This window comes from Lygodium microphyllum, chromosome 9 (assembly GCF_053477565.2).
Source record: "Lygodium microphyllum isolate KBCC chromosome 9, Lygodium_microphyllum_v1.1.10, whole genome shotgun sequence".
Taxonomy (NCBI): domain Eukaryota; kingdom Viridiplantae; phylum Streptophyta; class Polypodiopsida; order Schizaeales; family Lygodiaceae; genus Lygodium; species Lygodium microphyllum.
Genome location: NC_141143.1, coordinates 131,507,711 through 131,627,678, shown reverse-complemented (window position 1 = coordinate 131,627,678; position 119,968 = coordinate 131,507,711). Strand labels below are relative to the sequence as shown.

The 119,968-nt window shown below is 42.1% G+C and overlaps 1 protein-coding gene across 7 annotated transcripts; it reads right to left on the bottom strand.

Annotated features, from left to right (window-relative positions):
• Positions 1–32,249: 32,249 nt before the first annotated feature.
• On the bottom strand, positions 32,250–96,521 carry LOC148031595 (senescence-associated protein AAF, chloroplastic-like). 7 transcript variants are annotated; one of them, XM_087685175.1, is made up of 13 exons: positions 96,237–96,519; positions 61,308–61,373; positions 60,823–61,156; positions 60,626–60,699; positions 60,362–60,438; positions 60,188–60,259; positions 59,845–59,913; positions 59,650–59,696; positions 59,389–59,488; positions 59,206–59,274; positions 33,341–33,444; positions 32,990–33,065; positions 32,250–32,890 (listed from the first exon to the last, which is right to left on the bottom strand). In XM_087685175.1, the coding sequence occupies exons 2-13, from the start codon at positions 61,366–61,368 to the stop codon at positions 32,699–32,701; spliced, it is 1,275 nt and encodes a 424-aa protein (XP_087541301.1). In that variant the 5' UTR covers positions 61,369–61,373; positions 96,237–96,519; the 3' UTR covers positions 32,250–32,698. The 7 variants fall into 7 exon arrangements, with proteins under 7 accessions (XP_087541301.1, XP_087541302.1, XP_087541303.1 ...); XM_087685176.1 differs by having other exon boundaries at positions 32,251–32,890; positions 60,823–61,068; XM_087685177.1 differs by having other exon boundaries at positions 32,251–32,890; positions 60,823–60,993; positions 96,237–96,518.
• Between the last annotated feature and the right edge of the window lie 23,447 nt (positions 96,522–119,968).

Sequence of the window (119,968 nt, the reverse complement as noted above, 5' to 3'; positions counted from 1 at the left end):
CTAACTTGATTGAGAAGTACAAATACAGTCACTTTTAAATTTTATTATACGAATCTCAATATTTTTGTGGCCACCACATGATAAAGGCCATTATATTTCATAGTACGATTTGGGAATCTTAGCAATGATTCAGTGGAAGGGAAAGAGAAGGGACATAGTTTTCTTGTTCTACAAGCAACTGTATAGAAAAAGCAAAGTAGTAGTCAAGAAAACGAGTCATAGAAAGGTTACACAACAATTGGAGAAAAAGTCTCAAGGTAAGAAGCAAAAGAAACACAAAGAGCAACAAACAATGTTATTAGCTTACATCAAGACATTATACATTATAAAATAAGATGAATGCTTTCGAAATTAAGAGCATTGTAGAGATTTGATATATATACGATCACCTTTAAATTATTTGATGCCACAATAAGAGATGGAAAAGCCATAACAAATCTATGTGGTGTCAAGGTGGTCATTCTTAAAAACTTGCTTGTATTTAACTTGTTCTCAATGGCCTACTTTTAGGAAAGAATGTTAAGAGCAAAAGGAAAGAATGCTAATAACAAAAGGAAATAATGTGAATAACCAAAGGGCAACAATTGCTCACCCACTTTCTTTGAAGGCCACTATTCATTTGAACTTCCATGAAAAGCACGTGATGATGAGGCTCTCTTTGCCAAAGATGCTAGCTACTTTGAAGTCCTTCACTCTGGGTGTGTACCCATTTACATTGTTCCATTGAAGTCACTTATAGGGGGTAGATATATATATATATATATATATATATATATATATATATATAAAATAATGATGAGGTTGATTGATTGCTATAGAGGTAAAAAAGAAAGAGGTGGTAATTTTTCAATGTGTTCTCAATATGTATAGAGAGCTCAAACAAAGAAATCCTTCAAAACATGGATATCCATTCTCGATATGTATAGAGAGCTCAAACATATCAAACGAAGAAATTCTTGACTGCATATCCAAAAAATTAACTAACGAGTCAAAGGCAAGATTTATCTCGGGCTTTTGATTCCTTGGTAAGGGTGCATTCATATCATGTGACTCATTGCAATTTTGTATATGCAAGTTTCCTTAAGCATATCAAATACAACCTTTCGATCTTCTAGAATTTAATCAATCCATCATCATATCAAATACTATGCTATCTTATGATTTCTCATAAGTTTTGCACTTAGAAATTGTATCTTCTTTACATCTAATTAAGCATTTCAAATATAGTCTACATGTGTTGGTTTTGAATGATAGGGCTATACTCAAGCTTTAAGAAGTATTAGATCATGTTAGTCTTTTGTCATCATAGCTCTTTGTTAGCACTGCCAATTAGGGCATATGTACTCTAATGGTGAGATAACAAGGTGGTTCTTCTTAAAAAACCATTACCCTTAGCTAACATGAGTTGAGGGGCCTACTTTTCACAAATAAAGCTGCTAACAAAAGGTTACTACATGCTTAACCTTCTGTGGAAAGCACATTGTGATGAAAATCCCTTTGTTTGAGTGGCCAATCATTCTAGGCTTCTTCAATTTGGGGGTGTACCTATTTTTATGTCATCATTGTTGAGGTCACTTACATTACAAAAAAATGGAAGCATAGACATGGTTAATAGTCATAGCCAACATAAAATCTTTGTGTGCTTTTAAATGTGGCTATAAATGTGTATTAAACTAAAAGGTTTAAATGCAATTATAACTATGATCATTATAACTGCACAAAAAGTAGAGATAAAATGTGAAACCTACTGCTAATTAATTTTCATTCTAAGTCAAGTCTTCTCAAGAGAATGGTGGAAGAAGGGCTCATTACAGGGGATTAGGCCCATAAACGACGCTCCAAATGCATTTTTTCAACTTTTTTTAAAAAAAACTTAAGAGTGCGTCTACAATCATGACAAAAAGCCCATTAGAAGACCCATATGCAACATCACATTTATCTTAAGTCGTATAAATTTGATTTTTTGTAGCTTTATAAACACACATTTTTAATATTTTTATAGTCATATTCACATGATTATAAGCACACAAAATAGGGGAAAAAACCAGGAAGCTGATAGTTGCAGAAGTGTGGCTGAAGCCACAATTTTGCAATTAGTAGCTACCTAGTTTTTTTAATTCTCCCTTGCATACACATTGCACTTTGTTTATATGAACTTAACTCACATTGTATTAAAATATATATATAATATCATTACTTGATATGAAAAAGTTGAAGGACAAAAAAGAGACGGACAAACCTATACTCTTGCTTGCATTATAATTGAAATATGAGTTTACAAAAATGCCAAGTTTGGCTTGCTTACAATATTTGAAAATTGAAAGCCATTAAAGCTTTCAATAAGGCATCCTAATGAGTATGCATTAGTGGTGCATGTGGGGCTCCCTTTCTAAAAAGTGTTTGTTATGGAGACAAGGATTCAGATCTTATCGTGGCAATGTACGCATCGTACATGGAGCAAGTTTGCTCTTTATCATACACCTCCATCTTCACTTGCAATGCTTTACTAAATATGCAAGCCATTGCACCACAAAGTAATATGGCACATAGAATGACACACACAAGGATATATGTCTCCATCTATAAAACCACAACCAACAAATGAAATTAAGTACACTAGATATTAAAATAAAGAAGTATGGATCAAAAACCTTAAACAATATTAAAAACCTCACTCATGTTGTTACACACTTAGTGACATGATGTTATTAGTCTTCTGCAAAACACACACACACACACACACACACAGTTGTTTTTATAGAGAGGTAGTCAAATTGTGAATCACATTTATTGATGCATGTAAAAATACAATCTCTTACACGCTCAAACACATGTTGCTCATCTGCACAACACAAAGAGATGTTTTTATAGAGATGTGGTCAAACATTGAATTACATTTACGAACACATTTAAAAAGGTGTTTCTTATACCCTTGTACTGACCCATCCTCTTACATGCTCAAGCCCACACTACTAGATTGCACAACATAGAGAGAGATTTTCTTACGCCATTGTACTCACCCATCCTCTTACATGCTCAAGCCCACATTGCTAGATTGCACAACATAGAGAGCTATTTTTATAGGGAGGTGGTCAAACCAATAGAACAAATAAACATACTTATTGCTCCACATAGTCATGCGTACAGCTTTTTCAACCTCATCTTAATCAAAAGTAGATTTAAAAAAGCATAGCAAGAATAGAAAAAAAAAAAATCTAACCATTGAGAGGCTAAAGGAAAAGGAGAAAAGGAAGTTATCTCTATATGATGTCACCTTGTTTGAAACCTATGGAGCTTGCCTTGCCCCCCTTCACAAATATAAAGGCCACCTTCTTTAACCAATAAGAGAAAGATAAAGAAGTGAAATAAGAATAGAATGAGTAAAATGAAGAGGGGAAGGAAAAGATAACAAAATGAATTCACCTTCATATGTGTGGAGAAGAATAGTGGGCAAGGGATCCTTTCTCTATGAAAGCTCTCAACCATGATATCTTTCGCATGGGAGCTCATGGTCTCATCTTGTGTCTTTTCCATCGAGATCCAATGCTTTCTCAACTCCTTTCTCACTATGTTTGTCTCAAAACAAGGATTCAAGCACCAGAATCCAAAAGCCAGCACTGCGCATACATAGAGTAAACATCGGTCAATGACGTAGCATCACAAGAACTAGCTGCAAATATGTACTCCTCATCGGAGTCATCAATCTGCATGACATTTATTTCCTTGATTTTCACACTAGATTTCACAAGCATAATGCTGTGATTAGAGGACTTTTCCTAAACTTTGTCTTTCCCCTTCTCTTTGTGCTTCTCATTGCGCAACTCATGACATTGTGAGCGTATATGACCCTTTTTGCCGCAATGATGACATGTCACATTAGCATTTCTTCCAGAGACTTGCTGCGTGACTTACCACACAACTTAGACCTAGACTTTTGTGAGTCTCTGCCACGGCCATTCCCACAGTCATTCTTGCCATTACCATCTCTACCTCTAACAGTAAAAGCATGCGACACACGAGAGGCATCCAAGTTCTTACGGTTAATCTCTTCCTGCAGAAGAGTACTCTCTACATCATGCAAGTTCAAAATAGTAGTAGGAGCACATAAGGCAGTGCAGAATACATTCCATGGCTCACTTAGAGTCTCAAGCAAAAACAATGCAGTAACCTCATCATTAAAGGTAATATCGTGCTAAGTCAAGTTCTTGAGAATAGCATGGAACTGGCTCAAATGAGCAGACATTGTCATATTCTCCTTCATGCGCACGTCCATAAGCTACTACAACCAATACATTTGACTTGTTGGACTTTTCTTATCATAGAGGTTCTTAGTTTTATCCCAAAGCTGCCAAGCACTTTGTGCTTCCTCAACCACAATGTAATGCACATGTTCAGTGAGAGACAAAATGAAGGTGGACTTGCATAACTCATCAAGCTCATCCCATTCATCAATCATAGTCTCAAGCTGCTCCACATCATCCTTAGTGGCTTATCTGCTATTTCTGCACCAATACCTACCAAACTTGGCTCTTCCAATAGACATAATTTGTACCATCAAGCTTAATGATGTTGAAGATAGCACTGTCAATGGAAGAAGAACCCATAATGTAGTCCAAAACAGTGCAGACAGTTCAAAACTGCTGGTCGTTTTTTGTTGTAAATAGCCAAAATACCACCAAAACCAAGGCAAGATGACTACGAACTGATAGCTAATGATGATCTCCACCAAGTACCATCAAAAGTACATAAAATCAAGATGATTCAGTATGAAAATTCCACATCAGTCCATACACAACTGCCTACTGTAATAAATTATAGCCAGGTACAATGAGAGCAAACTACAGGCAAAATCAATGCACCAAGTCAACCACGGACTGTCAAAGCATAACCAACATCAAGCGGGCATAAATCAGCATATGACAGTCATATGGACATTGAGAAAACACCCAAGCATGTCAAACAAATCCATCAGTAAGCCGGCACACCCCCTGTGTAATAGGGCAAAGTGTGCACAACACTGGCAAGACCTGATACAAAGAGGTGTATGCTAAGTAAGTGCAAAGCCCAAAGCATCCCAAGTACATGTATGTGGACCACGGCATATCAACCATGCAACATCCAAAGAAGATCCCAGTCTTAGAAAACAGAAAGCTCAATAGCATAAACCACCTGCTCAATGTTTGTCAAACATCCAACGATGCTCCCACTGGCACAAAAGCTATATGGATCAAGTCAAGAGGCTCAAGAAAGGCATATGAGAGCACCAGTGATGAAAGATCCAAGACCAGATATCAATAAGACATCATGAGCATATAGGCTCTGTAGCCTCCAAGTAGAGCATCCATAGACATCAACTGTAACTCAAATATAGCTCTGGCAAGCCAAGAAATATCCCAAGTAAGTTTTGGGAAGCCAGATGCAAGCCAAGACAAGGCACTAGAAGCAATCGGCTCCAAACAATGTAACTAGCATGTAGTAGTGGCATAGGCCAAGTATGTCAAGACCGGTCAGACATACGTAACATACATGCCATATGTACATCCAAGACGGAGCATCAAATGCATTCCAAAGCTGAGCTCAAGCTCAAATGAAGATCCGAAACCAAAGAAAGCTCGATGTCGTACCCTGAAGGTCAATACTTCATTGCATATCCCAAACAGATAGCCCGAAACCAATAGGCATAACCAAACTGGAGGTAAAATAACCTGTCAACCAAGGTAGCATAAATCCCAACCAACAACAAAGTGTCTGCATCTAAATCAAGGCTCAATAGCTCTCAAATAGCATATCCAAGCATAAACCATGATGACCAAGCATCAATACATCTAACAAGACACCCGAATGTCAACAAAGAGCATTATGCATAAGCCATCCCTGATAAAACCTTTCTACCCAAACAATGTACAGTAATAAATCCCTACATAAATCAAGCTATGGAAGCTTAAACCAAGTCCCAAAGCATCTCAAAACATTGGAAAAACATCCTTAAAGTATCTCGGCATCAAATACCAAGCCTCAGGAGCATCACATAAGCTAAGAGCATGACATTTTTTTTGTTATAAATCAACTCAAATCTGTTGCATAAAATTTTGTAATCAGAATTTGGCAGATCTGACATCGCCATCGCGTCCGGAGCGTACCAAAACCCCAATTTAGACTCTTACCTTGCCTAAATCGGGTTTTGAATGCCCAAGATATGAGAAAGAATGGGATTTTTTAGCCGGATTTTGAAATAGGCGCAAAAAAAACGTGAGCTAACTGTAGGGCTTGCTGGTTATGCTAAGGATAAGGGGGCAAATGGGGACATACAAGGTGCCCAATGAAGCCAAGGAACGCCTGTAAAGGGCCTATGAGGGCCGAGGAGAGGCGGGAGATGAAATCTTACCTCGCGGGGAAGAAGCCATGGCTGGCATTGAAGCTCCAAGCTTTAGGTCTTTAATCCGGGCTGAAGTAATGCCAGGCCAAGCTCCATGATCAAGCTCTAATCCAAAGCTCTAATACCAGTTAAAATGTGAGAAGGATTGAAGCTTGCTTGGAAATGAGCTATGGTGGAGAGCAAGAGCAAGAAGAGAAGAGACACAAATGTTAACTTCAACAGTCACAATGTGTGACCGGGCCTTACTTTATTCAAATTGTCACTAAAATAATAAAGAATAAAGTGACGGTGATGGGCACCCCCACCTGTAGTGTGCAGTGCGAGTACTGTCAGTGTAGTAATACACGGGCGTCTAGGCAGAGGCACCTTTACCCCCAACAATTTATAGGGAGAGGTGAGAACTAAATTAGAAATTAAGGAACCAAGTACCTTCAAGGAAGCAATGATGATTTCAATTAAGAAAGAAAAAAAATCGAGAAAATACAAAAGAAAGAACCATTTAGAACACCAAGTATTGAGAATAGAGACCAAAATTAGCAAGGAGATGGGCAAGATTATTAGATTTTAGCAAGACAAAGTACTCAATTATCTCTGTGAAGATAGAGGATCAATTGTCTAGGAAAATGCAAAACATGAGGTTAGAAGGTTTGAGAGGCATGCCTTTAGGAAGAGGTAATGGGGGATTGATGGGACAGGCTCATCAAGAAAATGTTAGAGGTGAAATATGATATTTTAGAAAACCATGGTTTGTTTTTCCTATGGGGAGATACACTGCATCGAGTGCTGATGGTCGCTTGCAACTACCTCGTGCTCCTTGGGTTTTATCCACTAAAGAAGAGCTCATTGTAAAGCAAATTATTAGGTCTATCCACACTCCGACGGGTATGATACGTCCTCTCAAATCTGCATTTTCTAAAGATGACCAACTATCAGGGCTAAAATCTCATGATTGGCATAAGATATGACACGTTTGTACTATAAATGGATTGTAAGTGGCCTGCATATTTTTCTATTTGGAGTGTAATCATTGTTTGTAATGCTTTTTCATTTGTGGCTTGTACTACCGATCACGACCATAGGATGCGTTACTCCAAAAATACGTGGTGCAATTTACAGGTTGTCAAATTTAGTGCAATGGATCTCACAAAAGGAGATCAAGTCATCCTCTATAGAATCTACAAGGCGGGGAGCAGTGGAGACGTTCTATCTCTTTGAGAAGTACCTGCCCACCAACATGCTCATAATACAAACCTACCTCCTGGTGCATCTTGTAGACGAAGTGGAGATTACTAGACCCATCCATACGCAATGGATGTTCTTCTTGGAGTGCTTCATGAAAACCTTGAAAGGCTTTGTGCGACAACGAGCTTGGCCAGAAGGTAGCATGGCTGAAGGTTGGTTGGTATCTAAGACGTTAGTGCATATTTCACAATGGCTACCAACAACGGTGGATTCAGACAATAGTATGCTATGGTCGCTGTGAAGGATGGTGACCCGAGATGTGGTGGTTGGAAATGGGGTAGGAAAAAGGATGGATGCTACAATGGAGGAGAAAGTGAATCGTTTTTGTATGTTGCACCATGCCTCCATGGAAACATGGCTCGCTAGGTACGAGCAAGCCAGGAAAGATTTTTAAAAAAACACAATCTAAATTTCGACGTAGTACGCGCCATCGACCAATTCGATATCCCGAGGGCATAGAGGAGATGTTGCAATTTATGTCTATGCGATAGTTACATGAAGCTTTGATTGCAGCCTCTCGCGAAGGGGTGGAGGTCTCAACTGAGGAGTGAGAATTCTCGAGGGGATGTAGTCCAAAGGTGACCACATGTTTTATAAGATGTCATATCTAGATTTTATATGTAACAACTAATTAACCGTTTCAATGTATAGTACAAAATATATAATGTGGCGTGGTCGCACAGATGACATTTTTGCGTGGATCGTATCGACAAAATGTGCACCACAACGGATTGTGGTATCATGGAAAAGTTTGAGCAAGAGAGCCGATGGCGAGTCATGGATCCAAACACCATTATAGATGAGATGGAGTATTTTGGAAACTTATAAAGTATTATCACAATGGATTACCGTAGCTTCTCCATGATCCTATTCGATGTGTAGTGGTTCAAAGTGATACTCCAAGGAGCTAGGGCAATTGTTCTCAACGAGGTCCATCTGGATTTCTCAAAATAAATTCTGAAAAAAGATGGACGGATTTGCATAATATTTTTATATTGCTAGCCCATTGTGTGAACAGGTGTCTGAACTCATGTTTTTTTAAATTTTATTACAACATGGTATATATCACAAAAGTTCAATCTCTCTTTTATGTGATTTTGAGCAGGTAATTTTCTATCCAAACCCCTGACAACCTCAATGGTGGTATGTTGTACCTTCAGCTCCCCGAAGTGCGAGAGTATATGATGAAAGCAATGTTCCCAACATAGATGAGGATAGTATACAGATAGAGGAGTCGATATTGCAAGGGGTGGAGGCCGCCCAAAGCTTGGAGCATGTAGAGGAGGCAGAATCAGATAACAATGATGGAGAGACAAGAGGCCAAGAATTCTTTGAGAACGAGGTGGACTCATCCTTTTGTGATGACCTTTCTATCAACCTTCCGGTGTATGCGGAGTTGTGTCAGGAGATTGACATGGGACCATAGGCTACGTCATACTTGGAGTATCCATCTACTTTATATTGTCGTGTATTTTAAGTAATATTATTTTTTAAAGAGTTATATTATCGTGCTTTGCTTGAATCTTTATATTGATTATGCTAATATCAATTTTTGTCTATGCGGTAAGAGGAAGAGGGAGAGAAAGAGAGAAAGAGAAAGAAGGAGAGCGTCTCACCACCGCCACTGCCATCGTTTGTGAAGAAGAGGAGGAAGTGCTCGAAATGCAAAGAGGAGCCGCTGTAGTGAAGAGGAGCCGCCGAATCCATCCTCGGACCTTTGCAGTGAGTGCATTGCTCCCTCTTGGTTTGTTTTTATTTTTTCTCTTTTTTTTTTGCTTGTTTTTGTTAAAAATGATGTGTATTGAGAGAGAAAGAGAGGAAATAAGAGAGAGAGAGGAATAGAGAAAAAGAATGAATGAATGAGAGAGAAAGGAAATAAACATGAAACATAATAAAGAAAGAGAGAGAGAGAGAGAGAGAGAGAGAGAGAGGAGAATGAATGGATAAAAAATAAAGAGAGGGTAAGATCTTATTCTTTAATTTCTTCTTTTCTTGTTTGTTGTAGTAGTAGTAGTTCTTTAACTTCTTTTCTTGTTTATAGTAGTAGTAGTAGTAGTAGTAGTAGTAGTAGTAGTAGTAGGAGTAGTAGTAGCAGTAGCAGTAGCAGTAGCAGTAGCAGTAGCAGTAGCAGTAGCAGTAGCAGTAGCAGTAACAATAGCAGTAGTAGTAGCAGCAGCAACAGCAGCAATTCTTTAATTTCTTATTTTCTTGTTTGTAGTGGCTCCACCAAGATTGCAATGACCATAGAATTAATCTTCTAGCCCTATTGGTGTCGACATCCCTCACTTCTTTTCTTGTTTGTAGTAGTAGTAGTAGTAGTAGTAGTAGTAGTTCTTTAATTTCTTCTTTTCTTGTTTTTTATTGTTGTTGTTGTAGTAGTGGTAGTGGTAGTGGTAGTTTTTTAATTTCTTCTTTTCTTGTTTTTTGTTGTTGTTGCAATAGTAGTAGTAGTAATAGTAGTAGAGAGAAAGAGAGAGAGAGAGAGAGATGTTTTGTTAAAGGTGTACCTTGGGTGTGTTCGACACTTCAAGAAGGCGAGTAGTAGTAGTGGTGGTGGTGGTGGTGGTGGTAGTGGTGATGGTGGTAGCAATAGTAGTAGTGATAAAGAGAGAGAGAGAGAGAGATTTTGTTAAAGAGAGAGAGAGAGAGAGATAGAGAGATTTTGTTAAAGGTGCACCTTTGGTGTGATAAAGAGAGATAGAGAGATAGAGAGATTTTGTTAAAGGTGCACCTTTGGTGTGTTCGAGAAGGCGAGTACTAGTAGTAGTAGTGGCCCGGTGCAATCCCACGGGATGGGAAACACTCTGACATAGGTTAGCTACTCCCTCATCCCCATGCATAGCATATTAGACTGGTAGATGGAGACTTTACATATGTTAATTTTATTGAGTTACAAGAGAAGAAATCCCTTCTCAAAAAATTAAGAAAGAAAAAAAGAATGATAACAAAAACAAATTGTTTGTCATAACGTAGACCAAATGGAAAATGATGAAGGCCGTGATGTTCAAGATCGCGAGGCGTATCTTAATCAGCATGTCCCATGTCCTTGCTCTCAATATAAGTTGGCAATTAGATGAAAACCTCGATTGTCTATGGAACACGTATGACACTTTGGTAAGTTTCAATCGGAGATCATTGATCAGGCGATCTCAGATTTTGAGCAAACGGTAAGAAAAATGTATATCAATCATGCATTGTATTCACAAACTAATCGAATATAATATATAAAACATTGAATGTGGCCTTAAAATTTATTACAGGGAGGTGACGTCTCATCCCAAGGAGGAGTGCACCCTTTGCGGCGAAGAGTTCATGGGCATGCAATGGATGGAGTGCCTGAGCCAATCCACCACTTGGAAGGTATTACCCAATCTATACCATTAATACCAAAGGAGAGAGGCAGCCTTCCAAAAATTTCTACAATCTTGGAGCCTGAGATGGAGGCAATGATTGATGCATTGATGCCCATGGATGTCGAGACATCTAATCCGCTTAGAGAGGAAGCATCCGTACCATTATATGATGGGTGCCGAGTATTTCGCCTAAAGACATTGCTTGTACTCCTAAGTGTGCAAGCAAAATACATGTGGAGCAATGCGAGTGTGACTGAGTTGTTCATGTATCTTCTACATATGCTTTCTTAATTTCTTTTTGGCACCATCATAAAAAACAATTGTGCTTTTTCAAGGTGTTTTATGATCTTTTTTCAAATTACTAAAGTATCATATATTACCACTTGCAAATACCATACCCGAGTCTCGTAATGATGCGTGACATGTTTTACGAAAGCTTGGCATGGACTACAACAGCATCCATGCATATGTCAACGATTGCGTATTGTTTCGAGGAGAATACGAGACTATGGAGATATGTCCAAAGTGTGGTGCTCACAAGTATCGACAAGACTTGCAAGTGCAAACCATCCCTCAAAAAGTTCTTAGACACTTTCTGCTTATCCCCCTTTTACATTATATGTTTCGTAAGTCTGGCATGGTGAGCTTGACAACGTGGCATGCGCAAGATAGATCCACAAATGGAGTCCAACGAATATCAGCAGATTCACGTGCATTGAGCCACATTGACTCTACCTTTCCAGGCTTTGCCCGGGAGCCAAGGAATCTTAAGCTTGGTCTTGCTATGGATGGTGTGAACCCATTCGGTCTGCGCTCAACTTCTTACCGTGTGTGGCCTGTAGTCCTTGTTAACTACAACATCTCTCCATGGCTTTCTACGAAGAAAGGATGCCTCATCCTTAGCTTGCTCATTCCCGGCCGCTACAAAGTCAAGAATGGACGTGTATTTTTGTCCATTAGTCGATGAGCTTAAGATTTTGTGGGAGGAGAGGATTGACGTGGAAGATATGAGCAAGCGCGATGGTCGATGGTCCACCAATATTCAAGCCATTCTCATGTGGACCATGCATGACTTTTTGAGATTCGGGGAGTGCTCAAGCAAGTAGGCTTCCATTCTCGTTGATAATATCTATCATAGCTCGTTCAAGTTTGTATTCATTGGATAGAGGTATTGGGACAGGTTTGGTTACCTCAGGTTATTATGCATGTCCATTGTGTGGGCCACAGTTTGACTCCCTAAGGTTAGGAACCATGAAGAAGATGATATATCAAGGACACGCCACTTTCTTGCCGAAGGGTCATGAACTGAGGGAAGGTTTTCTTGGATGACCTCCAGCACGAATAAATGCCCAAAGCTGGTACGAGCAAAAAATGGTCCACATGGCCAAACGAAATGTGACGGTTCTCAGTTTTCTACTAGTTTTCATATTGGACCCACTTACAGATCAACCACTTGTTGGATCCCATGCATATTTTCAAGAATATGAGCAGCTTACTATCACATCACAGGAAAGAGAGACACTACAATGGCATGAATGGATTGAAGGAGGTGGGGAAGATGGAAGCGCTTTGGTCGCAGTCGAGGGTACTGATGGTCGCTTGTAGCTATCTCGTGCTCCTTAGGTTTTGTCCACTAAAGAAAAGCGCCTTGTGAAGCAAATTATCAAGTCTATCCGCACTCCATGGGTATGATACGTTCTCTCATGTCCACATTTTCTAAAGACGACTAATTATCAGGGCTAAAATCCCATGATTGGCATAAGATATATCAAGTTTGTACTATGAATGGATTGTAAGTGGCCTACGTATTTTGCTGTTTGGAGTGTAGTTGTTATTCGTAATGCTTCTTCATTTGTGGCAGTTTGTACTACCGATCACGATTGCAGGATGCCTTACTCCAGAAATACGCGAGGTGATTTACAGTTTGTCAAATTTATTGCAATGGATCTCACAGAAGGAGATCAAGACATCCTCTATTGAATCCGCAAGATGGGGAGCAGTGGAGACGGTCTGTCTATTTGAAAAGTACCTATCCACCAACATGCCCACGATGATACAAACCCACCTTCTGGTGCATCTTATAGATGAAGTGGAGATTGCTGGACCTATCTATCAACCTTCTAACATATGCAAAGTTGTATCAGAAGATTGACATGGGACCATAGGGTACTTCATACTTGGAGCATCCACCTACTCAATTCATTGACGAATCGCTTATAACGGTACATAAGATATGTGTTTTAAGTAAGATCATTTTTTGAAGATTTATATTACCGTGCTTTACTTGATTTATATTGATTATGCTAACATCATTTTTTGTCTGTGCAAGTAACCTTTGTGGATATTTGGATCCGCGCGATGAGTCGAGGGATGTGCGATGAGGAGCTATAGGAGATCTTCGCACGTATGTCTCCAAATCAAATGGCTCGATTCAGAGATATGGCAAATCAAGAAGCTATCTCGGACACCATCACGCCATTCTATTAGATCTACTTCGGTACACTCTAATGCTTTAGTTTTCAATAGACGAGGTTGACGCTCCAAACTTGGGCCGGATAGAGGGAGTGGTTCTGGGGGATGCTGTGAAGACGTGGATGCAGTGAGCCCACGGTCTGACTCAGAATACAGGTGCTACTAGCTCCAATGGTTGTTGTGGATGTACCAACATACTGTCTTCGTCTCGTCATTCTACTGGAGTTTTGTCACCTCCGAGATTTGTCACACATGTGGGGATGTCAACTCTAGTCACTCCACCTTTTGCTCAGTCGTCCCCAGGTGTGGCACCCTATGAGTGCTACTCCGAGAGATACTACCCCGGTAGGTACACCAGATGTACAGGGGTCTCATGGATATGCCCAAGAGCGTAGTCTCACAGGTGGGAGAGGACACATCTTAGGCATACATCAGAGGGGTATGGATACCTTGTAGATGATAGAACATGAACCATCATCATGAATTATGAGGAGAGGAGGGTGATGGCTCGTATGAGAGAGTTGTGCCAACAAGTTTTTCGGCACAACGGCTTGGATCATTGAAAGAACATACCGAAGGAGAGCAAGGACTACATAGTAGCATCCTTGCATGAGGAGTTTTCGGTACCCGCCACAGTAGATAGGTTTTCCACATGCTAGATGATGGAGTGCATGCGTGCATGCATGTCACACAGAAGATCGAACGCACACAAGGCACTTAAGAGTGGGGCCTCAAAGCCCGAGTGGCTAGATGCAGATGACTGGTACCGACTCAAGGAGGAGGCTACAGATTCTCCAGGACATTGGAGACAGCAGCGCGAGGCAACGAGGGCACGACTGGAGGCAGGAGTGGTCCATCATCTTGGGAGTGATGGCCACAGGACTTATCTAGAGGACTAATTTTAATTAAAATGCATTATTGTATGGTGGACCGATGTATAGTTGTTTCTTTTTTTGTAGAGTCTGTTTGATGCTCCTTTGCGGTGGGATGAGCTTTCGGATAGCAAGGATCTATAGCTCACACTTGGATCTGTGGAGTGTATATCCTCTTCTTTTTTGATCCTGTGATTTATGTAGGTATTTTCTATGCACTATGTTATTATCGTCCTTTGTATCTTGCCATGATTCCATGAGCGCTTTCATTAAGCGATCTTGTATTTATTTTATGTATCAGTCTTGTCGATTTAAGTACACCTTGCTTTCATTTTGACGACCATTGCACACTTTACTGTAACCCTTTTGTATGGCCCAAATATAGCACACAGTGCTACATGTGATAGGGAAGCAAGTCACAAAAAAAAAATATTTTTCTGTAACCGTCGCTATTAGCATCACAAATTTACTATACGCATCACTATTTGCGTAGCGACGATTCTATGGCGTCACTAATACCAACATATTTAGTGACGAGGGGGGCAATTTTCGGCATGAGACCTATATCTTGTAATGACACATCATATAAGCACAAATTGTCCATATCCACCAAGGGCAAGAGGAGATACGTATCGTTTACCTCAAAATCTTCCAAACATATAGAACGATTATGATATAGAAATCAAAGACCATACTTCTTTTCAAGCAATGAACCAATGGAAGAAAAGAAAGGAAAGACTACCATAAATTGTATTCTAGTAGGAAAAAAAAGTGAGGGAAATAAAATAGTTGACGTAATACCATCAACCAAAAGGAGGAGAGATGTAGAGAGATGAGCCCAAAACTAGCAAGGCTAGTGAAGAAAGAGGGAGAAAGATTAAAAAAGAAGACAAGAAGGAAGGAGGAAAAAAGAGAAAACCTAGGAAACATTATCATGCTTTTGATATCCCTTTAGGGGACATGGAAAGTGATTATGACCTCAGAAGGGATATGATGGGTAGAAAAGCAAATATAACTTTTTTCCAATTGATGAAATTGTGCCCTAAGATGAGAGGAGAGTGGAAAAAGTTAGTAAATCCAAAAGAGAAAGAAAGAATAAAAGGAATACTAAGTGTTTTGAATGTAGAGAAGTTGCCTAATATTTTTCCTATGGGTGGTTGATACGTGGTATAAAAATCAGAACATAGGAGAGATGTATATTGATGGAGCAACACAAGTCAGCGTGATAACACAAGCATATGTAGAACAATTTGGACTTCAAATAATTGTAGAATCTAGATTTTGGATCAGGCTTGCAAATCATGCTAAAGTGAAATGCATAGAAATAATTCAAAATTTGGAGGTCAAGGTGTATGGAGTAGCCATGAAAATAGCATGTCATGTTATGCATCTACTTTGGGAGCTTTTTCACTTATCCTTGGTAGGCCTTGGCTTAGGAAGGCAAGTGCAATACAAGATTGGAAAAGAGGAACCAAAACAATTTATGATCATCAAGGAACAGCAAAGAAGTTTGATATGGCTTAAAGGAAGGAATTGGTAAATGAGGATGATAGTGAAGAGGAGGAGGAAGAGAGTGATAGTTCAAAAGAAGATAAAAGTGAAGATGGAGTTCAGAAAGTGATTCAAACCCAAAATTTTCATCAATAATAATAGAGAAAGCACTAGAAAGGAAGAAAAAAAAAGAAAAAATCATTAAACATTAGAGAGAAGTCAATAACACATATAGTTCATCAATCAATAGTTTTGAGAGTTTCTGAAATATTTGGAAAAAGCTAGAACAATTCCTCCATTAAAAGAAAAATAACTTTTATTTTTGCTTAAGGATGAGGAAACATCATCAGAAGAAGAATTTACAAAAGAAATTAAGGAAGAAAAAGAAAGGTCTACTAGAGTTCAAGTAATTAATACAAAAATGAAAGAAGTTCAAAAGAGCATAATGATTGGAGAAGATGAAGAAGGGAAACTAGAGGAGTTAGAGAAATTGATGGGATGATCTCAAGTTTCATTAGAAAAAGAGAGTTGTTGGAAAGAATGTTGAGTCATGATCTATTGTGACTGAAGGAGAGAAAAAACAATACCAAACAATTATCAATAAATATCTAGATCTCTTTGTAACTTCTTACACGAAAATCAAAGGTATGCAAGGGGAAGGGCTAAAAATTGAGCTTAAGGGAGATGAAAAACCAATTTGTCATAAACTAAAGCCCTTGACTTTAGAAAAAATGAGTGTTTTGAGAGAAGAGGTTGAAAATTTATTGCAATTAGAATTTATTTATCGTGTTGAACAATCTGAATGAATAAGCACAATAATCATAGCTCCAAAGAAAACTAGAAGTAAGTGAATTCGTGTAAATTATAAACCTTTAAATGCACCCACAAAGAAAGACCATTATCCACTTCCTTTCATAGATGAGATATTTAATTCAGTTGTTGTGGGATATGAAAGGTATAGTGTTTGTGATAGTTGTTTCAAGTTATTTTCAAGTACCCGCATTATATCAAGAAAGGGCAAACAAAGTGCTAGCTCATTTCCTAGGAAAGTTTGTGAGAGATTTCATTGATGCTATCTTTGCATATAGTTCAAGACTTAATCATTGTGAAAAGGTGGATAAAGTGTCCGAAAGAATGGATAGTTGTGGTTGTCAATTAAATCCCAAAAAAAATGTAGGATAGCTCAACTAAAAGTGAAACATCTTGGCCATGTAGTTTCTGAAAATGAAAAAGAGCCAAAGCTTGAAAAGGTTAAAGCTTTCGTTACTTTAGTATCACTTGCAAATACAAAGGAGCTTATGTATTTTATTCATAAGGTAAGATATCTGTCAAGATTCATACCTGTGGCTTCTCGATTGCTCTGAGCTTGAGGAATTTCAGTATAAATTTCAAGTTGAGGATTCAAGTCGAGCTACAATAGCAAATATTTTTACTTATGAAAGGTGAGAAAGATCGAAGCTTGCATGCGAGAGCTATGGTGGGAGAGCAAGAGCAAGAAAGAGAGAGACAAGAAATGGGAACTCCAACAACCACAATGTGTGGCCGGGCCTTCCTTTATTCAAACTGTCACTAAAAGAATAAAGAATAAGTGACTGTGATGGGCACCCGCTACCAGTAGTGTGCAGTGGCCGGTACTGTCAGTGTAGTAATACACAAGTGGCTAGGTGGAGGCGCTTTTACCCCCAACAACCTCCCACTTAAAGGCAAATCTGCCCTAGTGAGAGAGAAAAAAGAAAAGACAGTACATCATATACACATACAACAGGATGAGAAAAAAGACGTCATCTCATCCAATGCCCATCAATCTCCTGAGGAAGGCAAAGCGCTCAGTGGTGAGGCTCTTCATGAGCAAGTCTGCAAGATTCTGCCTAGTCGAAATCTTTACAAGGTCAGCAGACCTATCCTCAATGACCTCGCGAATGAAGTGATACCTTACCTCAATATGTTTCGTCTTCGCATGGAAGACCGGATTCTTGGCCAACTGAATGGCACTCATAGAATCCGAATGCAGTGTAGGCATAGCATCTGTCATACCAAGGTCTGCAATCAAACAGCCTAACCAGATAGCCTCCTTGCAAGCCTCTGTGGCTGCAATATACTCGGCCTCTGTAGTAGAAAGAGCTGTGCACTTCTACGCCCTAGACATCCAAGAGATAGCCCCTCCAGCATAAGTGAACACATAGCCAGAAGTGGACTTCTTACTATCTACATGTCCTGCATAATCAGAGTCAATGTACCCCACGACTCCTGTATCCTGGTTTGGCTACCATAGCAAAGACACATATCTGTTGTGCCCTTCAGGTACCTCATGATACCCTTCACGGCATCCCAATGTTTCTTGCCATGTGTAGCCATATAACGTGCCACAACCCCAACTACAAAAGCAATATCTAGGCAGGTGGCTATCATGCTATATATAAGGCTGCCCACGGCCCCCGTGAATCTTGGCCATCTCGGCCCTCTGCTCATCTCTCTGCAGACAATCGGCCTGTGAAACCTTCACATGAGAAGGTAATGGACATCCAATAGGCTTAACATCCTGCATGCGAAAGTGCTCAAGGACTTTATGTACGTACTCCCTCTGTGATAGATAGAGGAGTCCCTGAGATCTATCGCGTGTGATGCGCATACCAAGTATATGAGAGGCATGTCCCAGATCTTTCATCTCAAAGCTCTTCTTGAGCTGAGCCTTAAGAGCATCGAGCTCCTCATGAGTTGTCCTTGCTAAAAGCATGTCATCCACATAGAGTACCAAAATCAGTAAATAACCGTCACATGCTTTCTTCGTGTATAAGCATGAATCCATAGCACTATGGCTGTAGCCCTGTGACTGCATGAATGCATCAAACTTATGGTACCATTCCCTAGGTGCCTGGTTTAAGCCATATAGACTCTTCTTTAGCTTGCACACTAGGTGTTCCCTAGTAGGGTCTGCAAATCCCTTAGGCTGCTCCATGTAAATCTCATCATGCAAGTCCCCGTGTAAAAAAGCCATCTTGACATCCATCTGGTACAAGTCCAGGTCAAGCTGTGCAACCAAGGCCAAGACTAAGCGTAGGGTGGTCATCTTGACCACATGAGAAAAGACTTCATCAAAGTCAACACCACGCTCCTATTTAAAACCCTTAGCAACCAATCAAGCCTTGTATGCCAGCATGGGGTGTCCAGGGGTACTTTTCAACTTGTATACCCACTTTCATGGCAAAGCCTTCTTATCCTGAGGCAAGGAAACCAAATCCCAAGTCTTATTCTTATGCAATGAGTCAAGCTCAGACTACATAGCCCTCAAGAGTGACAATCACCCCTACGCATAGCCTCATCATAAGTAAGAGGCTCTCCTATATCTGTAACCAATACATAATCCATAGAAGGCACAAAACGGTCAGGATATTCTCTATCTCTAGTAGAACACCTCAAGCTAGGCTCTGTTGCCTGACCAATATCCTGTCTAGCATCAGCATGTCTAACATTTGGGCTATGAGCATCAGGTGATGCTGCACGGTGTCAAGTTGGCTATGGAGAGGGCTAAACGGGATCAAGTGGCTCCTCCTGAAACATAACTCTGCGTACCTCAACTACTTTTTCAAGCTGCATATACATTTTGTCCTCATGAAAGATGACATCATGACTGCGGATCACTTTCCGCGCTTGCGGATCCCATAGATGGTAACCCATCTCTCCTACATCTCCATAGTCAATGAAAATGCATTTGACACTTTTAGGATCCAGTTTATTGTGTTTATCCTTGGGCACATGGCAGAATGTCTCATATCCAAAGACACGCAAATGATCATAAGAGGGGGGCTTGCATGTCCACACCTCCTCTGCAACCTCAAAGTCAATGCCACTGCTAGGCAACCGATTAATGAGATGCACTGCAGTAGTAACTGCCTCAGTACAAAAGTGTTGCAGTAAGCCAGCCTGGCTAAGCATGCTACATACCCTTTTCTGAATGGTCATGTTCACGTGCTCAGCCATACCATTCTGGGGTGGGGTGCAAGGGGTGGTCAACTGACGCTTAATACCCTGCTCATCACAAAACTGCTCAAAAGCACATGATACCTACTCACCCCCATTATCTGACCTTAGGTATTTAAGCCTTTTCCCAGACTGGTTCTCTACCAATGCAAGCCAACATTGAAATGTGTCTAAGACATCGGATTTTCTCTTTATGGGACAAGCCCAAACCTTACGTGAGTAATCATCTATGAAAGTAACAAAGTACTTTGCCCCACCAAGCAACTGATAGGGCATGGGCCCACATACATTTGAGTGCACAAGAGCCAAGGCCTCACCCATGTGTTTCCTACCAGACTTTTTATGTCTATTTCTATTCTACCTACCATATAAACAATGATCACAAGAATCAAAATGAGAAGAGTCAAAAGGCAGAAGATACTACAAAGCATGGAGCATTTTCATTCCTTTAACAGACATATACCCCAAACAAGCATGCCAAAGGGATACATGGGGAATAGAACCCACAGACAAAACATGATCCAATGTAGCTCCAAATACAAGTAAGGAATAGAGGTTGCCAGAATTGGTACCTCTTGCAAGTACAAGATTGCCACGAGTAATCTTCCATGCATAGTCTCCAAAAGACACAAAATGACATAAGGCTGCATGTCAATGCAGGTACATGGCATACATTATGTAAAACAAAAGAGCTGCTAGAAGGAAACTTTACCCGAATATCTCTAATGCCCACAATGTCAAGAGACCTATCATCACCAAGACTCACAGAACCAGACATGGTACGATATGTATGAAACCAATCTCGACAAGGTGTCACATGAAAGGATGCATCCGAATCCAAGAGCCAGCACTGCGCATACATAGAATGTATCTCAGAATTCTATAAGGCATTGCATGAAGAAGCTGCAAGTATGTAATCATCATCTGAATCGATGGCCTGCATGACATTAACCTCTTCTATCTTCACTCTAGACTTTGCAGGTACAATACTGCGCTCTGAAGACTTTTTTTGCACTTTTTCTTTTCCCTTTTCCTTGTGCTTATCATCACACATTTTATGGCACTGCAGCCTAATATGTCCTGCTTTCCCACAATAATGATAGGTAAAATCAGACTTCCATCCATGGGACTTACTGCGACTACGTGACTTGGACCTGGACTTCTGAGAGTCCCTGCCCTTATGATCATTATCATGCCTGCCATGCCTGCCACCTCTAACTATCAATGCATGTGAAGAGCGGGAGGCATCATTGTTTCTCCTGTTGATTTCCTTAGTCAATAAAGCACTCTCAACATCTTTGATTTTCAGCCCATCAAGCTTGTTCGTGCATATGGCAGTACAGAATACATCCCATGATTCAGGCAAGAAGGCGCCAAGCAAAAACAACGGGTGCAAGTTGTCTTTGAACTCAATACCCTGTGACAATAGACTCTTCATGATAGCATGAAACTGACTAAAATGAGATGAAAGGGAGGTCCCCTCCTTCATGCGAAGATCCATTAACTACTTCAACCAATACATCTGTGACGCAGGACTCTGTTGCGCATAGAGCTCCTGAATCTTCTCCCATAAATCCCATGCACTCTAATTCTCATCTTCAACAACATTATGATGGACCTCTTTTGAGAGTGAAAAAATAATGGTAGACTTGCATAGCTCATCAACTTCCATCCAAACATCATCATCCATATCCTCAGGTTTGACATCTTTGAAATGCAGGGGTTTAATCTGCAACTTCTGTACCAAAACTTGCCATATTTGGGACTTTCAATACCCGTAGTTGGTACCATCCAACTTGGCAATGTTAAAGAGAGTTGTGTCTTTCAGATAACTAGCCATACTGTCCCAAATCAATGCAAAAATGCAAAATTACATATTGTTGTAATTAGCAAAAAATACACTAAAACTACTGCTAAAACTAGCTAAAAGAGTGGATTTTACCAAGAGAAGCACCTGTCTATCAAATATGACCAAGATAATATCAAATAGTAACCATTATCCTCAGAGAAGTGCTCAAAATCTGCAGATTTCAGCTTGCTGTAATAAATGACAGATTTCAGTGAATGAGAGCTAATTGTGTCAGAAGCGGATCCCAAGTCAATCATATACTTCCAAGACCATAACCAGCATCATGCGGGCATAACATAGGCATATGACAGTCGATAAGCATGAATCCAACACCCAAACATATCATGAAATATCTGCCAATGAGTAGGCACACCCCCCAGTCAACAGAGCAAAGTGTGCCTACCACTACCAAGACTTGACACAAGTAGGTGTCAGCTCACAAGGAAAGGGACCCAAGTCAAAGAGTCACCTCATAAGCATCAGAAGAAACCAAGACATATGAACCATGCATCATCCCAAGGGGTAAGAAATCCCAAATAATATCAAAAGCTCAAATAGCACAAACCACCTGCTCAATGTCTGTGAAGCATCCAAAGACGCTCCCACTAGCACAAAGGCCGTAAATATCAACAAAGCTCGAACAAAGCATGTACAAGCACCAATTACAAGTGTCCAAGATCAAGCATCAATGAGACATCCCGGACATGGAGGCGGTGTGACATCCATATGTAGCATCCATAGACATCAAGTATATCCCAAAATAAACTCTGGCAAGCCAATAAATCTCCAAAATATGCTCCAGACAATCGAATGTCAAGCCCAAGTAAATTTCCAGTAGCATCCAACCTCAAACAATGTAACTGACATAGGTAGGTGACATGAGCATAAGAGCATGTCCAAAGCGGTCAAGCATAGACCGATAAGTGCCAAGATACATCCAAGATAAATATCCAAATGCTATGGAAAGTGGAGCTCAAGCTCATCCAATGATTAAGAAGCAATGTCAAACTCTTTTCCAATCCCTGATGGTCAATACATCAATGTACATCTTCAAGTCATGACCCGAATAGCATAGGCATAAGCATACATGAGTAGAATAGCTTCAGCTCAACTGTTTACAGCAGACATTCACTGCTCCAGACTCAATATTTTGGGCCTCAAATCAGTACCAAAAATGATGGCAATCCATTAATATAGCATCTCCATACATGTAGACATCATCCAAGCATCAATATGCATCAAGTGATCAATCTCGGTAAGCATAGACTTCAAGAGATAAGTGCCGCCCTGTTTTGGCCAAATCTGGGACTGTTCAAAACACTCAATGGCTGAGCTAAATTAGCTCCAAATGTGTCTCACATAAGAGGCATAACATTCACAAGTGATCCGGTATCAACAGACATTAGTAGAAGTATCACATAAGCCATAGGCATACAAATACATATTGTCTCAGACCTGAAATCTGTTGCAGAATATTCTGTCATCAAAATTTGGCAAATTTGACATCACCATCGTGTCTCTAGCGTGCCAAAATCCCAACTTAGACTCTTACCTTGCCTGAATCGGATTTTGAATGCTCGAGATATGACAAAAAGAGTGATTTTTTAGCCATTTTTGCAAACATACACAAATAAAACGTGAGCATGCTGTTGTACTTGAGGAGCCAAATCAGGGTGGGTAGAGGATAAGCAAGAGCCCAATGAAGGCCTACAATAGGCCTACACAAGCCTAGGACAAGTCTAAGCAAGAGGTGAAGAGAACAAGCTTCAATGATGGAAGCTATGGTTGCCTCTTCATGAAACCATGTTGTTCATGTCAAAGAATGGCTGAGAACTGAGTGAGAAGCAAGCTCGCATACCTCGTATAGATGCCACGGAAGGCTGGGAAGCACTCCCGAAATACCTGCTTCGATACTAGTTGAAAGGTGAGAAGGATCGAAGCTTGCACGCAAGAGCTATGGTGGGAGAGCAAGAGAAAGAGAGAGACAAGAAATGGGAACTCCAACAACCACAATGTGTGGCCGAACCTTCATTTATTCAAACTGCCACTAAAAGAATAAAGAATAAGTAACTGTGATGGGCGCTCGCTACCATCAGTGTGCAATGGCAGGTACTATCAGTGTAGTAATACACAAGCGGCTAGGCGGAGGTGCCTTTACCCCCAACAACTTATAGGGGAAGTTCATTCTTGTTAAAGAAAAATTTGGGGACAAAGAAGAAGTTGAACCAGAAAGTGTGGCTTATGATCCACAAGGAAAGTTGATAAGAAAAGAAACCATTAAACTTGTCAAGGTAACCAGTAATAATGAAGCTAAATATGCAACCTTGCAAGCAACTATCTCACTTTGCCAAAGAATGGGAATTCGAAGATTGAGAGTGCCGGTAAATTGATTTGACTTTGTTCACGAATGGAACTTAACAAGAATAATTTTTTTCGAACACAAGTAAACCAACAACACTTACGTAGTTCGCAGAATACAAAACACACAGAGCAACAATAGGCACTTAACCCATAAAAACATACCTCAATTCGTCAATAAACTTGCGAATCCATAGAACTTGTTACTCCCACAATGCTCAAAAACTCGAACGTCCAAAGAACTCTTGTGTCTGCAATCAGATTTTATTCTTGTGTGACCCTCCTCCTCTCACAGTAGTAAAGAAAGCTTTGGCAAGAGAAGGGCCCTTATTCAAGGTTACCCCAGACAAGTTCCACACCCCACCCCCCCTCTTATATAGACAAGTTTCTACGAGTCTATGCGTTTTTTCGTTTAAAACATTATAAGGAAACAAGGAAAAACGTGTAGCCACCTTAGAACTGTCATCTTCATGTTCTCCATTACATCGAACGACTGCAGTTTTGGGCTTGCTTCTGGTACTGAAGAGGATGTCGCCATGAAGTCTACATTACGTCGCTTTACAGAAGTCCATGCCACAAGCTCGCTCCCTTTACTCTCTGTCTCGAAGCGACCGGTAAGGAAGATCATCTCTCTGCCCTAATTCAATACTCTCCTTCATTGAACAGTCTCTCTGCTCTTCTGCGATCATGGCAGCAATCGCTAGCTGTTCCTCCCCAGCTTGCTCCGTTTTCATCTGGAAGATGATCAGCGCCATTAAACTGAGCCTGGCCTGCTTGCCGATGCTAAAGAAGATGTCCGAACACTAGACTGTACTATTGAGCCTGTGGCATCCTTTTATACAGCTGACGGATTACCTTTGTACGCCACTGGCACAGCACAGAGGCCCGGGGCATCCTTAACCACATATGAACATGCCTTGGATATCTTACTGTATGTCGAAGTTCCAACAAATAGCTTTGCAATCCCAAGAACTGTCGATTCTCTGGTTCACCAGCTCTTCCTCCACTAAATCATTTGTTGAGAAACATACTTCTACTTCCACCTTCGCTTCATCACATGTCTTTCTACACCAACTAATCAGGCTTTCAGTTATCTATGGCGGCCTCTCTTGTTCTCTTTCTTATTCTGCACCTCCATTCTTGCTTAGCTTCTCCTCGGAACAAGTATTCGATCATCAGACATACTCTCTGGCGTGGTCATCAGCAAGTAGATTCAGTACTGGTGGGCGTAGAGGAATCCAAATGTAGCTGCAAGGACATTGGTAATGACATCTCATCCAAAGTAGATGACATTAGGCTTCCAACTATGGTGCTACCCTCAATGCAAGGTCCAAAGTTTAAATCTGCACAACACATAGATGACAACGAGATTTTGCACTTCCTTTAGCATCCATTCTTGGGTGTTATTATTATTGTCATTACTATCAGAACCCATAAACTTGGATTGTATTCGGGAGGTGGTTTGTTTGCATTTTGTCACAGCCATTTCTCCCTTAACAATTGTTAAGTCCCTAGCTTGGTTCCTTGCCTTGTGCTTGAAAGATGACCAAAAGTTGAAATGAGCATCACCTCCTTTCATTTGCTTCATTGTGTCATCTCATTCTAAAAACTCAATTCCATTTATTAGATAGTAGCTTGTCACACCATTTAAACGACCACCCGACATTTGTTTAATTGCACTTTTTCTAGGATTTGGAGACCCATCTGGAAGCTTCTCCAAACAAGAGGAATTCTCCCCCCCTTCACCTGAGTTTGATGTACCACCAATAACGTTCATAGCCAAAGCAAGAGTTGTAAGAACTTTAAGAAATATCAACCCATTTCTCATGATCCCTATGCAAAATATTTTGACTATCTCACTAGCAATTTCCACTTCCTCCAATAATGGGATATTGTTGAATATATGAACCTGACAAGAGTAGTACCTCCCAAGTCTCATTTATGTCTTCCAAAGAAAATTATTTTTTAGATGTACTAGCTTCTTTTTTTTTTTGGTCTCAATGCATTGTGTCCCAAACAACTGAAGACATGCTTTGATATTGAACTTTGAGCTAAATCACTCATGATTTGAGAAGAAATGCAAAATCGGGTCCATGCCAAGCAATCATACAAGGAATGCCACATGCAAAAAGATGGATGCACTAAAAATATAGTGCCTAGCCTATCTACAAGTGTGCATGCATCATGCAAAATGCAAACATAATTCCTTAATTAATTTACAATCCTTAACCTCACCTCTCACCACTTAGCAAAAGGAAGAAATGTTTCACTTCTCTCCACCTACCCAAATCTCAAAGTTACTCAGGAAAATAGTGGTCCTCATGACGGTGAGCAAATAAACATTAATCCATCTCTCAACAACTGAAGGTGTCCTTCACGACTCTCAAACTCACCCAACCACCTTTCCCACTCGTCCAATGGTTCCTAATTTAGTGATGAATATCCCAATTCTCGTGCGTGCAAAGAATCGTGTGTGTACAATAAAAGGTGCTTTCTCAAGTGCGTGTGCATCTGAGGTTTATTGCATATAGCTACAACGGGCATCATGCCATACAAGTGCTCAACGATGGTGCAATAAGTGCATCAACCCAACCCATGGCATCGAAGTAATTGGAAAAAATCAGCAAAAGATCCCCAAATGTAGTGCATTCAACAAGTGCAATGTGATATGCTCGTGAACCTATAATCCTTGTGATGTGCAAAGATTCTAAAAGAAAGTATACTTGATTTAGGACGTCCACCTACCATCATAATCTAGCTCCAATTTGTCCAAAAAATAACAATCTCAACCAAAGCTATCAAGGTTTCAAAAAAATATATATATATATACAAAAAACAAATCCTAGTCTAATCAAACACAAAAATTCAGCTAAAAAATAAAGAGTCGAAGAGTCATGCAAACAACTAAGTTAAAAAGACCTACCTATCTAATGTTTCCCTAGGGGTTTTTAGTTTATGTAAAAATGCTTGACATATTTAGACCTCCCCCAAATTTGCAAGCATTTATGCACAACAGTTGCCTTCATAAAGTTATGCTACATCTATCATCCATTTAGTTTCCTTATTCTTTTGTTTTGCTTGTTTATGTTTTGACCATTCTTCTACTTTAATTGTCATCAATCTTAAAACATAATTCTTTAATCTACTTCCCTAGTCAAAAGAAATTATTTTTTCAATTATTCAAGTGTTTCTCTTCCTCTATACACTGGAAAATCTTCTTTAATAGCAAATACTTGACATATTGCAACTTGGACAGCATTATGAGCTTTCTGATTTTCTTCCTTGGCTGTGTGTTTCAAACTTCGAGCTTCAAATTGATTCAGATCTCTCCATATTTTTTACACATTCTCTTAAGTTTAGGATTCTTGATTTGCCAGACTTCGAGAATTTGCTTTATTAAAAGTAGAGCATCACCTCTAATTCGTGTGTTTTCAGGTTGGTGACTAGGGCTTGTCTCGATCACCGCTCGTGAAACAACGGGACCTGCAAGTTTTTAAATAGATGGATCTTCTTTACTTTTTCGTCATACCTCAGTTTTCACTTACTTTGCACAATGTTCCTTATCGAAAAATCACAAACTACTAATAAACACAAAGGCCCTAAGCAAGCTTACCCTAGAAGGAGGTGAGCACCTATTGCACTTGTAAAATATCAACACACAAAGAAAATCAAGTCAAAGCATTTTAAAAACTATATGGAAAGAACATGAAACTTTTACAAAATAGTTGTTATTATTCTAGGAGGATATAATTTTGCAAAATAAATCACAAATGATTTCGCACTAGCAATATTTCCAACCAAACATTCAAAGATTCATTTATGTTATTGATGGTAACTTTGGCTAAATAAGGGTATGCAGTTGTACCATTATGAGGATTGAGATTTATTGAGCAAAAGGAAAATGCATGTCAAGAGAAGGCAACTCACAAGTCTGACACCAAATACCCGTGTGTGTCACTTATTACAAAACACACATCCACACACACACACACACACAAAACCCTCTCTCTCTACTTCGCACATCACTACTATAGGCTGCACTACATAGAGAGGGGAGCATCAGTCAGAGCTTTTAGTGATTTCTTCCAGACCACTCACACGGCACCTACACTAAGAGGGGTGACAACATTCCAGAGAGCTGAGGAGATTAGAGCAACATATGGACCACTAATACAAGGGTGCTAGAGGACGCAACTATTACATTAGAGTTAAAGGAGATCCGCCAGCGACATGAGCAATAGTTAATAGAGTTGAGGGCCCAGCTTAGATGCTACCCTCATACTATTTTATCTGGGATGTCTGGCATACTCTACCCTTCAATCCTAACTAGGTGAAACTAGATATACGAACATCATTCAACCACACAACTAGACATGTATCATCTCATCCCTATATGAGCATTATTTGGTCTTGTACACACCTAGGCTTCTTTTACAGTATATCACTTCCAGCACACCACATTTTGACGTCCAATGATGATCAATATTGTACATGATTATGTCTCATAGGCCAATTTTGGCCTCAAATATATATATATATATATATATATATATATATATATATATATATCTCTCTCTCTCTCTCTCTCTCTCTCTCTCTCTCTCTCTCTCTCTCTCTCTCTCTCTCTCTCTCTCTCTCTCTCTCTCTCTCTCTCTCTCTCTCTCTCTCTCTCTCTCTCTCTCTCTCTCTCTCTCTCTCTCTCTCTCTCTCTCTCTCTCTCTCTCTCTCTCTCTCTCTCTCTCTCTGTGTGTGTTTCCCTTACTACTCCAAGAAAGCCAAATTGGACCCACAATCCAAATTGAATTATATTAAATTTGAACACCATCGATTTCGGTTGGAGAATGCCAAGATCAATCAAAAAATGAAGGAAGTAGGGTACTACTTTATTGATCATTGAACAAATGGCATAGTTTGGGTGAATGTATTTGAAGAAAATACAAAAGTAAAAATTGTCAAGGTGGTGCAAGGGAAAGTGAGAAAGAAGCATCCTCTCCAATGACACCATGACACCAAATTCTATGCCACAATTTGTTAAAGAACATAGTTCCCATGGCTCCATTTGTTAAAGAACATGAACTTCCAAAATAGATTAAATTGCATGTATGAGTTGGAGGCCTTCTTGCAAGATAGCATGAAGAAACTAAAGAGGAGCTTCCAGATGTTGAGAGCCTAGATGAACTTGCCAAAACTTATCGTTTCAATATCAAGATCAACTATATCTTTGAGAAGTATGGCTTCTTTTGTGTTCAAGAGCCATGGGAGATCCATAAACAAGGACTCTGGTAGATACTAAAGTCAAGTTTTTGAGGCAACATAATGAACTCAAGGCCTCCAAGATATGGGAGATTGTTGAGCTCACACCAAATGAGGCAAGTGGGCCATATATTATGCAAGAAAGACTCTCATTGGGAGTCTCAAGATGAGGGTCTCTTTTGTTGGGATTAGATTATTTTGATTAAAAAATAATGTTTGGGTTAGATGCTTTTAGGACCCCCGAGCTAATTGCATCTAGATATTTGATGGCATATGATATTGTTTCTATATGCTTATGAAGCATCTTTAGGATATTTATAAAGCTCCTTTATCACTTCAATATGTATCTCTCTATAGTTAGAATAAAGCCTAATTACAATACATTAATGGGCTAGAGGCCATAGATGTGTTCAATAACACCTAAGTAGACCCAAAAATGCTATTATTTTTTTGAAAGATGTTATTCAAATCATATCGTATCATAATGAACACACAAACTTCCCATGCTATGTGAGATGTGTCCTTGATTGATCCTCTAGAGCCATTTGCATGATTGTACCTCATAAGTTATTTTCAAAAGTAGTAGATTTCATACCTTCCATTTTATCAAGTGCAATGTCCATAAAAGGTAGAGAATTTTGATGTAAAGAATTTGTCCCACAATGTGATTCTTGCACAATAGGTTTATCAATAATGGAAACCCTTTTATACTATAATATTATGCTCTCACAAAGGAATGTCAATCAAAGTAGTAAATTTCATACCTTCCATTTTATCAAGCGCAATGTCCATAAAAGGTAGAGAAATTTGATTTAAAGACTTTGTCCCATAATGTGATTCTTGCATAATACGTTTATGAATAAGGGAAATCCTTTTATACTATAATATTTTGTGAGAAATGTCCATAAAAGATGGAGAATTTTGATTTGAAGAATTTGTCCCATATTAATGCGACTCTTACATAATAGGTTTATCAATAAGGGAAATCATTTTATACTATAATATTATGCTCTCACAAAAGAATCTCAATCATAGTAGTAGATTTCATACCTTCCATTTTATCAAGTGCAATGTCCATAAAAGGTAGAGAATTTTGATTTAAAGAATTTGTCCCACAATGTGATTCTTGCATAATAGATTTATCAATAAGGGAAATCCTTTTACACTATAATATTATGCTCTCACAAAGGAATGTCAATCTTGGCCTTCCCACCATCATGAACCATAATATCAAGATGATGTCATCAAGGCCCACAATTAGCATGTGTGTATGACTTGCATTTAGTTGCAACTTTGAAATAATTGTTGTTTTGGTTTGATTTTTACAAAGGCATTAACAATTAGAATATTCCCACGTGATATTTCCACATGCACAAGATGATCAACTATTCTCGACCTTGCTATGACCATCTACATAGTGTCACTAGTTGTATGATCAACCATAAGCACAAAGCCCAAAGCCCCAAGTCGTGATTGTAATTGAGAACATTTTGAAAATAGATTTCAAAGGAGAATAAATTAGGCAACGTATTTGCCAAGGAGCGCACTAGGGGTTTGCATGTTGAAGTACAACTAACTTCATGACAAGTGCAACCATGATCAACCTCAACCACTACCAAGGGATCTATTCCCAACACCAGTTCTAAAACCAAACTCAACCAATTTTTTAGACTCCAAACTAGTTTCTTAGCAAAAATGATGTAAAAGAGGGAACTAGTAAAAATCTCTAATCACTTTTATATCATTAGAAGGGGCTTGCCACTTTTAAGACTCCAAACTAGTTTCTTAGCAAAAACGATGCAAAAGAGGGAACTAGTAAGAATCTCTAATCACTTTTATATCATTAGAAGGGGCTTGCTACATATTAGACCTTACACTTTGCAATGGCCCATTTTCAATTTAGATCCAAAAGCGGATAATGACAAACTTCATTAAAGAGATAAGATCCCCCAATTTGACTTGGAATTTGAGGTTAGAAGGAACAACCAAAACCAATGATCAAACTAGCTATTGATCCACAAGCAACATACTTGAGGGTAGCCATGTGATACTTTTTGGCTTTACCCTCAATATGCTTGCTTGCTAGAGTCTGAATTGGGAGTCATATCTTAGCCAATGGTGTTTTTTCCTAACGCCTTTCTCCTGCCTTTTATCAAAGTTGGGAAGTTGTTTGATTTCTTTTGGCATCCTTGAGGTCCCTAAATCTAATGTGAGGTTCTCATGAGAAAGGGATGACAATCAAGTTGTTTGATTTCTTTTTGTGTGTTTCCAATAGCTTTGATCATGATGAGACGCACCTTGAAAACCATGCATGTGGCACTTGATTAATAACTGGGGTTGTATATCATGATAAATTCAAATTTGATTATGCACATTTCATAATTGGGACCCATGTATGGTGTGGTACAAGGCAAAGGTTCAAATAGGCTCTATAGAATGTGTTTCACTCTTGGTTCCGGGCTCTCCTACCACAAGTGCATGACACATCGCCGGCCTCCTGACTAAGCTTATGATGAAGTCATAAGATTGCTGATTCAAATGGAAATGTAGTGATATCGATATATTGTGTGGATGTATGTCCACGTGCACATCTTCTACACATACAATAGGTTATATTAATATGCATTGGATGAACTATGTGTATCCCCCCGTGTTGCAAGAAAGGAATGCCATAACATTAGATGGCGCTCTTCCACGCATTCCAAGAAGATTTTCTTAATGTTTGTCTTGCTCGCATATTCTGTCATGCACGTTCAGCTCAATATCAATCTTTACAGTCTTGTACGTACTTGAACATGCGGAACACTCATGGTGGTAGACCACATTCATCAATCAACCAACCTACTAAAAACCAGAGCACGCATGCACTTAGGCGAATATCCATGCACCTTGTGTGGACTTGTACTCCATGCACTACATGACCAGGTATTTATAATCACATACTTATAACTCTCATCACGTAGAACAAAGGTCCAAGACCATGTTCAGAATGGTGAAAAAATAATTTTAAAATATGACACACACAACAAGGGTTCAAAAACATGTTCAGAATGGTGAAAAACTCATGTTGAAAATATGAACAAATTTTGGTATGACAACAATCAGTATGTTGGCACTGGACTGTCAATGCCTCATCTTCTGTCATCAAAACACTAAGATTTGTTTCTTGATGCACAACTTCCTGCAATGTGAAACACTAGCTCCTGACCTCTAATCACACAGTAAAAGCCAGGTAACTGAACTCTTAACGTTGAGAGACAGGAAGAGAGACAAAACAAAATCTTGCTGCTCACATTTTACTGACAGTAAGTTCCAACTGATTCACCTGTAACTCCAAAATGCACATTCTCCAAGATTGTTGGAGGAGAGACCCAGACCAAGGGCAACAGAAGCATGCAAACCAAAGTAATCTCCTGAACTTTGGCACCGCACCATGTAAGACAACAGCTGGCATCTACTCCTCGTCCTCTTCTTCTTCCTCTGAGAAGTACAGTCTCTCCAAAAGACTCTTATCTACTTGGAATGTTAGCATATCCTGTGGGTCCATCTGCCATTGTTTTTTCAGCTCATCCAAGGCCTTTGAAGCAGCTGCTGCAACCGCAGGATTATCATCAAGAGCAAGCCTCTGTGCAGGATTACATGTTGCCTGTCAGCCCCATACTTATTTCATGTACCATGGTAGAAGTTCTATGGATGACATCCGACAAAACAAAAAGAAAGAACTATAGATAGAGGGAAAGGTCACCTGCAGTGCTCCCATGCCTGCATTGCCTAATGCCCATAACGATGGGGCATTTCCCAAGGCATTTGCCAGGGCTTGCCTGAGAAGACATGTCACAGAGTTTGAAGAGTTTTTAAATCACATCTTAAATGAATGCCCATCACTGACTGTTACTGAGGCTCTGCAGCCTCTCTCACACACACACACACACAGAAGACTATTATCTTCTACATTTCAACCCAGTAATCCCACAAGGATTTCAATTGTTTGCAATGAAACTGTCAAAAGCTTAGAAAAAGAAAATGTCTTATGTTTCTGATTTTTGACCTTCACTTCTGCACTGCAAGTTTTCATAAAACACTGACTAAACTGTACCTGGTAGCAACATCTGGAGACTTGGCCCACTCAGCCAACATTGTTGCACTGCTGGCACCATCAACTGCATCCATGTCCAAAAGCGCTGCTATAATTAATTCGAGCTACAGTTGACATGTTGATGCTGCTGAAGTTAGACTCTCTTTTTTTTTTCGTAAAAAAGTTAGACTCTCTCTCTCTCTCTCTCTCTCTCTCTCTCTCTCTCTCTCTCTCTCCACAGCTCACTATAGTTGCTACCTCAATTGGTCTAATGTCTCACATGTTACAAAGAAGTTTGCAAAATCTCAAGTGTGCAAAGACCCCCGAACAAGAAGCCTCCATTTAAAACTTTCACCTAGTAGGAAAGCTTACACCTCCACAATTGAAGCAATCGATGACACCACTTAGCTTTACTATCCTAAGAAGACCAAAGTTTAACTTTCTCAATCACCCATCTCCTATTCATGACGTCTTATGATGAACTTCAGCAGCTGATCCTTTCATGAAAACATTGGGCTCACCAAAGCCTAGTCTAACCATGGGGATGAATGCTGAAATGCACGAAAAGGGAAATGTCGTCGAGGCTCTTCCTCCAAGCTAGTCCAGTCAATCTCTTTTTTTTTCGTAAAAGGTAATTGTATTAATTACGAAAAAAAGGTACAAGTTTACATGATTACAAGATACACGAGGGCTCTAAGCCAACGTGTGTAAAATCCCAGCATTAAGCCACGAAAAAGTTACACAAGTCATGGCAAAGACCCAGAGGAAATTGCCATAAGTCCAATCAATCTCTCTCTCTCTGTGCCCACCCAACCATTTCGAACTAACCTTTAAATATCACAAATACACATGAGACTCAAGTTTCAAGTTTCAAGTTTCAACAATATTTCAAGAACATAGCAAGTGGTTGAGACAAAATGTATACTCTAAATTCCAATTTCATTTATGTTAGATAAGCTCAATGCCCCACCCTCACAAGGTGCCACTAATGATCCATGGTGCTCAAAGTTGTAAGGCCCCCATTATGAGGAGAAGCCAAATGTGAGCCCGGATATTGGTTGAGTCTTGACTTGTATATCAGATGAGGTCTATGTGATCGGATGGTAAAAAGGTGACCATTGTGGATCTAATCTTTGGGTTGGACTGAGTAGTTAAGCTGGTAGCAACTCGAGGCACATTGCATCGAGTTGCAGGGTAAGGGAGTTAAAAGGGGCCTCTATTTTGGGGTCATGGGGCCGCGGAAGAGGCCCTTGGCTGGCGGGGGTCCGGAAGCAACGCTCCCGGCCCGACGGTAAAGGGAATATTCCCTGGCCGACTAGTGGAGGCTCATATGGTAGGCTTGTCAGGCCTACCTTACCGCCTTCGCAAGCTATAAAAGTTAAACCCCTTCACAATCAATCTCAGAGGAAATTGCCATAAGTCATGGCAAAGACCCAGAGGAAATAAGTCCAATCAATCTCTCTCTCTCTCTCTCTCTCTCTCTCTCTCTCTACAGCAGGCTGAGGACCAGCGTACCCGACGCCGCACGAGGATCCGTGGGTTTCGGACCCCACAGCCACACCGACAAGAGATCCGGAGGATTCTTGATCTACATCGACAGCAGACTGAGATCCGACAACACTCGACACATTGGATCTCAGATCTCCAGTTTGCTCTTTCTCCACCGCCAATGTACCACATCCTGCATCCAGGAGGGATCACCTGCTATTAGCGACTTCGACGACTGCTACTACATCCCAGGATAGTATATCTCCCTGCATCTGTTACATATACACATCGCACCACTTTATCACAGCCGACAGTTGTTCCCCTATCACAGCCGACATTTGTTCCCCTTTTGTAGCCATTATTTGGAGTACCAGAGCTACATACGCACATACACATACACGACACTTATCACACTCACAGCACCGTATTTTCAGTTTCCAGTTTTTAGCTTTTCATTCAGCACTTTTATTTTGGATAGTTGGACCTCATCAGTTGTATCACAATTTGTCTCATAGGCCAGTTTTGGTCTTTAGAAGACGTTAATATAACTTTCTTTCTTTCTTTCTCTCTCTCTCTCTCTCTCTCTCTCTCTCTCTCTCTCTCTCTCTGTGTGCCCACCCAACCATTTCGAACTAACCTTTAAATATCACAAATACACGAGACTCAAGTTTCAAGTTTCAAGTTTCAACAATATTTCAAGAACATAGCAAGTGGTTGAGACAAAATGTATACTCTAAATTCCAATTTCATTTATGTTAGATAAGCTCAATGCCCCACCCTCACAAGGTGCTACCAATGATCCATGGTACTCAAAGTTATAAGGCCCCCATTATGAGGAGAAGCCAAATGTGAGCCCGGATATTGGTTGAGTCCTGACTTGTATATCAGATAAGGTCTATGTGACCGGATGGTAAAAAGGTGACCATTGTGGATCTAATCTTTGGGTTGGACTGATTAGTTAAGCTGGTAGCAACTCAAGGCATATTGCATCGAGTTGCGGGGTAAGGGAGTTAAAAGGGGCCCCTATTTTGGGGTCAGGGGGCCGCGGAAGTGGCCCCTAGCTGGCAGGGGTCCGAAAGCAGCACCCCCGCCCCGACGGTAAAGGGAATATTCCCTGGCCGACTAGTGGAGACTCATATGGTAGGCCTGTCAGGCCTACCTTACCGCCTTCGCAGGCTATAAAAGCTAAACCCCTTCACAGTCATCGATTATCTATCTTTCACCCAGTCAGAGTCGTTCCAGCTAGCCTTAAGCTCTTCACCTATCTTCTGTCTAAATCGCCATCTAAGCTTCACAATGGAAGCGCACCGGTGGATAGAGCCATCTTTGTATCAATTATTTGGAGCTAAAGAAATTTTCTAATTCTCCTCTTATCTGTTGTGTACTCTCTATCTCTATCTCTTTCTCACGTTCTGTTCGCTGCGCCGTGCAATTCTTTTACAATTTATAAGTCTAAAGGTATGTACAATAGATCAAAAAAAGAGTCTTGGGCAAGTCACAAGTGACAAGTATCATATGCAAGACTCATGTACAAAAAAACAGAAGATACAAATTTCTAGGCTGAAAAAGTATCTAGATAGTAGAGACCGTCAAGGGTACTACTCAGATAAATCCTCTGTCTCGTCACTCAAATGAGACTCATGCTCATCACTAGATGAGTCTGATGTGTGTGAAACAAAATCCCCATCACTAAGGAGATGGCCATGCTCATCATACTCGGACTCTCGAATAGGAGCATCCTTTGAAACATGAGCAATCAGAGCAGAATAGCTTCCAAAACCACACCTCATATAGGCTCTGATTGCTACCTGTGTGCTGCTACCAACTGCAATGCCTTGAGGAATGACCCACTTTCCCCTATGAGTATGTGACACTCAACGGTCAATCTCCTCTAGCTCCATGTAGAGCTCTCTAAAAATAGCGTCCTACTCTTCATCTCTCTCTCTCTCTCTCTCTCTCTTCACACTTTAAGTGTGGCCCCTGTTAACTTGGACTCATCTATCTACATTCACCTAAAAAATTGAACTTGAGATGTACAAATAATAAGATGATCTAAAAATTTACATTCATAAATCTAAATTTTAGAATAAATATAGACTCAAGTTTAAAATTACATGTCGTGCCATCAGCATCTCATACATGTTCCTAAGCATACACAAGCTAAAATGACAATAGATAAGTCACTCTAACTACCTAATGCTAAGTTTGTTTCGGACCTTGGTATGTATAAGTGAATAGACTGATCAATTTCTCTCACATGTACCAGATGAACAATCCTATTCAAGTTAATAAAATGACTTTAACTCATTAAATTGAACATTTATAAGAAAAGTAGAACCTTTACTAGAAACCAAATAAGATTTAAATTTTGATTACTTAAGTCAACACTCTTAAAGCCACCTTCTGCATGTTTGGTAGCTGATACCCAAACGACTCCCACCAAAATAGCGGTCTGACCAAAGAGGCCCTTTTCCACCTCAGAGTGCTAGCAAAGGCCGCTCCCCTTTGGTCTCCATAGTTGATTAGCTCTTAGAGAAATAGACAATGCGCACCCATCCATGCTTCAAATTTATCAGAGACCATACACTTTTGCAACTTACTTTGCACGTCATTAAGTTGCTCAAGGAGCAACCATGTGATGGCAAAGCGAGTTTTAGATGGCTTTTTAATTCCACATCACTATATATGCGGAAAATGGTAAGCACTTTTACCTTTTTGTGATGAAATTGACGATTGCATTTGCATCTACCACTATTTTTTCCACCCACTCCAAATTGCCTATGTCCTCCATGAGGAGATCAAGGCAATGTGTTACACAAGGTGTCCACACTATAGAGGGAAATTCCTCCTCAACCAATTGTCCCATCCTTCGACAATTTGAAGCATTGTCGATCATAACTTGGACAACATTGCTTGATCCCACCTACATACACACAAAAATTTAGAATATAAAATGGCTTAGAGGTGGTTAATTAAGTATGGAGGTGGAGATAATCAAGATTCAAGATTCAAGAAGCATAAAAGTTTAAAGTTTAAAACATAAATGATAAAACATAAAGCATAAAAAATAATATTCAAGAAGCATAAAACATGAAAGATAATTTATAAAACATAAAATATTCAAGAATATAGACTCACGTCTATAATGGCTTGTCATATGAGCTTGTAGATAAATAGGCCAGTCGTTCTATTTCCCTTCACGTCCGCATCCACGACACACAAGAAGTAGATGCCAAGAGGGCAAGAGACAAGTATATTAATAATGTCTCTCTTCTTTTGGTCACTCCATCCATCGGATGGAATGAAGCACCCATACTTTACCCAACCAGCTCGAGGGCTAGTTGATCCTTTCTCTCTCCTCATCTAGTTTCTTTGTGCGCATGTCGTAATAGGTAACTCCATGCCACCCCCGCATGGACCCACGGCAATGATAGCCTCCACCATTCTTCTCCACCTATCCACTCTTAGAATATGGAAAGGGAGATTGCACTCGATGATGGTTCGTGCAATCTCAATTTTCACATTTCATCGCTCTCAAAAGAATGAGACGAAAACACATCCCGTTGTCTCAATAAGTGTGGCTTGTCTCTTGAGCCTCTTGAACCCATGAGTAGCGGCAACAGCCAAGGCGGCCGAAGCAGAAAGGGAATCAAGGGATCTATGAATCCCTCCATGGTGGCCGTAGGTATAGGCGAAGGGATATCTCCTCTTGAGCTTGCACCATACTAGAGGATAACCTGCTCGATGCCTTTCAAATATTTAAATATTTCTTAATGATCTCATCGGCGATTCCTTGAGGGATCTTCGGGCATGGACCACATTCTCCACCTATCTTGGACAAGTGGATGAGAAGCTTTGTCACACTACTCATTTAGACCTTGCGCAATACTTGCAAGTCCAACGATAGGCATTGGCGCAATTCGTGGCTTTCTCAAGGTGTGATGTATGAAGAGAAAAGGCTTCATGAAGGGCTTTAGGCATAGTGAAGAGATGGAGGTGGTAAGAGAGGTGGAAGAGGATGTGGTACAAGAAGGTGGTATGGAGTAACTTGGAAGTGGTAATGGAGAAAGAGAAGGAGAAAGAGAAAGAGATGGGAAGATAGGAAGAGGAACTTGGAAGAGAGGTGGTAACTTGGAAGTTGGAAGGAAGAGAAAAAGGTGGGAAGATACTAGATAGGAAGCGGAAGAGAAGTTGGAAAGAGAAGGAAGAGGAAGAGAGGGAGATGACTCGTGAGCTTGAAAAAGAGGCTTGAGCGGAGCAGGTAGCAAGCTTGAAAGTTGAGGGTGAAGATTGAAATGGGTGGGGCTATTTATAAAGGCCCAAAACAATTTGAAAAGGGGATCTTTTTGGGAAAGAAAAAAAGGGGGACAAAAAAAAACGGTAAAAAAAGGGCAAAAACGGTCGGCTTTAATCTTGGGCAATGGTCACCTATGCAAGTACAATCCGGACTAGATGGATTGGACCAAACTCGACGAATCAGACAAGATGGTTCCATCCGTAGACGGAATGCAACCATGTTGCCAAGATATCCACACCTAGCCCAAATGATTGCATTTCTTTTTCCATAACACAAAACAGATAGGCTGCACCAATTGCAAGAGAGACTTCTTGGTTCAAGGAAGCAAGGGTAAGAAATTAGAGACCATACTAATCATGATAGATTGTGCCACTTTGAGCTACACGTGAAGAAACATAAACCTATCATGAATTCTAGAGTATATCCAATCAAGCAGTGCTCGGGGAGGATCTTCCATACTAATGGGATATACAAGTGCCGTGTAATATCTCCTTTGGAAACAACAACTCCCTACCAGCCCAATTCTTGCAAATCTGTCTTCGTACAAGAGATCAATGTTGATTTTTAGCATTAATTTGAAGGGCCCAATGCCAAACCAAACAGACTCCAAACTACTATTATCCAAAAGACATTAGTTCAATCAGCATTGAGAAACATAAAGAAATCATCTCCCAAAGATTGACCCAAAAGTTGAGAACCACTGGGAAGAGATAAACCAACAATCTCCCCATCCTCGACCAACCAATCCAACAAAGAAAGCATGGGATGAGTGACCAATGCAAACAATAAAGGATTGAGAGGCATCCTTGACGAAGAGAACAAGATAAAGCAATCTCTTTTATGAATCCCCCATTAAGTGCAACATGTGCCACTACATCATGATTGATAGTGTCAATAAAGAGAACTCATGCAAAGACCAAAGCCCATGGTAGACATTAATTGTTACATAAAAGACCACCTGACATGGTCAAAAGCCTTTTTAATATCTAACTAGATTATAATTACCTCTTGGCCAAAGACTTTGGCATAATCAATCTCCATTTGAACATTCAAATTATTATGCATGATGTTTCGTCCCTTAATGAACCCTCTCTCTCTCTCTCTCTCTCTCTCTCTCTCTCTCTCTCTCTCTCTCTCTCTCAATCAATTAGTAATGAGTAATTTATATTACGTCAAATGACCACTAGAGTACAAAAAGAAAACTCAACGAGTACAAAAGTCACGGCAAAGAAGCAGCAAAAATTGCCGTATGACAAGGAACCAAGGCTTCCCTAGAAAGAAGACCAATGTGCTAAATGAGATCCAACTACTAGTGTAGGAGACCTTTGAGCTTAGCAAGGTATCTCTGCACCCCAAACATGGAATCAAAAACAAAAGCATTCGAAGTTATTCAAATATGCCAATGGGCCAAGTAAAGACACAATCAAAGGGGTGCAACGACAAGCCAACCACATGGCATAGCCCTCCAAATATCAAACAATAGGGTCCAGATTTTTCGTACCAAGGGGCTCAAAAGAAAACGGTGGCGAAAAGCTTTCGCATTGGTGAGAAAAAGCAGTTGCCATTGCAAATTCAGCATTTTGCAAGTGCCGCGGCAACCCACCAACCATGACATGTCAAAGGAAGACTTTACATTTGTATGGAGTCTTGACCCAACCCTCCATGATAGTCATTTTCCACCAATCCTAAGATTCATGCAAGCCCCAAACAATATTAGCCTTGGCGACCAATGATGGCCTTTAATCATAAGATGATATATGTAATTAGCCGAAGCATTTTGCACGTGGAGTCAACCTGCAAGGTCCCAATCATGCCTTGGACGACCAATATCCAAGGTAGGGAATGGCTCTTTGGGCTGCAATGTCGATAACACTTGGTTCCATAAGTCCCTATATCCCCCAGGAATTCGAAAAATCCTCTTGGCAATGCGGAAAGACATCAACCCCCTGTGACTCACCAAAGTGGCGTCAGAGACAAAAGATAAGCCTAGTCATGCCATGCAATTTAGTTTAGGATGATCTTCTTGCTTCCCATCCCACAAAATCAACTTGGACACTGCCAAAATTCCATCTGAAAGGAGTTAGCGACCACACGATCCTCCGTAGGATGCCACTAGACCTTTTGAAGAATCAACTTCCACGAGCAAACCAGTTGAGTCACCAAGAAGGAGAGAGACAAGAAAAAGGGGGCATCAACATTACTAACATGCCACCAGAAACCTCGAATGGTCATATTACCCTGAACCACACCTTGCTCTTCCAAAAAGAAATGGGCAACAAGGACCCAAGGGTGTCAATCTCTGCACATGGCAAGCAAGAGGGACAATCGAAGAGCAACCATGTGAGTATGCACATCCAAAATAGCCCCACCACCCATACTTTTAGGAGTGCAAGCATGGCTCCAAGAGATCCACGAGAAACCAACATGCAAAGTGTCAATTTGCCAAGGATAAAGTGAATGTGTCTAGTACGCACCCTCAAGGTAGTGGCAGTCCAAGGCAAGAGTGGCAGAAAATAAGAGAGCATGGGAAGCATGATGGTTTGTGCCACTTTAAGGCAAACATGGAAAGGCCAAGCCTACGATTTCCACTAAAGAAACTTGGCCTCCAATCTTTGGAAAATCCATTGCAACGATTGCTTGGGTTGAACATCAATGCCTAGGGTTTAGCCCAAATACCTTGCAAAATTGCCTCGAGGAATCACCATTCCTTGCCATTGTAAAAACTCCAAATCTGATTTAGTACAGCTACTGAGGGAGGATTTGACTGCATTGGTATAAAGACCACATGCCTACCCAAAAAGATTCCATACACCCAATGCCTTGTGGAGGTTATCTCATTCTGCTTTGAGAATCATGAAGGTGTCATCTGCTAATGATTGGCCCATTAAATTTTCTCCAAAAGGAAGAGAAAGACCAGGCAATTGTCTTGTGTCCACCAAATGAGATAGCATGGAGAGGACCAGATGGGTCACCAAGGCAAGGGGCTCAAAGGGCAGCCCTATCTGACCGAACACGCAAGGATGAAGGGCTCAATGACCCCACCATTCAGAATGACCCACAAAGAGGCATCCATGCTGACCGTGTGTTACGTGTATCTGACGAGACATGTGCAGACCAAAACCCATAACATGCATAAGCTTTGCCACAAAAGACTAATCCAAGTAATCAAAATCCTTTTCAAGTTCCAATTGGACCAACACAATTTCCTGATTAAGAGTGCTTTGCATAGTCAATGGCCATCTGAACATTCAGCACATAGTGCAAGATATTCCTACACTTGATAAATCCATACTGATTAGGGTGCACAAGGCCAGGGAGGTCTTATGGAGACAATTAGCCACGACTTTAAAGAAGATTTTATGCATAGATCCCATCAAAGAAATGGGTCACCAATGTTTCACCACCGAGGGCGATGGCACTTTCAAAATCAACTTAATAAATCCTCTCTTCCATGAGGCAGGTATAATCCTATTCCCCGATACCTATTGGCACATGGACATCAAGGGTTTTGCCAAACTAGCAGCATAGATTTCAAAAAATTCATTAATCAAGTCGTCCCATCCTAGACTTTTGTCCTTGGGCAAATGCGACAAAACATCCATGATTTCCCCCTCACAAATATCCCTATCTAAATCATCATGCATATTAGGTAACATCTGATCCCTGACAAAGGCATAGAAAGCCACGCAAGCCAAGGTGGTATTGATGAGTAGAAGGAGATGAAGAGCTTAGAAGGTCGATGAAGTACTCTCTACACATATGCACAATGAACTGCGGATCCATAATCATCTAGCCCTATTCATGTTGAAGTCAAACCATATTCTCTAGAGCAAGAGAGACGTGCAACCCGCAAAAACATTTATGTGACTAACGCAAAGCATCTTGTAAATTCTCAATCAAGCCATAAAAAGCAGAAAAGCCTAAAGGAGCTCAACACATTTTTAGTATCCACGTGTGTCCAGGACATCCCCTTCATCAAAGTCTAGAAAGTTATGTTGATTATGTTCAACATACTCTCCCAGCAGAGTATTAGCAAATTCTAGCAACAAATGATCCCAATCCAGGTCCTGAGAATCATTAGAGTAAGCAGCAGCCTCAGCATACGAGTGTACTGAAGGAGCCTGAGAAGGCTGACCATCAGCTCCTTGCATGAAATCATATGCAGCATGCTCGTTGTGCTTGACAACCAGCTGCAATTCCAAGCGGTATAATTTCTTCTTTCTCCTTTGAATTTGGGCCCATGGCCGCTACCGTAGGTCCAGTATGTTGAAGTCAGGGCAGCTGCCCACGTGTCCACCTGCACATATGTGCTGCACCTATGCACACTGAAGTTTGTACAAGGTCTGCACAGCCTGTGGAACTGCATGTCTAACTGCTTGCATACTGAACTGCCCAAGCCTGCTTGTGTTCACACTTGACTGACTGCTCCATTCAAAGGGCTGTTTGATGGCTGCACAGGGACTGCGGTGACCTGCGGAAGTGTTTGCAGGAGAGCACACAATGATTTGGCCAGCACCAGTTTCTCTCTCTCTCCAGGCCTGTTGCACACTGCAAGTCACTCTCGTTTTTCGTGAAGAAGTTTGAATTAATGTAGAGAAGTATTTACATCAAGCCTTTTGGCCAACCAAGCATGATCAAAGACTAGTAACAAACACCACTCATGAAGCCAAAAGGCTATAAAAATACCACACTGAAGGAACAAAAGAAGAGGATCATGAAGTGGGCAGAACAAGGGTGGAGCGAACAATATACATGCATGGAGCAACCACCTCTCCAAGTATCAAGCCAGCCAAAACCATAGAAGTAATCTACCATAATAGAAAGCCTCGCACATGACCCACATGAACACAAATGCCTGAGACCAAATCCAAGATAAAAGCATTGTGAGCCTACCAGATGTGCCAAAGACTGGTTCATCACATGAAGTGAAAGAGGCAAACATGATGGGACTGTAACCTGGCCAACAACAGCATCTTGCCCAAAACCCACATTCTCTGATCTATCAACAAGATCCATACACTAGAAATGTAGTCCCAAACCTATCAGGAGACCAAGCAAGTGATGAAACAATGAACAGAGGTTTCATCACAAGCAGTACAAAAAACACGTCTACCATGGGATATCTTGCAACCATGCAGCACATCGTCAATGGGAAGACTCCCAATAAGAAGCCTCCATATGAAAACTTTTCCTTGATAGGGAAGCTTAGACTTCAATAGAGAAAGTAGCCAATTATGTCACTTAGCTCTATTGTCATGAACACACAAAACTTTATTTGCTTTCTCAATGACTCATCTCTTGTCCTCAACCATTTTGTGGTGAATCTGATTGGCATACGTTCAAAGCCATAGATCACTAACTTCTTTAGGCCTATAGGATTATCCTTTCCCCTCCTATGTCATCCACTTCACAGTAGGGTCTCATTGAACAAAGATCCTCAAATATCAAGGAAGCTTGGAGAACCAAAATACACGGATGCAAGTCAACAAGACCTCAACGGGCATAGATTGATCAAATTCTTGCACATGTCAAAAAAGTGTGGAGCAACAGAAGCAAAGAGACATTGTTGATATAGACTACAATGTACACAAAGAATAGGCATAAAGGGATTGATGCTACGATTAAAGCAGTGAAGCATTCCTTTTATTGGCCTTCTTTGAGACACAATGCTCAGCAATTTGTCAAGACATACATCATATGTCACAAAGAAGTATGATAGGCAAAGGATGCCAATTTTTTTGCAAGCCTTGCCTATTCCAAATAAGCCTTGCTAAGGACTTCATCTTTGGGCTTCCTAGGACACCTACGGGGAATGATGGGATATGGACCATTATTTACAGGTTCAATAAGTAGGCCCGTTTCATTCCGGTCATAGTAGCCACGAGTTTCGAAAATGGCGAGGTAGGAAACATGTTTCAAACAAGTTTCCTACAGTATTAATTTTTAGTAAACGTCTGGAAAACATTTTAAAAATCGTTTCTTACCTATATAATAAAAAATATGAGTTATATAATCCATATACATGAATTTCTAAAAGAAATAATCCTATCTATCCATTATCTACATGACCAATGATCAAATTGTACACTATAAGCATACAAACATTATCAAATTTTCAAGAAAATAGGCAGCATTGACCATTTCTAAATCACATTTTAGTTCATAATTACTAACATCATTATCAATGATTATCAGCACAATATTTAAAAGGAAACATTAAATATGATTTTAAAGCAACGATAAAAGCAGCAAACATAAATAGAATCATAGAAGTAACAAAGTGTCAAACAAGTCGCAAGCCTCATAAACCTCATCAAATATTCAATACATAAATGGATTATGCAAACTACTAAAAGTAACTTCAAGTTCTAGAGAATGTATCATGAGTCATGACTCATGCCGAATGTTCTCCTCGCTATCCTAAATCTCCTCATCCTCCTCCTCATCACTCTTGTTGCTAGAGTTGAAGTTTTAAGTAGATCCTCATCAATAGCTACAGTGGTACTTGTGCTAGCTACATTACAAGTACAAGTTGTTCTATCTTGTAGCTCGAACAGGCATCATAAGCTCCTCATAAGTTCGTAGAGTGCATATTTTCATAGACTAACTGGAAGGGTTGTAGTCTATCACAATTCATGAATTCCAAGGTTTTAGGTAGAAGGCATGATTGCAAGGGGAAAAATGCCGCTTTCGAACACTTTCACAAGGGAAAGAGGTGATTTCATGATAAGGCATACTTTTTTGGGACCAAAACATCACTTTCCAACCGCTGCCTTTTTTTTAAATGAATAAGAAATGCCTCAAAAAGGTAAAAAACATTTCTTACCCGTTTCGTATGTTACCTACCTTCGGAAACATGTTTCCATTCAACTATGATTCCAGTGAAAAAGAAGGTAAAGGCTGATCATATAACTGTTAGCCTGCTCTTTATCATTCTCAGTCTGTCATCTCCTGGTTGTGAGCTCCTGTCAGAGTCTGACAGGAGACAGAGGAGCTCTGTCAGTCTTTTTGTGGCTGTCCTTGTCAGTCTGCAGCCTTTGGGAGTCACACAGCCCATACTGGGCTGTTATTGTGCAGTCGGCCCAGTTTACTGGGCAGGTCGGCCAGATCTGGCCAAAGTCGGCCAGATCTGGCTGGTCGGCCAAATCTGGTCAGGTCGGCCAGATTTGGCAGGTCGGCCAGTTTACTGGCCTGGGGGCTATATATAGCAGTCCCCCCAGTCATTCCAGCATTGTATTCTGCAGGTTCAGCACTGTCTCCATCATCTCCGTCTCCGGCATTGGTGCTGCCATTGCTTCCAGTCTGTTCTGGTGCCCTCACTGACGCTTCGGGCTGCGTGCAGGGGCTGATCAGTCCACAGTTTTGTATTCAGCATTCATTACAGTCAGTGCAGATTTTCTTCCTTCATTTTCTGCTGTCTCTCTCTCCTCCTCTGTGTTCGTGTTCTTCTTCCGTTGCGCACTCTCACATGGTATCAGAGCCTGACTGAGAGCACGGAGGACCTAACCTTGTGGAGAGATACCTCACCCATCTTCTGCTGCTGTCGCCTCATCTCCAACTGCCCAGGCGGCCCCTCTAGGTGGCCATTCTTCTTGCGTTTGCTGCAGACGACTCCTCCAGAGGCTGCTACGTCATCAAACGATCCCTCCTGCTTGCGTTTACCATCAGGCGGCCCCTCCTTCAGCTGGGCGACACATCATCAGGCTGCGTTTTGCAGATCTGGTGGTCGTTTCCACTCCTGGCGGCTCATTTCCTGCTGGCGACTCCTTTCTTGGCTGTTTCCTAGTGCTGGTGGTCTCTTTTCTGGTGATCGTCATCAATTATCTTTGCGTTTTGCAGATCCAGGTGTTTGTAGGCATTCTCAGCCTGCGTCTTGGTGGTTGGTGACCACATTGCTGGTCATATTTCGACATCGGCACAACTTTCTTTGGTATTTTGCAGATTGGAAGATGTCTTACCAGTTTTCAGGCTTTGATGACTCAGAGGATGAACTTCTTTCTCATCATTCCTCTGAGCGGAGGCGGGATTATCATGAGGTTCGACGTCGGGAAGAACCTCCTCGCACTCGTCCTTCTTCAGTCCATGCATCTCAGAGGGTTCCATCTACCGCGAAGGTCTCTTCCGTGAAGACTGCTTCAGATTTGCGGATGCCTTCCTTGATTCCCTCTATTCAGGTGCCGATTCTCCCTTCCTTTCCGAAGGAAGATAAGTTGGATGGTTCCAACTACTCCCTCTGGTCATGCAAGGTGGCCTGCATCCTCGATACCTTTGACCTTTGGGAGCTTGTTTCTTCACCCATCGACCGTCCCCCCGCGGATTCGTCCGATGGCACCTCTATGGACCGTGCAGCCTTATGGGATAGGCTCAACTCTCGAGCCCGTTCCTTTCTTTTTATGAGTCTCCATGATTCCGTTCTTGTACATGTTCACAGGTTACAGACCGCGGCGAAAGTGTGGAAGAAGCTTGCGTCTTTGTATCAGCACAAGACATTTGCCCACAAGATTTCCTTGGAGAAGAAGTTGCGGATGCTCAGTCTTGATGATTCTCCTTCCATGAAGGAGCACATCACGAAGATGGAGGATATGCGAGGCGAGTTAGCCTCTCTTGGTCGTATGATATCATCTGAGGATATGGCGATGATTCTGTTGACTCAGCTGCCATCACCCCGTTATGATGTCTTCTATACCAGCCTCATCACCTCGAGGACCCATGAGACACTCCTATGGGAGGAGCTTTCCCCGCTTGTCTTGGAGCATGACGAGCGACTCGAAGAGGTGGGAGCCAATGGCTCCACCAAGGCATTTACGGCCGGCACAAGTGGCGGCAAGAAGAAGAAACAAAAGAAGGAGAAGGCCAAGGACAAGAAGGAGGAGAACAAGAAGGATGCGAAGGAGAAGAAGCCCAAGTGTCCCCATTGTGGGAAGGGCACTCATCCCGAGGAGAAGTGTTGGCAGAAGTATCCCCATTTGAAGCCTAAGGAGAAGGACTCGAAGGCGGCCCCAGCCACAACAGAATCTGCATTTGTGCATGTCTTTGTTGAGGAGGATATAGCCCTAGCTTCTACCACACAGGAGAAGCCTTGGCTCGTCGACAGTGGAGCATCTTCACATATGACCTTCCGTCAAGATTGGCTTCAGGATCTTCGTTCCAGAGGGGGTACCGTCACCATTGGTGACAATTCTACAGTCCCTGTTCGAGGCGTGGGGACTTTACCTATGCTTTCTGACAGGCGGTCTTCCTCCGCCAAAGTTCTCTATGTTCCTAATTTGGGTTTTAACCTATTATCTGTGCATGGCCTTACTCAGCTAGGTACCCGAGTCATTTTTACACAGGATGCAGTCACAGTGGAGGATGCTTCTACAGGTGATGCTCTTTGGACAGGTACACAGGAGGGTGGGCTTTATACGCTCACAGCCTTGGCTGCGCGGACTTCCCATGAGCTTGGGCTGCTTTGGCATACTCGGTATGGTCATTTGAACCTCGATTCTCTTCGGCGGGCTTCTAGGAGAAAGATGGTGGAGGGACTTCTTGATTTCCTTCCTCTTCACACTTTGTGCCCTAGCTGCTTGAGGGGCAAGCAGCACAAGCAGCCTCACCCTCAGGTTGCTTCAAGGAGGGCTACTTCTCCGCTTGAGTTGGTTCACACCGACCTTTGCGGACCTATGGGCACGGCCTCCCTTGGGAAGGCCAGGTATTTGATGCTGATTGTGGACGACTTTAGTCGTTATGTGTGGCCTTATTTCTTGGAGTACAAGAGCGAGGCGTACTCCCGTTTCTGTGAGTGGCAGGTGTTTGTGGAGACCCAAACAACTTCCAAGGTTCGTGGCGTTCGAGCTGATCACGGTGGCGAGTTCACTTCTCACCTTTTCTCTCAGTTTTGCAGGGATCATGGTATTCGGGTGGAGTATTCCCATCCGAACACACCATCAGAGAATGGTGTGGTGGAGCGTGCGAATCGGACCATGGTGGAGATGGCCCGATCTATGCTGGAGCATAGGAGTCTTCCTCATTTCCTTTGGGGTGAGGCGGTGGCTACAGCGGTGCATATTCGCAACCGCTCTCCGACTTCGGCATTACAGGACATGACTCCGTATGAGGCTTTCTTTGGGAAGAAGCCTTCCATGTTCCATTTTCGCATCTTTGGGTGCGATGCTTTTGTCCATGTGGACAAGAAGAAGAGGAAGACGAAGTTCGACTCTAAGTCGAGAAAGCTTATCTTCGTTGGTTATAGCACGACCACGAAGGGATATCGGCTCTACGACCTGACGACGCGGAAGGTTGAGGTGAGCAGGGATGTGATCTTTGATGAGACTTCGGCCTCTGAGGATCCGATTGATGGTTCCATTACAGATGTTTCTTCGTCATCGACAGACCCCCCCCCCCCCCCCCCCCCACCTTCTCTACCTTCACTTCCTTCCAGGATACCCCTTAGCACCCCCCCTATTCCTCCTCCTTCGGCTTCCCTTTCCCCTTTGGTGGATGTGACTCCGTCTTCTACGAGCTCTTCCATCTCCCCTTCGGGATCTTCACGGGATACACAGCCTTCTTCTGACGCGGAGGATCTACCTTCACTCGGTGAGAGGGAGTCCCTCTCCGATTTGGGTGCTTTGCAGGTTCCGGAGACCCCCCGGTCTCCCTCACAGCAGCAGGAGTCTCTCAGGATTCCTTTATGGTATCGCCGGCTCATACAGGATTCAGGTGTTACTCACTTTCCTGCTTCTTCTACAGGTCCACGTCGATCAGCACGTTTACAGGCCCAGCGGGATAGTTCACTATGTGCGAACTATCACAACTCTATAGAAACAGAATTTGTATCCTTTTTCATTAATTTGTCTATATAATGATTTATTAAATTTATTTCCTTTGCACTAATTAGATATAAAGAAAAGTGCATTTTGGTCACAGGTTATGGTGGACCCACGCGGTGGGTTAGAGAAAAGATAGTTCACACTTCCACCTATATGACCCGATTGGGCGCCTGTGACTAGAACTCACGCATATCAGGGTTAGACTCGCACACAGAAAGGATTGATGCCTTGAAGTGTGGCCTAGATCCACTAGAACAAACAGTTACAATCAACAAGATGGCATGATCATGAAATGCTTGTATAATGTACATGTGTGGACTGAAAGCTTGAAATGCACATTTCTTTGCATAGGAAAGTCACATGAAGATTCGGATACCATTTTTGCGATGTACACGGAAAAAGCTTTCATATGACACCCATATTGGGGGGGTCCCTAAATTTTAGGAGATCCCTAAATTTTAGGAGGTCCCTAAAATTTAGGAGCCTCGAATTAGCCTAAAAATGCTAGTACTAAAAAATAGGGATGTCATTCTAAAAATAGTAAGTTCTGTACTCTGACTGTGCTTACTAAATTTGGTTGTTTCTATTTTTGACAGTATTCAACCCAAAAAGGAAGGCCATAGAGAAGAGACAAGTGTCAAGACACTTGTCACACAAGTTTCCAAGTGTCCCACCACTTGTCACATCTCATGACATGTGGCTGGACACTTGACTTGTGCTACTCCACTTTCCCCTTTTGTACTAGCTCTTCCCTCTCCTATAAATAAGAGCTCGTTTTTCTTCATTCAACATCATTTTTCTTTGCTGTAAACTCATGTACAGCACCCACAGATAGCCAGAAACTGGCCCCATCCATCCCCATCATCATCCCCCACTTCTCCATTATCAAATTCCTCCATATTCCCTCTTCTATCACTGCTGTTTTACAAGACAGCAAGCCTGTAAATTCATTACAGCACCTCCTTCTCGAGCTCTTTCTTCCATTTTAGCTACAAGAAGCAAGCCCTATCCATGCACTGCTGATCAACGATGGAGAAAGGCTGAATTCCCCTTTTTCTTCTCTCATACTGTAAAGAAATCAGTTCTTATCATTGCATAATAGATAATGCATGTGTGTTTGTACATCTTTGCATGATCTTGTGAGAGTGAGAATTACTTCTTCTCACTCTCAGGTTGATTGTAACTGAGCTCTTCCCTAACGGACTTGGGTTGAGCAGAAATACATTCCTTCGAGGGGGGGGGGGGGGGGGGGGGGGGGGGTTTGCCCATCTTCAACCCTCAATCTTGTCTCCATTACTTTTACATTTTCATGGCTGTAATTTTGTGAGTAATTTTCATTTTCATCTTTTAAGTGTTCATTCTCTTTTATATTAAATCTCGAAAACAAGCGAATATCATAATTGTTAAGCATACTACGTTGTTCAGGGCATTTACATGAACTATGCTCTTATGTCACAGATTCTTCAGGATTCGGAGCCTTCCACAGTGGAGGAGGCTCTTGCACAGGATATTTGGAGACAGGCTATGCAAGCCGAGCTCGATTCCATCGAGCGAAACCATACTTGGGAGCTTGTTCCGCGTCCCGCGACACGGAAGGTGATAGGTGTGAAATGGGTCTTTAAGACCAAGTATCTTGCAGATGGCTCCTTGGACAAGCATAAGGCTAGGCTTGTTGCCAAGGGTTTTGCACAGCGCGCAGGCTTGGACTACTTTAAGACTTTTGCTCCTACAGCCAAGATATCCACCATTCGCGTTCTTTTGGCTCTTGCTGCTCACCACCGTTGGCATGTTTATCAGATGGACGTCAAGTCTGCTTTTCTGAATGGCGTTCTTGAGGAGGAGATTTATGTTTCACAGCCTCCTGGTTTTCTTGTGCAGGGGAAGGAGGATCATGTCTACAGGCTGCGGAAGGCTCTTTATGGCTTGAAGCAGGCTCCTCGTGCTTGGTACCAGCAGATTGACCGCTTCTTTCTACAGAGTGGCTTTGCGCGCTCCGCTTATGATCCCAACCTCTACTTACGGGTTATGGATTCTCTTTCTGTGTTCCTTATCTTGTATGTGGATGATCTTATCATTACAGGGAGCGACACTCAACAGGTGGAGCATACTCGGTCCATTCTTCAGCAGGAGTTTGACATGACGGATCTAGGGATCCTTCACTTCTTTCTAGGCCTAGAGATCTATCAGATGGCACAGGGCATTTTTATCTCGCAGCACAGGTACATCTCCGAGCTTCTTTCGGAGTTTGATATGGCTGCGTGTCAGCCTATCTCATGCCCCATGGACCCAAAGTCCAAGCTTTTGACAGCTGGAGTTCCCCTTACAGATGCCACTCGTTACAGGTGCCTTGTCGGCTCTCTTATCTGGCTGCTTCACACTAGGCCGGATATCTCTTTTGTGGTGGCTTTATTGTCTTCTTTTATGCAGACTCCTACCCAGGATCACTAGCAGGCAGCCTTGCGGGTTCTTCGCTATTTACAGGAGACTCGATCCTTCGGGATCATGTATGGAGATGGGATTACCCTTTCTGGATGGAGTGATTCTGATTGGGCAGGTGATGTGGATTCGAGACGATCCACTACAGGTTATGCTTTCACCCTTGGCTCCGGTGCTGTCTCTTGGAGCAGCAAGAAGCAGCCTACTGTGGCACTTTCTTCTACAGAGGCTGAGTATCGGGCCCTATGTTCGACCGCTATGGAGGCAGTTTGGCTCCGTCGCGTACTAGCGGAGATTGGCTTTTTCCAGACCGGACCTACGGAGCTGCGCGTGGATAACCAGAGTGCTCTTGCTCTGGCCAAGAACCCGGTGTTTCATGCTCGCACGAAGCACATTGAGATTCAGTATCACTATGTTCGCGAGCGGATCAAGGATTCGGAGCTGGTGGTGGTCTATTGTCCTACGGCGGCCAATGCAGCTGATCTCTTTACGAAGCCTTTCCCTCAGGCTTCTTTGCTTCATCACATGCGGTTCTTGGGTCTTCAGACCCTCCCAGGATCTGAGAGGGGGTGTTAGCCTGCTCTTTATCATTCTCAGTCTGTCATCTCCTGGTTGTGAGCTCCTGTCAGAGTCTGACAGGAGACAGAGGAGCTCTGTCAGTCTTTTTGTGGCTGTCCTTGTCAGTCTGCAGCCTTTGGGAGTCACACAGCCCATACTGGGCTGTTATTGTGCAGTCGGCCCAGTTTACTGGGTAGGTCGGCCAGATCTGGCCAAAGTCGGCCGGATCTGGCTGGTCGGCCAAATCTGGCCAGGTCGGCCAGATTTGGCAGGTCGGCCAGTTTACTGGCCTGGGGGCTATATATAGCAGTCCCCCCAGTCATTCCAGCATTGTATTCTGCAGGTTCAGCACTGTCTCCGTCATCTCCGTCTCCGGCATTGGTGCTGCCATTGCTTCCAGTCTGTTCTGGTGCCCTCACTGACGCTTCGGGCTGCGTGCAGGGGCTAATCAGTCCACAGTTTTGTATTCAGCATTCATTACAGTCAGTGCAGATTTTCTTCCTTCATTTTCTGCTGTCTCTCTCTCCTCCTCTGTGTTCGTGTTCTTCTTCCGTTGCGCACTCTCACAATAACACGCTTATTTTTATAGCATGTGTTTAAGTATCATGGCATGCCTAAGTCGATCATTAGTAATCGATACCCTCGAATGACTAGTTTGTTTTGTAAAGGGTTGTTTAAAAATATGGGTATCGCATTGAAATTTTCTCTGTCCTTCCATCCGTAAACAAATGCTTAATCAGAAGAAGTAAATTCTATGATGCTTGATCTCTTGAGACGCCATGTACTTGATCATAAGTCACAGTGGGAGCAATATTTGTCTTTAGTAGAGTTTGCATACTATTACAATGCATAGTTCCACTAGAAAATCTCCATTTGAGGTCGTGGAAGGTGGCATGAAAGTGCCCCCTATTTTACACACAAAGGATAAGATCTTTGAGGCTAATCAATATGTAGAAAACATGGATGTAGCCTAAGCAAAGGTTTTGTATGCGCTTCAAAGGTCTCAAGAGAAGCAAAAGAAGACAACTGATCACCATAGACATGCTTTGCAGTTTGCAGAGGGCGATTATGTGTTGCTACATTTTGAAAAGGTAAGGCTAAAAAAGATGAAAGGTAGAGAGAGGTTGTACCCAAAGCTGAGTATGAGATACTATGGGTCCTTCCAGGTGTTGGAGAGGATCAACGATGTGTTAGCAGTCATGTGTGTCTTGTATGGTCATCTCTTGCCCATAAGCCTCAGTCTAAGTTAGACAAGGACATTAGGATCTCTAACATTGTATTTGTATGTCATTTTATGTCCTTTATGCACTTTAGATGGAGGACACATTGCATTTCTTTTTGGGTACGTTAGGCTGTCCTAAGCCCCCATATTTTGGGCCTTCCCACTTTATTACCAGTTGTGACCCTAGTTTACCTATATATAGTCAGCCTACTCTCTCACTCCCATTATCCATTATTGGTCCTTCGTGATCAACCAACCCTCCTCATTCTCTCACCCCCCTACTACTGTCGAAAGCCCACACTAACACGTAGAGCTGCATGTTGGGCTTACTGTTGCAGCCTTGTATCCTTTGGCCATTGTAGTTAAATTGTTCCTTCTCTCACATGCACTCTTCTTCAGTCTCCGGCTCTCCATGTTCACCTTTCTTTCCATTGCACACTCTCACATGGAATCAAAGCCACGCCTGGGAGGAGCCAGAGTCTACGAAGAGGAGCAGTCTGTCCATCATTCCAGCCAGTAAGTGTCATCTACAGGTGCGTTTTGTGCAGGGCCCACTCAGCTAACTGTGTAGCCATCCTACAGAGCAAAGCAGCATTTATCCAGACCAGGGCGGCCTATCTACAGCCATTTCAGGCTACTTTTATGCAGGTGGCATCATCACAACATACTGCATTTCATTCTGGATATTTTTTTTCTGACCGCTTTAGGGGATTGTGTGGTTCAAAACCATTCAGACCAACCACCATCCTATCACTCTTTCCCTCTACATTGTTCTGGGGCATCCCATCCCCGATTGGCGTTGATGGCATCACCTCAGCAAGTGCCAATCCTACCCTCTCTATCTACAATCAAGAAGCTGGATGGGATGAACTACCCTCTATAGTCATGCCGAATGGAGTGCCTCCTCAACACCTATGACCTTTGGGATTTTGTTATTGTCCCTCTAGCCCAACCTACTGTGGATCCCCATGATTGTGTGACCTCAAATTCGGTAGCGTTATGGGATTGGTTGAATGCCAAAGCCCACTCTTTTCTCTTTTTAAGTTGTGCAATTTCTATGCTGTGTATATAAGACGTATCCGCACTGCCATAGAGGTTTGGAAGAGATTGGCATCTCTCTATCACATCCAGACATTTGGGTATCGATTATCTCTCGAGTTGAAGCTACAATAGCTTTCTGTCTCACAGATTCCCCTATGACGCAAGATCACATCCACAGGATAGAGGAGATCCGAGATAAGCTTGCATCCCTTGGTTTGAACATTTCTTCAAAGGACCTAGCTATGACACTTCTCTCACATCTTCCATCACCGACATATGATGTGTTCTACACCAATCTTCTCACTTCTCATAGCGTGGAGACTCTCACTAGGGAGGAGCTATTCCCATTGGTGCTTAAGTAGGATGCACATCTCTCTGAGACGGATTCTGGCAGAGCTTGTGCAAATGGCCATGCTTATGTGGCTTTATCTACAGGTATAGGACAAGCCAAGCAAAAGAAAGGGAAAAGGAAAAAGTGAGAATTATCTTCAAACTCTAATAGAGCTTTTGTGGGGAAGCATAGAGGATATCCCACATCTCCTCATTGTGGGGAGACCTCCCACCACAAAGAGAAGTGTTGGAGAAAATACCCTCGCCTTTGTCCGAGAGTGAAGGGTGGATCTACATCAAAGCCTCCATCTACCTCTACTTGGTCACCAGCTATTACCAATATGTCCATGTTTCTACGCATTCATCAAATGGAGGAGCCTTCTTTGCCTTTTGAGTAGCCTTGGATCATTGACAGTGGTGCATCAAGTCGTATGACTCCTCCAAGCGATTTGTTGCAAGATCTCCCTTCGTTAGAGGGTATCATCACTGTTAGTGGCATCTCTTAAGTGCCTATTCGTGGTGTTGGCACCTTGCCTCTATTGTCTGACCGTCCATCAAGCTCCATTTCAAAGACCCTACATGTTTCACACATGGGCTTCCATCTTCTTCCAACTTATGGCCTTACACAGCTCAATACCTATGTTATCTTCACCAAGCAGGCCATCTTTGTTGAGGATTCTTTTGCAAGAGCCACTCTTGTGACAAGTTGGCAAGAAAGGGGGCTATATATGCTCCATTCCCCTTCCATTGTATAGGGCCCTCCAAGACAAATTTCTATAGTCACACCCATTCTTAGTTATAAACTATTTATCCCATAGGTTCCATCCCATTCCCCGCCATCTTCTTTGGTAGTTCTCTCATACCCCCATCCCTTTCAAAGGGGCGTGATATCAGTGATGCGGCTATGGATTCCCTAACCCTAAGAGTTTCAGAGGGGGATTCCTAGGATCGTGAGGAGTTTCTTCAAGGCTTCCAATATACTTTGGGCCTTGCTTTCATGCGATGACCTCTTTCCTTCGTCATCGAGGCACCATTCCCTGCCGCTTGGCCCTTGGTCCTTATTGTCCCTATGCAACTTATGGCACCTTTGATAGTTCCTCTGTGTCGTTCCTCAGCTGGTTCAAAGGCTTGGCTCACCCATCCCTAACTAAAGTTTTCAAGAGTGATCCATTCAAGGCCTCTCCGTTTCGATTGGCATTTGGAGGCCTTCCATTTGATCAAATTTTCATCTGGAGAGGGTGCCTTGCTCCTTAATTGGCATTCTTCATCAATGGACTTCATCAGCATTGACACTCTTCCTACTACCCTCAGATTAACATCTCTTTTGGCCTTTAGCCACATACAAGATTTGAGAGGGGTTAGCAATCGTGTGTCTTGTATGGTTATCTCCTACCTATGAGCCTCTATCTACGTCAAACGAGGACATTAGGAGCCCTGACATTGAATTTGTCTATCATTTTATGTGCTTTAGATACTTTAGATGGATGGCACATTAGGGCATTTCTTTTTGGGCACTTTAGACTATCTTGGGCACCCATATTTTGGACCTAGCCACTTTATTACTAGTTGTGGCACCAATTTCGCCTATATATAGGTGGCCTGCTCTCTCTCTCTCTCTCTCTCTCTCTCTCTCTCTCTCTCTCTCTCTCTCTCTCCATCCATTAACAACCCTTCATGATCAGCTAGCGCTCTTCATTCTCTCATCCCCTTGCTATCTTCTAGCACCTACAGTGATGCATAGAACTGCATGTTGGGGCTAACCATTGCAGCCTTGTATCCTTCAGCCATCCCATTCAAATCGTAACTTCTCTCACATGTGCTCCTCTTCAATCTCCTCTCCGTGTTTACTTTTCTTTCCACTACGCACTCTCACACAATGTTGCTTATAGGTTGCAATTGCCTCCACACTGACAAATACACAATGCCTTTCATGTGAGCTTGTTGAGGCCTTTTCCTAGTGATATGCCTGAGTGATACTCCAACAACCCCTTGTATATGTTTAGATGCCTTAGTATTCAGCATTCATACTTTGCAGTTTTCACCATTCTATTATCTCTTTCTCTCTCTCTCTCTCTTCTCTCTGTGTTCGCTTCTTTCTTTCAGTCTGGTCATACACTTCTGCATTCGCTGCACTCTGGCATGCACATCATTACTCCATTTAGACCTGCTACAAAGAGGGGGGTAGATAGTCACAGCTCACCTACTTTTCCCAGCACACAGAGGGGTTACAATCCAAAGAGCAACGGAGATAAGAGCTGCATGCCAACCAAGGGTGCAAGGGTACCACACACAAAGACCATACTAGAGAGAAATAATGGAGATCCATTGGTGACACAAGCAGTACATGATATAGCTGAGGGTCCAATCCAAATGCTACCCATATACTCTCTCTTCAAGGATGTATGACATACCATACCCACCGATCCTAACCAAATGGAGCTAGACAGGATGGCGCCACGTGGTATCATTGTATCATTACGAGTCACACACCTAGTCATGTAGCACTCCACCCAGCCAACCCCTTTTTTTCTGGTGTATCCCTATACGGGCATCGTATTGTACATCATTTTACACTTTGCTATGCACTATATATCACTGATTATCCTTTAGCATGTCACATTTTGATACCCAAGGACCATTGCCATCATACACAATTTGTCGCATAGGCCATTTTCAGCCTCAGCAAACATTAATATTTCTTTCTTGCTTGCTTTCTTTCTCGTGAAGAATTTTGAATGAAAGAACTGAAAAATATTTACAAAGGGTTTTTGGCCAACCAAGTAGTGTCAAAGACAGGTAGAGAATATCACAAGAAGTCAAAAGACTGCTATGACAAGAAATGGAAGTCACAAAGTGGGTATAACCGCAGTGGAATGGATGATCTCCAACAGCAAAGCAGCCATCTCTCTGTGCTTTTGTTGTACTTTTTGGGCCATTTGCCCTACCAAAAACTCTTGAGTTTTTTAGTTACAGAAGTTTTATATAGAAAATGTTCTGGACTACTGGAGAGCTGAAAGGAACTAGCCATAAATCAAGATTAACTTTCAGGCTCATTCTAAGTAGCCTAACAGCACGTGCCTCCAGTCAAGTGCTGTGTTTGGAAGCAAAGTAATTAGGTCCATCAGAGAGACCAAATTGCTCATGTACCACTATTTTTGTAATTGGCTCCTGAATGGCCAGCATACATCTGATAGTTCGTTAGATAATCAGCATAAATTCCTTCTAGAATCAGCTTAACCATTCTTTTGTCCAAATATCAGGCGGTCATGATCAACATGCAATCCCCAAACTTTTCGTGTCAAGACAACCCTTCCAAGGATTTAGCTTTATTTTATTACCTTCAAAAGTTCAGTGTACTTTGTACTCCTTCACAGGGCTTATTTCCTACTTTGTAATTGAGCTCGAAGAATGTTTTTCTTGGGCTTCTTTTTTTGAGAAAAAAACAAATTGCACCTTAAATACAATAAAAGATGTAAGAGAACATTTAAAATGGTAGAATGCACTGTATGGCCTGGTTGCTCACCAACCAAAAATTTAAAACCAAACAGTTGATTTTTCATATGCAACATCAAAGATACTTGAAACTCTTCTTCCACAGTACGATGCTGACAGTGATAATCATTCAATGGTGTTCTCAAAGATCAGTTGTCAAAATAAGTTTGATAGTAGCAGCATTGTTGCCAACATTTGTGCACAATTTGCATACCTCTTCTGGGTCACTGTAATCAATGCCATCAGCCTCTGCCAGAGCTGAAGCTATATCCCAATATGCATCCTTCAAATAAAATGTCTATTAGACTTTCTTCAGAAAATTAGAGGAAACGTGGACACTCCAAACATGACATGAAGCACAGCCAAAGAATCAAAGGATTGATAAAGAAATGCCGACCTGCAGAGCAGCCAGTCTTTCATGCATGATGCCCACAGAGTCAAGTTGTGGTCTTGGTTCATATTGTAGCAATGGGTCTTGATTTTCTAGCTCACTTTGCCTTTAAAAATCACATTGTCCAAACAGCAAGAATTGTCATAGATGTCACTTGTAAGGCTCAGCTAGCATTCAAATGACATCTGTCAATGGCCAAGTTGAATCTCTAGAGTTCCTGGCCCCACGTACCAAATACAAAAGCAGCAACACACTGAACATGCTCACCTTTGGTAAGCCTTTTTCACCAACCCATTGTGTATGCTTTTTACAAACTGACAAACAGAAAAGAGGAGTTAATATACTTGGTGGAACAACAACACAAGCAAGAAAAAACTCAGTAAAACAGGTTCTCTTTTCTGAATGCAAAAAATCGGTATCATTGTAGAGAGCCACTAAATTGAAGTGTATATATAAAGGCACCTGCAATGCCATAAATGCATCTTCCATGGCACGTCGTTTAGCTCGTAAGTCTGCTAATCGTAAATCGGCCTGTCATGAGAAAAAAAATTGGGAGATATCTCAGGTCTTTGGGACGGAAGATAATTAAGGAAAATTGAACCGACAAGCTCATCACATATAAGGTAATGGAGTGAAGCACTCAATTTTCAAATGGGTCAAAAAGAGCAAACACAATGTTTATATCAACTTTGTCATGTCAATCATCTACAACAATATCAAACTAAATATGAGAAAAGAGAAGCACTCATTGCTCACTCAATCACAATACAAGGAAATATGAAGATGCTCATGAGAAGAATGTTACATCTAGAGCCCCATCACTCCAATGCTTCTCAGCTGCAGTTTTCAGCTGCACCTGAGCTTTATAAGACAAGCCCTAAACAAACAGGGGAATGTAAGTAAAAACAGCATTGCCAAACAAAAATGCAGGAATTTAAAAACAGTGAATGCTACAAGGAATAAGTAAAAAATTTCTGACCAATGCCATAGTACGCAAACGGGCTGCATTTTTGCGAGCATCTATATCTAGCTTCACAGTATCTTGCCTAGCACGAGCTGCCAGAAACCTGAAACTAGTCATTAAGTTGTTTCCAGCTAAATAATTAGCTTGTAATGAGCATTACAACCAACATTTTGCAGTTTGTGCATTATTACAGTTTCTAGCTTGCAAGAGTTAAGTTCCCTGCTACCTGCAAAATCTTGGAGGATAAAATAGAAATGAATACCCTGTTTGAGCATTTACCGTCAAGCTTTAAAAATCCTGAACCTAAAAGCGCTACGTCTTGCCGAGCTCTCTTGTCAAGCCTCTCAAAACCACTGAGGAACAAATCAAAACACATAACATAAACATAAATGCATGCAGCAGTCAATGTGATTCCTTGAGCCACAAATTTGTAAATGAGCAGCATTAAAAAGGACAAAAACACCACTAACAAATACCGTGCAAGTAACACAAAGCCTTCACGAGCACGCGCATTTACAATCCTTGCATCATTGCAAGCATAGCGTGCTGCTTCTTTCAAGCCACTGCAGCATTCAGAAGAAGAGTCCAAAACTTTTGATTGAAAAGACCTTTGACCCTTGGTAGGCTCTTTAGCCCTGCTGCCGTTTCTAGAAGTTGAACTGTCATCAGCATCATTCCAACAAGCTACAAAAAGAGCCCCATGACAAAATTTCCGAGTGGTTCTGATATGGGTGCAATTAAGGAATGTGTGAGCATATGAAAAACCCCATCGCTCATCCCTTAAAACAAGATGGCAATCTTGACAAATTCCTGAAAAGATTTTCAATTTCTGAGAGCCTTGACTTGCACTTGCCAGGGAGTGTCCACACGTAAAGGCTTGTGATAATTGCATGGTTGGTTGAACTTTTGGGAAATGTCGAGTGCAAACAGAGGTTCATTTATTTACAAAACATGAAAGCACCTAAATTTTGTGAATGATGGATTGATTCTTCTAGAACAAATGTAACCTGCATCCCCTGCATTCTTCCTGCGAGTATCCAAATCAACTTCATCAGAGCAGTGCTCAAATGGGCCTATTCTGAGTGAGTAAATAGAGAGGAACTTTAAGGAGACAAATGTGTTTCATAATCATGTGTGCTAAAGTGAAATATTGATGTAATTGTATTCCAAGTTTGAAACAATAGGTTTAGATTGTGAACGATTGTATTTCAGGGTCCTTAGTTTGCAACATTATTTGGATTCATTGACACACATAGATATAGAAGGGGCACTTGTAGCATTGGTGGAGTTATCTAGACACTCAAATATAGAGAGCATTTGCAGCCTCATAGGGGGATGCAGAGATGGTTGGACAGAAGATCATGGTGAAGGAGTGGTAGCTAGGATGATAATAGGTTTCACTTGCACTCACACAACTTTTCTTGGTGAAACAATTGGTCACACAAGTCACATTTTGGTGCATTCTTATTTCCCTGAGAAGCATTCTCGCTTATGGTTTGTGATGGATCACTTTTTCTCAAGATGGGCCACTTGTTGAAAGGGATTATTAAAATCTATTTGATCTAAACACAAATTCAATTGAACAGATCAGATACTTAAATTCTGAAAGCAGAAGTAAATACTCTAAATTATGATTATCAAAGAGAGAGAAATTATTACTTTAATGGCACAAATGTGCATGCACAAGGCTTCATAAGCTTTGTGCACACAGGCCAAATACGATATAGGTGTTTACAGGATTCCACAATGTGCATGCACAAGGCTTCATAAGCCTTGTGCACAGAGGCCGAATACACTATAGCTGTTTACAGGATTCCACAAGTGCAAGCAATTACCCTGAAGTATGATTATCAAAGAGATAGAAGTTATAACTTTGATGGAAATGAGCCCCTTGCACAAACGTGCATGTGCACAAGGCTTCATAACATTTGTGCACAGAGACCTAAAGGCTAATACACTACAGGTGTTTACAGAATTCCGAAAGCAGAAGCAATTAGTCTATTATGATTATCAAAGAGATAGAAACTATATTTTGATGGAAATGATCCCCTGTGCATGTGCACAAGGCTTCATAAGATTTCTGCACAGAGATCCAATATTTTATAGGTGTTTGCAGAATGAGAAATGCCTAACATGTGGAATGTAGTAAAAGATGGTTGTGATCTGGTGTAATCTGTTATATCTCCTGTAGCAGCAGACAATCTCTTGCTCAAACCAGGAACTACGACCTATTATTTCAAGGATGGCTGTAGGCTTGAAAGCATGGAAGGGATGATGAGAAAAGAGCTGTTTTGAGTGCAATACGGATGTGGGTGACCAATTTAGGATCAGACCATCAACGACACTTAGGTGTCTGCCGATGCTCCATCATAGTCCAAGCCATCTCAATCAAATTCTTGTTCTCCTCCACGAGTTCTGATTTGTGTCATGGACTTGACTCTGGTCACCTCAGTACTAGTCCCAGACACATGAAACTCTGAGGCTCTCCTCCATTGTATCAGCATTGAGCATGATTCATTATTACATTCTATCTTCTATGTTTTTGAGTTTTGTGTCATTGCATTTGCCATGAACACTCTGTGTTCCTCCTTGTGAACACTACCATTTCTTTACAGAGGGAGTCAAAGCAACAGAGTGAAGGGGAGGTAACCTGGAGGCAAGGGGAGGGGCCTAAGGGGCTAGTGGGTTAAGGGAATCCGATAACAAGGGTGAAGAAGTGGATTTGGCATTTAACTTCCCACTTGTAGCAACCACATGGATATAGGCATTGCATCCGAACACTCAAAAATGAACAAGGGAGAGCTTCCACCCAACATAAGCCTCATAAGGAGTCTTCCCAAGTACAATAATTGTAGAGGACCCCGATTGCAGATGTCCTGAAAAGTGATAACAACCTCAGCCCTCAACCCAAAGGGTATGTGAAATCTCTTTGCCGTCAAGCATAGACTAGCCATCTCCAGCATGTCCAATTTGTCACTCTGTTAGACCATTCTCTAATAGGATACCTATGCTGGTAAACTCTGTCTAAATGCCATGCTAGGCGGCTTTTTTTTGGCAAGCATCTTGGACCATCAAAGATTTTAGGCGATCTACTACCTGACTTTTGGTTGAACCCGTCTCTTTAGGTCTACAACATATACATCTATTAAGCTAAAAAATGTGCATTACACATTAAACCTTCATTAGCTCATTAAAGACCCCTAAAACTCAATGTGTTTCAATGTTCCATAAGCAAAACTCCCCACTTTTTGGTTGGTTCCTCATCTATAAATAGAGAGTATGCTAGCTCCATTGCATCCCTCGTCATCCCAATCTATCCCTAGTTCATCATCACATGGCTGCTAGCTCCTCCTCCTCCTCCTGCCATAGTAGCTAGGGAACGAGAATGAAAACAAGCACGACAAGTCCTAGGGTATTGGGAATAGGGCCCCAAGGGAAATGGGAATGCAATGGTGTTGAGCTAAAAATTCATCACCCATATATTAGCTCTTTAAAACAGCCCCAAAACAGTAAATTACCAAAAGTTTCATTGAATGGGGAGCAATTCTAGCGAGTTTGTATCCCACATGAAAAACCCTAATTTGGAAGGACCATTCCAGGTCTATAAACAGACGGGCTGCCCACCATTCAGTCCCATCCTTCTGTGCAGGTTTCTCCCATTTGCGTGCAGATTTCACCCATCAGCCTTCTTCTGATGGCTGTCCAGCCCCTCCACACTGCTGCCATGTCATCATCCCTCCTTGATCACAGGGAGGCTGCCCTGCTATCCAGGCATCCACTCAGCATCAGACAAGCTGTGTTTTGCAGTGCAGACCCCGACATGCCATCCAACACTCCACCAGCTCCTGCGTTTTGCAGATTTGCTGCTCCCTTCATTATCTGACACCTCCTCCTGCTGTCGCATGGCTGCCTACTGCCTTGGTGTTCAGTGTTTTGCACCTTCCCACTCTCCAACATCTCGGATTGGTGGTTACAACAATCAGGATCCATCTCCGGTGGATGTCACACTTTGACACTCACCACTCTGCGCTTGAGCATTCTATGCAGTCTTACATTCATTTACAGCATTCATTCACTTCAAAGTTCTTCTCTCTCTTTCTCTGTTTGTGTTCATTTCTGAGTTTGAGTTTTGAGTTTTGCACTTAGGATTTCAGTTTTGCACCTCACCATTTGAATCTTCATGTTTTAATCGTGGTCATACTAAAAGAACTAGGTACATTGACAAATTTTTTCATGCCACGAAAAGATAACAGAAGGTGTACCTCTCCATTATCGAAGATGAAGAAGACCATGAAGAAGAACAAGAAGAAGACACTCAAGAGAAAAAGGACAAGCCTCATCCTTCCTTCCATTCCCACTATTTAGACCAACCCTTTTAGAGCATTGTATGTACTTAACTTAATGTTCCTATCGTAAGCCTTGTACTCCTCATGTAACCATGGACTCTGCAAGCAAGATGACGCCCCGCCTTCATTTTCACCTTCTTTTTCTCCTCCTATTCCACATCTCAATCTCATAACACGAGGAGTTTGAAGAGTACTTGCGCATCACATATAGTCGTGCTTACACCCCTCCTACCAACTTTGCTACTATATCCAAGCAAGTTGATAAGACTGATCACCTCTCCAATCATGGAGGATATACGACATTTGAAACAACTAGCAACCCATGTTCTTCATCTCAACCAAGCCCAATGTCAAGTTCGTACAACCCCTTAGAGTCATATGAATTAAAACCCTCTCCTGTTTCTCCTTTTGGTGTGTAGGATCTGAATGACTTTCAATATGTAAACTTCAATAGAGGGACCTCTCGAAGCAGACATCCTTCATCAAGTATATCTATATCTTTTGTTTCATTTGAGCATGTAAACCACTCTCCTCAAATCCCTTCCATCCCTCCCACTTTTGATCCACACTTTCATTTCCTCTCTTCTTCGTTCCAAAACCTCGAATTGCACTCCACTTCCAACTCCAGCACACTTGGAGTTGGATCCTCCATTTCTAGTCCTAGTATTTTCTCTTTCTCCACACCATATTCTACCTACCCTAACTTCCCTGCCATATTGCACTATGATACATCATTACGGAGAATGCCACCCTTTAACACTGCCTATCCACAAGTGAGAACTTCTTTTCACCTTGGGACGGCGGTGATGGGTATCCCCCGAACACTCACCTCCTCAACTATTGGCCATTCAAACGCAAGGATTTCCATCTCTCTCTCTCCACATCATATTCTACCTACCCTCACTTCCCTACCACTTTGCACCATGGTAAATCGTTAGGGGAAATGCCACCCTTTAACACAATGCCTTGCCACTTTGGGACATCGCCATTGTGGAAAATCAGAGTGGAAGTAAAGATTGAAGTGTGCACAAGAGAAAGAGAAGAGCTCACAAGTACAAGAACAAGTCTTGCTTATTCAGTTGCTCATGAAAGTACAACTTGGGTCACTCTCACTCATCAGTTGATGTAGACCCATGGGTTGTTTATATAGCCCCAGAAGGCTAGGGTTAGGGTTTCCCCTTCCCCTCAGGACCATTCACACTCAACTACCCTTATCCCCTCCAGTATAAGGAGAGCTCACATGCTTACACTCTCAACACCCCCCCTCAATGCCAAGTGGCATTGGATAAAGCATGACAGGATTCCCCCCCTTAATCCACAATGAGATGCCTTTATAAATCAAGCTACAAAAGATGGTTATAGGTGGAGAGTTTACAAGACTCAAAAGAATCAATCTTTAGTGGATTGGGAGGCAAAGTTAGCCTCCAATTCCTAAGGTGGTTCTGGAACACTGGGACATTTACGGTGATATGCCCAGTCTTTTTGCATTCATTGCACTTCATTTTTTCTGGGTACTTCTTCCAACAATTAGTTACAATATGCCCTTTTTTATGACAAAAAGAGCACTTTGTAGAAATTGTATCGACTAACACTTGCTCACGGAAAGTATATGCTGAAGTGCCTTCGTTATGGTTCCTCTTCTCTTCATCCAGACATGATTGGATGGTACTTGCCAAAGTTGACTTAGGGATATTGGTAAGGGTAGTAACAAGGGTTGGAAAGACCTTCTTTACAGACTTCAAAAGGATGGCAATGGCATCTTCATCATGAATTGGTGCTTGCCAACTATTGGCATCTTCATATGTAAAATAAACTTACTTAGGTCTTCTCCTTGTTTATACTCCAAGCTAAAATACTCAATCTTTAGAAAAATCTTGGAGTTCTTCCCTCTAGCACCATAGAGCCTTTCAAGCTTATCCCATTTCTCCTTGGCAGTGGAGAGTTGGTCAATATGATGAATTAGGGATTCATCCAAATGAAGTATGATGACGGCCTGAGCTCTTTCATCGTTTTCAACATCAAGGGGATTTGTTGGATCAATAACTTTGGTCCCTTTTATGAAGGGCCAGTAGCCCCGTTCCATCGTTTTATATTTCACCGGGACTTGCCAGGGATGGAAATTTTTTCCAATAAACTTGCGGATTTGAGGCCTTACATCTGCATAAGCCATGGCCATAATAGGAAGGTCTTACCTATCGCCATAGGCAATGGCAGTATCTAGTCCTTTATAGATGGCCAAGTACGAACCAACTAACAGAATTAATGGCCTTACAAATGATAACCAACTTTAAAATTGTAAGGATGAAAAAGGTTGGAAATCATACATATGTAGTATCTCAAGGTAAGATTTTGATGGTCCTTTCCTTCGGACAACCCTTGATTTAAGTTTTACTATTTTCCTAGGTCTCAATGAGGTGAACTTTGATTGGACTTCTGGCTCCTCCCCACCTTGTGGTTTATTGTACGAACATTTGGTTGAGCAAGGTCGATTAATGACTTCGACACTTGGCGAAGAGTCCAAGGAGATTTCAATCACATTAATATTCATGTTTCGACATAAGGTAGTGGCACTAATGTCACTAAATGCCTTTTCAGTGCTTAGAAGCACTCATCTCAAGATGGAGATGTTTAGGTATTTACCTTGTCAAGCTTGGTGAGATACTTGACTAATACTGGTGTTGAGAGCATGCTTCTCGGTGAGCTTATGATGTCCTCGCAGTATTGAAGCTATTCAGAAATCAGAAATACACTTTATAGCATGTGCTTCAGTGACTAAAATCAAATTTTAATGATTCCCAAATTGAAAAAAGTGAAAAATAGAAAGCTTCAAGCTTCTTGGCTATGCCTGCTAGAAAACCCATAATTAGGGTTTTGGTCACAGTAGACAACAGGACAGGAATTAGGGCAAACCCTCTTAGGTGAAGATGGTCCACTACAGGGGCTACAATAGCCCTATGATAGCCAGGAAGATTGCGCCACCTGCAGATCATGCCATGCTTTAGAACTTCACACTGCCCAAACTACACCGTTTTCTCGGAACTAAGCAATGCTGCCCTCCACGTCACCTAATCCCCGCGTTTAACGCGCCATGCTAAAGCGCTTTGAGCTAGGAAGAAGATCTCCAAAAGGAATCAGAAGCTGAAATGCTCTCCTTTACTCTCCCCAGGTCCTCCAACAGAGATGGGTCTAGTTGGCTATGGTGGAAAAGAAGGTAAATGAGAGGGCAAAGGATCTTCTTATGCACTTAGGTATGTAAAGAGGCTAAGGGAAGCTGAAGGATCAAAGATGGTTCTAATACCATGTGGAAAATCAGAGTGGAAGCAAAGATTGAAGTGTACACAAGAAGGAAAGAAGAGCTCACAAGTACAAGAACAAGTCTTGCTTATTCAGTTGCCCATGAAAGTAAAACTTGGGTCACTCTCACTCATCAGTTGATGTAGACCCATGGGTTGTTTATATAGCCCCAAAAGGGTAGGGCATAGAGACAGGGAACGCCCGTTCCGGCGCATAAGAACGGATTAACGCGTTCCGGGAGATACGAGCCTAGGAAACGCTGGCGAAACGTTTCCTCCCGTTCCCGCCCGTTCCCTAGCCGTTCCCACCCATTCCATGGCCGTTCCCTGTTTGGAACGGCCGTTCCAGCAAGGTAATTTTTAAATTTTTTTTAAAAAAAAGTCGCCCGCAGCCCGCTACTCCCGCCTGTCTCCCGCTACTCTCCCGCCTGTCGCATGTCCACCTCCTGTATCTTGCACGTGTCGCCCGCCTGCATCTTGCGCGTGTCGCCGGCAAGCTTCTCCACACTCCTGCCTGTCGCCCACCTTCTCCCGCTTGTCGCCCGCCTTCTCCACACTCCGCCTGTCGCCTGCCTTCTCCCACCTACTCCCACGTGTCGCTCCGCCTGTCACCCGCTACTCCTACTGCTCCGCCTGCTCCCGCTTCACTTGCCTGCTCCGCCTGCCACACCTACCTCGCCAAGGCCGTGCCTACTTCTGCCCACCTGACTCTTCCACCTGCGTCTCCCGCCTACGTCGCGTGCGGCACACGGTACACCTCTATTGATTGCTTGGCCTGACTCCCGCCCGCGATTAGGTGAGGTCCGAGGAATCTAGATTCTCGATACTCATGATGAAATTTTGGCCGAAATTTCTGCAATTTCATTGGACTTTCAACTTTGGTTGAAATTTCTGCAATTTCATTGAACTTTGACACATGGATGTTGAAATGTTGGCTGCAAATTTCTGTAATTTCATTGAAGTTTACTGATTATTTGTCACTTCTATATAGATGACAGCATTGATATCTATGGGATCTTCATCGTCCTCAGCAGGTAATTCGTCAACTACTGGACGAAGTCGAAGCACTACTTGGCCATGGTGGGATGAGGTAGATGCAGGGGTGCCATTGAGAGGTGGAGGGGCTCGCCCTTGGAAATGCAAACTTTGCCCTTATGCTCGCACTACTGGGGCTGATAAAGTGAGAGCCCATCTTCTACATGAGGAGGGGAAAGAGGTGCGTTTTTGCACCAATGTATCAATTGAGAAAAGGCAGGAGTTACTTGACCGCATAGCCACTTCTATGGGGAATTCACATGCCAGGAGGACGCCAAATATAGCAGTGGATCCAACAACATGGACTCCAAGGCCAGCAAGGCATGGTGCTTCATGCAGAAGACCACCAGGATTAGTGGCTATGCAGCCTTCTCGTGGGCCATCAATGGCAACAGGTTGTGGTGTTAAACAAAGTTCATTGCACACTTCATGGGAACCAAAGAAAAAAGAGGAAACAGATGCAGCAGTGGCACGCTTTTTTTACCATGACCATATTGCATTCAAATCAGCCAGGTCACCTTATTTTTTAAATATGGTGACAAAGATTGCAGAGTATGGACCCACATATAAGCCCCCTTCATCAGAAACTATCAAGACTACATTGCTTCAAAAGGAGAAAGTAGCCATAGAGATTGCAACAGCAAATATTTGCAATCAATGGGCAAGAAATGGAGTGACATTGATAGCATATGGATGGAGTGACACACGCCATAGGTCCATACATGGTATTGTTGCATATTCTCATGGAGATGTATACTTCATTGGTAGTCATGATGCTTCAAAGACTGGAAAGAGTGCAAGATGTATTGGCATCCGAGTGGTGCGAGGCAGTGCAGGCTGTTGGGGCAGAAAATATAGTGCAGTTTGTGACAGATGGTGAACCTACAAACAAGGCAGCATGAAACATTTTAATGGCAATGTATCCACATATCACCTTTAGTCCATGTATGGCGCATTGCTTGAATAACTTGTTGAAGGATATTGGGGACTTGCCATGGATTGCATCTCTTGTTGCGAAAGGCAACAAGATTATCACATTTATATGTAATCATCAATACTTGCATGCTGAGTTTCGCAAGAGAAGTGACAAAGAACTTCTTAAATACTCGGATACACGATTTGCATATAACTTTCTTATGCTTGGTCAATTGCACTATTGCAAAGGTACAATTAGGGAGCTATTTGCTAGTAATGAGTATGAAAATTGGACTGGGGCTGCCACTACTACTGCTGTGTTATGTAATGCATATGTTTCTGATAGAGATTTTTGGGATGAGGTTAATCGCACCAACCAAATGGTTGATCCTATTATGCACATGTTGAGGCTTGCACATGGCATGGATCCATGCATTGGGAAGATCTACGAAGGTATGGATCGCATGATTGAGAGGTTGAAGAGTTTGGAACCAAATGAAAATAGGTATGAGCAGATCAAGGAGTTATGCATCAGCAGATGGAATGAGTATGACTCTCCTATGCATGCTGCAGCATATGTGCTTGATCCTGAGTTTCAAGGAAAGATGCAAGAAAGAGACCTTGAGGTGGTCAAGACTTGGAACACATTGCTTTTGAAGGCTTTATCCTAGCCCTGAAATGCAACGCAAAATTAAAAATCAGCTCTCTATATATCGGCAAACATTAGGGATGTTTGGTACACAGGATGCACTAGAGGACAGGACAAATATTGGGGCTGCTTTATGGTGGGAGGACTATGGGGCAGAAGCTCCAGAGGTGCAGAGTTTGGCTATTTGTATTCTTAGCCAAACAATTAGCTCTTCTTGTTTAGAGCAACTATGGAGCTCATTCAATCACATTCACTCAAAGAAGAGAAATCGTCTTGGTACAATGAAGACGAATTACCTAGTTTATGTAAGCTCCAATCTTCGCTTGCTAGCTCGTACATCAGTTGCAAAGGCTGATTCTTTTATATGTTGGGAAAAAGATGACAATGATGATGATGGTGATGGTGATGGGCAAGATGTTGTTCAGCAGGATGAGCATCCAGGCACAGTGGAGCCATCTTCCATGAATCATAGCACTTAGTAGCTAGCCTTTTGGAACTTTAGAGTATTGACTTGGAAATTGGAGCTCTTGTAACTTGGATCTTTACTATTTAGGCTTTAAAGTTTAGTGCATATTTTGTGTTTTTGCAATGCACACTTGTTGCCAGTTGAACTTATGCAACATTGTTGATTACAATGTTGAATTATGAATGCGATAATCCATTGCTGGTTACAATGTTTTGAATCTTTATTATTGTTGAAACTTGTTATTATATCTCTAGAGTCTAATTTCATGAATTATGGTTGATATGATCTCTCTCTCTAGATTCTAAGACAAGTGTTGACTCTCTCTCTCTCTCTCTCTCTCTCTCTCTCTCTCTCTCTCTCTATTATATATATATATACCGTTCCCTCCATTCCCATTCCCTCACTTTGGGCGTTCCCCCCGTTCCAGGGGGTCCCATTCCCCGTTCCTGGTAACTATGGGGTAGGGTTAGGGTTTTCCCTTCCCCTCAAGACCATTCACACTTAGCTACCCTTATCCCCTCCAGTATAAGGAGAGTTCACATGCTTACACTTGCGCCGTTTTCTGGGAACTAAGAAATGCTGCCCTCCACGTCGCCTAATCCCCGCATTTAATGCGCCATGCTGAAGCGCCCTGAGCTGGGGAGATCTCCACAAGGAATCAGGAGCTGAATTGCTCTCCTTTGCTCTCCCCAGGTCCTCCAACAAAGGTGGGTCTAGCTGGCTATGGTGGAAAAGAAGGTAAATGAAAGGGCAAAGGATCTTCTTGTGCACTTAAGTGTGTAAAGAGGCTGAGGGAAGTTGAAGGATCAGAGATGGCTCTAATACCATGTGGAAAATCAGAGTAGAAGCAAAGATTGAAGTGTGCACAAGAGGGAGAGAAGAGGTCACAAGTACAAGAACAAGTCTTGCTTATTGAATTACTCATGAAAGTACAACTTGGGTCACTCTCACTCATCAGTTGATGTAGACCCATGGGCTGTTGATATAGCCCCAGAAGGCTAGGTTTAGGGTTTCCCCTTCCCCTCAAGATCATTCACACTTAGCTACCCTTATCCCCTCCAATATAAGGAGAGTTCACATGCTTACACTGTCAACAGTCGTTGGCCTAGAGCCTATGCTAGACTCTCGATAGACTCACCCTAATCACATCCGTCAATGGAGAGCTTGCAATGCCACAGCCAATGTTGAGCTAATCCAAGGGTCGCTTCCTAAGTTCCACTCTCAATTATAGCATTTTCACCTCCCATCTAAGCATTGGAGTCATCTCATTGGCCACTATGCGACGAGAGATGACACTCGGTGTATCAATCTCAACTTTGAGCTTCAAGAGTTTTCCATTAAGCAAGGGCATGATTTGAATGTCAAGTTGGCCGAATATCGCTGGTTACTCACTAAGTTTGCCACTGCTAGCTCACTAAAGTTAGATGAAGATTAGGTTATATTCTTTTTTAATAAGCTACCTAAAAAATACTTCCATTTCATACAGCACATTATCTCATTGCCCCGATTACCGACCTTCTATAAGGTTGAGTGTCACTTCTTGCATTACGCAAGGCTACATGATCAAGTCCACGAGAAGCCCTCTACATACTCTTATTCAGAGAGGGGTCTGGTTGCCACTTCTTCACAAAAAAACCCACAATGGCAAAACTCACGAGATACGAAGGCAAGCCAAAACAAGGGTGACACCCATTCCTTCGATAGGACCAAAGAACCAAAACCCATCTGGCAACAACTCCCAAAGAAAAATAGAATTTTTAAACACTAGCAGAGATCAGGCCATATGGATGAGGAGTGTCATACCAAGGCCCAAGGTCTTCCTCCTAAGAAACATCAACCAACCATTGTGAACACCTCCACTCCTGTTGGACAATCCAATGGGGCTATGCCTCCTACAACTGCCCCATCTACTCCTTCTGTCCCACTGGCCACTGGACATGTGGCACACGGACAGTTCCAGTACTCTATATCTTTCAATACCCCTAAAGGATAAGCTAATTCATCTGCTAGCTCCTCTCCCATAGCACTTTGCATCCATTCCTTCGTCTCCCTTTGCACTCTCAGACTTGTTGATGGACGTATGTGATGGTGGCCACATCCTTGGTTCTTCCTTCTTTAGTCTTCCACTACATTCACTCATACACACACACACATTGCACATTTTTCATTTAGCTTTACTTTTTGTTTTGTTTTGCTTCGAAGCATTTCACTACTTACCTCTATTTTTTAGATTCTCATCTCTTTTGCAAGATTTTATATTTCACTATAGGGCTAATATGCAAGTTTGCACTAGTTCTTTTTGGGCTAGAGACTTGGGATGCACACCATTCTTTTTATGGTTTCTTTTCCAAGGAGATTTGCTTCTTCTATCAACAATGTACTACATACATATGTGCCCAAAAGCACTTCTGATACACAAAAAACCACCAAAATTCTCTGCAATTTCTCCAAAATCTCACAAGTGGAAGATAATAAACTTGAATTACACTACTTACAGCACCAAAATTGCTTCAGCAATGTCCCCAAAGTGCATTTCACTCATCAATTTTGCCAAAATTCACAAATTTCAGCAAAAGCCCCAAAATTTCATTGACCAATCTGCCCCGATTGCATTAAAACATGTTCCCGAGAACATAGAACAAGCAAATTTAGCAAATTTCACAAAATTTTGCAAAAGCCCCAAATTCCTCGGCTCCAAATGTGCACCAATGTCAATAAATTCCGCTCAGCTAAGCAAAATTTCACTAATACATGAAAAGCCCCAAAATTTCAAAGCCAACATGCACAATTTTTGCAATTTTTGGGACAAATGTCACTGTTATGCATGAGCAGCACTAAACCTGGGAAAAGCCCCAAATTTTTAGCCACAAATCTGTAATCTATGCTCACACCTGCGAACTAGGGCTTAGGTAGATGTGCCAAGTCACCAAAAAATGTCGAGCTGACTGTTGACTAGCTGTCACGTGCTGCCACCTCAGTCCCGCTAACTGTTGCGTGCTGCCGCCTACTGTCACCTGCCTGCCATGATGTCGCTTGGTCACGATTAACTAACACCTATTGCTACCTGCCTGCCACATTGTTGCCTGAACACGACTGACTGCCGCTGACTGCCACCTGGTCTGCCTGGTCACGCTGACTACCGCCTAGTCACGTCAGCTGTCAATGAGTTGTCGCCATCTGAAGACACTGTCGGCCTACCTGCAAAAGTGACAACCTGCCTCCTTCACATGACACGCGCTGAATCTGACCTGTATGGTCCTCGGGAAACGCACACCCCTCAGCTGCAGCTTTGATACCAGTTAGTCGGGATGACTACGCAATGGGAATGCGAGTCAGAAGTGGTGGAACAACAGCAGTGTTGAGTGTGAGAGTGAGTGAATCCCAAGATGAGTGTACCAGCTTGTCACGGTACACAAAGAATAAAAAGTATTTATATATCAGGGTACAAATAAGGGTATGTTCACACCCGTATAAGTTTATACAAGAAGATTAAGGAACTTTACACCGGAAGGGACTTTGCCCCTTGGTTTGCTCAAGGATTGGCCTTCAATTGTGCTACTTGGGTGACAAATCCAGCCCCAAATGTTACTAGTTGAATGACCACTTGAAACTCCTGAAATTGCCCTAATTTCAATGACTAAAATTCAAGTCTCTAGGCCTTCAATTTCTAAGCACACTTCTAAAGATGGCTGTCAAACCCTAATTTCTGCTGTAAATTAGGGCTTAAACAAAGATTAGTGGCTGATTTTGCTGGAAATTGCTAAGGAAGAATGAGAATATACTGGAGGATGAAAGAAATGTTGAGGAGAGAAAATTCAAACTTTATCACAAAAAATGAAAAAAATCAACTAATGCTCTATGTCAAAATGACTAAGTGACCAGAGAGATAGTAGGGTTTGCGAGGGAAAACACAAAGTGTATACTGCAAACACTGAGAGAGAAAAGAAACACAAAAGATGATGAAAGATGAATCATGCTGATGAAGTGAACCTGATACAAGGGTCTCGTAGCACAAAGGAAGCCCTGGAGTGCAGAAAGACTGCCAAAGAAGCCTCTGAGTTTGCAAACGCCGGATGAGAAGGTATCGCCTGGAGCAAGGAGACTGCTGTCGAAGGATGAGGAGCCTCTGAATCTGCAAACAAAGGGATGAAGAGTGGTATCGATACCTTCTTGCTAGACTTCAAAAATGCATATGTAAAGCCAGATTGCTTTACATATGCATTTTTGAAGTCTAGCAACATTCTAAGTCCACTGCACCTATATATCGATGAGGCTAGTGTGCCCCACCACCATCCTTTCACACTCGCTCTCTAGCACACTAGAGTCAGAAGAGACAACATCACCACTAGAGAGGCCTTCGCAGCATTCGCTTCCCTGCAGAAGAGGAGCCTTTTGTAGCCTTGGCCTTCACCTTAGCCAAAGGGCCAGAGTATCTAAAGATGAGGTGGATGGTGGCTCATTGCAAGAGTCCTTACCCTTCTTCTTCTTCTTCTTCTTCTTCTTCTTCTTCTTCTTCTTCGCCACTAGTATCTTGCATTTCTTTCAAAGATACCCCTTTTTACCACAAAGATAATGATGTGCTTTTGTCTTCTTCTGTCTGTCACCCCTCTCTAAAGCTGTAAATGCTCCATCTAGACCACCATATCGAGATAGTAGCCTCCCCTTTAAAAGCAAAGAAGCCTCGTGCCCAAGCAACGTAGAAGCTATAAGCACAAAACTAAAAGTTGTTGCCAATGTCTAGGCTCATAAGACATTGGTCACACTGTTGAACTCCAAAGAGGACCTGTAGAGATGAGGTGAATGTTGCAAACAAAGGGATGAAGAGTGGTATCGATACCTTCTTGCTAGACTTCAAAAATGCATTTCAAACTTGCTAGACTTCAAAAATGCATATGTAAAGCAACATTCTAAGTCCACTGCACCTATATATTGATGAGGCTAGTGTGCCCCACCACCATCCTTTCACACTCGCTCTCTAGCACTAGAGAGTCAGAAGAGACAACATCACCACTAGAGAGGCCTTCGCAGCATTCGCTTCCCTGCAAAAGAGGAGCCTTTTGTAGCCTTGGCCTTCACCTTAGCCAAAGGGCCAGAGTATCTAAAGATGAGGTGGATGGTGGCTCATTGCAAGAGTCCTTACCCTTCTTCTTCTTCTTCTTATTCTTCTTCTTCTTCTTCTTCTTCTTCTTCTTCTTCTTCTTCTTCTTCGCCACTAGTATCTTGCATTTCTTTCAAAGATATCCCTTTTTACCACAAAGATAATGATGTGCTTTTGTCTTCTTCTGTCTGTCACCCCTCTCTAAAGCTGTAAATGCTCCATCTAGACCACCATATCAAGATAGTAGCCTCCCCTTTAAAAGCAAAGAAGCCTCGTGCCCAAGCAACGTAGAAGCTATAAGCACAAAACTAAAAGTTGTTGCCAATGTCTAGGCTCATAAGACATTGGTCACACTGTTAAACTCCAAAGAGGACCTGTAGAGAATAGTCTACACAAGATGTGCTTCTAGAAGGGCGAACTGCATGTGTCAAAGTTAATCTTGTATCTGTGTCACCCAAACAATGAATGACCAAATCATATCAGTCACCTAGAACTTAATAGTATGCAATTGACCATAGAGAGTCACAACTCGCATGGTTGATAGAGTCTCATATGTAAGCTATAACTTCTCCCATACTTCTAAAGCCATCTTGCAAGAGCTAACTGCCGGAAGGACTTTAGAGATGCATCTGAGAAGAGGAAAGTAGGCACAAGCATCGTCGGTCTCTCAAGTAAGAGCTGCCTCGTCATAATTGTCTCAGCCCCAAACTTCAGGAATAGAACACATCTGGGGATGCAAGATGGCTCCTAAAACAACATACCACAAGCGCCTCTGCACAAACTATGCTTTCATCACAACACTCCATGTGAGATAGTCAGGTCCCTTAAGCTTATCATCAATAAAGCAACATGGAGGTTTTGAGAGGAGACACAGAAAAGATGAAGAAAAGAAAGGGGAGAGAGTGACGTGCCAAGACTCAACTGAAAACCATGAGTTCAACAATTCAAGCAAGACAATTCAAAACACAAATCAGGTTAAAGATGCAAACCTGCTGAAAACACAAATTGCAGGAGAGCAGATCATTGAACAAAAAGTTGAAAATGGCTGCTCAAAAAGAAACCATCAGCTGAGTCTGCAAATCATTAGCAAAACAGGCAAGATTGGCAGCTGGATCAGCAAAACAAAGGCTGTTCTGTCCAAAATGACAGCTGTTTAAGTGAAAATGCAGGCAAAATCTGCAAATGCAGGTTGCATCAGGCCACCTGGGTGCTGGGAACTGTCGCCTAGACTGCACAGATGTGGACAACAGCAAAACACAAACTTTTGTGGCAATCTACGCACAAACAAACCTGAAAACATCAGTCAGACACAGCAAACAGCACCAGAACCAAGTGGAGATACCATGTCAAAATAGTGGGCAGTAACGGAAGCAAAGAGACAATATTATCATAGATTGCAGGAGCACAAAGTGCATAGAGAAACATTACAAAGAACACAAGAACTCAAAGAGAATATGCTCGGGAAATGGAATCCATGTACCAAGGTACAAGAATGATACAAGGGCTCAGCATCGAGTCACTGGCACAAGAATGGTACAAGGGCTAGGCACTAGGTTACCGGCAATGTACACAACCTCCCTCACCACCAAGGCCCAGTTGTGCTAAATGCAAGTATCTAACTAGAGGAGTCAACTTGTCTATAAATAGGCTAAAATTGTGCCAAAGAGGAGGATCAGTCAACCAGCCGTAAACTAGCACCAAGATACCAATCGACCATCCACAACACACTCTAGCATAAAATAAGAAATGCACACTAATACACACTCTTAACATCCATGAGATGTACACTCACCTAACACTTTGCCTAAATGTCGACTTTGCAGGTCCCAGTAGGCCACTCACTAGCCAACGGACACCCTTTGTCCAATGCCTTGGCCTCTCTAGGGCCCTTTGGACTCCCCACATAAAATAACCATCACCCTTGTAGTCTTGGTAGATTCTTGTGCAATCAATGTGCACCCATTGATTGATGCCATGGCTGCTTTGGGGTGGGATGTCTCGATGTACACACAAGGTGAGCTATGCTTGCAATCCCTTTTTTTTATTCCAATTTTAGGCTTGAGAGGGAGTATTAAGCTAAAAAATGTGAATTACACATTAAACCTTCATTAGCTCATTAAATAGCCCCAAAACTCAAATACACTCAATGCATTTCAATGTCCCATAGCAAACTCACCACTTTTCGGTTGATCCTTCATCTATAAATAGAGTGTGCTAGGTCACTTGCAATCCTTGTCATCCCATTCTATCCACAATTCATCATCACGTGGCTGCCAACTCCTCCTCTTGCTACTACTACTACTCATTCCTCATTACCCCCAACTACTGTCAACATCCTTCAACTGCCCTTCCATCTTGGATGGGCTGCATTTGTCTCCAGCCCGTTGTCACCGTCTCCTCCAGCCCCTATGCCCATCAACACAAGCCTACGTTTTTGCCATTCGACTAATGCCTATCTACTGGTTGTCACCAATAGTATGTCATTTTTGTGTTTTCATCTACTGGTTGCCACCGCTATTGGACAGCTCTCCCCTTGAGCAGGGTACATTTTCATTCATTATCTAGTTAGCTTCTTTTTGCATTTTTGCATATTTTTATGTTAGTATTTGAGTTCACTATGTTTCAATCATAATTGTAAACTTTGTATTTTCTTTTGTAAACCCTAGCGTATGTCCACAACACCACCTTTTTTTCAAGATTGGATGTTTCCCTCATTGCTCCTCATTGCTTTTCAAGAAACCTTCTCTTGGGGAACCCACTCCTCTTTTACTTCAGGAAGCCCCACGATGCATTTCATGTGTAAACCTCCCATTTGTTGAGACAAAAATGTATTACAAACTGATTAGCTCTTTAAAAGCCCCAAAACATGTAAATTACCAAAAGTTTCTTTAAACGGTGCACGGTCCTAGGGGGCTTATGTGTCCCATAAGCAAAGCCCTAATTTGGGAGGATCCTTCTACCTCTATAAAAAGACAGGTTGCCCACCATTTAGTAAAACTAGCCTCCCTTCTCGAATAGGGTGGTAATTCCCTGATCAAGCACTTACTTACAACAATCAGCAAATAAATATAGAATGAAATGCACAATTTACCTTACTAATCTTGGACATTCAACAGCCTGTTGGCCCCAAAACTCGCGCCCCTTATGGTATTTCTTTAATTGCAATTGCCAACGGATGTCTTACAAGCTGAGATTCCACAATCTCCTTGGCTGATCCAAAGCCCCTTGCTATACATATAATCAGCAAGCAATTTGGGCCAATTGCCCCTTGATTTTCACCCAAGAATTGCACAAATGAAACCACCAATTGACCAAATATTGCTCTAATTCATAATGGATAGCCTACCATCTGAAATCCCTATCAATTCCACGAATTTCAAGTGCTGATTTCGATGTGCAATGCCTTCTCTTGTTGGCATGGAACCTAAGGTCATTGTTAAACCCTAATTTTTACAAAATTTTAGGGTTTACAGCAAAGATCCCTCTACTATCCACCGAATTTGGCTGAGATTTGCTCAAAATGGCTGAGAAATGTTGAGATCTTTTGCAAATGGGTTGAAGAAGATGAGAGAGAGCCAAGATGAGAGAGAAATCACATTTTCTTCACAAGAAAATCCTAAAATCTATCGACAATGCTATTGCCAACCCCTAGAAGATGTCTCCCTGCTGTCCCCTGCCTGCTAAGGCCCCCAGATGGCTATCTTCTGCAGCAAATTGTTGTTCTCTAATCAAAAAATGAAACTCCTCTCTCTCTCTCTTCCAGGCTATAAACTGACTAAATTGCTAAGACCTAGCTCCCAAAAACGTTTTCTCGGTTTATATAGGCATTTTTTGCAAAGTGGGAGCCTCCTAATCCCATTTTTCAACATTATCCAACCATTTAATTAATTTTCAAAATTAAATCATTCTAAAAAATAACTTCAACCCTTTTGACCTCACCCAAAATTAAAAGTGCCCATCCATAATTAAATTAGCTATACCATTTGCAACCTGAAGTGGTCCCCAACCTCCGTTGACCCTTAGACTGACATTAAAAAATTAATTAATGCTAGTCCCTAGTATCATCACTGACACTTATTGGCCAAACAACTATCCTAGGGTCAAAACCAATACCAACCGACCCCCAAAGCCCAGTTGGCACAACTTATCACAACTTTTCCCTTTAACACCCACTGCATCCTCAAGGTCCTTAGCCTATTACCATGAAATAACTACCATATGCATCACATGTCATAAACAACCTCACACATTTAATTAATAACTTAATCAAATGTTATCGGCAAGATTAAATCATCTCAAACTTTCACGTCCCCCTTACAAAACTCCCCCTTGAAATCCCTACAATCGTCCTCGATTGCGCTGCATTGTGCCAAAGGAAGAGCGTATTGCACTAGAATTTCCATGAGACATCATAGTCACAACATTGGCCACTGTTGTCTAACAATGCCACATGCCCCAACCCTTGCTGAAAATTTCCAGCCAGCATAAACATGACATAGAACCATAGTAAAGCATATTATCGGTATAAACTATGGTTGAAACCGTCAATGGCATTTATAAACACACTGCTGTCCATGGGACCAATTGTAAACCATTGAAAACTAATAATAAACTAATCACTTGCTGATCTGAGAACTGATCACAAACTGCTGCAAATGTGACCCCAAACTGATTGCATAAACTAATCACTAACTAATGAAAAAACTGATACAAAACTGATCCCAAAAGTGACCATAAATGATTCTCAAACCAATCAAAAACTGAACTGAAACTAATCTGAATTTGATCTAAAAACTAAGGCAAAAACTCACGCCCAACTTATCATGAACTAATCCCAAACTAATGCAAAAGTATAGTCTCAAAGCCACAATAACAACCATACGCATCCGCATACATCTCACAGTGACTAATACACTAAGTAGTGAACCCATGGTAGACATACTGTCAGCATAGTACCTTAGATACATGCTGAATACATTGGAGATCCACTACATGGGAGAGCTATCCACAATTGGAGAAGTGGAATTGCTACCTCCCCCTTGAGCATCAAGCAATACTCTAGACCCCTGCTCTTTTCAACCTGACTGAGCTTGCACTAAAGTCGGCTCTAGCTGAAAGGCATCTAGGTAAAGCTGCAACAATAGAGGATGGCTTGCCAAGTCATCCTCTTCCATCCATTTTACATCTATTGGAAAATAATTCTAAAACTCCACCAAATATCTCCTGGAAACTTTACCTCTAACCTTTCTTTTCTTATGTGCCAAGATCTGCTCAGGTACCAAAATCTCATCTAGCTCCTCAACCTCAAGCTAAAGTTCAGCACACATCCTTTAGCACATCACCATGAAAAGGTCTCAACAAAACTGACATAAAAGGTATTATATATCTGTCAATGTGGAGATAATTTTAGCTAATATGCCACATAGTTGATCTTCTCCAACACTTGGAAGCATAATCAAAGGAGACGGGCGGGACGGACCCTTGGGACACTAGGATGCCATCCCTAAGATGGCAGATCCATCCGAGACGGGTCACTTACAGATGTGACGTCGCTTTTCTATCTGCCACAAAGTGACGGAGCAGCAAGACGTGAAATGTGATGCGAGGTCATGTTTGTGATGGAAGGTTGGGACGACGGGCAACTAGCTCATGAAAGTTTATTATTAAACTTAAAAGACTGAAGCCTTATCCAGACGAAACATGACAAACATTTGCGATTGAAATATGTTGATATGAAGGCAAGATGACACGTTAGATTAAAAAACGAGGGCTTCAACCGACTCATCCTATGACCCGTGGCCCGTCAAGTTAGAAACCAACCGACTTCCCACTGTGGGATTTGTTGTCGATGGTGAGCCCACAAATAGGGCTGCAGCTAATATTTTACAGAGCATTTATCCTCATATTATAGTTTCTTTTTGCATGGCTCACTGTCTAAATAGCTTGTTGAAAGATATTGAAAGCTCTCATGGATAGAGTCTATCATTGATAATGCAAATTTGATGGTATCATTTGTGCAGAATCATCAATTATTGCGCCATGAGTTCAGCAAGAAGTCAAATAAAATGCTTTTAAAATATTCTAATACTTGGTTTGCATTTAATTTTCTCATGTAGGTTCGATTGAGCTCATGTAGTGGTGCTTTGCGACAACTTTTTATTAGTGATGTGTTTACTTCTTTGCCAATAGCTATCACTACTGCAAGGATAGAATGTAAAGAATTGGCAGAAAATCTTGTGTTTTTGGATGATGTGAAGCACATTGATGCTATGGTACAGCCAATAATGCATTTATTAAGGCTTGTGGATGGTATGCAGCCATGCATTGGTAAGGTGTATGAGGCCATGGACAGGATGATAGAGAGATTGAAAGATTTGGAGCCTGATGTAGATAGGTATGAGACCATCCATGAGTTGTGTGTAAGCAAATGGAATTCCTACTACTCTCCTTTGCATGCAGTAGCACTTGTCTTGGATCCAGATTTTTAGGGGGGTGATCAAATGACAGATAAAGAAGTATCGGCTGGTTGGAGGGCAATATTGGATAGGTTGGTGCCCGATACTGACACTAGGAGAAAAATTAGAAATCAGTTGGCACAATATAGGGAGCAAGAGGGCTCCTTTGGCTATCCAGAGGCACTTGTGGATCGTTTCAAGGTTGAGGCAACACTATGGTGGGAGGATTATGGTGCAAATGGGCGTGAGCTGCAAAGTTTGGCCATTTGTGTACTTAGCTAGGCAGTTAGTTCATCATGTCTGGAGCAATTATGGAGCTCCTACAGCCATATAGCATCTAAGAAAAGAAATCGCCTCGCCGTACAAAAGACAAGTGACTTGGTTTTTGTGAGTGCCAACTTACGTATGCTTGGTAAAAGCATGATTGCAAAGGCGGATCCCTTTGTGGAGTGGAAAATGTAGCAGACAAAAGAGACAGAGCCTAGAGGAGCATGCCACTAGCAGGATGAGGATAAGGAGGATCATAGTGAGCATTGTGATGAGGAGGATTCCGAGTAATGTCAGATGCTTCCAGCTTTCAGCTTTGGCCTGAGTGATGCCCATTTTGATTAGTGCTTGCTTGCAACTCCATGTATCTTGGGCCTTGGTATGCATCATATGCCATTTTTGACTTGTCATGACTCATTTTAATTTGCTAGCCTTTGTCACAATCATTTGGATCTTGTTTGAGCAGATTTTCTACTTTGGTCTTGAGTTTCAGCTTTATAGTATGTACTTGTAGTCTTGTTGGTAGCTGAAATTGACCATCAATGGCAAAGCTAACATGTCACATGAATCAAACTTTGTTTGAGCAGATTTTCTACTTTGGTCTTGAGTTTATTGTTTCAACTTTATAGGTTTCACCTTTATTATTTATAGTATGTACTTGTAGTCTTGTTGGCAGCTGAAATTTGACCATCCATGGCAAAGCTAACATGTCACATGAATCAGACTTTGTTTGAGTAGATTTTCTACTTTGGTCTTGAGTTTCAGCTTTATATGTTTCAGCTTTGTATGTTTCAACTTTCAACTTTCAGCTTTATAGTAGGTACTTGTAGTCTTGCCAGCAGCTGAAATTTGACCCTGAATGGCAAAGCTAACATCTCACATGAATCATGATTTTATCATTATACATTATTCATTATTTCAGCTATTTGAATTTTGTATCATGTAATGTGTTATTATTAATTAGACTTTAGCTTGAGCCTTGTATTAGTGTCGTAACTCGTTACTCATAAGTCGTTGCTCAAGTTACACACTTGTATTTTGCTTTGATGATGCATATTCTCATTCTAAAGAAAGTTGAGTACAAATTTTGTTAATTTTTTAGTATATTTTGCATTTTTTTAATGTCGTCCCGGTCCCCCCTTCCCTACTTTTGGCCGTCCCCATATCACATCCCCGTCCCCGTCCCGTCCCATCCCCCATCACCTGTGATTGTCACAACTCTATAGAAACAGAATTTGTATCCTTTTTCATTAATTTGTCTATATAATGATTTATTAAATTTGTTTCCTTTGCACTAATTAGATATAAAGAAAAGTGCATTGGAACTAGCCACTGATGAGTGGTCCAGGTTATGGTGGACCCTCTCGGTGGGTTAGAGAAAAGATAGATCACACTTCCACCTATATGGCCCGATTGGGCGTCCGTGACCAGAACTCATGCATATCAGGGTTAGACTCGCACACAGAAAGGATTGATGCCTTGAAGTGTGGGCTAGATTCGCCAGAACAGACAGTTACAATCAACAAGATGGCATGATCATGAAATGCTTGTACAAAGTGCATGTGTGAGCTAAAAGCTTAAAATGCACATTTCTTTGCATAGGAAAGTCACATGAAGATTCTGATACCGTTTCTACGATGTACACGGAAAAAGCTTTCATATGACACCCATATTGGGGGGTCCCTAAATTTTAGGAGATCCCTAAATTTTAGAAGCCTCAAATTAGCCTAAAAATGCTAGTCCTAAAAAATAGGGATGTCATTCTAAAAATAGTAAATTCTGTACTCTGACTATGCTTACTAAATTTGGTTGTTTCTATTCTTGACAGTATTCAGCCCAAAAAGGAAGGCCATAGAGAAGAGACAAGTGTCAAGACACTTGTCACACAAGTTTCCAAGTGTCCCACCACTTGTCACATCTCATGACATGTGACTGGACACTTGTCTTGTGCTACTCCACTTTCCCCTTTTGTACTAGCTCTTCCCTCTCCTATAAATAAGAACTCGTTTTTCTTCATTCAGCATCATTTTTCTTTGCTGTAAACTCATGTACAGCACCCACAGATAGCCAGAAACTGGTTACTGGTCCCATCCATCCCCATCATCATCCCCCACTTCTCCATTATCAAATTCCTCCATATTCCCTCTTCTATCATTGCTGTTTTACAAGATAGCAAGCTTGTAAATTCATTATAGCACCTCCTTCTCGAGCTCTTTCTTCCATTTTAGCAACAAGAAGCAAGCCCTATCCATGTACTGCTGATCAACGATGAAGAAAGGCTGATTTCCCATCTTTCTTCTCTCATACTGTAAAGAAATCTATTCTTATCATTGCATAATAGATAATGCATGGGTGTTTGTACATCTTTGCATGACTTGTGTGCATGATCTTGTGAGAGTGAGAATTACTTCTCCTCACTCTCAGGTTGATTGTAACTGAGCTCTTCCCTAAGGGACTTGGGTTAAGCAGAAATACATTCCTTCGGGGGGGGGGGGGAGGTTTGCCCATCTTCAACCCTCAATGTTGTCTCCGTTACTTTTACATTTTCATGGCTGTAATTTTGTGAGTAATTTTCATTTTCAGCTTTAAGTGTTCATTCTCTTTTATATTAAATCTCGAAAACAAGAAAATATCATAATTGTTAAGCATACTACGTTGTTACATCTTTTCAGCTGCATTTTCAAAACACAGTAATACATAATCGCCCTCTGCAAACTGCAAAGCACCTCTATGGCGATCAACTGCCTTCTTTTGCTCTTCATATGATCTCTAAAGTACATACTTTATCTTTGCATAGGCTGCATCCAAGTTTTTCATATAACGTTCAGCCTCAAAGATCTTATCCTTAGTCTACAACTTGCAAGATAGGGATCATCACTGCCTTAGTGGCACAACAAGTGTACTTATTACCCACTTATGTATGTGAGGATTCTTTGGCCTGGTAAGATCATTATTCATTGATATTTCACAAAAAAAACCAAATACTTTTTTAAGAAAAATAACTTGAAATTACTAGTATCCTAAAACTACTTTAAAATTTGGATCCATACAAAAAGAGTTGCATGAGAGTGCAAAATTTGGTGATTGTAACCCCAAAACTGAGCTCAAAAGGCCCATAAACAAACTGACATACCTATTTCTCTAGAGCTGAAATAGGTCATGTTTATAGTCATTTTTAAGGTTTTTCGGCCTTCTGAGCTCAATTCTAGGGTCAAAAATCACCAAGCCTTGCACTCCCTTTTTTTTGTTTTTGGGTATGAACCACACAATTGTAGTTTGGGCATACTAATATCTTCAAGTTACTTTCTCATATATGCATGTATAATCATATAAATATATGCCTACTTTTTCTTTACTTGTCTAAATATGCATTGGTTCTCCTTTGAAGCACACCCCAATACGTGCATTTTGGCGTTTAATATGCAAATAAGGTATCACCATAAGCTTGAAAAGTGTGATATATCCTTCATACTTTTCAAGCTCTAGTGCATCCCTGACACTTTATCTACACATTCTGAGCTCAATTTTGGGATCAAAATCACCAAATTTTGCACTTTTTTTAAGGGCATAGATTGCAATTTTAAAGTAGTTTTGAGATACTAATATCTTCAAGTTATTTTTTCACACACATAGACCCATGCACATACACCCCCACACTTTTTCTTTGCTTGTCTAAATATGCCTTGTTTCTCCCTTGAAGCACACGCCATTATGTGCATTTTGGTGTTTAAAAGCCAAATAAACATCACCATAAGCTTGAAAAGTGTGATTTATTATTCATACTTTTCAAGCTCTAGTGTGACACTGGTGCAAACCTGTGAGAGTGCACAACGGAAGAAGGAACATAAACACACACAGAGAGAGAGAGAGAGAGCAGAAAATAAAGGAAGAAACACTGCACTGACTGAAATGAATGCTGAATACAAAGCTCTGGACTGATCAGTCCCTGCACGCAGCTCGGAGCGTCAGTGAGGGCACCAGATCAAGCTGATGATGACGGCAGCACCAAAGATGGAGGAAGATGATGGAGTCGGAGTGTGCACCTGCCAAGGAAGGAGGGAAGATGATAATCCAACTGACTGCCAAGTGGAAAATGGCTGCTAACACCCCCTCTCAAATCTTGGATGTGGCGGAAGGTCAAGGGAGAAACGGATCCTAGGGTGGCAAGAGGAATGCCATTGTCGATGAAGATTGCCGATGAAGAAGCTCCTCAAGATCCTGGAAAACCCCCTCTAAAACACTAGGGGCCAAGAAATCCATAGCTGCATCACACCACGATCGTCCCCCTCTGAAAGGGATTGGGGGTACGAGGGAACCACCGAAGGAGAGGGTGGGGGATGGAAAGAAACCTGTGGAAAAGAGGGTGGGAACAGGTGTAGCAATAGACAACTGCCTCGGAGAACCTTGCATAAGAGAAGGGAAATGGAGCCTGTAAAGCCCGTTCTCCTACCAACCTGTCACGATAACAGCCCCTATAGAAGAATCCTCAATACAAACGGCCTACTCGGTGAAGACAACCTGGGTACCAAGCCTAGTAAGGCCATAGACTGAGAGAAGTAATCCGGAACATAAAGAGCCTGGGAAAGGGAGCTCGACGCGCGGTCAGGAAATAAAGGCAAAATGCCAACACCACAAATAGGCACCAAAACAATGTCACCAACAGTAACAAAACCCCAAAGGTCATAGTTGTTGAGAAGACACTATACGGCACGACCATAGAGGGTAGTTCGTCCCGTCTGGCTTGTTAGATGTAGTTAGAGAGAGTAGGATTAGCACTTGCTTAGGAGATGCTGTCTATGCCAATCGGGGACTAGAGGTTGCGAAAGAATATTACAGGAAAGAGTGATAGGATGGTGGTCAGGCAGATAGTCCTGAATCACACAATCCCACATAGCATACACATTGGCCATAGATATCCTTCAAGAAATACTTACAAGAAAACAAAGAAAATGCTCCAACTAGGATTCCTCCACCTTTGTGGGGTCCATGGGTGTATTGATTAGAGAGGACTGATGTACAACAGTGTAGATAGGGAATACTGGAAGACCTCTTAGAAGATGAGACAACCACAGAAAAAGGCTCCTCCAAGTCAATAATATAAAGGAACACTTACTCATAGGTAACCGCCGGAGTAGAGATAGAAGGCTCGGATGTCTTAGGGCCATCCTTCGCTCCCAAACTCGCTCCCAGACGAAGGTGAGGGTAATTCTTCCAACATTTCTCCTCTAGATGTGTCCCCTTCCCACAGTATGGGCATTTAGGCTTCTCCGAGTCGGAGTCAGAACCTGAAGAACTCTCCTGCCTTTTAGCCTATGACTTCCCTTTCTCCTGTGTCCCCCCTCCCGAACCTGCAACAAAAGCTTTGATGGAGGTGGATCCACTGGCTATCTCTTTGGCACACTCGTCATGCTCCAAAACAAGCGGAGTAAGCTTCTCTCATAGAAGCTTCTCACGGGTCCTCGATGTAAGAAGGTTGGTGTGTTGAGAAACCCTTCACCCGCAATTTGCATTTTTGCGTTTCTACGTTTTGCGTTTAGGATTTGCAGCCCCAAAAAGAGGCGCCATCCTAGACTGACTGTGCCTATTTATAGGCCACACTCTCATTCATTTCTTACGGCTGATTCATTCAGTCCGTTACCTTTTCTCTCTAGCCTCTCCACTACCCTCACACCCCTTCAGGAGGACATTGCGGTTTATGGTTCGTGGCTGTCTTCATCATCTTCCTTGTGCTATAGCACCCTTGTTCCCTTGTATCACATTCACTCCATGATTCAGATCTTCATCATTCCATTCATCAGAGTTTCTTCTCTCTTCTCTTCTCTTCTCCATGTTTGCCGAGTTCACTCCGTGTTTCTCCCCGCCAACCCTACTATCTCGCTGGTACGTCATCTTTTGACATGGTAGAAGACATCAAAACGGGGAGATGGCAGCTACGTCAAAAGAATCATGGCCATATCCTTGGAAGAGATCATCCTGCCAAGGGACGCAAGCTCATTCCTCATGTCCTCCAACCTATTGATATGATCCTTCATGGAAGAAGAATCATCAACAACGAGCATCCGTAATTTCTTCTCGAGAGTAATCTGATGGGCAAATGTCTTCTGATGGTACAAAGAAGAAAGCTTTGTCCACACTTCTGCTGCTTTCCACAACTTGCGCACATGCACTAGGACAGAATCTTGTAAGCTCATAAAGAGGAAAGATCGAGCTCTCGAGTTGAGCTGATCCCATAAGGCAGCACGATCCATCGATAATCCAACAGTGGGATCCTCCATTGGATAGGGAATAGGGTGGGTAACAAACTCCCAAAGATCGAAGGTATCAAGGATACACTCCACCTTACACGACCAAAGCAAGTAGTTGGAACCATCAAACCTCTTCTTTGGCCAAAGAAGAGAGTACGGGCACCTGTATAGAGGGTGCCATGGAAGGCATATGAAGGCCAGCAGAATAAGCCTTTTGTGAAACATGGAGAGAAGGGGGAATAGAGGGATCTCGTACAAATGGGCTAGGTGACGCGTGAACTGGCACGAAAGTCTCTCCGTATCTCAGAGGAAGGAATAGAGACATCATCCTCTAAATCAGCAAAGAACTGGTGATAAGACATCTTCATATATATCTGCAATCACCAAACAATCTGCAACCAATAGACAGTCAAGGTGAAGCCCCCTATATCAAAAAAGACCTAAAGATGCTGTCGCCTGCAAGAGGAGAGAGAAAATGCAGCCACCTGGAGAAAAAAACTGCTGCCTCTCCTCCAGATGATGACGCCTCCTCTGCTAATGTGGACAACCTCCTGTTGGCTACATTTGATGCAAACCCAGGCTGCAAACACCTAGAGAACCGTCGCCTACTCCTCCTAATGCTGCAAAACAGCAAAACGCAGATATGGAAGGCTGCGTTTCAGCCTGACAGCACCACCAAGGGCTGGAAAGGATGGAAGAAGGGCTGCACTTGATGGTGTCCTCCTCTGCAATGGAATCTCTCCTCCGTGCTCTCAGTTAGGCGATACCATGTGAGAGTGCGCAGCGGAAGAAGGAACAAAGCTATGGACTGATCAGTCCCTGCACGCAGCCCGAAGTGTCAGTGAGGGCACCAGATTAGGCTGATGATGACAGCAAAACCGAAGACGGAGGAAGATGACGAAGTCGGAGTGTGCCCTGCCAAGGAAGGAGGGAAGATGATAATTCAACTAACTGCCAAGTGGGAAATGGCTATAAATAGCCAAAAAACCCAAAAACTCGCCGACCTGAAATTTGAGGCCAAAAATATGTCCGAACAGCATTTAATGCTGGTAAAAATGACAGGAATGCTCAAAAAAAATCCCGGAAAGGTTGGACAATGTTCGGCAAGTGAGGCAGGCTGAGAAATGCAAAAATTGCCTCGGGAAATGCACATAAAATCTCGACTAGAGGAGAAAATGCACTGAAATGCAATAAATTGAGTGCTCTAGAATGAGCTACCTCCTGCGTCAAAACAAGTAATAGACAAGTCAGAGCTCCTAAAGTCCTCGTCTGGTGAGGCTCACAGGCAGGAGATAACAAGGCATGACAAACATGACTGCTAACAAAACCAACCCAAGGCTCAAAAGACTACATGCCTGAGGCTTTGTCTAGAGCTAATAGGTCATATCTACAATCATTTCTAAGGTTCTTATGTCTTCCAAGCTCAATTTTTAATCATAGCCAATCTAGAGGAGGAGAGAAGGTTGGCAAGAAAAGTGTTGCAAAGCATGGTTGCCTACAACCAAGAGCAATGAGCTCAAAAGTTAAGACAAGATATAGAAATGTGTGAGGTCCAACATGTCTTAGCTCTTGCCAATGGAACCAAGACATGACCAAATGCTAAGAGGGAGAGAGGCTTAGAGGCTGATCTTATGCGTGCTAAGCAAGCTTCACAAAGTGACTCTTAGACAACACAGCTACGAAGTAGAGCAGAGTAGTTATAGCAACTACATTGCTAGCAAGATTGGGAACCACCCAGAATTCTAAGAGCCAGACCAAGATACCTATGGTTGCTAAGTAACTCAATGAGTATCAGCACCACAAAGACTAGAAAAAATAATGGATCAAATTTTTAAAGTAATTTTGAGCTACTTGCAACTTGAATGATATATTTACAAAATTTCTCTACTTGTCTAAAATTGTATTTATGCTTCCCTAAAAGCATATCCTAACATGTGTATTTTTTGTGTTAAATAGCCAAATAGGTATCACCATAAGCTAGAAAAATGTGATTCAGCCTTCACACTTTTCAAGCTCTAGGATGGCCTACACTAGCATAGATCAGACTAAGGCTTGAAAGGTGTGAAAAAAAGCACATTGTCAAGCTTATGAGGCCTAGTGTGGGACTATTCTCATGAGACTATGGAGTGAGGACTCAAAGATAAAAATTTGAGGGCTTAGAACCCTTTTAGAAGGGACTATTCCCATTCCCATAAACTGAAGGGATAAGGACCCAAATATTTGTGGAAGCCATTCCTTTGTCCCTAGGAAACAAGCAAGGTAGGGATCCATTTTTATAATGAAGGGGTGTTTCCATGCATGCATATGTATGTACATTACACACATACACACACGCGCGCGCACAACCCACCAATCCACAACCAATTATATTTTCTAAACACACCTTTGTACATCATGGTTTATTGATTATGCCCTAAAAGCTCGCCTAACTAGGCACATAATCAAAAAGGCTCGCCTAATGAAGCGAACCAAAAAACATGTCCCAAAATCTATCAAACATAGAGGAGTAGACCTTGCCACCAAGATCGACATGAACACCTCATACCCTGGACATAGACAAAATCTCCAACAATGTCTTCCATTCCCAAAGATGAGAAATTGCCTCTAATTTGATCTTTAAGAGATAAGCCCAAAAATGTCTTGCTACTGTCAAACTCCACCAGAAGACCAAGGGAGCAAATCTTATGAACTGAAAGGAGATGGTACCCTAGACCTGGTACATGCAAAACCTCTGAGGTATGGGTACCACCTCGTCCATCCGGAATAAGCTGCATCTTACCCCGACCTGCAACAGAAACTGAAGAGCTGTCGCCAATGAGAACCTGCCCACGCGAGGGTCGCAACTGGGCAACACCATCTGATGAAGGAGTCATGTGCCGTGAGGCACCACTATCAACAATCCACTCTCGAGCTTGGGAGGCTGTCATCGCAGCATCAGAAGCATTCAGTAAAGCGTCCTCAATGACAGCTAGATGAAGAAATGCAGCTGATGAGGGTGCAGCCACTGCTCCAGAATCCTTGGTTTCCTTCTTCTTGGTGTCCTTCGTGTCTTTGTCAGGGCAATCCTTCTTCCAATGGCCAGTCTTTCCACAAATATGGCATGTGGAGTCTTTGTCCTTGTCCTTCTTGGACTTGTTATCCCCCTTCTTCTTCTTTTGGTCCTTCCCCTTCTTCTGAGAGGCTTGACCTGTCAGCGCCTCCGACTTGGAAGCATTTTGTCCCTTTAACTGTTCCTCTTGGTCCAAGACCATAGGAACCAACTCTTCCCACCGAAGAGTAGACTCTCGCCCAGAAGCAATGAGGGCAGAGTAAAATGTATCGAATCGTTGCGGCAACTGGGACAGTAGTGTGATCGCCATGTCTTCGGAGGAGATCGGCTTCCTCGCATTCTAAACCTGCATCTGTAGCTGCCTTAGCTTGTTAATGTGCTCCCGTAGCGAAGAAGACTTATTTACGGACAAAGTCCGCATCTGTACCTCCAAAGAAACCCTCTTCATTAAGGTCATCCGATTGTACATTTGATCAAGCTCCAGCCATATCTCACGAGCCACCGTCAAGTGCTCGATGTGAACGATCACGGCTGTAGTGCATGATAGAAAGAGAAAGGATCGAATCCTGGCATTCAGTTTGTCCCAATGAGACTGGGCCTTGGCCAACTCCGCACGAGCTTCGGAAGAGAGTTTGGACTCATCTCTTACCGAGGGCCGGTCAATCTCCTCCTGTACCAACTCCGCCAAATCATAGGACTCTAGAATGGCCAACATCATGACGCGCCAAATGCGGTAGTTGTCGCCGTCGAGCTTCTGATCTGTAGGAAGAGCCGGTAAGACAGGCACCTTCCAGTCCATAATCGCCTGGAACTCCAAGTCAATCTCTGTAGACATCTTCACCTACAATGCCTTCACAAACGCAAGAGCAACCCCCTCTGACTGGGAAAACTCAGCCTGCTAAGGCTCTTCCGCGTCCTGAACCTTCTTCACCCGCCGGAGGTGATGAAAAAGCAAAACCTGCACTTGTAGGCTGAAAACTCAAACTTCCTCCGCGTCAAACAGCAGTAAACAGCAGCAAATCCACCACCTGTACTCCTTTCCTGTGCGCCCACACTCGTTTCAGCCTTGTTCCTAGGCGCAGCCCTCCTGTCTGCCCTTAAACGCAAAAAACGCAAATTTGTGTCGCGATGGAAACTCCTCTTCAGGTTGATTCTGCGCTCAGTCAGCCCTCAAACACTGCTCTGATACCATGTCAGAGAGCAACGGTGCGGAAGCGTAGGACTGAGAGAGAGAGAACGCAGAGAGAGAAGGGAGAGAAAGAGACAGTGGACGATGAAGATCTGATGTATATAGAATGCTGAATACAAAGATATACACGGGCGCAGTGCGCTAGACTGCGTGTCTCCACCTCGACGATGCGACCTGCTGTCCACCTCGAAGTCTGCTGCAGTCTGCACTGTCTGCTGTCTGAAATCTGTGAACAGAGACAGAGACTGCGCGTCACCGGTCTGTAATCTGCGTCAGAGAAGAAGTGTATAGACTGCTGAAAGTGTCGACTATTAAATAGTCGAAATCTACCACGAACTGGGGCGCCAGAAACAGGGCGCAGCCTGGAAACAAGTCGGCTGCATTAAATGCAGCCGACTGGGCTGCAGACAGTCGCTATGATCTCTAACACAACCAACATAAGGTAGATGGCCTTGCCCAATGGAGTGTGCCAATGTCTCCATTAGACTTTGACGAAGTTCACAATGAGAAGATGATAGACTAAAATAAGATGAGCTAACATTTCTTTCCTTTTTTTTGCTTTTGTTCATTCTTGGATTTACCAATCGCAAAAGCTTGGCTAGTTATACTTGATCCTTCAAAACTTGTTTCCTTGTGATGCGCGTCCTTCTCCAAGACCATCAGTACTAACTCCTCCAAGGTGATGGTATCCCACAAGTGTGAGGTGACAAGACTAGTTTAGAAAACATCATACTAAGATGAGAAAAGATACGACAAGATTGTCATAGACATACACTGTAACTAGATGGTCTTTCCAATGGATGTTAATTTGTCCCAAATCTCCTCCATCTTATTGATGTGGTCCAACATGGTGGGAGAATTTGTGACAAAAAGTTATTGTAGCTTCATCTTGAGCATCATTCAATGAGCAAATGTCTTGACCTAGCATAGGGAAGATAATCAAGTCAAGATCTTAGAAGCAATATGGATGCATCTGATGTGAACAAGGATTGCATCGATGCGGTTTCAAAAGGGAAAAGAGCAGGTATGTGAATTGAGTCTATTGTAGAGGGCTGCCAAATCTGCGGAAAAACCATTGCAGGGATCCATATTAGGCGGAGGGTCTATAGCAAGATCCCCAAGGTCAAAGATGTCAAAAATGGCCTTCATCTTACATGATCAAGTGGGTTAATTAGTCCCATCTAGCTTCTAGCCAAGAGGAAGGTGGGAAGAACAGGCACCCACACTTGGGGTGCCATGAGAATGAGATGAGGGGATAGACATCTCAAAAGAAGGGGGAAGTGAAACATGATGGGGGATAGGAGGGAGACTGATCACGGTCTGCATCTTGATCCATGTCACAATCACATGGCTCTTCATATCAATCCTCTTGATCCTCACAATCACGACATGCTTTGAGATGATCCTATCAATACCGGTGGTCTTCACTATTGTCCTCATAGTTTCAGTTGTTCTCATGATCTAAATGGTCCTGCCAATCATAGAGGTTCGATGTCTTCTATCCTTTGAAATCTGCAAAGAAAAGGCTATGTTTGAGAAAGACTTGCTTACCATGAACCATTGGTTGAGTCCAAACAGAGTCTCCACATGAAAGAGCATGATCAATCTGAGCAGAAGGCTGAAGGGAGGGAAAGTGAAGTAGTTAGACTAAAACACAGCAAGCTGGGATCTCTGTGTGCAACATACTTGGCAATGATTCAGTGTGAGTGCGCACTATGGAAGCAGGAGAAGAGAGAGAGAAAAAGTGAGAGAGAATACCACAGATGATGATGAAGGAAAGATGCTTTGATCTGAAACACAAAGGAAGAGTGGCTACAATCAGCCCCTGCACTTGTCGACTGGCCATGGCAATGAGGACAGTGAACCACCAAGCAGAAGCATGAAGGAACAGGCAATAAGGAGAGATAAGGATGAAGAGGAAGCTGGCGCTAACCATCAAGGCAAGTGAAAGAAGGCACAGGTTGTGCAGGCTATATAGATGGTGGTAGGGAGAACTGGCCAACCTGCTGACATCAGCCATAAATGAGCTGACTGCTGCCTGAATATGCCAATAAACTGACAGACTGGTGGAAAAATGTACTGCCCAGCTCATGAATGGGAAGGATGTGCCAAAATACTAAGGAGGAAGGGCTGGAAATACTGCTGAAATATAGGGAATAACAGCAACATAAATAAATGCATGAAAAGAATGTAATGGCACAGCTCCACGTCACCATCAGACTCTAATGAAGCTCACAACCGGGAGTCGACAGTGAAAAGACACGTTGAATGGTAACACACGTATGCCAATGCCCTCATCGTTAATCAGTTGTCTTCTATGTGTCATAAATGTCCAAAACCTAGAAATGAAGCTCCATACCTGCCTAATATGAAATGAAAAGGTGAGGGATCGTCTCCAACATGTAGCACAGAAAGCCTAACGCTTACAACGACATTGAGCTATGCAACATGCAACCTCAACAAAAAAAAATTCCATGACAAATGATATCGGGCTTCAATAACTATGAAGCATTCTATCCTGCTGCCGCTTATGGCCAGCTTTGCATGACCACACCTTATTTCCCTTCAGTGCGAAACATGTCTTCTCTCCTGTGTTGGTTGAAGCAATAAAAGTCACTCTGGACTCTGGAAAATGCATGAAAGTCTAAAAATTCACTTCTTCGCTCTGTGATCGGATAACAACCCAAGAAATCTCCTTCTGTTTGGATTTGATTTTCCACTCCGATTCGTCGCATCAAAGCATACAGTTCTCTCTTCCGAAAGAAAATGCGGGAGAGTGAAGCCTGATTAAGCTATGGAATCTTGTACGACAAGAAATCGAAACGCAGAACACGAAAATGATAGAAGGAAGCCATCGTACAGGAAAAGGACTGAATGAAATACCTGCTGTGAAAGTTGAACATTGCTCTCTTTCTATCTATCTGAGCTCATGTCTCTCTTTCACGAAGTTCTGAGGAGTCGAAAGGCTCGCGCTCTCTCTCTCTCTCTCTCTCTCTCTCTCTCTCTCTCTCTCTCTCTCAGCTCCGGGCTCAGAATCTCCATCTCTCTTTCCCCAAGCTCTGAGTAGTCGAAAGGGCTCTCTCTCTCTCTCTCTGTCCGCGCGCGCGCGCTTCTGATCGTATGATTCTTGCAGACATGAAAATGAATAGACGAAAAAAAAACCAGTGGGTGGTGGAGATTCGAGAATCCAGTGTATGGGCCCTTCCCTCCTCTTCGTCTTACTGGTTGTTAGCATGCCACGTGGCTCCTGTTTCCCTGTAAATTCTTTTTACCATCATTGGATGGATCAAGGGACCGATGGGGAATATCGACATCTGATAGTCCCCATTGGATCTTTTTCATCCATGAGCTATATAATACTTTTTAATAATTAAATCATATACACCATATTCTAAAGAAGAACCTTTTGATATTTTTATCAAGTTATAAATGAAGGGTTCACAAAAGAGTGGCAATGAGGGGCCAATAGTGTGACACTAAGGGATGCATTGTTAATATGTAATGTAACAAGTTGTATTGAGTGCTAAAACTATTTACATTATCAGGAAGGAGTTATACGATTTCCTTAAACACTTAGCAACCATCCTATAAGTGAGTACTCTTTTGCAAGCTTGATCATAATGACAGCATATTTAGACACAACCTTAGAAGCTAAGAGCCTAACCATGCACAGAGGTAAAACTTGATAAATTAGGTACGTGGAGTAAAATCTAGACTCATGCCACTACAAGATATAGGCCTTATACCGACGTTAAAAGCGACGAAAATGTAAATAACAAAAGTTGCCCCCGTCGTTGCAAAAAACGTTATTATTGGCGACACCATAGAACAGTCAATATCAGTGTCGTTATCAGCGTCGACGCAATGCGACGCTAATAACAACGCAAATAATGACACGTACAGGAAAATTTGCGACACTAGTAGCGATGATAACAGGGGGAAAAAATTTTGTGTTTGTTGCCCTGCCACATATAGCACTATGTGCTTTATTTGGGCCATACAAAATAGTTTCTGCACTGTGTACAATGCTCGTGTAAACAAAAACAAAGTGTACTTAAATCATAACACTGATATATGAAATAAATACATGATCACATAATGAAAGCAACTGATATAATCATGACAAGATATCACTACTACATAGAAAATGTCTACACAGATCAGGCAACCAAAAAAGAAAGGTGTGTGAGCTCCAAGGATCCATGGGCGAGCTGCATATCCTCACCATCCGAAAGCTCATCTTGCTGCAAAGGAGCATCGAACGGACTCTGCAAAAAAAGGAACAACTACATATCAGTCTACCATACAATAATGCATTCTAATTAAACATGGTAACTACGGACAAGAAAATGAGTGACTTACAAGGCCGTCGCGTCTATACAATCGATCGATCAATGCAGTGAGACCGTGCCTCTCTGCATATCGAGTCTCAAGGCCGGTGGGTTCGCGATTTGTAATGGAGTGCTGCAAAGAAAACAAAATACTAACTGTTAGAAACATGATTGTCAATACAAAGGATATTGCAAATAAATAAACAAGCAAAACAAAAGAAAAACTTACAAAGTCCTCCAAATATGTCATGTGGCTACCACTCCCAAGAACATGGACCACTCCGGTCTCTAATCATGCCCTCGCCGCCTCGCGCTACTAACTCCAATGTCCTAGAGAATCTGTAGCCTCCTCCCTCAGTCGGCGCCAATCGTCTGTGTCTAGCCACTCAGGCTTTGTAGCCCCACTCTTGAGTGCCTTGCATGCGTCCAATCGTCTGTGTGACATATATGCACGCATGTAGTCCATCATCCAGCCCATAGAAAATCTATCTACTGAGGCTGGAGCCGGAAACTCCTCATGCAAGGATGCTACTATGTAGTCCTTGCTCCCCTTTGGTATGTTTTTCCAATGATCTAAGACGTTATGCCGAAAAACTTGTTGGTACAACTCTCTCATGTGAGCCATCACCCTCCTCCCCTTATCATTCATGATGATGGCTCCTGACCTATCATCAACAAGATAGGCATATCCCTCTGTGATATGCCTAAGATGGGTCCTCTCCTACCTATGTCTACACTCCTGGGCATATCCAGGAGACCCTTGTACATCCGGTGTACCGACCGGGATAGTATCTATCAGTGTAGCATCCATAGGGGTGCCACCTGCTCTGCAGATGGCTGAGTAAAAGCTAGAGTAACTGAAGTAGACGTCCTCACAGGTGTGACAAATCCTGGAGGTGATGCAACTCCAGCTGAACGACGAGATGGAGACACCGTGTCCGTGCCTCCACAGCAACTACCTGAGCCACACTCCCTAGAACCGCCACGAGAGCGAGGAGTCGCACATGTATCCCATGCCAGCCGCGGACTCACTGCCTTCGTATCTCTACAGCATCCCCATAACCCTGAAGCACTCCCTCCCTTTGGCCCAAGTCTGGAGCATCGACCTCATCTGCTCGAAGCTGAAGTATTTGATTGCACCGAAGTAGATCTAATAGAGCGGCTTGACGATGTCCGAGACAGCTCCTGGTCCGCCATGTCCTTGAATCTCGCCTTTTGATCTAGAGACATGCGCGTGAAGATATCCTGCAACTCCTCATCGCTCATCCCTCGACTCATCCTGAAAAGGTCACTTGCATAGACAAAAAATGATGTTAGCATAATCAATTTAAATCATACAAAGCACGGTAATATAAATCCTTAAAAAATGATCTCACTTAAAATGCATATCTTATATATCCTTATAAGTGATTAGTCAACGAATTGAGTAAGTGGATGCTCCAAGTATGAAGTATCCCATGGTCCCATGTCAATCTCCTGACACAACTCCGCATACACTGGAAGGTCGATAGGCATGTCACCATAAAAGAATGAGTCCACCTCGTTCTCAAAGAATTCTTGGACTCGTGTATTTCTATCATTCTTAGCTGATGTTGGCTCCTCTACATGCTCCAAGCTTTTAATGGCCTCCACCCCTTGCAATATCGACCCCTCTATTTGCATATTGTCCTTATCTATGCTCGGAACATCGCTTTGATCATATACTCTCCCACTTCGGGGAGCTGAAGGTATAACATACCACCATTGAGGTTGTCGGGGGTTTGGATAGAAGATTACCTATTCACGAATACGTACAAGAGAGATTAAACTATTGTGACATGTACCATATCGTAATACAATTAACAAACAAATGAGTTCATGTACTTGTTCACAATGGACCGGCAATACAAAGGTGTCGCGCAAATTTGTCCATTTTTTTTAAAATCTATTTCGAGAAATCCAAATGGACCTCGTCGAACTGTTGCTCCAGCTCCTTCAAGTACCACTTTGAACCACTACACATCGAATAGTATTATGGAGAAGCTACAGTAATCCACTGTATCAATACTTGTATCGTGAGCATGCCGGTAGGTAGGTATTTTCAAAGAGACAGACCGTCTCCATTGCTCCCCGCCTCGCGGATTCAATAGAGGACGTCTTAATCTCCTTCTGTGAGATCCTTTGCACCAAAGTCGATAACCTGTAAATGGCCCTGCATATTTCTGGAGTAAGGCATCCTGCAATCGCGATCGATAGTACAAACTGCCACAAATGAGAAAGCATTATGAACAATGGCTATACTCCAAATAGCAAAATGTGCACGCCAATTACAATCTATTCATAGTACAAACTTGACATATCTTATACCAGTCATGGGATTTTAGCTCTGATAATTGGTCGTCTTTAGAAAATGCAGACCTGAGAGAACGCATCATATCCATCGGAGCGCAGATAGACTTGACTACTTGCTTCGCAATGAGCTCTTCTTTAGTGGACAAAACCCAAGGAGCGTGAGGTAGTTGCACGTGACCATCAGTACTCGACTACGGCCAAAACGTCTCCATCTTGTCTACCTCCTTCAAATCCATTTATGCCCCTATAGTGTCTCTCTTTCTTGTGATGTGGTCCCATAGCAAGCTGCCCACATTCTTGAAAATATGCATGGGATCCAACAAAGTGGTTGATCTGTAAGTGGGTCCAATATGGCAACTCGTTGAAAACTGAGAACCATCGTATTCCGTTTGGATGTGACTCCGCATGGACCATTTTTGGCTCGTGCTAGCTTGCGGCATTCATACGTGTTGGAGGTCGTCCAAGAAAACCTTCCCCAAGTTCATGACCCTCTGGCAAGAAAGCGGCGTGTCCTTGATATACCATCTTCTTCATGGTTTGTGACCTTCGGCAGTTTAACTGTGGCCCGCACAATGGACACGCATGATAACCTGAGGTAACCAGATCTGCTCCAACACCTCTATCCAGTGAATACAAACTTGAACGAGATAAAATATAGATATTACCAACGAGAACAGAAGCCTATTTACCTGAGCACTCTCTGAATCCTAGAAAGTCATGCATCGTCCACATGAGAATGGATCGAATATTAGTGGACCGTCGATTATCGTGCTTGCTCATATCTTGCACGGTGATTCCCTCCTCCCACAAAATCTTAAGCTCATCGACTAATGGACGAGGATGTACGTCCATATTTTTGACTTTGTAGCGGCCGCGGACGAGTAAGCTAAGGATGAGATGCCCTTTCTTCGTAGAAAGCCATGGAGGGATATTGTAGTTGACAAGGACTATAGGCCACACACTGTAAGAAGTTGAGCGCAAACCGAATGGGTTTACGCCATCCATTGCAAGACCAAGCTGAAGATTCCTTGGCTCTCGGTCAAAGCCTGGGAAGGTAGAGTCAATGTGGCTCCATGCGTGTGAATCCGTTGATATTCATTGAACTCCATTTATGGACCTATTCTACACATGCCATGTTGTCAAGCTCGCCATGCTGGATGTACGAAACATGTGGTTTATGTGGGGGATAAGCATAAAGTATCTAAGGACTTTTTGAGGGATGGTTTGCCCTTGCAAGTCCTGTCGATACCTATAAGCACCACACTTTGGGCATGTCTCCATAGTCTTGTATTCTCCTCGAAACAATATGCAATTGTTGATACATGCATGGATACTGTTGTAGCTCATGCCAAGCTTTCGTAAAACATGTCGTGCATCATCATGAGTGGTGCGCAGATCGGACGCAGATAGCTCACGTGGTGAATCCCGGAAGGTCCCCAAGAACAAAGTACTCTACTTTTTAGCACAAAAACCCATGTAAAAGCAAGCACGACATGAGACAAGAGACAAATTGGGTTCAATCTCCCCCATGCCTTGTGTGAGCGTTTCACAAAGCATGTATTTAATGTATATTTCCAATCTTTATGCTCAAAAATAGCCCAATTACAAAAATATGACAAGCTTTTAGCTTTTGAGTTTGCTTTCTACCAAAAATAGGAAAATAAAGCTAATGGACGGTGCCCATAGTGTCTGGCACGCCCAATCTCAATGTCCAAATAGAAATAACATATCCAAGCGCATAAGCGCATACAAAATAATAATAAATAATCGATGTCTCTATAGACATAACAAAATATAGGCGTGGCACCTATCAAAATATAATCCAAAGGTCGAAAACTCGCTAGACTCCAATGCTTTCCTCCGCCACTGCTGCTATCTCTACACATCAACTGAAGCATTCACAATCGTTAGTAAAATAACACAATTAAACCGACAAAAGTGAATACCTAGCAGTCTTCAACTACATAAATAAATCAACTGGTTAGAAATAAATCCTAACCTTAATTTATTACGAGTGCGCACTCTAAACTCATAAACGTTTATTAATTTAATATGCATTTTGCGGAATCACCCACTATGGAATCACCCATGTACACACTAAATTAAAGAAACGCCCAAAAAGGACAGGCGTCCCCATCAACTTCTCGCACAAAGAATCCTCTTTGCGTATGAGCCCCGGTCATCTAAGTTTACGGAATCCACCGTGGAATATGCCTCCTGGCATCATACCCCCGGGGTGGGATAGCAATTGACCTCAATTGCTATTAGCTCAATGTGGAGCTAACAGAGTGGGGAAAGCATTTAAGTCTCTAACGTGCATCCATTGTGCTTCCTCTACAGGATGGTTCTTAAATTTCACTAAATATCTAGAATACCTTCGGCCAGTTCTAGTGATCATGTAGTCAGTGTCTATAATGGCTTCTGGTTCAAGTATTTCAGTCTCTTCTTCTAGTAAAGGTGGGTTTTCATAGACAGGGTGGATAGGTAATTGTCCTCTAAATGGTCTCAATAAACTAATATGAAATGTATTATGAATTTTCCAATGGGATGGCAGTTCTAACTTGAATGCATTGTCATTAATCTTATGAATGATTCTAAATGGTCCGTAGAATCTAGGGGCTAATTTGACAACTGGATGTCTATCTACACTTTGCAGTCTACGCTTTTCTATTCTAAGCCAAACATAATCATCAACTTTGAAATTCATGGCTTGTCTTTTCTTGTTGGCTTGTTTGGTATATGATTGTTGGGCTTTAGCAATCATATCCTTTACTTCATCAAAAATAGTGTTATGCATAACGGCAATATCATCGGCACTTTGTATTCTATTAGACAAAGATGCAACAGGTGTAGATAATCTATGTCCATAAATAACTTCAAAAGGTGCTTTCTTTGTAGATGTGTGCGGTGTATTATTGTAAGCAAACTGTAATAAATGCAAATGAGTATCCCATGTCTGAGGTTTAGAGATAGTGTATGTACGTAAAAGATCTAGAATAGTGCTATTTGTGGCTTCTGTTTGTCCATTTGTTTTTGGATGAAATGCAGATGAGAAATCAATCTTTGTGCCTAGATTTGCAAACAGTGTAATCCAAAAGTTATTACAAAATCTAGAATCTCTATCTGAAATAATCACTTTCGGCAATCCATGGTTAGTAAAAACAGTTTTCAAAAATAACTGTACTGCTTGTGATGCTGTTAAAGTTTTCTTACATGCAATGAAATATGCTTGCTTACTAAATCTATCTACAATTGTCCAAATCATGTCATGGTTAGATTTAGTATTTGGTAAGCCAGTAATGAAATCCATAGATATATGTTCCCAAGGTTTAGATGGAATAGATAAAGGCATTAATAACCCATACTATTTACCATGATGTCTTTTTATTCTTTGACAAATCAGACATTCAGAAACAAAATTAGATACATCTGCATCCATATGCGGCCAATAAAAATCTTCAGTTAACATGCGTAATGTAGAAATGATACCTCTATGACCTTGATATGGGGGACAATGAATTTCATTTAAAACAAAAGATCGGAATGGAATAGTAACACACAGTCTCTTTTCAAAGAACATGAATCCATCATTATATGACAATGAATCAACATGAATGAAATTATTTTGAACTAATTTTTGCCAATCAGAATGAAAAGTAATATCCTGGTGATATGTGTCTTTCATAGCAATCAAAGAATCAAAAGATATAATAGAAATGTTATGAATTGCAGGTCTTCTACTCAATGCATCAGCAACTACATTTTCTTTTCCAAGTTGGTATTGAATGATAGGATGGAAACTTTGAATGAATGAAGCCCATTTGATATGACGGTCAGAAATTTGGGGTTGGCTAAGTAGATGTCTAATGCTTTGCTGGTCGGTCTTTATCATGAATTCTGAACCCATTAAATAATGCTTCCATTGTTTTAATGCTTGGACAACTGCTAAGAGTTCCTTGTCATAAGTGGAATATTTGAGCTTAGAGGGTTTCAGCTTAGAACTAGAATATGCTATTGGATGGTTATCTTGCATTAATACGGCTCCTATTCCTGATCCGCTAGCATCGGTCACAACTAAAAAGAATGGTCTGTTAAAGTCAGGCAACTGTAGAACAGGGGCATTGGTCAATGCACGTTTAAGTAAATCAAAGGATTTCTGCTGGTTTTCAGTCCATTGATAAACAATGCCTTTCTTAAGAAGTTTGGTCAGTGGTAAAGCAAGTAATGAGAAATTACGTACAAACTTCCTATAGAAACTAGCAAGACCAAGGAATGAGAGTAATTCATGTACATTTTTAGGAATAGGCCAATGCAATATTGCGTCAATTTTCTTAGGATCAACTTTTATTCCTTCTTTTGATACAATATGACCTAGATATTCTATTTCTGTCTTAAAGAATTCACTCTTGTCAGGATTTGCAAACAATTGATTTTCTTTCAGTAATTGAAAAACTAATGATAAATGCTCATAATGCTCTTTTTCACTTTGACTGAACACTAAAATATCATCAAAGAAAACAATCACACAATATTGATATTTTAGAAAAATACGGTTCATCATTCTACTGAAAGTGGCAGGTGCATTAGTTAATCCAAATGGCATAACTAAGAATTCGTAGTGGCCAAACTGTGTCCTGAATGCAGTCTTAAATATGTCGGATCTATCTAACGTCACCTGATGATATCCAGACTTAAGGTCAATTTTACTAAATATAGAAGATCCTTGCAGTTTGTCCATAAGGTCATCAACTCTAGGTATAGGATACCTATTCTTTACAGTAATCTTGTTTAATGCTCGGTAGTCAATACACATCCGATAAGTATTATTCTTTTTCTTGACTAGGAGCACAGGTGCACCGAATGGGGAACTGCTAGGTCGGATTAAGCCTCTATTTAGTAATTCTTCTACTTGACTCTGGATTTCTTTTTGCTCTATTTGATTGTGCCTATATGGGGCTTTGCAAGGTGGTTGTGTGCCAGGTATTAGGTCAATCTTATGGTCTTCTAGACGTGATGGAGGTAAACCTGGTGGTAAGTCTTCTGCAAAACAATCCTTAAAATATGCGAGAAATTCCTTATGCCTAGGGTGCATATGATTTTCCTTTGCATGCAATTCATTCACCCAAATGAGATATGATTTGGTATTCTTGCGTAGTGCACGTTTTGCTTGAGTATGCGAAAGCAGTGGAAACATATGAGATGCATGCATACCAAACAATGTAATAGATTTTCCTTGAAAATTAATATTCATTGTGTGCGTGGAATAATCTATATTGGGATTATGTTGGTGTCTCCATGGCATTCCTAGAATAATGTCGCTAGACTGTAATGGGACAACTAAGAAATTTCTTCTTTCAATATATGGACCAATTTGAATTTCTAAATCTTGAACTTCTTGTGTGCCATTGTACCTAGTGCCTAAAAATGCAGCTTTTATGCAATAGTGCGTAGGTACTGTATGCAATTTCAATTCCTTTACCAATTTTGCTGAAATAAAGTCATGCGTACTACCGTCATCATGCAATATAGTTCTTTCTTTTCCATGCACCATACATTTCATAGTCAACAATGAATGTGAAGTAGGCATACCTGGTAAAGTGTCGGAAGTAGTAGTAGGATCATCTTCTTCTTCAGTGAAATCTGGCATATCCTCATGCTCGTCTTTGTCCATAGCTCCAAGGTAGTTGATATGTGCTGATGGCTTCTTTGAATGACAATTTGTTGCGAGATGCCCTGGCTGGTGACACTTGTAGCATACGATGGGCTTGGCTTTGGTCACATTATTTGCAATGGCTGGGAGTCTGGGTATATTTGGATTTGCTTGTTGGATAGGCTTAGGATTTGGATTGACAGTGGATGGTAATGCAGGTGGTTTAGGCCAATTCTTGCGAAAAGATGGTGATGAAAAACGACCTGGATTAAACCTTCTGAAATTTGAATTGAATTGTTTAGATCCATAATTACCGTTTGCTTGGAATGGCTGTGGTCGTCGATCTCTTCCGCGTAACTTATCTTCAGTGTCGTGAGCTAAGGAGATGGCGTCTTCAAGGGTAGCAGGCTTGAACATATTCACCTCAGCGTAGTAATGTCCAAGAAGTCCAGACATGTACTTCCGCTTATGTGTCGTCTCTGGTACGTCTTCAAGCATGCGTAGCTGTAGGAGTGCATTCCAAAAATGCTCTGTATACTGTGGAATAGGCTCACGATCGCGCTGTTGAAGTAAATCCCATTGCTTGATAGCCTTCTCATGAAATTGCGGTGGAAGGAAATTTTGCATGAACTTCTTCTTGAAATCTTCCCATGTAGCAGGACATTCTATGCTCTTGCGGACTACAGTCCACCAAAGTGATGCTCTATCTATCAGATGATTAGTAACACACTTGATTTTATCTTTCTCAGGATAAGTTTCCTCATGGAAATAGTCATCAAATTGGCTAATGAATGATAAAACAGTCTTTCCTTCTCTTATGCCATTGAAAGTGCGAAACTTGAAACTTCGTTTACTTATCTTGGATTCCTTGCGAATGGTTTGTGCTTCAAGAGTGGCGTCGATGGTACGGCGAATCAAATCTTCAGCTTGAGGTTCTTCTTTATCGGTGGACGCTCCTTGTAGCTTTGTCAATTGCGCTAGCAATGCTTGCCTAGCTCTTCGCTCTTCGTCCAATTGCAGCATGATAAGATCCAGCTTTTGTTCCAAGGTAGGCTCGGGTAGGTCATCTTCAGCCATAGGATCATCCATATGTGGGGTAGTCATCCTGTAAAACTCAACAAACCTTTCTCACTCAAAATCAGTTAGCGGGATGAGCGTAGCTCAAATTTGGGGTTACAAGGCTATGTATTTTTGGGTATTTTCTTCTTCAATTTTTAGAAATTCTGCAATATTTCTGTCTCCGTTTGCTGAAAGTACTTCAACGAACTTGCAGATAGGTAAAACAGCTTGCTGCGAACAACTTTCCAGTTCAGAGTTTTTGCATACGAACAAGTCTTCTATGAGTTTTAAGCACTAGTCAGTTCTGATTTAGTCTGACTTGCAGAGTTGCAGACTTAGCAGACTTGCAGAGTTGACTTGCTGGACTTAGCCGATTTGCAGGACTTGATTCCAAGTGACTTGCTGAACTTGACTTCTGTAGTGCGAGACCCGGAGTATTTTGACTTCTCTGCCCTGTGTAACTTGCAGAGATTTGTATGATTTAGCTTAATTAGACTTAGTGATTAAGCTTAAGAGCTTAATGGTGGAATAGCAGGCCGCCGTTTTTGATCGGGGGGGGGGGCGTTTTTTTACTGACGCGGAAATTTCGGGCTGATCTTCTTACACCTCGAGACAATTTTGAGAAGCTTAGGCTTCTCTTAAGCTCTTAAAGCTTTGTCATTAAGCTTTTAATGAAGAAGATTAAGAGCTTTCTCACTGTTTTTTTCAACGACTTGATGAAGAGAATTGATGAGTGGTCCTCCGCCGACAGAGATTGGTCCTTCGCGATCTGACAGTGGAAATAGGGGTTCTTGATCGCCAGAAGTCTGCCTGTATCGACGGTTCGCGACGAGATTGACTGTAGAGGCCGTTTGTTCCTGGAGCTCCGCCTTCGCCCGAGATTGGTAGCGATTGGAAGCCCTTGATCTCTGCTCCGCTCTGATACCACTGGTGCGCAGATCGGACGCAGATAGCTCACGTGGTGAATCCTGGAAGGTCCCCAAGAACAAAGTACTCTACTTTTTAGCACAAAAACCCATGTAAAAGCAAGCACGACATGAGACAAGAGACAAATTGGTTCAATCTCCCCCATGCCTTGTGTGAGCGCTTCACAAAGCATGTATTTAATGTATATTTCCAATCTTTATGCTCAAAAATAGCCCAATTACAAAAATATGACAAGCTTTTAGCTTTTGAGTTTGCTTTCTACCAAAAATAGGAAAATAAAGCTAATGGACGGTGCCCATAGTGTCTGGCACGCCCAATCTCAATGTCCAAATAGAAATAACATATCCAAGCGCATAAGCGCATACAAAATAATAATAAATAATCGATGTCTCTATAGACATAACAAAATATAGGCGTGGCACCTATCAAAATATAATCCAAAGGTCGAAAACTCGCTAGACTCCAATGCTTTCCTCCGCCACTGTTGCTATCTCTACACATCAACTGAAGCATTCACAATCGTTAGTAAAATAACACAATTAAACCGACAAAAGTGAATACCTAGCAGTCTTCAGCTACATAAATAAATCAACTGGTTAGAAATAAATCCTAACCTTAATTTATTACGAGTGCGCACTCTAAACTCATAAACGTTTTTTAATTTAATATGCATTTTGCGGAATCACCCGCTATGGAATCACCCATGTACACACTAAATTAATGAAACGCCCAAAAAGGACAGGCGTCCCCATCAACTTCTCGCACAAAGAATCCTCTTTGCGTATGAGCCCCGGTCATCTAAGTTTACGGAATCCACCATAAAACCTCACGGAATCCACCGTGGAATATGCCTCCTGGCATCAATGAGACTTAGGTATGGTATTTACAGGTGGTAATATATGCTATTTCAGTAACATGAAAAAAATCATAAAACACCTTGAAGAAGCACAAATGTTTTTAATAATAGTGCCGAAAAAAAATCAACGAAGTGTACGTACAAGGTACCTGAAGAACTCGGTCACACTCGCATTGCTCCACTCGTATTTTGCTTGCACACTTAGGAGTACAAGCAGTGTCTTCAGGCGAGATACTCGACACCCATTATATATGGTATGGATGCTTCCTCTCTAAGTGAATCAGAAGTCTTGACATCCATGGGAATCAATGCATCGATTATTGTCTCCATCTCAGGCTCCAAGATTGGAAGACTACCTGTCTCCTCTAGTATTCACGTTATAGATTGGGTAGTACCTTCCAAGTGGTGAATTGGCTCAGGCACTCCATTCATCGCATGCCTAGGAACTCTTCTAATTGGCCGCAAAGGATACACTCCTCCTTGGGACGAGACGTCACCTCCCTGGATAGAAAATTTGCCAGCCACACCCAATCTTCTTGTATATGGTATTCAATTAGTTTGCGAGTACAATGCATGATTGATATTGACTTTTCTTACCATTTGCTGAAAATCCGCAATCGCCTGATCAATGATCTCAAATTGAAACTCGCCGAAGCGTCATACGTGTTCTATAGACAATCGACGTTTTCGTCTAATTGCTAGCTTGCATTGAGAGCAAGGACATGGGACACACTGGTTAAGATATGTCTCACGGTCTTGAACAACAGGACCTTCATTGTTTTCCATTTTGTCTATGTTATGACAAACAATTTGTTTTTGTTATTATTCTTTTTTTCTTTCTTAAATTGTTTGAGAAGGGATTTCTTCTTTTATAACTCTGCAAAATTAACGTATGTAAAGTCTCCACCCACCCACCCACAGATTAACATATATATGTCGAAGTGTTTCCCGTCTCGTGGTGTTGCACCGGACCTCGCTACCACTCTCTCTTTATTTTTTATCCATTCATAATCTCCTCTCCTTCCATCTCTCTCTCTTTTTCTCATTTTTTATTATGCTATATGTTTATTCCCTCTCTCTTGTTCCTTCTTTTTTCTTTTCCTCCCCCTCTTTCATTTTCTTTAACGATCACGGCGACAACTATGATGAAGACCACAACCACGACCACAACTACAACAACAATGACCACAACTACGACTACGACCACGACTACGACTACCACGACCATGACCACGACTATGACAATGACCACGATCATGACCACGACTACAACCACGACCATGACCACGACTACGACCACCACATTTACCACTACCACAACTACAACCACTATAATAAACAAGAAAAGAAGAAAAAAAACAACATCAACAACAACCACCACCACCACCACCACTACTACTACAATAAACAAGAAAAGAAGAAAAAACTAATACTACTACTACTACTACAAACAACAAAAATTAATTTCATTTTCTCTCTTCCTCTCCCTCTTTCATTTTCTCTCCCTCACCCTCTCCCTCTCCTTCTCTCTTTCCCTATCAGGTTTAATATTTTTTTTCTCTTTTTCTCTCTCCTCTTCTTCTCTTATTTTTTCTCTCTTCTCTCACTCTCTCATTTGCTTTTCTCTCTTTCTCTCCCTCTCTCATTTCCTCTCTTTCCCTCACCCTCACCCTCTCTTTCTCTCTTTCCTTATTATGTTTAGTGTTTTTTCTCTCTCCTCTCCCTCTCTCATTTCCTCTCCCTTCCTCACCCTCTCCCTCTCTTTCTCTCTTTCCCTATTAGGTTTAATGTTTTTTCTCTCTTTTTCTCTCTCCTCTCCCTCTCTCATTTTTTTCTCTCTCTTTCCTCTCTCTCATTTCCTTTTCGCTCTTTCTCTCCCTCTCTCGTTTCCTCTCGCTCTCTTTTTCTCTTTTCCTATTAGGTTTAATGTTTTTTCTCTCTTTTTCTCTCTCCTCTCCCTCTCTCATTTCCTTTTCTCTCTCTCTCTCCCTTTCTCGTATACGCTCCCTCCCTCACTCTCTCCCTCTCTTTCTCTCTTTCCTTTTCAGGTTTAATATTTTTTCTCTTTTTCTCTCTCCTCTCCCTCTCATTTTTTTCTCTCTTTCTCTCCCTCTCTCATTTCCTCTCCCTCCCTCACCCTCTCTCCTCTCTTTCTCTATTTTCTTATTATGTTTAATGTTTTTTCTCTCTCCTCTCCCTCTCTCATTTCCTTTTCTCTCTTCCTCTCCCTCCCTCCCTCACCCTCTCCCTCTCTTTCCCTATTAGGTTTAATGTTTTTTCTCTCTCTTTTTCTCTCTCATCTCCTTCTCTCATTTCGTATTCTCTCTTTCTCTCCCTCTCTCATTTCCTCTCCCTCCCTCACTCTCACCCTCTCTTTCTCTCTTTCCCTATTAGGTTTAATGTTGTTTCTCTCTTTTTCTGTCTTCTCTCCCTCTCTCATTTCCTTTTCTCTTTTCCTCTGCCTCTCTCATTTCCTCTCCTTCCCTCACCCTCACCCTCACCCTCTCTTTCTCTCTTTCCCTATTATGTTTAACATCTTTTCTCTCTTTTTCTCTCTCCTCTCCTTCTCTCATTTTTCTCTCTCCTCTCCCTCTCTCATTTCTTCTCCCTCCCTCACCCTCACCCTCTCTTTCTCTCTTTCCCTATTATGTTTAACATCTATTCTCTTTTTCTCTCTCCTCTCCTCTCCCTCTCTCATTTCCTTTTGCTCTCTTCCTCTCCCTCTCTCATTTCTTCTCCCTCCCTCACCCTCACCCTCTCTTTCTCTCTTTCCCTATTATGTTTAATGTTTTTTCTCTCTTTTCCTTTCCCTCTCCCTCTCCCCCTCTCCCTCTCCCTCTCCCTCTCCCTCTCCCTCTCCCTCTCTCATTTTCCTATTATGTTTAATGTCTCTCTCTCCCTCTCCCTCTCTCATTTCCTCTCCCTCCCCCTCTTTCTCTCTCCCTCCCTCTCCCTCTCCCTCCCATTTCCTCCCTCTCTCATTTCCTCTCCCTCTCTCAATACACACGAATTATACCAAAAACAAGTAAAAGAGAGAGAGAAAACTCCCTCTTCCTCTCTCATTTTCTCTCCCTCCCCCTCTCCCTCTCCCTCTCTTTCTCTCACATTTCCTCTCCCTCTCTCAATACACATGAATTATATCAAAAACAAGTAAAAGAGAGAGAGAAAACATAAAAGCAAAGCAAGAATGGACAATGCACTCACCGTAAAGGCTCGAAGAAGGGTTTGGCAGCTCCTCTTCGCGACGACAGCTCTTCTTCGCCCTCTGTACACCTCCTCCTCTTCTTCGCGAATGGCAGCGGCGAGGGCAATGGCAGTGAGAAGCCTTCTTTCTCCTTCTTTCTCTCTTTCTCTCCCTCTCAGCAAGATACTTGCTCTCCCTCTCCCTCTCCCTTTCACTTTCTCTTTCGTGAATGCGCGAAAAATGATGCGCTCGGGTTTTGGACCGCGTTTTTTTCCTCTGGGTATAGGGCTATTTGCGTTGCAATTAGCGACGCTAATAGCGATGTAAATAGTGACGCCACTATTTCTCGTCGCTAATGGGCATCGCTATACCCTCATATCCTTGTAGTGTGTGGTAGCATGGCTTGACTTGACTCGTCATTTCTCAGGACTAGCCATGATAATTGAGGCAGGTCCATTTTTGGAGAGATTGGCCAAAACTAACTTGACTTAACCACCACGTGGTAGTCAAGTTGAGCAAGGCCTCACACTTGGCTCTCTGACATGCACCCATTTGAAAGGGGGAGGGAGTGCAAGAGAGAGAACTCTTTGCAACACCACTCAAACTATATGAGAGAGAGATAGAGAGGATATTGTCTAAGGGAGCAAGGCACCGCAACACCTAACACACATCACTGACCATAGAGAAGGTTTGTTTTGCTAGGCAATTATCTACATCGTCCTTGCCAAGGTGAAAGGAGCCCATCTCTATGCACCAACAACCATTTGTTTGCAACTACAACTTAGGGAGGCATTCGAACCATGCACTAGTTCTTCTTTAACCCCTCAAAGGTGGGTCCTCTCAATCTACTCCTATGTTGTTCTCATATAGAAATGCACATGATTTCCAAAAATATTTCTTTCCGAGATATTGTATCAACACATTCTCCACCACAAAATTCTCTGTAGCGGCTTCCAATTCTTATTCCCCTATACTATCCCTGCGATCATTGTTTTGTTTGAAACATTACGTGTTCATGCAGTTTTAAAGTGCGATCCATGCCCAAATTTGATTTCATGTCTACATATCATGTTGTCATAGCTAGGCTCTCTTTCAGTTTGCTTGGTGATTGCATTCTCATCCTATAGTTTCAATATTTGTTGCTCTAGTTCGAATTTTCCAAACCATCCATCGCGATTTGTAATGGAGTGTTACAAAGAAAACAAAATACTAACTGTTAGAAACATGATTGTTAGTACAAAGGATATTGCAAAAAAATAAACAAGAAAAACAAAAGAAAAACTTACAAAGTCCTCCAAATATGTCATGTGGTTGCCACTCCCAAGAAAATGGACCACTTCGGCCTCTAGTCGTGCCCTTGCCGCCTCGCGCTACTAACTACAACGTCTTGGAGAATCTGTAGCCTCCTTCCTCAGTTGGCGCTAGTTGTTCGCATCTAGCCACTTGGGCTTTGCAGCTCCACTCTTGAGTGCCTTGCGTACGTCCGATCGTCTGTGTGACGTATATATACGCATGCAGTCCATCATCCAGTCCGTAGAAAATCTATCTACTGAGGCTGGAACCGGAAACTCCTCATGCAAGGGTGCTACTATGTAATCCTTGCTCCCCTCCGCTATGTTTTTCCAATGATCTAAGACGTTGTGCTGAAAAACTTGTTGGCACAACTCTCTCATGCGAGCCATCACCCTCCCCTCATCATTCATGATGATGGATCCTGACCTATCATCGACTAGATAGGCATATCCCCCTGGGGTATGCTTAAGATGGGTCCTCTCCCACTTGCGTCCATGCTCTTGGGCATATCTAGGCAGTGACCGGGGTAATATCTATCGGAGTGGCATCCATAGGGGTGCCATCTGCAGACGGTTGAGCAAAAGCCAGAGTAACTGGAGTAGACGTCCCCATAGGTGTGACAAATCGTGGAGGTGACGCAACTCCAGTTGAATGACGAGATGGAGACATCACGTCCGTGCCTCCACAGCATCCACTTGAGCCTAAGCCATGCTCCCTGGAACTGCCACGAGAGCGAGAAGTCGCACATGTATCTCGTGCCGACCGCGGGCTTACTATCTCTGTATCTCTGCAGCATCCCCCTAACCCTGAAGCACTCCCTCCCTCTAGCCCAAGTCTGGAGCATCGACCTCGTCCTCTTAAAGCTAAAGCATCTGATCGCGCTGAAGTAGATCTAATAGAGCGACCTGACAATGTCCGAGACAACTCTTGGTCTGCCATGTCTCTGAATCTCGCGATCTGGTCTGGAGACATGTGCATGAAGATATCCTGCAACTCCTCATCGCTCATCCCTCGACTCATCCTAAAAATGTCACTTGCACAGACAAAAAATGAAGTTAGCATAATCAATTTAAATCATACAAAGCACGGTAATATAAATCCTTAAAAAATGATCTCACTTAAAATGCATATATTATGTACCCTTATAAGCGATTGGTCAACGAATTGAGTAAGTGGATGCTCCAAGTATGAAGTATCCTATGGTCCCATGTCAATCTCCTAACACAACTCCGCATACACTAGAAGGTCGATAGACACGTTACCACAAAAGAATGAGTCCACCTCGTTCTCAAAGAATTCTTGGACTCCTGTATTTCCATCATTGTTAGACGATGTTGGCTCCAAGCTTTCAGTGGCCTCCACCCCTTGCAATATCGATCCCTCTATTTGCATATCGTCTTCATCTATGCTTGGAACATCGCTTTGATCATATACTCTCGCACTTCGAGGAGCTGAATGTATAACATACCACCATCGAGGTTGTCGGAGGTTTGGATAGAAGATTACCTATTCACAAACATGTACAAGAGAGTTTAAACTATTGTGACATGTGCCATGTCGTAATACAATTAATAAACAAATGAGTCCATGCATATGTTCACAATGGGCCGACAACACAAAGGTGTCGCGCAAATCTGTCCATTTTTTTTCAGAATCTATTTCGAGAAATCTAGATGGATCTCGTCGAACTGTTGCTCCAGCTCCTTCAAGTACCACTTTGAACCATTGTACATCGAATAATATCATGGAGAAGCTACATTAATCCACCGTAATAATACTTTGCAAGTTCCCAAAATACTCCATCTCATCTATAACTGTGTTTGGATCCGTTGCTCGTCGCCGCCTCTCCTGCTCGAACCTTGCCATGATACCACAGTCCATTGTGGAGCGCATTTTGTCAATACGCTCCACACGAAAATGCCATCCGCGTGACAACGGTGCACTATGTATTTTGTACTGTACATTGAAATACTCAAATTAGATGTCGCGTATAAAATATAGATACGATAAATCATAAACACCTCATCACCTTTGGACTACATCCCCTCGAGAATCCCCACTCCTCCATTGAGACCTCTGCCCCTTCGCGAGATGCTGCCGTCAAAGCTCCATGCAACCATCACGTTGACATGAACCATGGCATCTCCTCCATGCCCTCGGGATATCAAATCCGTCAATGACGCATACTATGTCGGAATTCAGATCGCGCTTTCTCTCGATCTTGCCTGGCGATCTGGTACTTGGCGAGCCATGTCTCCATAGAGGCATGGTGCAACATACAAAAGCGATTCACCTACTTCTCCATTGTGGCATCCATTCTTTTTCTCTACCCCATTTCCAACCAGCACATCTCCAATCAGTCTATCATCGTCCTTCAACGACCATAGCATTTTGTTGTTTGGATTCACTGTTGGTAGCCATTATGAAATATGCACTAGCGCCTCAGACACCAACCAACCTTCAGCCATGCTACCTTCTGGCCGAGCTTGTTGTCGCACAAAGCCTTTCAGGATTTTCATGAAGCGCTCCAAGAAGGATATCCATCGCGTATGGACATGTTCAACAATCTCCACTTCATCTACAAGATGCACAAGAAGGTGGATTTGTATCGTGAGCATGCTGGTAGGCAGGTATTTCTCAAAGAGACAGATCGTCTCCACTCCTCCTCGCCTTGCGGATTCAATAGAGGACGTCTTAATCTCCTTCTGTGAGATCCATTGCACCGAAGTCGACAACATGTAAATGGCCCTGCATATTTTTGGAGTAAGACATCCTGTGATCGCGATCGGTAGTACAAACTGCCACAAATGAGAAAGCATTATGAACAATGGCTACACTCCAAATAGCAAAATGCGCACGCCAATTACAATCCATTCGTAGTAGAAACCTAACATATCTTATGCCAGTCATGGGATTTTAGCCCTGATAATTGGTCTTCTTTAGAAAATGTAGACCTGAGAGAATGCATCATACCCGTCAGAGTGCGGATAGACTTGACTACTTGCTTCATAATGTGCTCTTCTTTAGTGGACAAAACCCAAGGAGCGCGAGATAGCTGTGCACGACCATCAGCACTTGACTGCGGCCAAAGCACCTCCATCTTACCTATCTCCTTCAAATCCATTCGTGCCCCTATCGTGTCTCTCTTTCCTATGATGTGGTCCCATAGCAAGCTGCTCACATTCTTGAAAATATGCATGGGATCCAACAAGTGGTTGACCTGTAAGTGGGTCCAATATGGCAACTCGTAGAAAACTGAGGACCACCGCATTCCGTTTGGACGTGACTCTGCGTGGACCATTTTCAGCTCGTACCAGCTTGCAGCGTTCATACGTGTTGGAGGTCGTCCAAGAAAACCTTCCATGAGTTCATGATTCTCTAGCAAGAAAGCGGGTGTCCTTGATATACCATCTTCTTCATGGTTCGTGACCTTCGGAAGTCTAACTGTGGCCCGCACAATGGACATGCATGATAACCTGAGGTAACTAAACTAGTTCCAACACCACGACCCGGTGAATACAAGCTTGAACGAGATAAAATATAGATATTACCAACAAGAACGGAAGCCTATTTACTTGAGCACTCTCTAAATCCCGGAAAGTCATGCATCGTCCATATGAGAATGGCTCGAATATTGGCAGACCGTCGACCATCGCGATTGCTCATATCTTGCATGGTGACCCCCTCCTCCCACAAAATCTTAAGCTCATCAACTAATGGACAAAGATACATGCCTATATTTTTGACTTTGTAGCTGCGGGGACGAGCAAGCTAAGGATGAGATGCCCTTTCTTTGTAGAAAACCATGGAGGGATATTATAGTTGACAAGGACTATATGCCACACACTGTAAGAAGTTGAGCGCAGACCGAATGGGTTCACGCCATCCATTGCAAGATTGAGCCGAAGATTCCTTGGCTCTCAGACAAAGCCTAGGAAGGTAGAGTCAATGTGGCTCAATGCACGTGAATCCGCTGATATTCGTTGAACTCCATCCATGGACCTATTCTATGCATGCCACGTTGTCAAGCTCACCATGACAGACGTACAAAACATGTGGTTTATGCGGGGGATAAGCGGAAAGTGTTTGAGAACTTTTTGAGGGATGGTTTGCCCTTGCAAGTCTTGTCGATACCTGTGAGCACCACACTTTGGACATGTCTCCATAGTCTCGTATTCTCCTCAAAACAGTATGCAATCGTTGATACATGCGTGGATGTTGTTGTAGTCCATGCCAAGCTTTCGTAAAACCTGTCGTGCATCATTACGAGACTCAGGCATGGTATTTGCAGGTGGTAATATATGATATTTTAATAGCTTGAAAAAATCATAAAACACCTTGAAAAAGCACAAATGTTTTTAATAATAGTGCCGAAAAAAAATCAACGAAGCGTATGTACAAGGTACCTGAACAACTCGGTCACACTCGCATCGCTCCACCCATATTTTGCTTGTACACTTAAGAGTGCAAGCAGTGTCTTCAGGTGAGATACTTGGCACCCATCATATAATGGTATGGATGCTTCCTCTCTAAGCGGATCAGAAGTCTCGACATCGGAATCAATGCATCGATCATTGCCTCCATCTCAGACTCCAAGATTGTAGGTAGGTCTGGAAGGCTGCTTGTCTCCTCTGGAATTGACGGTATAGATTGGCCTTGCAAGTGGTGGATTGGCTCATGCACTCCATCCATCACACGCCCACGAACTCTTCTAATTGGCCGCAAAGGGTGCACTCCTCCTTGGTACGAGACGTCACCTCCCTGGATAGAAAATTTTCCAGCTAGACCCAATCTTATTGTATATGGTATACAATTAGCTTGCGAGTACAATGCATGATTGATATTAACTTTTCTTACCATTTGCTGAAAATTCGCAATTGCCTGATCAATGATCTCAGATTGAAACTCACCAAATCGTCATACGTGTTCTATAGACAATCGATGTTTTCGTCTAATTGCCACCTTGCATTGAGAGCAAGGACATGGGACACACTGATTAAGATATGCCTCGCGATCTTGAACAATAGGACCTTCATTGTTTTCCATTTTGTCTATGTTACGACAAACAATTTGTTTTTGTTATCATTCTTTTTTTCTTTCTTAAATTATTCTCCTCTCCTTCTATCTCTCTCTTTTTTTTTCTTTCTTAAATTGTTATCCTCTCATTCCATCTCTCACTTTTTTTCTATGTTATGACTACGACCACGACCATGACTATGATCACAACCATGACCATGACCACGACCACGACCACGACCACGACCACGACCACGACCACGACCACGACCACGACCACGACCACGACCACGACCACGACCACGACCACGACCATGACGACCACGACGACCACTACGATGACTACTACGACCAAGACCACGACCATGACCACGACTACGACTACGACTACGATGACGATGACCATGACCCACGACCACGACCACGACTACGACGACCACGACTATGACTACGAACACGACCACGACCACGACCATGACTACGAGTATAACTACGATGACCACGACCACAACCACGACCACGACCACGACCACGACCACGACCACGACCACGACCACGACCACGACCACGACCACGACCACGACCACGACCACGACCACGACCACGACCACGACTACGACCATGACTAGACCACGACTACGACAACCATGACCACGACTACGACCATAGCCACGACCACGACCACGACCACGACTACGACCATCGAAACCTTACAGGGACTAAATGGGGGGTCAAACGGACTCCAATTGATGAACTGAGACTTGCATTGGGTTCTTGGCATCAAACTCCATTTAGGAAAACTCCAGCTCATCGATCCACAACTATTTCATTTTGCATGAAAATTTGGTCTTTTATGGCCTCCCACGCTCTTTTTTGCTTCAAAAACGACCTTTAAAATCTGCTCTTATTAGCAACCACCATGGGATAGGGTGACTCAATCCATCGAATCCCACGAATTAATCTACAAAAACAACAACCAAAGAAGCTGCCACAAAAAATATACTCAACAAAGCACAAGAATAGCTCTCACCCTACCCCTAATAGAATCAAGGCATGAGAATCCACAAGGGATAGGCCCAGCATAATCTAATAGAAATCTAGAGCAAGTCTCTAACCAGCTGCTTGAACATGGACTAGCTAAAAAACCTATCAAAGAGGTCATCCTAGCGGTGGTTTGGACTACCTACCTAACTTAGGACAACTGGACCAAGACCTCCTACTAGGCGAGGACTCCTATAGCCTGATCATCATATTTTTCTTGTAACACATTTTTCTCCCAAGGTTTCTATACTCGAGCATGTAAAAAGGAGGGAGTTAAGTGTAGAGTAATCCAAGGAGAATAGGGCATTGGTCTCAAGTCCTAATTTGGTACCCAAGAACCTACCAAGCTCTCGTGAGGCAACACTTAATCATTTTCTATTTCGATCACTTTTATTTTCACTCCAACCTTCCTTATTTCTTCTTCTTCTTTTTTCTAGCTAGTTATTACCCCTAGGAAGACAAGGCATCGACCCCCCGAACTCTCGAGGCCTCCACAAGGTGATAATCAACTACTTATATGAATTTTTCTTTTCTTTTCTGATCGAGGGGTTAGAACCCCTTTTTACACACCTCTATAATTTTTTATCTTTAGATATATTTAGAACTTACTCTTCTTTGCTATATTGGTAGGCTTCTCTAACTGTCTCACCCTAGCTGGGACTCCTAGGACAGCTGCCTAGCAAGTAGGAAGGACAGGGTCACAAGGACTACCCTCTATCACATGTCTTTAATGCTTGACAATATCCTAACACGAGGTAGATGACTACTCAAATCTTCCTTCCAAATTTGAGCTAAATAGCAATTGATACTATGCAACTGAAAATATATAGAAACTTAACCTCTTCTTGGTGCTTTTAAGATTGGTGCCTTTACTAATTCATGCTTTACATCCCCAAAGGATACTTGACAGGCTTCATTCCACTCAAA

Bases quoted from the DNA above. Each gene is read 5' to 3' on its own strand.
- LOC148031595 (XM_087685173.1), bottom strand. From the start codon at position 61,238: ATGCAATTATCACAAGCCTTTACGTGTGGACACTCCCTGGCAAGTGCA. The intron at 59,489-59,649 runs GTGAGCATGTTC...TGATTTTTAAAG, and splicing joins GTGAAAAAGGCTTACCAAAG to GCAAAGTGAGCTAGAAAATC. The intron at 33,066-33,340 runs GTACAGTTTAGT...ATGTCTTCTCAG, and splicing joins TCTCCAGATGTTGCTACCAG to GCAAGCCCTGGCAAATGCCT.